The sequence below is a fragment of the Tiliqua scincoides genome, chromosome 5 (genome assembly GCF_035046505.1).
Source record: "Tiliqua scincoides isolate rTilSci1 chromosome 5, rTilSci1.hap2, whole genome shotgun sequence".
Taxonomy (NCBI): Eukaryota; Metazoa; Chordata; class Lepidosauria; order Squamata; family Scincidae; genus Tiliqua; species Tiliqua scincoides.
This window is the reverse complement of record NC_089825.1, coordinates 117,098,099-117,241,267: the sequence shown is the minus strand read 5'-3', so window position 1 is coordinate 117,241,267 and position 143,169 is coordinate 117,098,099. Positions and strand designations below refer to the sequence as shown.

Genomic DNA, 143,169 nt, shown 5'->3' with positions numbered 1-143,169 from the left:
CTTGGTGGACAAGGGCTGGCTTCTGCTTATTTAACTATTTGTTTTACTTTAATTATTTAAATATTAATAAAAAATTAAAATAAATATTTTAATTTGCCTGGTGATGTCACTTCCACCATGACATCACTTCTGGTGGGTCTTGGACAGATTGTCATTCTAAAAAGTGGGTCCCAGTGCTAAAAGTTTGAAAACTGATGCAATAAGGTGTTAGTAAGTTTACACCCGGAGTGTGTGTGTGACATCACTAGTGACCAACATCACAGTTTGGAGGAATAATACCATCATGTTATATATCAATCAATGCGTAATTTCATGCAGAATGTGTTCTATCTTTATTCTATCAAAAGGTACAGCCAAAAAACTAGTGAGGGTGGAGTGATGGTACATCACCACGCCCACCACCTGGGTGTTGCCCCACCCACTGCATGGGAGCTGACACGCTGGCATCCCGCACCGGGTGACACGAACCCTAGTGGCTGGCTCACTGGCTCCCATAGAAACGCTGATAAAGAATTTCTGGACCCATCTGTCATGTGGCCTGAGCTGAGCCAGGTTCAAGTTATACATTTACCATAACATGTTTTTTTGCCCTTGAGCAAAGCAATTCAATCCAAACTGAATTGATAGATCAGGAACAGTTTTCAGGGATCTGTCCTGGCAATAACAGTGTCCAAAATAACAATATTTTGCTTTGGGGAAAAAATGGGGGGAGGGATGCCTTTATTCCTAACGTAAGTTGCTAGAGTTGACATTCTTCAGGGTTTTGCTCCTCCGCAGAATCTCTAGAAGTTAGATATGTAAGGGAATCAGGTGCTTCTTCTTTCCAGCATCTATGTGCATGCTTGAACACTAAATCACCCTGTAGTCCATCCTCTGCCAGTTGCTAGTGATTTTCAACCCTTTTCATCTCAAGGCACACTAAGAAGGTGCTAAAATGGTTCAAGGCACACCATCAGACTTTTGACAATTGGTAAGGTGCACTATGCTTCCAGTGGAGTCCTCACATCCCCATTGGCCCTATTAATATATGACCTTCCTCCAAACTCCCACGGCACACCTGCAAACCATTCGCGGCACACCAATGTGCCGTGGCACAGTGGTTTAAAATGGCGGTGCTAGAGGCTTGTTTTAAACAACTGCTAACGTGTCCGAAGACAATAACATTTTCCTAGCATGTACTAAAGAACAAACACCCTCTTGGCTGTTAAAAAAAGTTTAGGATAGACTAATTTGCAATCCAGGAAGAGAGCATGCAAAGGGCATGGAGCACCTTTAGCAATGTGCAACAGCAGAGTGGAGGTGGAGTGCCCCAGGCACTGATCCTTGTTGCAAAAACAGGAGTATCTGCATCACGAAGACATGCGAGTGCTCCTAAATTATCTGTGAAATGTTCAGAAATATACATTTCTTACCTCCTGATGTATATAACCTATTGCCATCTACTCTTTGCCTTGAACAGCAGATGGTAGGCACCAAGCAATTGCCGTCGCAAGCACATGGCCACTGCAACACTACCCTGCAATGTGGAGAAAGCTACAATCCTAAGTGCGCTTTCTAAGATGTAAATCCCATTGCCCAAATGAGACTTTTGAGTAAATTGTGACAGCAACCCTGCACATGCCCAATCTCATCAGATCTTGGAAGCTAAGCAGGGTCAGGCCGGGTTAGTACTTGGATGGGAGACCGCCTGGGAATACTGGGTGCTGTAGGCTTATACCATAGTCTTTCGAGACTGAAGGTTGCCAACCACCATTTAGGTTCTGACTGTAAGGTTGCAATCCTAGGCTAATAAGGCCACCCACTTTTGGCTTTGCATGGCGCTGCACATTGCAGGGTATCATTGGACACATAGTACTATTTCAAGTGCTGTGTGGGGCCCCAATGGTAATTGGGTCTGAATGAGAGAAAAAAACAATGTCTTTGCTGTTCTAAACAGCCCTGGTGTGGAGAGACTTGTAGTCTCAATTTGCCACACTTAAAAAAGAATGACTTTTGGATAGGTCTCACATCTCAATGGATGCCCAGCACAGCGCTTTGCAGGGGATGCTACAAATATTGTCTTCACAGTTTTCAAGTTACAAACTCTTCAAGTTTTCACCCTCTCTTCAGCATGTTTTTGTTGCTCGTTTGAAAGGAGCAGCAGGAAGGAGCATCCTACAAAGAAGGAGAACCTGCAGCTACAGCATGTCAGCAGTCATGTCATCTGCCAATGGTTAACATTGGGGGGGGGGGGGTGGAGTGGGAGACCATAGCTCAGTGGCTGAACACATGCCTTGGATGCAGAAGGTTCCAGGTTCAATCTTTGGCATCTCCAGTTAGTGCAGCGATTTTCAGCCACTGTGCCATGGTACATTGGTGTGGTGTGAATGGTCCGCAGGTGTGCTGTGGGAATTGGGGAGAGCATCATTTATTAATAGGGCCATTGGGGGATGGGAGCCCCCCACTGGCAATGTAGTGTGCCTTGTCAACAAAGTGTGCCCTGAAAATTCTAGTGCCTTTTCAGTGTGCTGTGAGATGAAAAAGGTTGAAAATTGCAACGTTAGGGCATGAGAAGACCTCTGCCTGAAACCCTGGAGCGATTCTGCCAGTTAGTGAGATTACACTGAGCTGGATGGATCAATAGTATGACTCAGTATAAGGCAACTTTATATGTTCCTAACACCACCTCCCCAGCAAAATCTGCAACAGCCCTGCTGTCATGACATGCCCCATATCATCTGTGACAAATCTCCCAACGTGCAGTTAAACCCACACACTTTGCTGGCTCTTACAGTAGATACCAGGTAATGGTCTGAAAGCTCTGTTGCCTGAATTCCTTCCACCTTAGTTCATTGTCAGGTGTATGAAGACATTTCTGATTGTATCTGTTCCCCCCTGCTTTTATTACTGCTGGTTCTTGTGGTCCACCTACTTCAGTTAGGTGCCCCACAGTGATAATTTGCTGATAACAGCAATCTTGGGAGCTCCAGGCTTCCATGGCCAGTGTTACCAGTTGGATAAGGGCTGTGATCATGTGCCACTCATATACCTTTCCCCTCCTTTAGTGGGTGTATCAGCAAATGAGGAGTGTTTTTTTTTATCACTGATGAGAACAGTTTAATCAGCTTTCACTGGAGCAAGGAAAACTCCATTCCTTTGTTATTTCCAGGAAAACTGTCATTCCGAGGATGCTCTTTATCAGACACCCTGCAAAGTTTTGCCTGAAGCTTTCATAGAAGGACACCATTACAGTTTGTAAATACCTTCCATAAGAACATAAGAACATAAGAACAGCCCCACTGGATCAGGCCATAGGCCCATCTAGTCCAGCTTCCTGTATCTCACAGCGGCCCACCAAATGCCCCGGGGGAGCAGACCAGATAACAAGAGACCTGCATCCTGGTGCCCTCCCTTGCATCTGACATTCTGACACATAGCCCATTTCTAAAATCAGGAGGTTGCGCATACACATCATGGCTTGTACCTCATAATGGATTTTTCCTCCAGAAACTTGTCCAATCCCCTTTTAAAGGCGTCCAGGCCAGTCGCCATCACCACATCCTGTGGCAAAGAGTTCCACAGACCAACCACACGCTGAGTAAAGAAATATTTTCTTTTGTCTGTCCTAACCCGCCCAACACTCAATTTTAGTGGATGTCCCCTGGTTCTGGTATTATGTGAGAGTGTAAAGAGCATCTCCCTATCCACTCTGTCCATCCCCTGCATAATTTTGTATGTTTCAATCATGTCCCCCCTCAGGCGTCTCTTTTCTAGGCTGAAGAGGGCCAAACGCCATAGCCTTTCCTCATAAGGAAGGTGCCCCAGCCCCGTAATCATCTTAGTCGCTCTCTTTTGCACCAATGGAAATTTCCACTATGTCCTTTTTGAGATGTGGAGGCCAGAACTGGACACAATACTCCAGGTGTGGCCTTACCATCGATTTGTGCAATGGCATTATAATATTAGCTGTTTTGTTCTCAATACCTTTTCTAATGATCCCAAGCATAGAATTGGCTTTCTTCACTGCCGCCACACATTGGGTCGACACTTTCATCGACCTGTCCACCACCACCCCAAGATCTCTCTCCCGATCTGTCACAGACAGCTCAGAACCCATCAGCCTATATGTGAAGTTTTGATTTTTTGCCCCAATGTGCATGACTTTACACTTACTGACATTGAAGCGCATCTGCCATTTTGTTGCCCATTCTGCCAGTCTGGATAGATCCTTCTGGAGCTCCTCACAATCACTTCTGGTCTTCACCACTCGGAAACGTTTGGTATCGTCTGCAAACTTTGCAACCTCACCACTCAACCCTGTCTCCAGGTCATTTATGAAGAGGTTGAAAAGCACCGGTCCTAGGACAGATCCTTGGGGCACACTGTTTTTCACTTCTCTCCATTGTGAAAATTGCCCATTGACACCCACTTTCTGTTTCCTGGCCTTCAACCAGTTCTCAATCCACGAGAGGACCTGTCCTCTAATTCCCTGACTGTGGAGCTTTTTCAATAGCCTTTGGTGAGGAACCATGTCGAACGCCTTCTGAAAGTCCAGATATATAATGTTCACGGGTTCTCTCACATCCACATGCCTGTTGACCTTTTCAAAGAATTCTATAAGGTTCGTGAGGCAAGACTTACCCTTACAGAAGCCATGCTGACTCTCCCTCAGCAAGGCCTGTTCATCTATGTGTTTTGAGATCCTATCTTTGATGAGGCATTCCACCATCTTACCTGGTATAGATGTTAGGCTGACTGGCCTATAGTTTCCCGGGTCCCCCCTCTTTCCCTTTTTAAAGATAGGCGTGACATTTGCTATCCTCCAATCTTCTGGCACCGTGGCCATTTTGAGGGAGAAGTTGCATATCTTAGTCATGAGATCAGCAACTTCATTCTTCAATTCCTTAATAACTCTTGGGTGGATGCCATCAGGGCCCAGTGACTTATTGATCTTTAATTTATCAATGAGGTCTGAAACATCTTCTCTTTTAACCTCTATCTGACTTAACTCCTCGGTCAGGAGGGGCCATTCAGGCAGCGGTATCTGCCCGAGGTCTTCTGCCGTGAAGACAGATGCAAAGAACTCATTTAATTTCTCTGCCATCTCTAAGTCTCCTTTTATCTCCCCTTTCCCTCCCTCACCATCCAGAGGGCCAACTGCTTCTCTGGCAGGTTTCCTGCTTCCAACATATTTGAAGAAGCTCTTATTATTCCCCTTAATGTTGCTGGCCATGCATTACTCATAGTCTCGCTTGGCCTCCCATATCACCTTGTTACATTTCTTTTGCCACAGTTTATGTTCCTTTTTATTCTCCTCATTAGGGCAAGACTTCCATTTACAGAAGGAAGCTTCCTTGCCCTTCACAGCCTCTCTAACTTGTCTCATTAGCCATGTGGGTACCTTCCTGGATTTAGTGGAACCCTTTCTTTGATTCATCCAGCTGGAGTGAGAAGGCACTTTGAAACATCATCCAACAATTGTTCAGTTGTGTCTCCACACATCTTTTCTATTCACTGCACGACGGTGTTTCTTCACAATTGTACATCTTGAATAGCAGCTATGATCTCTTTCTCATTTTTAAATCCTTCAAAAAGATTGTCAGCTGCTTCAAGAAAACAATCTTTTACAAATTCCCCTTCAGTGAAAGGTTTGCATTTCTTTGCGATCAGGTTGCTGACCTTGAAGGATGCTATGGTTGCATTGACCGAATGTGACTTTGGCTTTGCCATCAACTGTTGCTGAATAGCCAATTTTGATTTAAGTTCTTTGAGCTTCAGTTTATGAATTTCACTTTTGGGTGGAAAATCAGCATCAAACATATTGCTATGTGGAGCCTTATAATGACATTCCAGATTACCCTTTTTGGGCAAGGATACTGGGGCATTACAAATTAGACAACAACACTTGTCTTTCACCATGACGAAGAAGTAGTCCATTTGCCATCTATCATGAAAGTGGTAGGTTTTGCTCTTCTTTGGAACACTCATCTTCGTTATACTGGGGTGGCTGGATGTAAGAAGGCCAAATCTGCTAAGTTAGTATAAACACTGGCTGAATCTGGTCCAAAACTGTCACTGTCCCAAAGTATTAAAGATCAACAGGAACTGTAGACCTCTGGATGATGTGCAATACAAGGACTGGAGATGCCAAAACCACACATGCAGTTCTAAAAGTAAAAATAAGAATTCATCATCTACCACTGGTCTAGAGGGTAGAGCCTCTATAACATCCACAAGGTCGCCAGTTCAAGGCCACCAGCACCGTGCGACCTTGAAGCAGTTGACAAGCTGAAGCCGAGCTATTCCATCTGCTCTGAGCGTGGGAGGATGGAGGCCAGAATGTGAAGCAAGATCGTAATGAAACACCTGAATGTAGTGGTTCTTGAAAGAAAGAACCTTCTTTCAATTGTAAAAATCCTTATTTAATAAGGGATTTAAATAAACCTGCCTATGTAAACCGCCTTGAATAAAGTCTTGAATAAAAACCAAGAAAGGCGGTATATAAATACCTGTTATTATTATTGTTATTATTATCATACTGGCACCAATGATCAAATACCACCAAACAATCATCAAAAAACTCAAACACCTGTCCAGCAAACCAGATAAAATCAAATAATGCCAAATAAGTTCAAATACCACCACACACGATTTAATAAACTCTGCACACAGTGTAGAATCAACACAAAGGCAAGGCAAAATAAAATTGCAGTGCAGAATCAATGCAAAGGCTAGGCAAAACAAAATGGTTTGAACCAATTCAAAGGCAAGGCATAGGCAAGTTAGAACAAAATTGGAAAAGCCCGCCAAAATCACCAAATTCTTGACACTTTGTTGTGTCTGCCTGAAAACATTTAATGAAAGTGAACTATAAAGCGACCAACGACAAGCACACAACACAACTAATACAGTAAGTGTATTCAGTTAAAGCCCGGGCGAATGGATATCGCCAGGTATATAACACACTTCTAAGGGGTGTTGGGGCGGGGGCAGGAATGGGTGATTCTGAGTGGCAGGAGACCAGGTGTGACACCGGGCCTGTGGCGTCTTGTCGCAGGGCACGGGTGGCAGCCCCCTGGGGTACCCACAAGCTATTGGCACAAAAACAACAAGCGCCCCCAATACACCCGCAGGCAAGATTCCTGCAGGCAGGGAAAAAAGACAGGCAAAGGATCAGCAGCAGCAGCAAGCCCTCGGCAGACGACCTGCCGGCACGAGCTCTCTCCTAGCGATGGGGCGAGCTGCTGGAGAGAAGGAGCCAAGTGGGGCTGGCGATCTACCTCTGACCCCTTCACGATCTACAGGTAGATCGCAATCTACCTCTTGGACATGCCTGGGCTATGTCATAAGGTGAGAAAATCCTATTGCATTTGAGGATGGTGGCAGTTGCCAAAGCAACACTGAACATCAGTAACGATCAATAATAACCAAGAGAAGTCAATTGGGGAGATCATCGAACTCAATACTGGCATCAGGTCTCTCAGAGGACGAAGGGTTGCTTGCAGTGCTTTTCTCTGTAGCGAATGGACCCCTCCTGGGCCAGCTGCAACACTTTGCAAGCATTAAAACTGAAATTTGAAATTCACCTTCCAGTTTTGCTTCTTTATCCTTCTCTCCCCGTGGGTGGCTGGCAAGAGGCCTCATTACCCGCATAGTTGCCGGGCCCCGTACCAAGCAGAAATTAATTTCCTTGCAGGCTTCTCGTGGACGCCCTTCACTCCAGTGCCTCCTGTAACTCAGCAGGCAGGAACAAAATTATCTTTATGACACCCAAGTGTGATAGAATGGTGGGTTATTATCTCTGAGGCACACTGACAATAATCCAATCGCACAAACACGTTTGTGAGGGCAGGGCCAGGCAGGGCAGGATCTTACCAGATCACTCAGTTCATCTGCTGGAGTTGCAGCAGGATTCATTCAGACCTGTACATGTGAATCCCTTTGACAGGGCAATAGGTGGGGCTGCACTGCATCTATCCTCCAACATTTCATAGAGACCATGACTTTTACCAACACTTGCTACCCAGTCCTGTGCATCTTTACTCATAGTGTGTTTAACTGATAGTGTGTGTTTACATCATAGTGTGTGTTTACATCATCGTGTGTTTAATTGAACTTATTCCCTAGTATGTATGTATAGGATTGTGTTAACCACAAGAGTGTAGTTCAGAGATGTAGAAGTGGAGCTCAAGGACATCTCCTGCAACAGGAGCAGTGACATCATCAGCAGAGGCACCTAAGTGCTGCCTTTGAAACTTTCTCCAATGGAACTTTAGCTGAGAGAAGCATCAGGCTCAGGAAAACACAAACTGAGAAAACTGTCTAGGGGCACACGTTGATGTCTAGGCCATTGTCTTAACCAAGAGCTACCTGAGAAACAGTACAGGTGGGACCTTAGTATCCATGGGGGTTCCATTCCTGGGTACTGAACTCACAAATAACATGATCCATGGGAGGAAGGGTCCTTAGAGGATCTTTGGGCACGACCAGAATGCACTTCTAGTCGTGTCTGGAGGTGTTCTGAGGCCAGGGAGGTCATGCATAACCTCTGTGCACGTCAGAACACCCCCCAGAAGCTTCTGAGATACAATTCCGGCTTTTTGTCAAACCGGAAGTGCATCTCAGAAGCCTCTGGAGTCTGGGATACATTCAGTGAGACCCACCAGCTGCAGGTTTGGAACCCATGTTAAGTCAAATTCATGGGTTCTGAACCCACAGATAAAGAGAGCTCACTGTACGTTGCTCATGTTACAAAAAGGCTACAGTCCTACAAAAAAGTGTTTTAAAGTAGAAACAAATGGCAGGAGAAGAATAATGAGGAAATCTAAGCATGCTTTGGTGTTGTTATAGTCTTAATGGGGTGTGGCTATGTGGGTATGGCTATAGCACATGGGGGTGGTGAAACAAGTTCCTGCATTTAAAAATTTAGCAGTGCACCACTAATTGACCATATCCTTACAACCAGAATTGCTCTGCCTGAGGGCTGCCTGTCATCACACATTGCTAAAGGCTCTTCTCTGCTTCCTGGACTGCATATTCACCAGCTATGCCATAGCCTGCCTGCCCTTCACTGGTTCATAAAGCAGTGCAACAGTGAACTGACTGTGAGCGTTTCTGTTATATTATGGGAAATATTTGTTGTAGCCAATTATGAAAGCGGTGATGGCCAATTGTCTATGTCGGTGGTTCTCACACATTTAACACCGGGACCCACTTTTTAGAATGAGAATCTTTTAGGACCCACTGGAAGTGATGTCATGACCAGATATGACATCATCAAGCAGGAAAATTTTTAACAATCCTAGGCTGCAATCCTTACCCACACTTTCCCAGGAGTAAGTCCCATTCACTATCATTGTTAAAAGAATATACGTAGTAGCTTATTAAAAGTACACGTCTATAACATGTCCCCAAATGCAGTCACATATCATGGTAGCATCAAGTCTAATATATTAAAAATAAAATATTGAAGTGAATGGGGACCCACATGAAATTGACTCGCAACCCACCTAGTGGGTCCTGACCCACAGTTTGAGAAACACTGGTCTATGTGGTGATGTTCCTTTACAGAAATGCAATCGTCATTTTGATGCAGCCCTTTGGGAGGAAGCTGTTGCTTTAAATGAATTTTTCATTTTGTGCAGAGGCTCTACTCTGGCTGCAATAAAGTTTTCAAATCCTTTTATATTGGGGTGCATGTGAGATATTTATAGGTTTCTTTAAAAAAAAAAAGCTTTAGCATATTTAGAGCCCAATCCAATCCCACTTTCTAGTGCTGAGGCAACTGTGCTAACAGGGTGTACGCTGCATTCTGAGGTTCAGGAGCAGTCACAGAGGCCTCCTCAAGGTAGGGGAATGTTTGTTCCCTTAACTCAGGGCTGCATTGTGGCTGCATCAGTGTTGGAAAGTTGGGAAGGACTGAACCCTTCATCTCACTATGGCTCTGATTGTGCTTATTATAAGTCTAGTTGTAGTTCCAACACATTCAACAGAATTTGCTCTAAAGAGAGGCACTTATGGGGAGAGAGGATGGAATGGAAGAAGTACACTGGTTGCTTGTGTCCCTGTACTGCCTAGTGCGAGCTAGGATATTTGAAGGACCACCTTCTCCCGTGTCAGCTCTCCTGCTCACTGAATTGGCCTTGCTTTGTCTGGTTGCCATCAGAAACTGGTTGGCTGGAGTGGAGGATAGGACCTGTTTAGCATAGACACCCATGTTGTGGAATTCCCTCAGCTCCTTCATTACCAACATTTGAGAGACTGTGAAGGCTTGCTTGTACTTCTGTGCCTCCAGGTAATTATTTGCCATTCTCTTTTAGTTAGGGCACAATTTCATTTATGGTGTGAACCCCCTGCTTTTGTGCTATTACTCAATTTTGTTGTTTTCATGGATGGTATATTACTTTTCAATGGTGCTGTAAGCCACATTGGGGGTCATTTGGGGACTGAAACATGGGGTACTGTTATCTAACAGAAGTAAATGCGTATGCGTTCACATGCATGAAATTTAGGGTTGAGATGCATCCACCCTGGTAATACATCTAACTTCTAGGTGCAACCAAGGAAGGGAACTCTGAGCATATGTACACACCACTATTTTTAAAAGCATCTCCAAAAGTTGCTGATATTGAAAGAGATTTTTCAGAGAAGAGCTCCAGAAAACAGGGACAGTCCCTGATAAATAGGGACATTTGAAGCTTATGACTGTAAAGCAGGGGTGCTCAAACTTTCAACTTTAGGGATGCTGGACCTTTAACAAGTGTATAGAAGAGAGAATTTCAGCAGGTGCAGCTTGTCATCTGTGGGATGACAAGTTGCACCTGCTGCAATTCTCTCTTCTATACACTTGTTAAAGGTCCAGCATCCCTAAAGTTGAAAGTTTGAGCACCCCTGCTGTAAGGATATTCTTTGTTTCTTAAGGTTGCTTTGATTAGAGCATGTTAGGAAATTAAAAAGGATACCCTAATATTAAAGACAGTTGTCCTTTCTAACAGTAAGTGGTAGCATTGGTTCATTAAACTGTAGGCCTTTTCACAGAATATTCAGTTTGCTCCCCACAAAGGGGGGGGGGGGATATGGTGCTTTTAAACAGGACTCACTGCAAATTTTCTCTCTCCCAGAGTGTTTATGGCTTCTCTCCCACCTTCACAATGCATTTGACAGCCACTCATCAGTTATCTGAACATTCATCTCCGTCATCTGTCTTATTCCAGTCCCCCATCTTTAGGCAGGCAAGCTATCTGCCTTTTAAATTTAAAAAAAGGCACTGATACATATTGATTTAAATTTTTGTACTTTTTTTCTTGCTTTTTTAAAACAGGAAAATAATTAGATCAACTGGAAAAACAGTAAATCAATTCCTATCAATTAGAAAAGAAGCTGTATGTTTCTCTAGAGGTGGGAGTGGTTAAGTGTGATTGTGATGTCATAAGTGACACGCAATCAAAGTCATGTACAGCTGGCTTTGGCAACAAATTGGTAGAAACAGTTTCTGCTGAATTCAGTTCTGGATTGTATAATGCACTGACTGTGCTTTTCCATTGGTTTGAACACTAGAACAATATGTGTCTGCATGCATCATTATTTAGATGTGATTAATAGATTAATTTATTAAAAGGTGGATGATTCATCAACTATTTTAATAGGTTGGTAGTAATAGGCATGAGGCTAATGAGGAATTGTTCTGAGGCCAATTGGACCAAATGAGGGATTACTCTTCCTGGAGGACAGGAGGAATTTTGTTTACTTTAGGAAAGCATTGAGTGAATGTGCTTGTATTGAAGAGAAACATAAACAAGGAAGTACTGGGTTGAATGAGGTGGAGTTGTGAGATTCGTGCTTACCGGAGAGTCTGTGCTGCCTATGTTGGTTCATTTCTGTTTTGTTCTGCTCCAAGTTTTCTTATGAGTGCAAGGTTTTTTATTTCAGGTGGTGGGAAATCTGTAGGACACAGAAAAAGCAGAACAGGAGAAGAAATCCAAAATATTTCCAGAGGACCCAAACAAAGAATAGTATTCACTTGGTCCTCAGTGAGTCATCAGCTTTGTCTTTAGTAATCAGCACACTTGAAATTCAAAACCTCAAAGGAAATATAGAAAACAGGAAGGAAAGCAGGACCAGCTGATGGGCGAAGAGCATGCTCATGTGCATGTTCTCATGGGTTCTTTATCCAGGCATCAGGAAGAATAACTCTTTTTGAAAACAAAAACTCATCAAGATTAGGAAGAAATGTCCACCCTAGTGGTGTTGTGACATGAAGCCATCAATATCTTACAAATCTGAGTGGGATGGCAAGAGGCATGTGGGAAGCCAATTAGGCATGAAAGACTTTAGGCACCCTGCTTGGTGAATGCACCTTTGTCTGGCCACAAGGCTGACTGGCATTTAAAATGGGCATTGCAGAAAAGGAGCTCAGGCAAGTAGACTTCCCAAAACACTTCTTGAAAAGACCAGGTTAGGGAAATAGGTAAAACAGAGGCCCTCACTCAGGGTAGCCCTGCAGGGTCCAACATTTGTGTTTTTTTCTGTGCTTTGAACTCCCTGACAGGGCAAACCAGCAGGAGGGGTGGGGGTGAGGAAGGTGGGGGGAAAAAAAGTGGGTGGGAAACCGGCTCCTTTCACCCAGCTGTTTCTCTGCTCAAAATCTCTCCCAGACATTTCCTCTTCAAATTCTGGTGTCAGGACTGCCTTGCATGCATTTGTACACATAGTTAGCTCCTCTGTGTTTATCTTAAAATCTGGACATCTTACAGGAGAGGCCCACCAGCAAAACATTTTCTCAAATCACAACCATTCCAAAACAACTTTGCGTGTGGTAGCATAGTCTATTTGAAAAACTTGTTCTATTAATTCCTTTAGGTTCCAGTATCTGAGGGCTTAGCTAAGCTTCACATGCAGCCTAGACTTGTAAAAACCCTTTCCCACGGCATGTAGTCTCCTCTTTTATCTCTTTTTCCACATCTCTCCACCTTCATCACACAGCCCTCTTGAACCAACTTTAATTGATGATGATTAAGAAAATGAGAGCAGGTACCATTTGAGGATCAGGAGGCACTTTGGCGACAGTCAGCTTAGCCGCATCAGAACATTTCGAGACAATGAGGTTTGGGTATGGTCACTGCTCTTATGCCAAGAATGCAAGCACTGGCTTCCTTCTTGTCCTTTTCTGTTGCAACTTACAGGTACCTGGCTAGTAGTTAGCTTTGCCAAAAGACCAATCTGAGAAAAGAATGGGTGGTTGCAGGCTCAGGTATAACCCTACATCCAGGATACATTGGTGTCAAGTTCTCTCTCTCATCTCTCTCTTGCCTCTTGGATAGCAGCATTGGAGCCAGACAGCAGCCCATGGTGGGATGGATTTAGCCCAGGGGTCTCCAGTTGATGGTCCCTACCTTACAGAAACTTAGAGTCATGGCTTTACCCAGATCTTCTCTTTGCATTTAATAACACAGGCCAACACACATTTTGCTTCCTTAAATGTTACACCAATTCCTGGGTATATTTGGGGTGCTGATTCCAAAAATGGCATCCGTTTTGCCCTATCACGTCTAGTTTTGGATATGGCATAACCTCTTTAGTGAATGGTTCAAGCAGCTTCCTCATGAGGAAGCCTACACCATGGCTTCCTCATGAGGAAACTGCTTGAACCATTCAGTAATGAGGCTATACTATATCTCTAAAACTAGATGTGATAGGGCAAAACGGATGCCATTTTTGGAATCAGTACCCCAAATTCATATCAAACCACCATAAAGTTTGGGAAAATCTTTTCTGACCCTCAGTTTTGTAGGCCTGTGTTAACTAGAGCCTTCCTCTTCTTGCAGGTATCCCTGAACACTATTCTTTTCATAGGAAGCTGCCTTGTGTGTTGGTTCCTCTGGCCCAGTATTCTCTATTTTAACAACCAATGACTCTCAAGGATCTCAGACCCTTTGAAATGGAGATGCCAGGGGCTGAGTTGCAGATCTTCTACATGCAAGGCATTCGCTCTTACAATGAGGGGTGGCCTCTTGTTCACAGTCCAGTATTGCTTCCCAGTCTGGCTATGGAATGCTACCCATCTATGGTCTGACACAAACAAGATTAGATATGTCATCACCTTAATTATTTATCAGCACTCCAAATTATTATCACACTCTTTTTTGCATATACACACCCTTTCACATTTAAATTAAAACACTCCTTTGCATGTCTTGTAATGCCATCGCTCCCTAAAGCAAGGATCACTGCCTGAACCCTGCCCTCAACTACTGCGCATTACTGAAGAGCATAAGAAGAAGAGCCCTGCTGAATCAGGCCAAAGGCCCATCTAGTCCAGCTTCTTGTATCTCACAGTGGCCCACCAGATGCTTCAGGGAACTCACAAGAGACCAGCATCCTGGTGCCTTCCCTTGCATCTGGCAATCTGAGGTAGCCTCCTTCTGAAATCAGGAGATTGCACATACCCATCATGGCTTATAACTTGTGATGGACTTTTCCTCCAGAAATTGGTCCAATCCCCTTTTAAAAGCATCTAGACCAGATGCCATCAAAGGGCTCTTTGCTTTCAGTATTCACTGCTTCTACAATAGTAAATGAAGCAATGACTCAACCATGAGGATGACTGAAATAGACACTTCGAGCAGTGGGTTGGGGGAGGCAGCAAGCTTGTGGAAGGGAGTGCTGTAACCTACACCTGCCCGCCTGTCCATGGGTCACCTTATATTTGGCCATTGCCACAACCCCTTCTTGAGGTGGAGGGCATTGTTGCCACTGCTGCAATCAAACTCCCCTGAGTGCTCAGGAAAAGGGCCACTGTCTTTCATCCCCCACTGCTTCATATAGAGTGGCAGGGTGGAAAGTAACAGGATCCTCCAGACCCAGTGTTTTTCGAGAAATAGCAGAGGATGTCAATGTGGAGGTGGTGCTGGAAGAGGAGGAGAGTGGTGGTAGCATGCAGCAGTGCTCACATACTCTGGTGCATGTGCGATGCATTGGTGGAATTATGGTGGGGCAGCAGATCTACCACAGTTTTGGGCCACCTTGCTTACGTACAAAAAGAGAATTTTTCGTTTTGTGTTTGGAGATGGTGCATACACTCATTTTGGAATGAGTGAAACAACTAACGGAATGGGACCCATTCTTTGCATTTTTCGTTCATTACAAATCCAGTGCTAGTGATCAGGAAGAAAGTAACTAATTCATTACTTTTTGTTTTTTAATTTTGCTCTTATTCCCTTTTTTTTTTTTTAAAGAAGATTTTTAACTGCTGACTGTGGTGATGGCACAGTGGAGCCCATCTCAGCAGCTCCCTATCAGTGTCATCCATTCACACATTACAACAAATGATTTTCCTGTCCAATGTGACAAATGATAACATGCTTCATGCCAGCAACAATTTGAAATGGACATCATCGCCTGCAGTGCATAGGGTAGCAGACTGTGTTGCAGGGGGTGAAGTGTTGCCCCAGACTTTTGAGAACTGTGCAGAGAACAGTTTCTCTTGAGGATTAAAACTGGGGTCGTACTGAGAGTGGCAGAAGGGTATGTGTGCATATAGTCTTGGTCAGCTCCTGGAACAATGGATTGGCATTCAATATGCAGTCGGAGAATAGCCCAGTTAGTGTTGCCACCAAGGCCTCTGAGAGGAATTTTATCAGGGGCTACAAAGTTTGTTTTGGGCCTCTTTGGAAAGGGTGTGTGTGAAACAGAGCGGAGGAGGGTGGTGACGGGTGAGCAGAATAGGGGCAAGGAGGGGTGAAACAGGGTGGAGGGAGGGTAGAGACTGCTGGAAAAGTCTTTGGAGCCCAGATCTACCCACCCATGTGGCATCAGTAGTGTCACCAGCATCCCATGCAGGCAACAAATCTGAGTAGATAGGAAAACATAAGATCTTAGGAAATTTCTGGGGCCCCTCCTTTGGCTTCTGGGCCCCCCTTTTGACCCTGGGCCTGGGTACACATTACCCCCTTTACCCCCCCTCTCCTAGGCCCTGGTTGCCTCCTAGTATCTTGTCCTTATGCCTGGTTTTTCTGAGCACTTGTTGGGAAATGATCATGGTTTTGGAATTTCCCCAAGTCTGCTAGCAATTAGAGGGCTGCAGTAGAGAATCCAGTTGTTTCCTCCTTACTCTTACAAAATGATGTCATTGCTCATATTTTGGAAGAGATGGGCAGGACTGATGTTTCACAAGGCCTCTTTGCTCTGAATAGATTAACAGAGCATTTCTCAAACTGTGGGTCGGGGCCCACTTATGGTGGGTCCAATTTCTGGTGGGTCCTGCAGAGCCTCCAATGAAAACATGGGTGATGGAAAGATCAGATAACTAATTGCCTCAAGGCTTGAGGCTATTCACAATTAGATAGCTTTTTGCAGGGCAGTAAGCAACTAAGTTCCTGCAGTTTGCAAGCTTGCATAAATATGCAGAGTTAAAATGTTTGAGGATCCTTTTCCTGGTGTGTCCATCAGGTAGTGGGGGCAGGTGAAGGCTGGGTCACATAATTAAGCCTCTCAAGCCTTGATGCTATTCATTAGGGCTGCCTCATTGTGAGAAATGTATCAAGTTTTTGGCAAATAAATAAAACATTACTTGTAAAAAAAAATTTCATTCTAGCTCACATTTTTTTAAGTCTCGAAAAGCTAAATGGGTCCTATTAGAGTTCCATTTACATAAGAACAGTCCCATTGGATCAGGCCATAGGCCCATCTAGTCCAGCTTCCTGTATCTCACAGCGGCCCACCAAATGCCCCAGGGAGCACACCAGATAACAAGAGACCTCATCCTGGTGCCCTCCCCTGCATCTGGCCTTCTGACATAGCCCATTTCTAAAATCAGGAGTTTGCACATACCCCAGAGCTAAAAAGTTTGAGAACCACTGAACTAGCAGAGTCATCTAACATGGTGGTTTACATTTGCAAGGCAGGTTTCATGGGGCAAAGTCTGCACATTTTTTGTTAGGTTCTGATCTGGGCTTTGCCAGACCTTGAAATTCTAATTTGCTTCAAGTGTGTTCCTCTCCTTGGTCTTTCTAGATTCCTCAGGAGCAACTCATTCTTTATCCTTCCATGGAAATGGGGGAATAAATTGTGGCAACCTTGCATAATAGCCATTTTGTGGTAATTAGAGTGTTGCACTGGATTTGAAAGAAAGGACTCCATTGTGCTGGGTTCTGAACAAACAAGTCTTCGAGCTGAAAAGACTGACAAAAAGGAGGGAGCGATACCAGGCATCCTGGGGTGGTGTCGGTAAGGGCTGGGAGGGTCAGAGTACTTAGCGTGGCTTCCCCTGGCCTTTGCCTTGCGCATGGGCAGCTAAAGTGTAAACCAAGCCCATGGTGAATCATGGAGGTAGCACACAGGTCCAAATGCTGTTTGGGTGTAATTGTGGCAAAGTGTAGGTCATTGGTGTTGCTCAAGGGAACAGGGCTGGCTCCAGTCCTACTGATGCCCAAGGCTGCATTCCAAATACTGCCCCCCACCTTACGTGACCATGGGCGGCCTCTGTTCCTTCCATTCTCCAGTGTTCTAGCTCAGCTAGCTCCCACTTCCTCCCCTCTACATTATCTTGTCCTCTCCATCCCCCTCTTCCTTTTCCAATCCAGAGGGTGGAAGGAGAAGGAGGAGCAGTGAAGGCAAGTAGGCAGAGATGAGTGCCCCCCACCAATATGCTGCCTGAGGTGACTGTTTTGGTTGGCCTAATGGATGGGCCTGCCCTGCAAGGGAGTTTATTAAACAGTTGCTGAATGTCTCATCACATGATGCAGCAACTGTTACCCTGCACATGCCTGATCTCGTCTGATCTTGGAAGCTAAGCAAGGTCAGGCCTGGTTAGTACTTGGATGGGAGACCGCCTGGGAATACCGGATGCTGTAGGCTTATACCATAGTCTTTCGAGACTGAAGGTTGACAACCATGATGTACAGCAAGGACATTGGACCTTGTTCGTTCCAGATCTCAGGCAAAAGCTGCAGGTGTCCATATTAACAAAGGAAGGCAGCTGAGGGTCAACGTGTGTGTGTGTGTGTATGTGTATGTTTTGGGGAGCAACACCTTGGTCTTCACGCACATCTTCCAGGTGTTCAGGATGCCTGAAGAGTACTCTCAGCAGATAGCTGTGCACACAGGAGCATGCTCTTCAGATGTTCTTATGAAAATGTGCAAAGGGGGTTGGTGTCTGCCACCACCATTCCCTAATGCGCATATTCCTTATGTGTAGACATTATTCCCAGAATGAATGCTTGGAAAGGGCTGCAGCGAATGCAGTAAGCCTGCTACAATTGGGGGTGTGGGTGCAACAACAACAACAACAGTATTTATATACTGCTTTTCAACAAAGTTCACAAAGTGGTTTACAGAGAAAATCAAATATCTAATGGCTCCCTGTCCCAAAAGGGCTCACAATCTAAAAAGATGCAAAAGAATACCAGCAGACAGCCACTAGAACAGACACTGCTGGGGTGAGGTGGGCCAGTTACTCTCCCCCTGCTAAATAAAAGACAGTATTTTCCACAACACTAAATTGCTAAAATGGCAATTTTTAGTGAATTTTGGTGGGGAGGTGGAGCACACATAGCTGGGTCAAACTCTATAGCGATTCTATCCCACTTTTCCTCCAAAATGCTGGGAATTGTAGATGAAGAGACAAGCGTTCTTTGGTGGGGGGTCTCCAGCCCTCTCTTGCAAAGCCGCACTTCCCAGCATTCATTGGGATGAGGGAGTTATGGTTAATATAATGTGTTGTTATGTTCTGTCTGCCTTCTCTTGCTCTCTTTTCCCAGGCTTTCAGCTCTCATCACATCTTTTTAGTGCAAGCTCTTCAGTCATTAATCTAGCCGTGTCCGGACTTGACTTGTCATGAGATTTGATCAGGAGGATTTTCAGCCCACCTACACTTTAAATCCTCAAATTCAAGCCCTTTCTGTTGGCACTGTTCAGTTAGTTCAATCCTATTCAATTTTATGTCCAGGTGCTTCGGTTTTCACAAATTTCCCTAATCCAGTTGACCTAAACATAAGAAAAAGAAACCTTTGCTCAGAAATATATTCTCATGTATACCTCCACCAACTCCCCAATTTTTTCCTCCCGACAAAGAAATTATTTCTACTCTGGGGTCTTTGCTGTCTTATCTCACTGCTGCGTCCCATCGTCAATGCGTGTTTAGAGTGGTGTCCTGGATGGAGTGTGGAGACCCAGGTTCTCCAAGTCCCTGCTCAGTCATAAGGTCACTGGGTAACTCGGCCCAGCTACCATATCAGTCTAACCTGCTTCACAGAGTTCTTATGAAGATAAAATTGAGATGAAGAACGTGAAACCATGAAGGTTAGTAGTAGGCTTGAGTTCATTGGAGGAATTAAAAGAAAATAATTAATTAAAAAGCAATTAATAAATAAACAAAAGGATTACACATTCATAGAGAACATGCATGTCCCGTCATAGGACAGCCAGACAGGACAAACAATTGTGCTAGATGAGACCCCTGGAATGTCTTCAAATTCTTTGTGATTGAGAGAACTTCAGTGTGTAAAGACAAGGAGCAGTACATAGCTTTGTGTGTGTTAATGTTAAGCCCCAAGCACTCACCTGTAGTCTGTTGGCATTAAGGCTGTGAAGTAACTCCCTTCCATGAGTAACTCTGTAGCAAACAGCTTAACAGTAAGCATAGACATGAAAAATAAAAGGGAATGATCTCACATGTTACTTGCTGCTTGACTCACTGATCTATTTTTCCCCTATTGAAATTCCATCTTAAACAGTGAAATGAATAGAGATTATGCTACAGCATGCTTAGCTGATTCAACTTCAGATGGCAGAATTCCAACCTGATTGGGTACACCCTGTATTTGGGGGGGGGGGAATTCCAGGGAAGAAAAAAAATTTTGTTGTTGTTCCTGCTTACTTTCCGATCCAGCCCTAACTCAACAGCCATGAGTTACAGCATCCTTTGTATTGACTTGGGAGCTATTCGCCTCTCATCTCTACAGGAGTCAAGAAACACTCTTCCCTCTTTCTTTGCTCCCCAAAGGACCCCCCATCACAAATACAATATTTACCAACAGGGTCCCTTAATGAAACTGTCTCAAGGCTAGAACACCCCTAATGTTTGTCTGTTCAACTCCATCAGTGGCAACCTTCAACTCCATCAGTGGCAACCACCATGGGGTAGTAGTGAATATTAAAGTGCAAGAGCTCATCATGAGACTCGCCATAACCACATCCATTTGTGGGTGAGTGTGTGAGACTCGCCATAACCAATCCATCCACCCATTTGTTAATGGGTCATGACCCATTAACAAAAAAAAAATCAACTTTAAATTTCTTCGTTAGCATGTTTTCTTCTCTTGCCTCTTTATTCAATATTGGAAATTATTGCACTTCATTTAAAGAACAAACTCATTTCATCCCAAACTCTTACAATAGGCTGCAGTAGATTTTAAAACAAATGTACCAAAACTGAGACATCACATTAAAAACAAACACAGATGAATTTAAAGTGTATTTTAGAGCACTAGCATATGCATGTTTAGCCAGAAGTAAATCACACTATATTCAACAGGATTTACTTCAAGATACACTTGCATAGGAGTGTAGTTTTGTAACATGCTTTTTCTCCCTTGGGAAATACAGCGGCCGAGACATGAACATATACCCCATAGCAGATTTTTCCTACTGAGCTTGATGCATCTTCTCATCTGCATTTCTCACTAAAATTGAAAAGGTGGAGGGGGGGAGGTGACAAATTTCAAAGGCAGCTTCTGAGAACTGCTGTAGGAGAAGCCCCAGTTCTCTGCTCTCTCTTGACCCCTGGTCAGCCATCTAAAGTTCTCCAAGTTCACAGTCTCCACACATGACTATGTCCTTTGTTCCTTCCTGCTTCCTATGCCAAAAACTACTTCCCTCACCATCTTTCTGATGCCACCTCCTCTCACTCCACCTTCAAATCCTTCCTGAAAGCTCACCTTCTTTGTCTTTGGCGTAAACCTCTTCCCCAGTTTACCCCTGCCGCTGTCTACTTCCTGTTCATCTGCAGTTGCTCCTGCGTCAGATTGTAGTTTTTAAGCTGCCCAGGACCCATCTTTCTAATGTTTTACATCTTTCTAATATAAAGAGCCAGGCACACTGATGGCAACAACCAAATAAATAAATAAATAAATAAATGGTCTCTTGCTAACTTTATCAAGAACATCACTGTGCTGCCAAGGTAAAGAAAGTATGATTAGTCTGGAGGAGTTGTCTGCAGGAGCTCCAATTTCAGATTAGGTTACCTGGGGTGTCACCACTCCCAAGCTTCTAGACAAAAGAGGGAGGCTGGTATGAAGCAGAGGGTGGCTAAAACTAGAGGCGTGATGGATCCAGGTGTGGCCTTTGGATTGCGTTCACATCTACTAGGCAATCTGAGCACTTGGCCACAGCAAGATGGGTGCCTGAAAGGAAGGCGACAAAGATGTGTGCCAAGATCTGCCAAACTTGTTGGTCAGCATTCTAGTCCAGCACCCAACCCAGTTGCCACAGACAGGTATATAAGTAAGATGACTCCCTTGTCTTCGGTCCTCTGTCAGCAGCCTCCAATCACGTTTGTGCCGCATTTTTGGAAAGCTACGGATTCGTGTTTGGGTTTTTGGTTCGTTGCTGCCAGTAGGGTTCATCATGGTGGAGTGGCAAGCAATCAGGCAACAAGGCCTGGTGGCCACCAGGGAAGCCTGGCTACTGATGCTTCTGCTGGTACTGATGGGTAAGGAAATCTGCCATATTGCTCTCTGACTGTTATATCTGTTGGATCAAAACACAAACTAACACAACCCTGTGAGCCTTGGGATTGCAAGTTATAAATTCTGGGTTTTAAGTGAGTCACTCGTGAGTTAATTTTAATATTAAATACAGAAAGAAAAATTACAAATTGCATTCAAATCAGGAATTCGATTAAATGTTTCAATGCCTGGGGCATCACTTTTATCCTTCCTCTTTGCTAGTCCACTCCAAAATAAGCACATAAAATTGACAACCAACCATACTTTATATAATCAAATCATGCAAAGATTATTCAGGTTGACAGAGTTTATTTATTCTGAGCATGATCTAGAGGAAGTTATGCGCATTTTCAATGCGAAGTTTCAATCATTTCAGCAGGAGAGGAAAACTCTGGTTTGAATCTCAGCCAAGAAAATCAATGGGATTTACAGGCACTTAACATTGACTAGCTTATGCCTGGTGTCTTTGTTTTCAATTATCATTTATTTTTTTTATGTACCTTTGCATGGATTGATTTGAATGTTACATACACCACTCCTGATTCCAAATTATTGAAAGTTTAAAAGACTTATCCATACTACTTCGAAGACAAAATTTCAAATTTTACTACAACCTTAAATTCACTAAGAGCCCAATCCTGTGCTTATCTACTCAGAAGTCCCATTGGGTTCAATGTGGCATACTCCCAGGAAAGTGAGATAGGGTTGCAGTCTAAATGGTCTTCAGAAGATCACTATTGGCCAACTTCACCCCTCTCCATTTGCAATATGCAGAGTGAAAATTCTGGTGTACCTTGCAGGGTTATTGAAATAATTACTGTGATAATATGTGCAAAGTGCTTTGAATACTTGACATGAGCGATATAAATACTGTAGTAGTAGTAGTAGTAGTAGTAGTAGTAGTAGTGAATTCTGAGATTGCAAATATAATCTGATTAAAATCAATATCCGATTTGTGCTGAAATCCTATACATACTTACCTGGGAGTAAGTCATTGCACTTGCTGGAATTTATGTCTGAGAGGGCATATCTGGAATTGCATTGTGCAATAATCAAGATTATATGAACACGCAGAATAACTATAGGCAAACAGACAGGGTTCTTGTACCTTTAATACATAAGTTCCAACTTGCCATATTTATCAGGGATAGGTCCCAATTTTCTTCACTGTCCCCTGTTAATCACTGTCCCTATCTTATTTTACATTTTTCCTTTTGCTGATGTTTTATTAAAATGGTCCATGCTACAATTGTTAATGTGAGTTGCCAGCATGGTCAGCTTCTTCAAGGCTCAGGATTCTGTGTCAGAGAGGGGGTTGCATCTTGATTCCGTGATGTGCATGGATGCTCAGAAACTATGTGCTGCATAGCCTGCCATTTGACACACACAACTGTGGACTTGATCATGTATAATATACCATTGATCATATATTGCATTGTTGTTTAATTATTTTTTTCTCACATATCACATATTGGCTTCTTGACTTTCAAATCAGTGGACGATAGGCTCAGGACTGGTCCTCTAACTGCATGAGGTGGCATGCCAAAAACCTTTCCCCGTTACCCAACAGCACCCAAAAGATGCTGTAGTCCACCACAGTCCTCATTGCTCCCTCTTCCATTCCATTCCCCTCATTTTGAATCCAGGGAGTAGGAGGAGAAGAGCTGTGGCAACTGATGGATAGAGGCACTGCTCACCAATTGCTGCTTCAGATGTCTGTGTGGTCTTCATAGAAGAGATGGAGCTGGATGGACTATTGCAGAAAAAATGGAAGCCTCTTACTGCCAGGCAATGAAAAAGCATGCAACACTGTGTAATAGTGGTGGTATGAGTGTAGGAAGGTTACAAGCACATCCATCCTTTCCTTTGCAGCATATTGGCAGATATGCTAATGCTTATATAGAGTGAGGACATTTTGCTGTACAGCTTTTTACATCTCCTGCATGATAAACAGCTGTCACCTTTCCCTCTCCTGCACAGTATAGGAGATCTCTCTTCCTGGTGTGATAGCCGCCCTATATCCATGTCTGGACTTTTCTTGGTCTTGCATGAAAACCTTACCAAGTCAGATTGTTGCAGTTCTCTTCCACCACCATTCCCTCAGGCCTAGAGTAGCCATTTTACACAAACGGCTGGCATTCATCCAAATTCTTTGCCAGCCAATGCCCTTTTGAAACATTAACTAGCCCAGATTGCCAGCAGCCGTGTTTCCTTTTAAAATGAAAACACAGGCTTGTAGAGATTGTGGAAGCTGAGTTGTGACTCACAATGTGACCATATTCCCCTTAGGAGCCAGGCAGGAAGTGTGCTTTGAGGGCAAAGCTCTCAAAGTCTGCACTGAAGAACAATCTTAAGATGCAATTCAGAAGTGTGCTTAAGATGGTTATAAGCTGAATTCAAATGCTTGCTGCTGAAGAATTATGAGCCTGTGACTCACAGCCCAATCCTAAAGCTGGAAACTCTGCTGGGTGCAGTGGCACCAAAAGTGCCACCACTGCATTCAGTGGCACCACCAAGGCCCCCAGAGGTCTACTCCAGAAAGGGGGCTTAGAATACCTTAAAAGGCGTGAAAATGTCACTTTCAGTTTCCCGAAGTCATTTTTTTTTCTGCTCTAGGAGCCATTCTGAAGCCCGCAGAGGTGGCAAGCGGATGCATGCGGTCTCTGAGGGCTTCAGAAAGCCCTCCAGAGGGAACCAGAGCGCAGCTCCAGTCCCCTTCAGAGGGCTTAAGGGGTCAAAAATTTGCTGTGGGTTTGCTTATCTGTGATTTTCTGTATCCATGGGGGATCCAAGAATGGATCCCTCACGGATACTGAGGCCCCACCTGTATTCAGAATGGTAAAAACCAAAGCAGATTGCGAAGAACTCTGGAGGATCTCTCCAGACAGGATGCAAGGGCAAGCAAAAGGCAAATATGATTCACTGTAAATAATGTAAATGTAAAAATATGCACATGGGGACCAAAACAATTAGCAGTTTTGCATAAACACTGAGTTGGGGCCTGAGTTGTTGCTGATGAAACAGGGAAGAGATGTTGGGGATAGGTCAGTGAACATGTTGACCCAGTGTGCAGCAGCAGTGAAGAAATCATACTAGGGGTTGCTATGAAGGGGCTTGATTTAGCCCACCACTCTCCTCCATACTTCTTCTTCTGCTCTGTCTCCCTTTTCCAGTTGAGGGGGTGGGAGGAGCAGAAGCTGACACAACGCCAGGGAAGCAAGGGAGGAGAAACATTTGGCACACTGCTGAGCCCGAACGAACACACACACACGGTTCTTTGGATTTTGGAGAGGCAATCAAACAGGCGACAGGAGAATTCAAAGAACTTCTTAACGTTTACTGTTTGCAAACGGGACCTCCACCCACTTGGAGGACCCCGAAGGATTACAATCATGCAGGTTTTATAGGGAAAAATAACATACAGGCAGACGCCCAAAACAACATTCCGCATGTTATCAGTACAGGATGTTGATCTGAGGATGGCAATTCAATACACATCAGCAGTTTGTTTACAGAGATATCCCTTAGAGGGGCTCTGGCACTCTGACTCATCCCTTTTACCCTAACCTTTTTATCCTCGTTTGTTGATTGCCCTTGTCTAGGACCTTTCTGTTCACCCTTGGAGGCGTAATATCACAGTTAACTGGTTCTCTGAGAGGGATAGCTTTTTGGTCAGGGAAGAGCCTTATGGGTGAACTGGGCATCTTGGGATATTTCCATATTGTGAGCTGGGCACATTGTTATCACTGCCTCAGGACCTGGGAGATTATGGGCCAGCCCTACTCACAGTGATATATTACTCTATGGAAAATGTACTATTGCTACACCTTTTAAAGTGGTGTCCTCTTATATTTAACAGAACACTGTCTCTTTTCAACTCAGCATGGTGTCTTTTCCAATGGCTGTTGCTGGTGTCTTTATTGCATCATTTATTCGGTTATGGGAAGTGCTTTGGGGACATTTATTAGGTTATGGGGAGTGCTTTGGAGAGTGCTTTGGGACCAAGATTTTGGACTGATGATCAGCCTTAAGAAAACACAGGTCATGGTTCAGGATGTGGACTCACCTCCCTACATTACAATCTCTGCACATGAACTGGAGGTTGTCCATGACTTTGTGTACCTTGGCTCAATGATCTCTGACACTCTTTCTCTCTATACCGAGCTAAACAAATGCATCGGTAAAGCAGCTACCATGTTTTCCAGACTCACAAAGAGAGTCTGGTCCAACAAGAAGCTGACGGAACATACCAAGATCCAGGTCTACAGAGCTTGTGTCCTGAGTACACTTCTGTACTGCAGGGAGTCGTGGACTCTTCGCTCACAACAGGAGAGGAAACTGAACGCTTTCCACATGCGCTGCCTCCGACGCATCCTCGGCATCACCTGGCAGGACAAAGTTCCAAACAACACAATCCTGGAACGTGCTGGAATCCCTAGCATGTATGCACTGCTGAAACAGAGATGCCTGCGTTGGCTCGGTCATGTCGTGAGAATGGATGATGGCCGGATCCCAAAGGAACCCAAAGGATCTCCTCTATGGAGAACTCGTGCAAGGAAAGCGCCCTACAGGTAGACCACTGCTGCGATACAAGGACACCTGCAAGAGGGATCTGAAGGCCTTAGGAGTGGACCTCAACAGGTGGGAAACCCTGGCCTCTGAGTGGCCCGCTTGGAGGCAGGCTGTGCAGCATGGCCTTTCCCAGTTTGAAGAGACACTTGGCCAACAGACTGAGGCAAAGAGGCAAAGAAGGAAGGCCCATAGCCAGGGAGACAGACCAGGGACAGACTGCACTTGCTCCCGGTGTGGAAGGGACTGTCACTCCCGAATCGGCCTTTTCAGCCACACTAGACGCTGTTCCAGAATCACCATTCAGAGCGCGATACCATAGTCTTTCGAGACTGAAGGTTGCCAACAGCAATAGCAGTTGGGGACAGGGAATCATTTATAGATTTACTTTGCTAGGCTAACTAATTTGTGAACTAGTTTTTATTGAAACATGATATATAAATATGATAAATAATAATATGATCAGCTTTGATCCCATATAAAAATCCTGGAAGATCAGCAATCCTGCTGAACTTAGTAATAGTAGTAGTAGTATATTTGTATTTGTATTGGCAACCTTCAGTCTCGAAAGACTATGGTATCGCGCTCTGAAAGGTGGTTATTTGTATTGGCAACCTTCAGTCTCGAAAGACTATGAGTAGTAGTAGTAATAATAGAAGAAGACTAACCCATATTAATGCCAACTAACCTATATATACAAACAGGTTATCTAGTGTCTCTAGATTCAGTTCTTACTATGGATTAACAACACATGCCTTGCAAGCATTCATTTAAGAATCTTTCTCTTCTCCTCCCCAAAGATTAAATCTTAGACTTTCTGACTACATAGACTTAGGACTGCAAGAGGACTGCAAGAGGACATAAGCAAGTACTCAGTGGGAGGTGATTATTACTCTTTAATGGACCAGAGTATGAGTTTCTAGTGCAGGAAGTGCCTGCACAGGTCTGACTGGTTTTATTTCCGTGTTCAGCCATGCTGGCATCAGTCCCCTTAGGGGAGACTACTGGGATATGATCACTTGAATGTCATTTCAAACGCTGCTGGATTGTCACAGGGTCAGGTCTGTCTGTATGGACTTTTCTTGGGGTGATAATCTTGGGGTTGAACACCTATAGCCTAATGGGGGAGGTCAGACCTAGGCTACGCAGGTAAGAGTTTGAGAACTGATGCTATAGGTAAATGAATGGCCTTCAGCAAATTAGAACACAGTGGAGGAGGTGGGTCTCACAAAGAAACCCCTGGTATGAGAACAGGAATGTTATAAGCATGCCCCTATCTTCATCTGCGAAATGCTAAAGAAGGTGTGAGATGTAACTACGCATTAGGCTTATAAGCTGCCCTGAGGCAATTCTACAGCAAAAAGCCTGGCATAAAAGCTGCAAGAAAGTCATGTACATACACACAGTGCATGCAACAGGGTGAAAACACCACCCCTTTTTTTGCTGCCAAGCAACATTGGGAGTGTGGAAAAGCCAAGTGATATTTCACCCTTCCCCAACCTACCCCAAGTAGCAAAATATTTATATTGTATGTAAATTAGACTGCCCAGATTTGAAAAACCTGAATGAGGCATCCCTGCTTGGGCCTGTTTTATATCAATTTGTATTCCTGTCTTTTGGAGGGTTACCTCTCAATACAGCTGCTTCATGTGTTGCAGCTGTGGAAGTCTTCCAATGGACACCAGAGGTCGCATCTTCCATTTCAAAAGCAAAGACCTGGCTGAAGAAATGTTGCTGTATTTGGGATATGTGGAAATGCAAGGAAAAAGTCACACAGATGGCTCAGAAATGAAGGCCTGGAAACTAGCATGCCAAAAAAAAAAAAAAAAAAAAAACAACACATTTAATTCTAGGCTTTTTTTTTCAGATGAAATTATTGTGTTCAGTGGATCCACTGAGGGAGGAGGCTTAGATCTTTGGGGCAGCAGGCTTGATTCTGGTCCCCCTGCACATCTTCCCTGAAATGGTCCACCATGACTTTATATGACCAGATATTTATATAGGAGACGTGGCAGCCCCGAATAGTTCCCTAGGATATTCCACTAATCTTATCCCAGTTTGGTGGACAACATTTAGGGGGAATTGTAGGGTAGCCACCCTGTTTTATCCCCTATGTGATTATTCCTCAGTATCACTTAGATTTCTAGTTATTATAGTGCATAAGAAATTGATACAACAGATACTCTTTCAATACACTACTTCTACTCCCCCTTCAATTTTTCAAAAGACAGGCTTTTGAATCATGTTGCAAAGCTTCCTCTCATCTAGTCTCACCATGTCGCCCTCATGCTTAAGTGGCACCCTTATGTTTGGCCTCCAAATTTACCTCAGGTTTCATTTGAGACCCAATTTCATGGCAACTTAGAGATGTGTGAATGCTTCCCCCACATATTCTTTTCTGACTTCCTTCACAAAGGACCTCCAAAATTGCCTCAAATTTCACTTCTAGTAACATCAGCGAATGTCTAAGAATTGCTTTTGGGACTTCCAAATGCACTCAGTTATACATTGCCTGAAAGTTTCAACCTCTTCCACATCTCCTGAACCCTGGAGCACTTTTTCATGTGAGGCACTGCTGGTGCTGTGCTATATATGTCTACTCAAAAGTGAGTCCAACTGTATTCAGTGGGTCTTGCTCCCAGGAAAGTGTGCATAGGACATCAGCCTAAGGGTGCAATCCTAACCCCTTATGCCAGTGCTTTCCAGTGCTTTCCAGCACTGACATAAGGGAAATGGGGCTCTGCGGTAAGGGAACAAATATTCCCTTACTTTGAGGAGGCCTCCGTGAGTGACACCCAATTGCAGGATGCAGCACATGTCCCATTGGTACCGCTATGCCAGTGCTGGAAAGCACTCTCATAAGGGGTTAGGATTGCGCCCTAATAGTGTGAGGCTCAAATAGTAATTATTTCACATTTTCTCTATGACGCTCAGGACAATATACCCCTTTTTACCCTTACAACAACTCTATGAGATAGGCAAGGCTGAGCAACAGGCCCAGGGTCACCTTGTAGGTGGCTGAGGCTTTGAACCTGGGTTTCAGTGATCAAATGCCAACACTCTCACCACTGCACCACAGTTAAATTGCCTCTCCGCCTCCCTTGCACTATTTATCTTAATTCATGTCTAATTGTTCATGTGGAAGGGGAAGTAGGGGGTGATAATAGACACTCTCAAGAATGTATATTTTATGCAGATGTTACATCAGAATGGCAAACAGCTGTAGCAAGAACCTGTGTTGAGCCTCATGTGGGAAACTGCCCATAGGAACCTTGTAGATTGTCTTGTACTATTTGTGCAGATGTGTGGATTTCTTCTGCAAAAGGAGTCATTTTAAAATTATGGTAAACTCTGCCATTGTAATTTCTTCTGTTTCCTGTCGTATTACTGTAAGAAATGCAAACTGTGATCTGATCATCATGTTTGAAAATGCCCTGGCATTCTAATCATCTTCTAAGAAGTAAATCCTATTAAGCTTAGTGGCTTTTAGAGCCCAATCATATCCTTCCCCTCCCCACGCACTGTAGCCTGAGACTTTGGAAGGGAAAGACTTTGGGAGAATGTTGGGAGACTTTGGAGGGGAAAGTGGAATGATTTCCCCTTACCTCTCTGTAAGCCTTCTGCTCCGCACTAGGTCTCCTCAGATATGCACCAGAAGCAAGGTAGTGTCAACAGGATATGAGAACATTGTTCTCCAGGGTGCTCCTTGAAGTGTCTGGTGGGCCACTGTGAGATACAGGAAGCTCAACTAGATGGGCTGTTGCCCTGATACAGCAGAGATCTTCTTATGTTCTTGTGTTCTCAGAAATGGGAGTAGGCAGGGCCTCTGAAAAGAATATTATCAGTGGGCACAAAGTTTGCTTTGGGCCCCTTCCCAAAGGTGGAAGATGGCAATGGGGGCAGGCAAAATGGGGGACAAAATAGGGTAGGGAGAGGGTGCTGACAGCCAGAACAGTCTTAGTCTTAGGAGACCAGGTATACCAGGCTTCTTGATGAGGAGCACAGGTTTACCTGACCATGTGGCACTGGCAGCTAGATAAAGTAATATGGAAAACCAAACACACTCCTTAAATCTCTCTAAAATCTTTGAAATATAGAAAATCCAGTGCAGAAAATTAGTATCTTCATATTTGGATTCACACTAGAATGGACAATGTGCTGTATGCACCAAAATGAACTTCTGCAGCAACTGTAGCCCTGCAGCTGGGTCCCTGAGTGCCTATAAATTCCTTCAAGGCCAGTGGATCTACATATCAAAGAGCTACTACAGCAGGCCAGTTTCCTCTCAGACTGTGTTAAGGGGGGGGGGGGGTTCAAGGATGCATTCCTAGGCTTGGTGTATATGGCTTGCAGCAGCCACTGCATGTCCATGATTATGCCCCCAGCACCATGCTGGTGATGCAAGGCAGCAAATGCAGGTGAGATAGGAAAATGTCAGGTCCCAGGAACTTTCTGGGACCCCTCCTTTGGCTCCTGGGCCCCCTTTCTGACCCTAGGCCTGGGTACAAATTACCCCCGTTACCCCCCTCTCATTCCACCTTTATTGGCATAAACAATTCAACAAGAAAACAAAATTAAAACATTCAGGGTAGCCACCAATCATTGATCAGGCTAAGAAATACAGAGGAATTTACACCTCAACAGTGCCTTAAATATATGTTTTGCTACACTTGATGAGCGGCACACATTTCTCCCATCTAACAAGTACCAGACCAAGTCTGTATCTGAGCCATGAAAGCTTTCCAGGAATGGATATAGAAATTGATGGCATAAATCAATATAGTGGGTACAATACAAAAGTACATGGATCAAGGGCTCTTTTATTACCCCCCTCTCCTAGGCCCTGGGAGTAGGAACAATGGGAGCAAATAATCACAGGCAGATGTCCCTACCAATCTGCTGCCCGAAATGACTGCTTCAATTAGCTTCATGGATAGGCCAGGCCTGGTTTAACACGTGAGCAGTTCTCTTAAGTGGATTGAGATCTGCTTTTCTCTTGCTCCTGCCTGAGGTCAGGGCCAGCCCGAGACTCTTTGGCACCAAATTCTGTCCCCTCCTTACCTGGTGATATGCCACTCTCTGCTCCTCCTCCTCCTCCTCTCTGGATCAAAAAGAAGATAGTGGAATGACTCAGTCACTCAGTGGGAAGAGGAAAGGCACTCTGAACATGTTCAGATACTTTTTTTTCTTATTCATTCAAAGTCTTGAAAAGAGATGTCATGGCTGAATCTACACATACAACTAAATGAGGTGGTGGAATCTGGAGGAGGAGCATTCAAACATTGTTGATTGTAGTACAGTCTCTTCTGCCACCTCAGCTTCCTACCACCTCATTCTGCTGCATGTGTAGACGAGGCCTAAGCCCTGGATCATAAGCTACTGTGGGCCAAGGACTACATAGTTGTTAATCTTTTTTCAGAATCCAAAAGAAGGACTGTTCATTTCCCCATGTCTAAGCACTTCACACCAGCTGCAATTAGGTTATAAGGGAGCACAGAGCCAATGAAGTAAGTTCCAGTGTGCTGATTTGAATCTCTACAAAACCACAACCATGCAGGAATAATCAGCAGCAATCAATGGGTGAGGCAGAAAAATGGGAATTCCAAGGCAATCAGAAGAGAATATATAGAATGACATGATGGGAGGCAGAATGATTTAAGGAAAGCAAAAGAAGGAATATTTATGCTCTAGCCCAGGGGTGCCCAAACCCCGGCCCTGGGGCCACTTGCGGCCCTTGAGGCCTCTCAATGCGGCCCTCAGGGAGCCCCCAGTCTCCAATGAGTCTCTGGCCCTCCAGAGATTTGTTGGAGCCCACACTGGCCTGACGCAACTGCTCTCAGCATGAGGGCAACTGTTTGACCACTCGCGTGAGCTGTGGTATGAGGGCTTCCTCCACTGCTTGCTGTTTCACATCTGTGATGCAGCAGCAGCAGCAAAGGAAAGGCTGGCCTTGCTTTGTGCAAGGCCTTTTATAGGCCTTGAGCTATTGCAAGACCATCATTCTTTCATATAAGTTCATCTTTAATATATTCATTTATATAAACATATTTAAAGTTATTCAAATTTTAAATGTAAATTAATTATTTTTCCCCCAGCCCCCGACACAGTGTCAGAGAGACGATATGGCCCTCCTGCCAAAAACTTTGGACACCTCTGCTCTAGCCCATCGCTCTCTTCTCCTCCATACTCCATCTTCTATTCTTGTTTCCTTCTTCCTTTTTAATCCAGAGTAGGAGGTGCAGTGGAAGCAAACGGGCCAATGGAGGTGGCCCATCCCCGCCAATCTGAGGTGTCTGCTGCAGTCATTCTCATGGATAGGCCAGCCCTGACTGAGGTGCCAAAGAAATCACTTGGAAGCATAGCAAGCATGACACCTGCTGCCAATCTGTCACCTGCGCTGCAGTGGCTTGGCCTTTGCTGCTGCTGCTGAAGGGGAAAGGGGGCTTGGGTAACATTCTCTGCTCTTTTGGCATGAAAGAGACAAACAAATCCAAGAACTTTTGAGACACACAACAATTGCGAGCCCATTGTCTGGCAGGACTCCAACCCACTGGTGGAAAATTACAGCCTGTCTTGTCCCTAACCCAAATGTGCGCTTGTGTGTGCATGCACACATAGAGGCTGCAATCGTATGCACACTTTCCTGGGAGTGTGTTGGCAACCTTCAGTCTCGAAAGACTCTGGTATCGCGCTCTGAATGGTGGTTCTGGAACAGCATCTAGTGTGGCTGAAAAGGCCGACTCGGGAGTGACAATCCCTTCCACACTGGGAGCAAGTGCAGTCTGTCCCTGGTCTGTCTCCCTGGCTATGGGCCTTCCTTCTTTGCCTCTTTGCCTCAGTCTGGTGCCCAAGTGTCTCTTCAAACTGGGAAAGGCCATGCTGCACAGCCTGCCTCCAAGCGGCCGCTTAAATATTATATGACTTGTTTCCGAGTAGACATGCATAGGATTGTTTTATACAGTATTTCTGATTCCCATCCCAAAACATTTGCTTAGAGCCAATATCAGCAAATGCCAGGAGTCCAGCACTTGAGAGGGTCCCCAGCTGTGACCCCTGAGCTGCCACTAGGTCTTTTAATGATTTCCAAGCCTTCCTCACAAGCTTGTTGGAAGTTGTATTCTAATTCCCCCCATATCTGTTATTATGTTACATGTCAGCCCTCCTGAAATGCTCCAATGTTAATCTCTGCAACTCCCCTTGTTATTCTTCAGGACTTAATTATGTTTATCTTCTCTATGAAGCCATTCTGAGTTTGACACTGATTTTGAGTTTTCAAGTTACACTTCTGTGATCTGTTTTGCCTATGTTTGTCTTAGTTGTGCCTCCGGTTCTCATGCCCTGATTATGTAGCTTAATATTATGACACCAAGCCATGAGATAACTTTGTATAACTGCCTATAAATTGGTGAATGATGAGCAGGCTCACAGAGTGCACACATCCTGGGCCCTCCACTTGCATCTCAGGAAATTCGGAGCATTCCTGAAATGTGGAGGGGAAGAATTTATCTGAACCACTGCTCTGTGCATGATGATCAACCTACTTTAAAAGTAGTGTAGGTTTATCAATAAAATGAGAGAAAATGCCACACAATTAGAGAAAATGCCTAAATTCTTCCACTATCTCCCAAGTCTCTAGTTTTTTCAACATTCCTTTTAATATTTTGAAAACTACAGATGGTACAAGACCAATTAAAATGAGGCGTTTCTTCTTGTGTTAGATAAAATTAGGAAAGCCTCTTGTTTCTCAAGACAAATGCATGCATTATCTGCTAATAACTAGCTAACCCCTGCTAATTGGGTAAGAGGCACTTTTTCAAGTGGGTGCTCCTTTTTTTAGCAGGGGGAGAGTAACTGGCCCATCTCACCCCAGCAGTGTCTGTTCTAGTGGCTGTCTGCTGGTATTCTTTTGCATCTTTTTAGATTGTGAGCCCTTTTGGGACAGGGAGCCATTAGTTATTTGATTTTTCTCTGTAAACCGCTTTGTGAACTTTTAGTTGAAAAGCGGTATATAAATACTGTTAATAATAATAATAATAATCTGAAAACAAAGAAACACATACATATTTAAATAAATAGTTGTTTCTTTTCCCCCCATGTGTGCATTTATAAAGATGTAATAGACTGGTCAATTAATTGTAAGAGGTTTGGTCAACTAAAATTTATTTAATTGGCTGGCTTGACAGCCAAAAACAGCTGGGACTTTTACATAAAGTCAGCTGCTAATTGTGTTGAAAGAACTTTCCAAATGTTCCAACTGTCTGCATGCTTTTTCCACAGAATCCAATTGCTCAAGTTTGGGCAGCTGACCTTAAAAATGGAATTCCTTCAGTGCATCCTTGAGCGTCCTTTGTTTTAAATACACAATTCTGCCTCTTTTGAATACCCAGCAGCATGTGATGAAATGTCTCCATTTTTAACAAAGGTTACCTCATCCTCAGTATGAATCCCAGTCTGGGGTCCCTTTTAAACACCAGTTCTGGTTCTGGATGTTTCCACGAACATTGTATACAAATTTCAACCAGCTGTGTCTTAAAATCCACATTACCTCATTCTCATAAATCTCAACCAGATGGTTCCAATTTTGAAATCACAGCCCAGAGTATTTATCTTTCTCTTTGAGGAAAGAACCATGCCAAATGTGTTTCAGTCTGCTTTTTCTCCAGTTTTCCACTTCTTCTCCAGAATTCCCTTATGAATGGTCCCATAAAGCCTGCCAACATCTCTTTTCACCTGCAGATAAGTTTCCATTGTGTTTCCATTCCATCGGGACATTTTTTTCTGGTCCACCTTCCTTCCTGGGTCATTTTAACATCTCCTTGATGGTCCATTAATTTTACGAGCTCTTGTCTCCATTTACATCAGCTCAGCCAATGTTCTCCCTAGACTGCTTTTAACACCCCTCTAGGAAACATTTTCAGAAACATTCCTTCTTTCCTCCTGCAGACATTAAATCATTCCACCTCCCATTATGTCTTTACTTATATATATATATATATATATATTTTTCTCTGCTAACTACCTCTGAGTTCCTGTTTTTCTGTCTCAGCCTTTGATCTCTATTGATTATTCCTGCATGGTTGTGGTTTTGTAGAGATTCAGATCAGTGCCCTTAGACTTATATTGCTGGCTCTGTTATAGCCTAATTGCAGCTGGTGTTAAGTGACATGTGTAGACATTCTCCAGTCCATCTAAACAAAAATTAACCTTCTTTATTATCTTTATTATTCTTTATTATTATTTACTATCCTTCTTTATTAAACTATCCTTCTGAATTCTGTGATAAATGATAGTAATTGTTGAGTCCTTAGCCCTTAGATGCTTGTGATCCAGTGCTTAGTCCTGGTCTGTACTTCCACTGGAATGAGGTAGTAGGATGCTGAGGTGGCAGAAGAAATTGTACCACAATTGACAGGAGACACAATTATCGAAAGCTCCTCCTCGCAAGATCTCCCTGCAGCCTAAAACTAACAAATTGGAGAAAGGCCTTCTCTGTGCTGTGCTGGTTTACTGTTCATAAAGGTGTGTGTGTTTGTTTTTTTTAAAAAAGGACCATTTAAAACTGTTTAATTACACCTGCACTCTAAAGTGTCCAGTCCATCCCATCATGTCAGGATTCTACTGCCTCGTTCAGCCGTATGCGTAGACAAGGTCCTGCAATCTTTTTTCTGGGCTTTGACTGAATAAGAAAAAAAAGTATTTGAACGTGTTCAGTGAAAATAGGGACATGCTCATGAATACCCATTCTCTCATACCAAGGATTACTGTGAAAGGAGCCCCACCTCTTCCTTCATTACACATTGCTGAATTCAGAGCCACCGAAAGGAATTTTATCGGGAGACGGACGGACGGATGGATGAAGTTCCTTTCAGGGTCCGTTCCCTTCTCCCTTCAAATGTAAATTTGGCTTCTGGGCCCCCTTTTTGACCATGGGCCCAGGTATGATGTACACCCTGCACTGTTCCCCCCCCCCCCCCGCCACAGAGGCCTTGGCTGAAATTTCTGATGTTCTCTGTGTATTGCATTCATTGATTGCGTTTGCTGCAACTGATTGCCTACCTGATTTAAAAGCCAATAAATGATTCATTTAAAACATTTTTAAAAATCCAGTTTCCCAAAGGCAAAAATAGAGATAGTGATTAATCAGCGACAGTGAGCAATAAACAAAATGTTGTGTCACTTTAAAAGCTAACTTATTTTTAAATGTTCGTAAACAGACCTCATTTTTATGGTTCTTATGCACAGCTCAACTTATGTTGATGGATTTGACCTGCTGAATATCAGGTTGTTATTATGATTATTTAGGTATTTTATACCCTTCCTTACTTCCCAGTAAGGGGCACCCAAGAAGGGGCACTTCTCCTCAGATGGGAGGTACATAGACAAAAAATCATGAACAGTTTAATTCCACAGTCAGGGCACTGGAATCAAGATGTTCCTCTTCACGTTTGCCCACCTGCTTTACATCAGGTTACAGGAGCATCTGGACAAAGGCTTCCAAAGATTACCAAAATGCACTGACAGATTGATGTGGTTCCCATGTGCCACCCAAACTATTTAGAGCTTCAAAGATCATCACGGTATTTTGGATTGTGCCTACGAAGTGCTTATTATAGCTCTTTTCCTGCAAGGCATGGTTTTACCTGAATGTACGGTGTGTTTTGGTTTGTAGAGGGCAGCAGTTAGGCCCAGAAGATCTGCCTGGTGTATCACAAGAACTAAGACTACTATGTCTATTACTACTACTAAGAAACTTTAGCAATGTGCAGGACTTTGGTGGTAGACAAGCAGTGGACATTTCTGGTAAACATATCAATGTGGAAAGGGCTCCCTGAGGACAGGAAGGGCAACTATATTTGTAACTATTATCTTTCTTGGTCTGTTTTTTTTTTTTTTTATGATGGTTGCCATGTTTTTAACCATGCTTTGTAACTAGCACTGTATTATGAGACATAGGGGTAATTAAAATGGCTGCCACAAGGAGGGGACTGCACAGAGCTCTGGACAGGAGTGACTTGTTACAAGCTAGGAAAGTAGTTTCTTCTACAAAAATGAAATAAAATTTAATTTCTGGTTATTGCTCCAGCAGATTCACTTCACAACCAGTTGAAACAGATATGAATGGGGTTCATCTGTATCCATTTCCATCTGCTAGAAGCAAAAGATGCACACACTTAGGTTCCACATTCAGTATAGATCGGGGTGCCAAAACCCTGGCCCGGGGGCCACTTGCGGCCCTCAGGGATTCCCAATCCGGCCCGTGGGGAGCTCCCAGTCTCCAATGAGCCTCTGGCGACTTGCTGGAGCTCGCGCTGGCCTGATGCAACTGTTCTCAGCATGAGGGTGACTGTTCGATCTCTCAGATGAGCTGTAGGATGAGGGCTGGTTGCTGTTTGACATCTGTGATGCAGCGGAGGCAGTTAAGGAAACACTGGCCTTGCTTTGTGCAAGGCCTTTTATAGGCCTTGAGCTATTGCAAGACCTTAAATTATTCATATAAGTTCCATCTCTCATATATTCATTTATGTAAATTTATTCAAATTTTATTCCCAGCCCCCAACACAGTGTCAGAGAGATGATGTGGCCCTCCTGCCAAAAAGTTTGGACACCCCTGGTATAGATGTTAACAATGTGGTGTTAATGATTCAGTGTGATGTATTATGGAAATAGCCTCCTGTTGGTCATAACTCCAGGGGATGGATAAAGCCCAAGTCATGAAACACCACACAGAACAGACATCATCCATTCTAGAGCAATGTTTCTCACTATGCTCCACGGACACCCAGGGCTCCATGAGACCCCTTCAGTGGCTCTGTAAGCACATCACCATAAACCCTGCCCCGTTTCCTGGTGTTGTCCCTGCACTTCTCTGGGCTCAGTGCTGTGCCAAGTACATACTCTGTGCATGTACTGGCACTCTGGAGCTCCCTGAGACACTATACATGTACTCCCCAAGATTCATTTTAGGAATGTTAAGGCAGCAGCGTAGCTGGAAGGAGTGTTGCCCCAGGGCACACTTTCCAGGGCCACCCCCCTTCCCCTCTGAATGTGACCAGAGCTGTGCTAGGGTCACATGTGGAGGATGTTCTGAGGGCCAGGGAGGCAACGTGTGACCTTCCTGGCCCTCAGAACACCTTCTATTATTATTATTATTATTCACAGTATTTATATACCGCTTTTCAATAAAAGTTCACAAAGTAGTTTACAGAAAAAAATCAAACAACTAATGGCTCCCTGTCCCAAAAGGGCTCTGTAATGTCCATGGCAGACGGAGACCCCCACCCCTTGGTGTGCGACCGAGCGCGGGGGGCTTACCCTGTCAATGAGAGTTGGTCGTTGGCGGAAAGAAGGACGGGAGGCAGACACAGCTGTTTTGCACAGACTGTTTACTCAGTCAAACTCTTGACATTCATGGGGCCTGTTACGTCACAGGCCCCGTTGCCTTACACAGACTCGTGGCGTCAGCGCACAATAGGCTCGTTCCCCGCTCCTTCCCAACCCCTTGAGGTTTCAGGCAGAGCTCTCCAGCTGGTGCCTCTTGGCCAGGGGTATGGGTTCCCGAGGGCTGCAGTGCTGTTGTCTGGGGTCAGCTTAGCTGTCCTTAGGAGGGCCCCCTGTACCTCCGGGCTTGCCCCTTGATCAGCTAGCCTCCAATGGAGGTAGTTGGTACCGGGTCCTTGGTTCTGCAATCTCGCCTCTCTGGCTCTCACCCCCAGGGCCCAGGCAGGCCTAGGATTGGGGAGTTCCCAGCCCCCAGTCCCTCTCTCCAGAGCCAAAGTAAGCAAAGTTCCCTTTGAGGCCTGGGTTGTCTCAATAAGGCTGGGGTGGCTACCCCCTCTGGCCTTCCCTTTGACCCTGCTCCCAACTGGAGAGGAGTGACCTTTCTCTAGGCTGTCCAGCCTCCTTATGAAGCCAACCTTGGGCTGGGCCAGCCCCACCCCTTCTGCCCACGTGGCTGCTGGCTGCTCCCAGGAGGCACTAGGTCCTACTCCCAGGGAGGTGTCTTGCCTGGGACCCCAGTCCTGACAGTGCTTAGGTTTTACTCCCGAGGAGGCCCCTACCCCTGAGGAGACCCCTGCTCCTGGGGAATTGCTGGCCGCCTGGGCTGGGCCTAGGTGACAGGCTCACATTCTAAAAAAGATGCAACACCAGCAGACAGCCACTAGAAAAGACACTGCTGGGGTGAGGTGAGCCAGTTACTCTCCCCCTGCTAAATAAAAGGGGAGCACCCACTTGAAAAAGTGCCTCTTAACCAGTTAGCAGGGGTTCTAAGGCCTTCTGAGGGCCAAAGACATAGAAGATGTTTTTGGTTCATAGAAGGCATTCTAAGGGCCAGGAAGGTTGCCAAAAACCAGAAGTGACCATTTTTGGCCCTTAGAACACCCCCTGGATGCAAGTGAGGGGGACAGGATCTTGGTGGGGGCAGAATTGCTGCCTCCGGGAAGAATGCTGTCTGGGGTCCCGTCCCCCCCCAGACCATGCTAGTGTGTAAAAGACTCTGGAGGCAGAAAAAAAGTTTGTGAATTGCTGAACTAGACCCAGTCATGAGAGTGAATAAGATCTTTTGGTCTTTAACCTCAGAGGAATAGAAGGCCTTAGGGTTAATTTGTGGCCAAGAATTAACTTCCTCCACCTTTTTTTAAATTTACAAATGAGGACAGTGATACGATCTTAAGAAGCCTGCCGCAGACAAGTGCCCTAAAGAACAATAATTAATGACTATGAAAGAGGGCCGTAATAGTTTCTTTAGTTGATTTTAATTACGTTTTAATTGGGTTTCAGGGCGGTGTCAAGTAGGTGGGGGGAAAGTAAATTATGGCTTTGTTCAATTAGTTTTTGAGAAAGAGATTGTCTCTGAAGCACTGGCCCTCAGCTGAAATGGAAAGTGTGGTGATGCCACAGTGGGAAGGCAGGGCTTGTGTTTGGATCAGGAAGGATAAGGAGAGATTGCAGTTCCAGACAGTGGAGAATTATGAGCATACCAATCTATTCCTTCTCAGTTGCAACTGGTGACCGAGCGTCATTGATTCCTGTGGGCTGGGAGGAAGAGACGTGTTGGGCTGCCCCACCCCAACCACTGTAACATTTTTCCAAGAGCCATTTTTCTATGTACAACTACCCTGCTTCCTACTTCTTAATCTTGGATAATTGCTGCCCCCCCCCCTTAATTAAAGGCTAAACAAGTTATGGGACTGAGCTTAAGTTTCTGAGAAGAAAATAAGAAGGGACCCTCCAGTGTTGTCCAGGAACCAGGAATGTGAACCAGGAACCAGTTGAATTCTTAAGCTATATAAGCTTCTCTGTTTGAGCCTTGCAGAGTCTTTGTTTTAGCTGTCTGTTCAGCTTTCAGATTTACTTTTTAAATAATGTTAAACACATCCTCTAAAATGTTTGCATTCCCTCCTAATTTTAATCCCTCTGCAAATTTGATGCATGTGTCTATACCCTTTGTTCCAGCTGGCAAATGTCCTGTTGTTTTCTTTTATCGACAAAGCCATGCTCAAAAAGCTTTTCTCTGGAACAATTAATTACATCTGTGTCTTCCATTCCTTAGGGCAGGGAACACTGAAGACTTCTTGGTCCATAGGATAGTACATGTGGATAGCTTCCTGTGGTTGATTCTGATTATCCATCTTACTTTTTCCAGGGACTTTTTCTGACACAAGAGTATTCACCTAGAGTGAATAAAGCTTCCATATTTTTGTTCATCCCACATGTACCAGATGTCTTTGGCCCAGTGAAGCTGATTGGTTTGGTTTTCTGAGTCTCCTTTTGTTATTGTCCTGTTTTGTTGCAGGTGTGCACGAGATCCAAGCAACCAGGGGTGAGTGTACATTTCATGCAAATATCACATACTTGTTTTTCCTTGGTGACAGTCTTCTTTCAGGTAGGACTGTGGCTTGTCTTTTTTTGTCATGTATACTCCATTTCAGAGGTATGATTCTGTTATCTTACTGCAGAGGTGGAAAACATGAGTGTGTGGTGGCAAAGAAACAAAAAGAGTATCCACTCCCCAAGGAGGCTGCCCACTGTATCTCTTTGTGCAGTGCCGCTCTGTTTGGCCTCCCTCCATACAGATTTTTGCTGGGAACAAGTTGTTCTTCCAGATTTCTGCATTTGAGTCATCTGATTTTGGTGCCCTGCACTCTGAGCCCCCAATTCATCTGAATGAAGAACGTCTACTCTTTCCTGCAGCCTGTGGAAAGCCAGTCGTCAGTTTAAACCGAATTGTGAAGGGACTGGACACAGCACCAGGAGAGTTCCCATGGCAAATCAGCTTACAGCTAAATCATAAACATGTCTGTGGAGGGTCTCTCATCTCACATGATTGGGTGATCACTGCAGCTCATTGCTTCTATCAGTAAGTAGAAGAGAATAGGAAACTGGGGATGTTGATGCCTCCTGATCCCTCTCCCCACAATATGACTATACCTTGTCCCAATCTCTTGTCATCTTTTCAGGTTCAGAGATCTTTCCGAATACCAGGTTCTCTTGGGAGTTACCCAGCTCTCCAATCCTGGCCCACAAGCATGTTGCTTGGGAGTGAAGAAGATCATTGTCAACCCCACCTATGCAGGCCAGACCACCAGTGGAGATATTGCCCTTGTGCAACTGTCCAGGAAGGTCCACTATTCAGACTTCATCCTGCCAATTTGCCTGCCTGATGCCTCTGTGAAGTTCCCCCCAGGCAAACTGTGCTGGGTCACTGGCTGGGGCAACCTGCGCCATTCAGGTATGAACAGGAGACAGAAAGGCTGGGGTGAAGTGAGGCAACCCTGAGGAGGAGGCAGGGACTGATCTGACAAGGGCAATTAGACACGGCTTATGACAGGGGCAGCCAAACTGCGGTTCATGAGCCACTTGCAGCCCTTTGACAAATAATGTGTGGCTCTCAGAAATATGTTGGCTGAGCTCCTTTTGGCATCACAATATAAAAGGTAAATAAGACATTTTCAAGCTTTGTAATTATTTTTTGGGTATAAACTGATAGCCCACTAGATTAAAATATAAGTTTAATTTTCATGGTAAGTAAAAGACTGAGTCTATATACCAGGGGTGTCAAACATAAGGCCCGCAGATCAAATGCAGCCCCCGGAAGCAATTTATCTCCCCCCCATTATAATTGGACCAATGTGATAATTAGGCTCTTTCATATCTTGAAAATATGAGCAAGATTTGCATATTTTCTCTTCTGTCATTTGCAAAGAATGAGTTTCTATGTTTATTTCTGGCGATCATCTGCTTAATGATGTCACTTCCTGCTTATAATAATAATAATAATAATTAATAATGGTATTCAATAATGGCCTTTCTGGCCATTGGATTGCTCCTTTGACTTTAGCCAAGGCGATTTACATGGGCAGGCTTTCTCTAAACCCCCAAGGGGGTTTGTACAATAAACAAAAAAGTTAGGTTGTTCAAGATCATACTACTTTCCAGATGGATCTTTTTCTGTCTGGTCTTCATTCTGTCCATGTTGCCTCCTACACTGAGAAACAGCTGCAGTTGGCTTCTTGTCTCCCACTCAAGAAAACTCAGCTCATCAGCTTCAAAGTCTCCCGGCACATGGAGGCTTCCAGTGTTTTTAAACTGGCGACCTTTAGATGTTATCTTTGGGCTTAATGATGGGCTCTAGCCTCTAGACCAGACCTTCTGCCCTTAATGATATCACTTCCAGCCCTCAGCAGGCACCATGAATGCTAACTTCAGCCCACTGTATGAAATTAGAAATACAGTAGAAATCCCTACTGTATAAAGTGCTGGTTGTATTTTGTTATAGCCCAGAAACATCCAAAGGAAAGCTTTAACTTTGTTTGCATTGAATAGCAAAATAAGATACATTATGCAAATGTGTTCATGTACATAATTTATTTTGCTGCTTTGCATAATCTTTTGTGAGTTGCCTGGTCATGTAGCAGGGTGCAGAACTGTGATTAAGTCCCATTCCCTGATCACTGGGAATCTGATTAGGCCCATCCCTCTCCAGCCCCATAGATGTCAGCATCACCCACGTGCAATCAAGCATACATTTACATGAATGTTAAAATTCTCCTGAAGATGGATTCTGTGGCCAGCACTGCATCCTGTGCTCTTTCTACGCACATAGTCACAGCTACACAACTTTGAACAATTGGGCAACATTGTGAATGAGTTTTAAAATGTGTGGCAGAATGAATTATGGGACAGAGACAGGGAGAAGGAGATTAGCAGGGTGCAAGGATGGGCTGCTAAAATGCTGACTGTAAGAGAGAATAGGGAATCTGTTTCATTACAATAGTGAAAAGTAAGAAGGTGGAAGAAGGAATTAGGAAATTCTGAGTGAAGTGGCTTGATGAAGGAAATGTTGGTGTGGGAAGAGCCCCAGAATGTGAACTTTAGAAATCTCTGGTACATGGTTGCATGGTGTTGTCATTGCAGTTGGCCTTCCCTCCCCACAAACGCTCCAGAAGTTGCAGGTGCCCATCATCGACTCCAAGACATGCAGTGCCCTCTACCGCACCAACATGGGAGACGGCTTGCCCCCACGAGCTATCAAGGATGATATGATATGTGCTGGATTCGCTGAGGGCATGAAAGATGCCTGCAAGGTGAGAATGCCTATGTGTTTCTTAGCCCCTAACAACAAAATGCCAAGATCAAGATTGTCAAATACAACAAACTTGGGCTGCATTCCTAAATAATTCTACCCTTTTGATAGGTCTTCCCAGTTTTACACAAACTATCTTTGGTATACACACAGGGATTCTGTATACAAACTTTTTTTTTTAATGAGCATAATCAACAGTTTAGAATGTCAGTCCCTTTTGAAATGCTGAAGGACCCTTTCTGAATCTTGCTAACTTAAAATTGAGAAGTGGGAGGCTAGGGTCCAGGATTCCTGGTTTCTGTTTCCACTATGGCAGGAGAGTGGCTAATGATTGTGAACCAAAGGCTGAGAATTTGCTTAAGGTCAACCTGTGAGTTGGAATCTGAGCTGGGTTTCACACCCAGGGTACAGTGCTTGAACCCAACTTTCTCTCTACCAAGCCACACTTGTTCTTGAAGGAAATTTATTCCCCTGCTTGAAATGTTGAACATACAAATCTGCCTTATACCAGGTCAGACCCTCTAAGATTTCAGACTGGCCTACTTGGAGATACCAGTGATTGAACTTGGGATGTTCTGTAAAGGGGGTTCTTCCACTGAATTTCAGCTCTTTCCCTAAATGCTAACCTAGGCAGCTGTTCACCTACTACTCATTTCTTTTTTCATCCTTCTCAGGGAGATTCTGGAGGTCCTATGGTGTGTATGATCGGATGGTCATGGGTCTTGGCTGGTATTGTCAGCTGGGGAGAAGGATGTGCCATTGAGAACCGGCCTGGTGTATACAGTCGGCTCACGTACTACGAATCATGGATCCATAGCATCATCCCAGACATCAAATTTGTCAAAGACCCAAACACCCATGAATCCCGTGCTGCGTGGCAGGAGGAAACCACAGGCCAAAAACATCCCAAGGTTCACTTGCCTAGCCAAGCCTCATCCCTCACTGGCAGCATCTTGATGTTCCTAATGTGTCTTCTGATTCTCATATAACCAAGAGACAGTGGGGAAATTTCTTCTTTTCCTAACATTTATGGAACAGAAAGGCATTGTTGGCCTTGTATTGACCTCCCTGAGTCTGAGTTTGTCCCAGGGAAACTTCAGCACTGCACCAAAAAAGCAACCTGGGTTTTATTATCTTCTTAAAAGAAAATGGACCTTTCTTCCTATTTATTGTTGGAAATTCTTATTATAGTAGTTTCTATCTCTTACACATTTCAAAATCTTGTATGCAAGACAAGCCAACTGATTAAAGCACCTCATGCTCTTCCACCTCAAAGTATGTTCTTAAACTGAGTAGAAATTAGGGTTACTTTCTGTTGTTGTTAGTAGTTACTGAGGATTTTCTGGTGCAATACAGAAGTTGGGGAAATTTTCACTATGTAATTTTTTTCAGATTCAAGATATGTTCTGATATTCTGAAGCTGTCAGAATGACTCTGCGCACATACAATCACTGATGTAATACCAATATTAAAAAAATGGATCAGGCAGGATCTGGGAAATTATAGGCTGGTCAATGTAATATCTGTTCCAGGTAAACTGGTGGAAGGCATAATTAAAGATAAAATTATTAAACTTATAGAAGAATGAACCTTGCTAAAGGAGAATCAGCATGGTTTCTGCAAAGGTAAGTCTGCCTCACTAACCTTAACAACAACAACAACAACAGTATTTATATACCGCTTTTCAACAAAAAGTTCACAAGAACTTATAGAGTTCTTTGAGCAGTTCAGCAGGCACATGGATGGAGGTGATCCCACTGACATTATATACTTGGACTTTCAAAAAGTTTTTGGAAAAAGCCCTCACCAAAAGCTCTTGCATAAACTAAGTATCATGGAATAAGCAGACAGGTCTTTTTATGGATTGACAATGGGTTAAAAAACTGGAACTAGTGCTTTCTAACTTGTTCATAAATAATCTGAAATAATAATCAAGCAATTGATTTTCTCAGGCAGTTAGCCAGAGAGGCCCCATTTAGCTCTCCTTAGATATGATTGAACTCATTGGAGTGGCCTTCTGGCAAATCACTGTTTCTTAACCCCAGGTACTCCCCTGCCCCATCCTGTATATGTAGGTATAATAATGTGTGAGCCTAATGTTTGGGAAACCGTTCTGATGCATATATGTATCTATAGAAAACAAATCCAACAGATTCATTCTCATATCCAATTGCATTGCATCATCCGCTCACTGGTGTTCTCAAGATATTTTGGAAGTTACAAAACTTCCATTGGTTACTGTTGTTCTGCCTTTTTTTTTTTTAAAAAAAAAAAGAAACTTCCAACTCCGTGTGTTTGTTTCATTTTTACTAAATCTTAGATCCATGTTTTCTGAAATTCCGATTTTTTAAAAAACTAAAATGGGAAGACGAACATACTCCACTCTTAAACTGGAAAGGGTTGATTTTTAGATGCGAAAGAGTAAGAGGAACCCACCTCTGGAGGAGCCCAACTTATTTCTGTGTAAAGCATTATCCTGGCTGTGCCTCCTAAAGGTAGATAAAAGTGGCCAGGGTGGATAAATGTCAGGGGCTGAGAAAACCGAGCCCTTCTCTGTGGAGAAGGAATGCATGATGGGTTTCTTTGACTCACATCACAACCTACTGAGGGTGGATGGATAGCAGTGCCCCCTTATGATCCTTGTGTCCAGCACATGTCTGCAGAGGCAACTGTAGAACATGGAGAGTGAAACTCCCTGTGATTGGAACCCTGGATTGTGATTGGAAATCTGGAATTCTGAGGGTGGGACTAGTGGATGAAACAGGACTGTCACAATTCAATTCTAAAAGGGAAGCATTTGGAAAAGGATTGCACTGCTTCTTACCACCATCACTGCCTGACCACTTATTCTAAACAGACTGAACAGAAGGCTGTTGGGAGTGGACTTTCTCTTCTAATCCCAGCATTCCTCTGCTCAGCCTCATTCAAAGGCAGAGGAGGCACCTCTGGCAGTAAATGAGGGAGCTTTGAGCACACACCTGACATGTACAGTTTTTTTAAAGGGGGGGAATGGTGGAAACCTCGGCACCATTTCAAGTGCTGTGTCACTTTGGTACAGGTCTACCCCAGGTCCTATGTCTCCCTTTAGAACAACCCGCCAACAGCTTTGCCATCTCTGTCTATTTACCTGAGGCCAGGAAGGAAGCTAACTGAGGGCCAGAGGAACCTGCCGATCCTTCTCTGTTTCTGTTCAGCTCTCAAACAGAACAAGAGAGTTAACAGGAGAAGAAAGGAAGACATGATCACCAGCCTTCTGCTGGGTCCAGGAAAATCAGGCGCCTTCTCTCCATGGGAGATTCACTGTCATCTTTACTTTGTTTACTACTCAGTTTATGATTTACAATTCGCATCTGTTTCAGTCTGGAGCTGGAAAACTGGAAGCTGGTGGGGTCTCCTTTTGTATAGTTCCGAAGTTTCATCCATGGCAAGACATTTATTCCTTTCAGAGATTCTTATCCTGCCTCAACATGTGCTTTACGAAGCTGGCTGCAGCCTAGCAGTTCTTGCATGTCATGCCATTTGGGAATTACTGAACACCTAATCACTGATTTTAATTCATTTGCATCCCAATCCTATGAGGACCTTGCATTGCATGAACTAGCACTCCAGCAAGGCAAGGTCTTTTACAGCTGTCGCAAAATGCAATCTGCTATTTGGGCCCATCAGTGACCCCAGTGCTGGTGAGTTAGTGTATGGAGTGGAGGGAGGTGAAGGGTGGGTGGAATGGAGTGAAGGGAGAGAGGAATGGAGAGGAGATTGTGGTGGGGAGGGGGTATGATCGAGGCTGGAAAGGGACAGGCAAAATTGGGACAGTATTAGTGACAATACAGTATTAACGCCAGTGTTAGTGGCAATTGTGCTGTCACCTATCTTCAGCCTCAATCCACCTTGCTGGGTCCAGTCGGATTTGTGCCAGTTATACCTGCTGCAGGTATGAATAGACCCAGTGAGGAGCAAAGGCTTACCTCCTGGGCAAGGGAACAAATGTTCCCTTGTTCCAGGGCATTTCTGGGAATGCCCGGCCAGCAGGATGCAATGTGTGCTCCTATGGTGTGGCTGTAACAGTGTGTTTGTGTATGGGGAAGATTTGATAGTATTGGGCTGATACTTCCAAAGGCTTCAATCCAGCTAGTGTCCATACACACACAAAAGCAGACTTCCTCCACACATATCCCCCTCTGTAGGATTAATTTTTCACCTAGACAAGATGGTGCTATAGCTCCCTAGCCTGACACAGGTACCCAGGCTGTGTAAGCATAGCATAGACAGAATATAGTCACCCTTGCATACTTGTAACACCTTCTTCTTACACATAGAATCACTCAGTCAGGCACACCAGTTCCAGTATCGCATATGCCAGAAAACCCCACTCTGCCTGCTTGTGTTTGGGGTTGCCAGCTTTTCAGCTGACCTGTGCTGCCATGTCTTTCACTGCAGAGACCAAGGTCATTTGGCATCTGTGGCCCATAAATTTTTGGCACCCCACACCCATGACAAAATTATTTTCAGTAATAGTTTTGACATGAACTTAATAATAATAATAATAATGACCAGAGAAGAAGCACAGAGAGTGAACATTTTCTTTTATTGAACTTTGTATCTATACAATATATATACTAAATTTGTACTTTTTTATATTTATATTATTTATCTATAACTTTGTAACTTTGAAAATGTGTGTGTGTGTGTGTGTGTGTGTGTGTGTGTGTGTGTGTGTGTGTGTGTGTACACCAATAAATAAATGAAAAATAAGTTTAAAAGAAATAAGTTTTCTTCTTGAAAAAGAAGTTTCAACATCTTGGGGTGGCTGCTCGGATATCCCCCTGCAGCCTGGCACCTGGGGCCACCCCCAGTCACCCTCTTCGTATGCCACTGGCATCAAGCTAAGGTGAAAGGTACAGCTGCATGTCAGGGCACTTGACATCTCCCTCCAAAGCTATTAATTTACTCTGCAACTGCTTGTGTTGCCCTGACTTTGGTAGCTGGCTATGTAAGTTTGCTGATTGCTGGATTTTCCTTGTTTGTAGTTATTGCATTAACAGAATGGAAGGAATAATTGCATTTAATGTATTAGAAGGCATTCCCCCCTCCCCAGTCCCTTCCAAAGGCAAACTTGGGACAGTGATTTACCTTGAGAAGCAAGTATTAGAAAACGGACACACCCTGGTACTTAGGGGCAATTGGAGGGAATGGCATAGTCATTTTTAAAAAGATGGAATCCCATTGGGCAGCTTTTTGAGAGGAAGATGGTTGTGCCAGAGATTATCTGGCACAACAAATGATGGTTGTGCCAGAGATTATCAACATGTCAGCTTCTATGGGCTTGCCAATGCCTGCTGATTAAATCTTGTTAACGGCAGTGGATTGATCCATGTATGGTGTCTCTGTTTTCGGGCTTTGTTCTTTTATCCTTCCATCTTTCTTTGCACAACAGTTTCTCCTGACCACACCTCCTGATCCCCGTGTGCGTGCATGCCTGGCATCCAACACCTTCCATATCTGATTCATTAATCAAACCTGGCAGGCTCTTCCCTACAAAACCCTATGCCAGAACTAATTTGCTACCGTCTTTCAGGTGTCACCAAGCTGTCACGTAGGATGCCATTACTGTCAATACTGATTCAGGAGTATAGGTGGAAAGGGTTGGGGGAATCATTTGGGGGAGAGGGAGGGAAATGACAAACGGTAGGGGAACTGAAAGGCATTGGCAGTGCCAGTGGCATACCTAGGGTATTTGACGTTCAGGGTGAGCTGCTCCAAAACATCGGTAGACTGGACCTCCACCTAGAGATTCTGCCTGTGGAGGCCAGATCTACTGGCCATTCAGTGGTGCATTTGACAGCCCAGATGGATTTTTCACCTGGGGTGGACTACTCCCTGTCCTGCCCTTAGGACACTGGATGCTGCTTACCCTGGTAGCTGCTGGTAGTCACTTTTTCTTTTAAGCAAGAAGTCCCCTTTTTCAATTGCTACCAGTAACTCTACCTTTCCTGGGGAATCACTCGCCCTGATCACGCAGAACAGAAATGGGGATGGACTCCTAAAAGCAGAGCTTCCTGCTCTGCCAATGGCATGCACACCTCTAATTCTCATTAAGAAAAAAAAGTTTTTGGATTAAGCAAATGAGATATATACATTGTCATATCCCATGGAGGTGAAAAAAGGAAGAACTGTGGATTTGGCTACAAACACCTCCACTTGAGAATGCCTTTTTAAGGACAATTCTTTGCCGTTCCGGCCATGAAGAAGGGGGTATTTTCTAAGGCGGAAACAGTTGCTGCAAGAGCTGCTAATTCATGTTAGTTATGCAACCGCAATGTTATATCTCACTCCGGCCACCTCAAGCACAGAGACAAGATAAGGATCTTTGCAAGAAATAAATGTCTCACCATGGAAGAAACTTTGGAAAGATACAAAGTGGGATCCCACCAGCTGGGCTGTTTTCCAGTTTCCAACATTGAACTGAAATGGATACAAAGCATGAATCACGGGATTGGGCAGCAAGCAAAGAAAATACGACAATGACTCTCCTATGGAGAGAAGGTGCCTGATTTTCCTGGACCCTGTGAGGCTTGACAATCTCTCCCTTCATTTGTTTCTCTCTCTTGTTCCGTTTGAGAGTTGAATGGAAATACAGAAGGAGCGCCAGGTTCCTGGGAACTGACTGGTGGGCGGGGAGTTTGTTGACAGGGCATTCTTGGTACAGGGGCCTAAGGCAGACCTGGCCCAAATTGACCTGGTGTCTGACATGCTGCCCACATTTTTTGCCATTCCCACTTTTTAAAAAATGGTGCACGTCAGTGGATGATCTCCAAGCTCCCCTCCCACCATGAATCAACACTGCTGCCTCCTCTAGCCCTCGAGACATCCACTTCTTCAAAGCAGGCTGGGCAGATGAGGCAGGAGAAATGATGGTGAGAAAGGGACAGCCATTGTGTCTGCTCCCCTGCTTTTCAGCTGCCTCCTATTTCCTCCTCCAGCCCTGCTGCACTGATGGCTGATTTGCTTGCGGCCTTGGAGCTGGAAGGGAAAGTTGGTTGCTGTTGCTCTTTTCCTCTTCATTGTGACTCTGCTTTCAGGAGAAGCAAGAAGGAAGAAAATTGGAGTGGTGATAGGGTAGAGCAGACTCTCCAAAGTGCAGGGTTCCCAATCTCCCTGATCAAAAAAGGACAGCTAGGCTGATAGGGTTGGGGGCGATCAGGCTCTCCAGGACTTTACGCAGAAGAGAAGAAGGCAGCTTTGCATCATGACGTATAAGCAAGAACTGAATCCCGACTCAGTGCTTCTTTATTTACAGATGGTCTTAGAGCGTTTACCTCCCTCCCCTATATCCTCCCTCCTTCTTGTTCCTCTTCCTCCCCTTTCCCTTCCTGTATGGCTCCTTTAACATAAATGCATAAGTCTCCCATCTGAGGAAGGACTGCTGCTCCAAGAATAAGGCAAGTTGCTGGGGAGAACTGAATAGCATGGGGCACACTGGCTGAGGAAGCCAGCCTTGAGCCAACTTGAGAGACCCAGCCAGCTGGTGACAACTCACTCTGAGAAGCCAAAACCACATGATTATAATCAGAGGGGAACATTTAAGCCCCCGTAGCCTGTGCCAGGAAGCCCCGCAGCTCCAATTTCCAACTTGCCAACCCATCCCTGCACTAGATCTGGTGTGGGATAATAGTTAGGAATGTGAGCTATGAGCTAGAAGAGCCCCTCCCCCATCACATCTCTTTTCCATCATAAATTTACTGCATGAGTATTCAGGGGATAATCTATAAAGAAGAGAGATAGAGGGGGAAACACATTAAACCCTATACAATATGCAAAGTTTGGGAGCAAATGAAGGCATAAGTCCTGGCTCCCAATTTCTGCTGCATTTATGTCACTAAGGCTGCAGTCCTAACCTCTTTAAGTCCCACTGAATGCAATAGAACTTACTTCTGAGTAGACCTGGTTAGGATTGTGCCCTACGTTCACACTTTTCCATGAAAACCAGAAAGCCTGACTTTTAGAGGTCATGCTGTAAAAACCAGAAAACCTGAGAGTCTTGGCTTTCAGGCCACCTCACCTCTTTTCCTTTACTGACGCCAAGCTTCACAGAGGAATCAACTTTCCCTGCTCTAACCATTAAGTCACACTCCTCTTCCAGAAAATAGAGGAGTCAAGGCCAGTCCTGATCACCCACTTGGTAAAAGAGGTGGTGGCCTCAAGCCCCTTTTCAAAGATCCAGATTCCTCGGCATCTAGATGTACACCACTGTACTCCTAGACCAGTGATTTTCAACCTTTTTCAGCTTATGGCACACTGACAAGGCACTCAAATTGTCAAGGTACACCATCAGGTTTTTGACAATTGACAAGGCACACCATGCTGTCAGTGGGGGGCTCATATCCCAATTGGCCCTACTAATAAATGATCTTCCCCCAAATTCCTGTGGCACACCTGTGGACCACTCGCGGCACACTAGTGTGCCACGGCACAGTGGTTGAAAATGGCTGCCCTAGACCATACTCCTCCTCTCGCAACATTCAAGAGAACTGGCTCCTGTAATTCCTGGCTTGAGAATCCACCAGAGTCCTGGTTCCCAGGAATTTCCAAAATTTGAAATGAGCAGTCCCCTCCTGCACACTCACAAATACAGAAAGCCTCTTGCACGTGCATGCAAAGGTTGACTAATAACAGCACGTTCATGCCAAGAGTCCTGGAAAGCATCTAAAATCTTGGCTTGTTCGGTGTTTTTCTCCCTTCTCCCCAACTTTCATTTCCTGTCTCATTGTTATTTTACACATCCCACCCACCAACTCCCCCCCCCCTCGCCTACTTTCTATGCTATAAATCCAGGATTTACACATTGTCTGCTGATCCCTGGCCTTGGGGGTATTGGTGGGCAGGCGGTGGGGGTGGGAGGGGTAGACCGACAACCTGGGCTGCTGCATGCCAGACCCAGCAAGGAAGAAGGGCCGTGTGTGGGAGAAAAACACTTCTAGAGAAAAAAAAAGTCCAGTGCTATAAATAGTCAATCAAGACCTGCAACTGAGGAACTGTAGGACAACATGAAGGTAATGTAGTCATTGGAGGAAAGGGGTGGCCGGGAAGGGGATTCTTTGTTGGTGGAGGGAACGCTGACTCTGACTCTCTCTCTCTCTCTAGGATTTTGTAGCATATCTCCCACTCCCAGGGGATATCAGTTACTTTTAAGTCATGATCTATCAAACTACAGGCTCTTGTTTTATCAATCAGTGGATCCATCAGCCACAAGACTACATGTTCCAGCCATGTCTTGATTACTAATTTGCACTTGATGTTTAAGCTGTGAAGTGTTTGATCTAGTGTGTGTGGCTAGAGGATAATGATGGTTTTGTCCTTCCAACTGGGCTAAGAGGCGCATTTCAGCTGGTGATTCATACTGAGCAGAGGGAGAGCAGTTTTCCCTGTTCAACCCAGTATTGTGTTCCTCCCAGTTCCTTCCGTGCTGGTGTGTTGCTCTTGTTTCTTTTTAGCTGATGAACTCTTTGGGGAGAGGGAAGCATTTTCTCCTTCCTTTTGCTATGCAAACCATTTTGAAAACTTTGTTGACAGGTGGTATATAAATATCAATCAGTATCCTTAATTCTGTGTTCATAGTGTCCTGCAAATTAGCAGTTAGGGGGCGAACCTGAATGAGGCTGCAATCCTATGCACATTTACTAGTCCCATGGGACTTGTTTTTGAGTAGACATGCAGAGGCTTGCACTGTGAAACAATGAAGGGAGAGGAGCATAATAAAGGCGAGAGGGAAGGCACGAAAGAAGGGAGAGCTGCAAAAGGATAAATGTGTGCAAAGGCCGTGTCACATAAAAGACCTTTTCAGACATATGGTGTGTATATAGAGAGCGGGAATCCCTACTTCTGTCTGCCTGTGTTCATTTGACTGTCTGTCTGGAGTGTACACCTGTTTGATATATACACCTCCTGTTTCACATTTACATGTTTAGGTGCATTCTGCCATCTGTGCGCACATTGCACTCAGAGAGTGTGTGAGCATAGAATGGTGAGCCTGTAGGATCTTTACAGACACGCAGAGATGTATGAACACGCAGAGATCTGGAGCTGGGATGGTGGGCACAATTTCACTTCTCTTTGAAGTGCTCACTGAATGTCTGATAAGGGCAACTGTTAAATTCAGTTGTGGGTACTGTATTTTGAGAGGGGCTGGAGTTGCCAGGTTGCCAGCTGGTGTGCTTGAAGAATTGCTGGCAATAATCTGAAACAGATTCTCCCTATTACTAGGTGCTGTTGGGAGGGAGTCATTTGGGGGTACAGTGTGGTGAGGAATAGGCACTCTGCACATGCTAAGGGCCACTTTTGATTTTGGTGACAAATTTCTGCACAAGTTCCAGGGAAGAATCCATTCATTGCAAATGAATTTCTCTCTCTCTCTCTCTCTCTCTCTCGCTCGCTCGCTCGCTCTAGCTTCTACTATTTCAGCATTGCATCAAAAGTATTGTGGGCTGTGCTGAACCCACAGAAACAAAGATAAACCTATTGTGCCCATATCTAATTGACCTTATCCGTTTTAAACGTTGCAAGCAAGCAAGGTTTCATATTTCACTGCATTCTTCATCTGGTACCTCTTTATTTGTTTCTCCAGACTTACAGAGATTAGAAGCAGTTCACCAAAACAAATAATAAGACTGAAGTCAAATTCTTTCTGACCTAAAGTGTTCATGTGCAAAGGAGCTCTGACATGCCCATTTTAGGCTTTGGTCTGCACTGTAGAGGGAGGCCTGTTTCAGACAAAAAGCTGGCATGGCAGCGAGTTAAATGTCTCTCTAGTCAGACGCTCTTGCTGGAGGTCAGGCTGCAGGCCAAAACGTAGGCTTGTTGTCCAAGGAAAATAGTGGAATAGACATATTAATTTCCATTTAAAGCAGTGGTTTTTTGCAGTCTTTGTTCCCGGGAAAAGCTTGGCTCCTCAGAAAAGTTCCTGAACAAGGAAAGCTCTCAGAAATGTCCCAAACAGGCAAAAAAAAAAAAAAAAAAACCTAGCTATGATGCACAGTGATGGAAAGCTTCTCTGAAAGACGGGGAACTTCAAGGGGCTTTTGGTTGTGCTCTGAGGCTCTGCAGGTGGGCAGGGCTGCTGAGACCTGGCGTTGGACCTGGGGCAAGATGCCTGACTGGGCCCCCTTTCTCAAATTTTCCTACAATCCAGATGTTACAGCACTTTTTTTCAAAACAAGTTTTTAATTAACCGTTTAAACTTAGCATGAGCAAGGCTGAGATTGAATTCCCCAAATTTATTTTTGTTTTGTAATAAATTTGTTTTGTACTGTATAGACTCGGGCAGCAGAGAGGTAGATGGGGGCATGGGGGGAGGCGGGGGGCATTCCAGGGTAGGGGAATAGGGTGGGGAGGAGGCGTGGCAGGGGGTGGGGCAGGAGGGGTGGGACCGGCACAGCTCAACTCCACAGGACCCGCAGGGCACAGTGCAGCCCAACACGGGACTCTTCAGTTCTGCACTGGCTAAAGAGCCGCAGCAGAATCGAGTAGCCTTTCTCCTGAGGAGGCGATGGTGGCTGCTCAGGGTGTGCAGGATTCCACGGTAGTCATTTTGGCACCATGGCAGCCCCACACTCCAGGCAGCTCAGGATCGATCTGTTAGACTGCCTTCTTGTTCAGGAACTGTTGGGGGAGGCAGCAATGGAGGACCTGCTTGGCTTCTGAGGAGACTGCCCGACAAGCAAGCCTTGCAGTTCAGTTCCTTTTAGTTCCTTTTAGGCCCAAATCCTAACCAAATTTCCAGCACTGGCATTGCTGTGCTGCATCCTGACATACAGAGGCTTGGGCTCTTGGTCACACTCTTTTTCTTGAATACATGAACAGGCCATTGACACTTCTCTTCTCCCCCTCCTCACCCCTCCCCTCCCACATGCACATTTCCCCCAATCTCATAATCACAGTTCACACCTCTCTTACTGCCCCTTTCCTGGCTCATCCCCACCTTCCAAAGTCCAGAATCTGTTGCTTTGTATTCTCTCTCTCTTCCCCCCACCCCATCTGGTTCTTGCACTTGTTTCAGTCACACTTCCTCCCTGCCCTTCACGCCACATTTCTCCAGTATGTGCTGTCTGACCTCCCTTTGCCAACACTTTCTGGCCCTTCTGATAACAATTTGCTCACCCTACTTCAAAACATTCTTCCTCCTTTCCAGAAACCACCTACCCTTCCTTCTCCAAGCTTCTTGTGAATTTCTTTAATTGTCATGTAATGATCTAATTGTATTAGTTATATCAGTTACATTAATTGTAACATAATTTAATGCAATTAAAAACTAGTAGTGTGCCTTGACAACTTTAGTGCCTTGTCAATGTGCCATGAGCTGAAAAAGGTTGAAAATAGCTGGATTAGAGAATAAAACACTAGATAATTTTTCTAAGTGGGTGGAAGGAATTGGGGAAGGATGGGCTGAGGGGAAATAGCCCAGGAGAGGTAAGAAAAACACTTTTAAAATTTTACTTCTTTTACTCGCATCTCCATAGGCTGCCTGATCTCCACTGGGTCTACATCAGCTCTTTTGCTGGTGTAAATCCAAGGAGACTCCTGTAAGCTAGTCCAGGCTGGGGAGGGGGAATAAGATCTCAGCATATGCAGCTACTACTATTCTCCCCTTCCCACCCCTTCCTGCCCCCTGCACAGCCCGCTTCCCAGATGGATCTGCTTTGATCCTTCCCTAAACTGTCCCTGCTGCTGACTTTCCTGCTCCAGTGAACTTTCCTGCTGCCGGCATGGGGCTTACTTGTAACCAAGGCATTGGTAGTGACCTGTGGAACGACAGAGCAGCTGCGGTGCCAACAGTTCTGGTTTTGCAGTGGCAGATCATGAAATCTGGCAGCCTAAAGCCAGAATCAGATTGGGTCTTTAGGCCATCACTTAGGAAGCAGACTGATAGGGTTACCTGCCGCTCCACCTCCTTCTGTTCATTAGATATGAAAAAAGAAAAACGGAATAGAGACGAAGAATAATTGTGGAGGAGCAAAGAGTAATGAGTGAGAATATTCCAACACTCTAGCCTACCACTCTCATCTCCTTCACATTTGCCCGTTCTCCCTTTCCTGTTCAAATCCAGGGAGCAAGAGGAAAAGGGGCAGAAGCTGGCATGCTGCCTGCTGAGAAGTATGTCTTGGGCAGTGGTGGACCTGGGATGGGGCAGAGAGAGAAAAAGCCCCAGGCCCATGGTTGCTGCTCCCCCACCTCCACCTGCCACCCCATTTTTCGGGCAAGCAAAGTCCAGCGTGGCGCTCGGCAGTGCGCGAGAAGCCTTCTGAAGCTTCCCATGCAATCTTAAGCAATACTTCCTGTTTCTTTCAGGAAACTGAAAGTATTGTTTAAAATTGAGCAAGAAGCCTCAGAAGGCTTTTCAAGGGGTGGTGAGTATCGCGTGAGGCTCCGTGAGTACCCCGGGTGATGGGATGGGTGGCACGATGCGGGGGGGGCAGCATGTCATAGACCTGCGCCCCAGGGCACAATGGAGCCAGGTCTGGTACTGGTCTTGGGTCGACCTTGCTTTTTATGCCTATTACGCTCTAAATGTTATCACGGTCTTTCTTTCTGGTTCTACCAGGCCTCTCTGATCCTGCCAGGGACACTGGTCCTCCTTCTCCTGCTCCAGTTGCCCTCTTCACATGGTCAAGCCATCAATGAGCAAGGTAAGCATCGCTCATTCGGCTTTTCTTAGGCTCCTTGTGTTGACCATCTGTAGCACTGTGCTACCCCAATGTTTCCTTTGCCAACTTGCTTCCACCATTCCCCGCCTCCCAGACCCTGGACGGGAAAGGGAAGAGGCAAGCAGAACAGAAGGGGAAGTGCAAAGGAGAGTTGTGGGAGCTAGCCTACCACTCTCCTCCTCTTCACGCTTCTACTCCATTGCACCTCTTCCAAATCAGGGAAGATCATTACTTGCAAAGGGGCAGTATCTGATGTGTCACCTCAGATGCCAGGTAGTCTTGGCCAGTCCTGGGAAGCCCATTCATATACATTCCTTTGTGTGAAACTGCACTAAGTGTACTGTTCTTTGGGAACTAACACCCCAAAAAAGTCACCTATCACTATAGCTGTGCAAAATGAGATTACTTTCTTAATAGCTTTTTCCATACCTGATAGCTAGACAGACACGAAGAGCTAGAAAATGCTTGCTTAAATGAACTTGGGGACCCCTTGATTTGGGGGGGGGGGTTGGATGCATCGCCAGAGTTTATGATGGGGGAAAGACAGTACAGATTACTGGGGTCTGGAGGACCAGAAGTGGGACTAGGGTCCAACTATCTGCATATGTTTTTGTCTTATGTGAAGATATTTAGCTAGCCTGCCTTTGCTGAATTCCCCCCCCCCAACTGGGGCACAAGAGTGGGCAGGAATGACTGGACAATTGAAATTGCCTTGGGGCTGCCAGCAACTTGCTGCTCTTTCTTTGGCAGGATGGATATCTCATTCAAAAACAAGGTTCCCTTCTAACAATTAGCTCCAATAAAGGAAACATGACCATCTCCAGTGATTAACCTGAGATCCCCCTAACAAAGGAATGGCCAGTCAGAAGCCATAACAATGTGATTCAGCATTAGCTGAAATGTAAACTATTTGTCACTGGTGGGCTCTAAACTTATTTCTTCCTCTCTTGGGGTAGCCCAGCAGCAAGAGCAGTGCAGGGAAGATTCTTTCCCGTTAGACTGTGAAGATATTTACGACCAAGGCTCCGAGACAGATGGCGTGTACCTCATTTACCCCGCGGGTCCCAACATCCCCGTACCCGTGTACTGCGATATGACCACAGACGATGGAAAATGGACGGTAATCAGGGCAATGGGTTTTGGGTGCCTCCGTCCCAGTGCGTCCATAAGGAACACAGGGCTGTGTTCATTCGATTGAGAGCGTTCACCTATTTCAGCACTCACATCACTGTGGCAGTGGAAGGCATCAGAGTGGAACAAGTTCACGTGGGATTCATGCAAGCATCACCCTCATTCCTCCTGGCTGTCGTCCCACTGCTTGTCCTTTGGATCAAGGTTTTATATAATTCTGTGGGAGGATTTGCTCTGTCACACCCAGGCCCCTGAGTGCCCCAGTGCAGTCCTATGCAATTTCAGCATGAATTACTAATCAATTGTTGTAAACCTGCACATGTAGTGTTGGGAAGGGAAAACCAGTGCCAACAGAATGTTTGTGAAAGCTACAAAGAGAAACAGGGAGGGTGCTCAGGTGGCATTCGTGGCACGAAGCACATTTCCTGAGAGGCTGCTGTACCAGCTGCAGTCTCTTCTGAATAGGTTTGCTGCATGTATTCATGCCCTGATAGTATCCAAGTTACGTTCATACAATGAAATGTATGTTGGGTTCCTTGGAGAACAATTCAGAAACGTCAAGTTGGTTCAAAATGTGGCAGCCGTACTGTTAAATTGGGTTTACTAATTCTGATAGTGTTAGGTTTTCAAACTGGTTCCTGGTCTATTTCTGGCAACAATACTGTTATCTGCTCACGCCCCTCTTCTCCCTGTGGTAAAAACTGCAGTCATGGAGGTTTCCTCCAGGTAAGAGAACGATTGTTCCTTTACCTGGGAGTAAATTTCAACTACCTAAATGGGTCTGCTTGGACCTTGCCTGATAAACCTTCACTGCCTGAATGAATCTACTTGGACCTGCACCACGAATTGCTGGCAGAAGTCTTGAGTGGACCTGAGAAGGTGGACCGAGGACAGGAAGGGGGATAGGATGCCACCAGCCCTGCTGCCAATACTGCCCCCTTCCTGATCTCAGCACCCCCTCCCCATACTAGTCCCTGCTCCTCACCCTCCCCATTCCACCCCCCATCCCCCTCACTGAGTTACCTTGGCTTTTCCTGGGATCACTGGTGCAGGTCTGCTTGCTTCTCCATGGAATGGTGCATCACCTTTTGCGACTACCATAAAGCATGAATTCCTGTGGTGCATGCCCATAGTACTGGGCCCTAAGATTATTATTAGTAGTAGTAAGATACCTTCTACATTTTAGACCTTTAACATGTTTTAACCCCTCTATGTCCTTTCTGGACAACTGATTAGCATCGCCTCAAAGCCTGACTGTCCTGTGCTCATTCATAAAGTACTCTTACAACAAAACAAAGAGCTGTCTTTGACCCATACAGCTCTAAGTATCATGGAAGCAGAATATTTGCAGAACCATGATCTCACTGAAAAATCCACTCCCCCTTCAGATTAAGTTTAATGGGTGGGTGGGAAGATGGATTTTTCTATGGTGACACCTTCTTTCTGCAATACTCTCCTCTCCTAGAGACACCTTTAAGCCAGTCTTTTATTTATTTATTTATTTTATTTATAGAATTTATATCCTGCCTTTCTATCCAATGTATGTATGTATATAAGATATTTAAAAACAATTTAAAAAACAATTCTTTGGGACTCTTGTCCTTTTGAAGCCAGGTAGAGTTTTATTCACCAGTACTTTTAGTGTCAGACTTGATTGACCAGTTCTTTTATTGGTGCCATTGTAGCAGTTCTAGATAATTCGTTGGCTGAGAAAAACAAAACAAAAATATTGTCTGATCTTTTTATTGCATTTTATTATTTGCTTTCATAATTGATTTGCCGCCCCCCCCCCCCCGGGGAAGGTTTTATAACAGAAAGGGAAGATGAAAATGCCTAAGTAAAGTGAATAATAACATAAAATTATTTGAGGAATACTAGATGGGAAGGAAAAGGGAGGGTATGCATTTCTAAGGGTTCACCATACTCACCTGGTATTGCTGAGGAGAGATGCTTTGGAATTCATGATGAATGAAGGAGCACCACTTGGAATGCCCACTCCATTAATGAGAAATTAATGTTGCCATCCATGTTTTTTCTCCCCACTCTTTTCCATCATGTTCTCCAGGTTTTCCAGAAGCGCTTCAATGGTACAATCAGTTTCCTGCGGGGCTGGAACGACTACAAAGTTGGCTTTGGCAGAGCAGATGGCGAATATTGGCTGGGTACATAGAAATGGGTGTAGGAAACAAGCTCTTCTCTTGTGAACATGGAAAGTTGCTATATGGAGTCAGACCACTGATCTACCTACTTCCGTATTATTGACACTAGCAAAGGCTTTCCAAAGGCTTCAAAGAGGACATTTCCTTTGCCTTACCTGGAGAAGCCAGGGATTGAACCTTCTTGATTCAATTAAGAATGATTCAGGGATTGAAGATTCAGGGATTGAGTCTTCTGTATGCAAAGCATGTGCTCCATCTTTGAGCCAAGATCCCTCTCCTTACCTCTGTCGGCCAAGAATCCTGTGCGAAAGAGCCTTGTGTTTTCTCTTCCCATGCTTTTCCTGGCCTGTCTCCTTCTCCTGTCCCAGTTCTTCACAGTTTTGACCCAGACATCTTTCTTTGCCAGAACCTTCTGGAACACCATCTGTTGGGGTTTCTCTTCCAAGCAGCTAACACATGTTCCTGGGCCCAGACAATTCCAGCTTTAAGCGTGTGTTTGTATTTATAATGAGTCTGGGCCAAGATGAATAACCAAGGGCCCCCTTGCTTTGGACACTGCCTGTCCAGCACTTTTCTGTCTGCAAGCTTTGGATCAGACAGTCCATAGATCCCAAGGTGCAGGTGGGCTGGGGTTTTGCAGAATGGCTGCTGAATGCTTTCCCTTAATCCAGGTCTTCAAAATATCCACCTCCTGACTCTGAAGCAGAAGTACGAACTACGGGTGGACTTGGAGGATTTTGAGAATACCACCGCATTTGCGAGTTATGCAGACTTCTCACTCTCCCCAAATGCCATCAGTGCAGAGGAGGATGGCTACACCCTGCATGTATCTGGCTTTACAGATGGGGGAGCAGGTAAGGTGACTGGTTCCTAGTCTTACTCCGTTTCCTTCCCAGGGTTAGGTGGAGTGTTGCCTCCAAACATTTGCTCTAATCCCAAATGGCTCCTTCGGCTTTCAGTTATCTCCAACCCTCCATTCCTACCCCCAGTTCTTAGAGAACTCAGAACATCGCATTTACATAACCCACTGGCTCCCACTCTCCTTTTGGTGGTGGTTTCCTAGATATTTCATATGAGAGTTGGCTCTACAACAGCATGGTGATAATATTCACAGCTACTGTGTTTTAAAGGCTTGTGCATAGATGGTGGTGTTAGGGAATTAGCTTGTTTTCTTCAAGCATTCCAAGCAAGCATGCAGGATGCAGGCCATGAGGCTAAAATTTGAGCTGTCACCAATGTAGCAGACATGTTTGACCCCAGCACACTATGAAGAATACACAACACATTCTGCAAAGGTGTGTGCACACCAGTTATGATTCCTGAATATGGCTGGTTTACTCAGCCTTTCATCCCTTTTGTTTGCACTCCCCTCTTCAGTCTCTTTGGAGAAAGTCAAGACTTCATGAGAGAGATGCTAACATTCCATAATGTTACGGAACATGAGCTAGCGTTTGAAATACAAATCAAAAGTTGCTATAGTCAGAGGAAAGCATCTATCAGGGATTGGTCAGGACATCTAGATGCCACTGGAACTCCTCTCAAGTGGGCAACCAACAACATGGGCTTATTTCACCCAAATGCAGAAACATTGGCAGAATCCATTTCACCTCTTGTGATTTCTCTGTGTGCTCTCAACCAGGTGATTCATTGACCTACCACAGTGGGCAGAAGTTCTCAACTTTTGACCGTGACCAGGACCTTTATGTGCAGAACTGTGCAGCGCTGTCTTCAGGCGCCTGGTGGTTTAAGAGCTGTCACTTCTCCAATCTCAATGGCTTCTACCTTGGTGGAGCCCATCTCTCCTATGCCAGTGGCATTAACTGGGCCCAGTGGAAAGGCTTCTACTACTCCCTTAAGAGAAGTGAGATGAAGATTCGTCGTGTCTGAGGCAGCAGGTGGGCACTACCCAGCCACCCCTCTCCCACCATGGAAGATGGATGCCCACTTAATTTTTTTTTTATGTTGTGGAGAGGGTTGGGGTATCTTGGATTGATTGAACTGGGATTGAGATTGATGGAACTAATGTATACACTACTAGCACATTTAAAACAGATTCACACCTATTTAATTGTCATGACTACAAACCAAGGAATCTGAGAATTTCTTAACTAAGAATTGTTACTGGTCTTAGAAAACGACAATTCCCAGAATTCTGGGGACAAATTTAAGGCTGTTAAACCAGTATGAAACATATGCGATAAATATGCCCACATTTGCTTGGGGTAAGAGCCATCTTCCTTTGATTTGGGGCTAGGGGTGAGAGGGTCCAGCAGAGCTGGTGGGACTAGATGGCCAAGGACATCATGGGTTCAGATTGAAGATTGAGGATAGCATTTGTTGGGACAAATTTGTCGGATTGGGGTAAAGGGCATGGGATGAAGATTCCAACTAAAAGTCCAAAAATGGCCATCATTCTCTTTGTTTCCCCCTCATCATCCCCCTTGTTTTTCCATTGAAATAAAAACACTGTTCTTTGAAACTGGAACAATGGAAAGCACAATACATCTATAACGGGGAAACTCTTTATGTTTATCTGTTTCATCCTTACTGGTCAAAGCCACTTCCCCCTTGATCCAATCCAATTACTGAATCTTTCAGACATGAGCTTGTGTTTTGACATCTGGCTAGGCAGGTCTAAATCTTACAATGAAGGTAGAGGAGAAGGAGGATGGTGGAAGGCTCCCCCCTCACCCTCCAGCTCTTTTATGGGTCCTGCCAAGAGGCTTGTTTTGACTTGAGTTTGTTCACATCTGGATTTTGACCTCTGCAGTTAAGTCTACAAGTCACCTGAGGCTAAAGCTCTGTCATGGCAGAGTTCCAGGGAAACCCAGTGTACTCTCTCTGTGTTTCAACACAGCACACCAAAAATTATCAAGGCAATGGAGGGACTGTAGGGGGAGAGACCTACCACAGGGAAGGTTTGGGTACCTAGCCTGTAGGCACAGTGAAAGAAAAACATCCAACTCTGAAGGTGGAATAAGTACATGTATTTCCTGAGCGATGACGCAAGAGGCTGCAGGGAAAGGAACTAGTCATAAACAGTCATCAAAGCCAAGGCACTTGGATTTTATGCAGGGAATGTTGGCATACTTCTGGCAATGGCTCTGTGTCACATCCTAGAAGGTGTTCCATCTCACTCTGCTTTCTGGGCACATCAAAATAATTACAGTATGTGAGGAAAGGCTTCCCTGAGGATGGGAGCAGAGGCTTCGTTCCCCTGAAGTAGTGCAAATTTCCCAGCAGTTCTTGCTGTCATGCAATAGAAGAGGGAACTGCATCCCTCAATTACCCCACAATACATACCTGAGATTAATGAAAAGCACACTGCACATTAAGACAGTGAACATTTGAGCAACATCAACAGCCTGCAAAGCACTGTAGGGAGACAGGAAGTGCAGTGGAACCCTATAACAAAATGGAATTTGATGACTCCAGGCAGACTCCATACAACTTTTTTTCTGCAGAACATGAAAGGAGGAACGAGCTGTTGCAGAACACCTCTTTGAGAGGAGGCGGCAGAGCCCACAGTGCATTGCTCTGTGCTTGGCTACCTTTGTTCATTCAATAATGCACTGCACAATGTTAAGGAAGTTACTCCCTAGCATGAGCAGGTGTTACAGACAGTTCTAAGAAAGAAAGGAAGCATTCAAGTTCCCTGTTCCCTCTGCTCTGCTTGTTTAGGGTAGGTGCTGAAGGCAAAAGTGCTTTGTGACCTGAGAAAGGCCTGCTGCTCCTTCTCAGGCTTGCTGTTCCATGCTATCTGCCATTGAAGAAGGAGGAAGGAGACTCTACAGAAAGCAAGAATCCTTCACCTATCACTATAGGGGACTCATTACCCCAGCATCAAAAGCTATGCTGTGATGCCTTTACTCAGTGGATCCACATCATCATGGTGATGAACACTGGACTATTTGCCATTTTGCTACCCCATAACCAACCACTGTGGTTGGTCCTTCGCAGTTAAATGGGATAGAGCAGCAATTCCCAAACTGTGTGTCCAAGACCCATCAGTCGGTCATGACCCAATTTTGGGTGGGTTGCAAAATTGACAAGGCAGATTAGGCTATGTGCATCAAGCGTTAAACAATCTGCTACTGGGGGGAAGCACTGCTGCCCAATCACCATATAGCAGGGGTGCCCAAACCCCGGCCCTGGGGCCACTTGCGGCCCTTGGGGACTCCCAATCCGGCCCTCGGGGAGCTCCCAGTCTCTAATGAGCCTCTGGCCCTCAGAAGACTTGCTGGAGCCTGGGCTGGCCCAACACAACTGCTCTCAGGATGAGGACGACTGTTCGACCTCTCACCTGAGCTGTGGGAAGAGGGCTCCCTCCACTACTTGCTGTTTCATGTCTGTGATGCAGCAGTGGCAGTGGAGGAAAGGCTGGCCTTGCTTTGTGCAAGGCCTTTTATAGACCTTGAGCTACTGCAAGGCCTCCATTCATTCATATAAATTCAATCTAATAAATTCATTTATGTAAATTTATTCAAATTTCAAACGTAAATTAATTCTTTGTCTTCCTGGCCCCAGACACAGGGTCAGAGAGATGATGTGGCCCTCCTGCCAAAATGTTTGGACACCCCTGCTATATAGCCACAGAGACTTAAGCAGCTGATAAAGTTTTTTTTTTTTTTTTTTTTTTTACACGTGGGTCCTGATGCTAAATCATCCCTGGGATAAAACCCCACTGGGATAGGTAGAGGACAGCATGCAAGACATATTCTGTCACCCCTGAGATCTGTGTTTCCATGACAACTGAAGAAGGGTTCAGGACCAGGGATTAGCCTGTAATCTGCAACTTGGCTGCAGGACGATCTCTTGGCCAACCTTAACGACCATCCTGTTGACCAATGAGACACTTCTCATCAGACAGATCCTCATCCTCCTCTTGCTCATCATTCCGAACTCCATTCTGGGCATCTTGGGTTTTACGCTTCCCAAAGCAGTGCCCCAGACGAGCCCCTATTCCACCCCCAGCCAGTGCAAAGGTCCCTGCCCCAGCCATGGTCCCAATGGCAAATACAGCTTCAGTGCCCAGAACAGCGGCCTCTGCAGCCAAAATAGCACCTGCCACACCAGCGCCAATGGCCCCACCTGCCAACCCTACTGTGCCCACTCCAATGGCCAAACCAGCCTTGAGGGCATGGGATGTATAACGACGGCCATAACGGTCCAGAAAATCTTTAGCACTGCTCTGCAGGAGGGATTTCAGCTCTTCCTTGGAAGCTGACCCATCACCTTCCAGTGACTCATTGCACCTCCGCTCCAGCTCATGCTTAAGACGCTGGGCCATAGATTTGGGTGTTACTTTTAGGCATTTCAGCATGGGCAGTGTGAGCTGATCCTGAAGAGAAGCGGAAGGGTAAGGAAAATGAGTTAAGGGTAAAACAGAGGAGTATCAAACATCCCCTCCCTAAAATCTCTTAAATGTTACACATTCCCCAATGCTATATTTCAGGTGTATTTCACCCCTACTCCTCTGTGTCATATCAACCATCTAGATCAGGGGTCTCCAAACTGTTTGGCCAGAGGGCCACATCAAATATCTGGTGTGCTGTGGAGGGCCAGAAAAACAATTTAAATATAAAATTTAAATAAATATAGAGATAGAACTTAGATGAGTGAATAAATGAATGAATGGGATCATTCATTCAACCTCTCTGGCCCTCAGAACACCCTCCAGACACAATCAGAGCACAGTTCTGGTCATGTTGAGTGGGCCAGAGGCTTTCAAGGGGACAAGAAGTTGGCCGCGGGCTGGAAAGAGTTTTGCTGCGGGCCGCATCTGGCCCCCGGGCTGGAGTTTGGAGACCCCTGCTCTAGATGACCTCAACTGCTTTCCAAGGCTGAAGCTCTGTTTACTTGCCAAATTTATTCCTCAAATCCTTGGTCTCCAAACTGGAGACTGGAAAAAACTGGTGTCCGGAAAAAGGCCTTCCCATCCTGACCAGCACTTAACATTCTTCCGTGGCACCACTTATTTTTCAACCCAATCTCTGCGCAGGGACGCTCTGGGCAGTCGAATCTATTGCCCAGCATCCCAGCAGGCTACACAGCAGGAAAGCAACTGCCCAGGGATGCAACTACCTGGGGTGTCCCTGTGCAGAGATCAGGTTGAAAAACAAGGGACACCCAGTGGAACAGTAAGTGCTGCTCACAGGAGGGGGGGGGGAGAGTTTTTTCCAAATCCCGGATCTGGATTTTTCATTCTACAGCATCTTGTTCAATCCACTGGAGACCTCCCTCTGAGTTCCCAGCAAGCTGCAGTGAACCTCTGTTTCATGCTCCAATACTACCGCATATTTTTTCTAACTTTGTCCCTTCTCAGTTCTCCTTTCAAAACGATATCCTTTTGCCTCTGCATCCAACCACAGGTCAATGAAGCTTACTGAAACCTTAATACCACATACAGCCCAATCCTATGCCTGTCTACTCCAAAGTAAGTTCCATTATAGTGTATGGGGCTTACTCAGGTAAGTGTGGAAAGGACTGTAGCCTTAGATGCTTAACCTCACCTTTCCAACCAACATCTATCCAAAGTTAAGTCCTTTCCATCACCACTGTCCTCCATGCTTCAACTATTTTCTTTTCTCAAACTTATGTATTGGCAACCTTCAGTCTCGAAAGACTATGGTATCGCGCTCTGAAAGGTGGTTCTGGCACAGCGTCTAGTGTGGCTGAAAAGGCCAATCCGGGAGTGACAATCCCTTCCACACCGGGAGCAAGTGCAGTCTGTCCCTGGTCTGTCTCCCTGGCTATGGGCCTTCCTTCTTTGCCTCTTAGCCTCAGACTGTTGGCAAAGTGTCTCTTCAAACTGGGAAAGGCCATGCTGCACAGCCTGCCTCCATGCGGGCCGCTCAGAGGCCAGGGTTTCCCACTTGTTGAGGTCCATCCCTAAGGCCTTCAGATCCCTCCTTCAGATCCCTTCTCAAACTTAACCTTCAGAATTCCCCATCAAATCTTCTTTGCCAACCTTTTTCTAAAGCTACACTCAAATCTGTACTTCCGTGTGTTCATACCTGCTCCTTGATGAACTCTTCAAACATCTCTTGGATTTCCCAGTTGCGTAAGTTGATGGCCATCTGTAGACAGGGGAAGGTAAAGAAAGGGTGGCAAATGTGGCTATATCTTTGTTTTCCCTAGAATTCTCAAATTCTAGTACCACAACAAGTAAGCAGGAAGAATGTAAATGAGGAAAAGGTGGGACAATAATGGAGAGCTAATGCTTTCTTCAATTTGCACATGGCACCTCTGATGGTGACATAAGGACAGCTGACTTTTTGCCCATCAACATCTGATGACTTTTTCCATCACCACCCCCACCCCCATGAACCTGTCAACCCAATTTTAGAAAGTTATTTATTAATTACACCCCACCTTTGTTCCATGATGGAACTCAAAGAGGTGGATTAGGGTCCCTGGTGATCTCCCATTCAGGCACCAACCAGATCTTGACCTGTCAAGGTCTACAGCAAGGTTGCTGAATCATGTGCCTTCACAGCCTTTGGGAAAATGACCATAACTCAGTGACCACGTATGTGCTTTGTATACAGACAGTCTCCAGTATCTCCAGTCAGAGCAGGGATAGGCCCCTCTCTGAAACCCTGGCACACCATCATTCCCAGTCAAAAATAGGTACTCCTCAGCTAGATGAACTAGTTGTCTGACTTCCTATGACAGCTTCATGTGCATTCATTTACCATACCCTGGGGGTGGTTCTGGTGTGCTAAAACTGAGCTGCTGCTTCTGAGAGGACCAGCAGGTCAGCTAATACACAAGCCCCTGCTTACTGGTCAGACAGATGCCTTTTAAAGTGGTGGCTCTTTTCTATTCAGTCAACGGGACCAACTGCCTCTATTCTGCCCAGCATCCCTCCAGCGGCTTCTTGCTGTTGTCCCCTGTCTGTCTCTTTTTGGACTGCAAGTCCCTAGTGGGACAGGAAACCTTCCCCGCTTCATTTCTTTTGCTATATAAACTACTTTAAGAACTTTTTGAATTGAAAAGCAGTATATAGCAATCCCAAATGAAGAAATAAGAAGGGAGGTGCCATGTTCAATCACGAAAAGCGGCCAATTGGTTGCGGTCATCATCCGTTTGCTGGTGGAGGAGGGAGCAGGTGGAGGATGGGAAGGCCATTACCTCTGTGGCTGAACTGAAGTGAAACTTATGTTTCTTCAGGATGTCCGAGAAATTCTGAAAGGAAAAAGGGGCAACATCTGAGGATGGGGTACCAAGCCAATCTCCACAAAAGACACATGCAGCCAATCCACCTCCAAGTCACACAGCACTGCAGACACCCCATATTGTGACACACTAGTTTAACACAAACGCAGCACCACACTTACATACGTACTGTCCATTATGCCACATGCTTGCGTGTCCTAGGATTGTGGCCAACTCCTGGAAATCACCAGAATACAGCAGCAAACCCTAAAGTCTGCATCACAGGTTTGGGGGAGGTAAGCTTGCCCTTCTGCCAGGATTCTCTACCAAGTCTTGGTGTCTGGGTGTGAATTAATGACATCACTGAGTTGTAGTGGTGTGCAAGGTCTAGGCATGGCCTGACCTGCTAGCTCACAGAATCAAAGAAGGCTAGAGTTGGAAGAGGACTTGGAGGTCACCTATTCCAACCCCCTGCTCAGTGTAGGCAGCAATTCCAGGATCCTTGACATATGACTGTCCAGCTCTGCTTGTCAACCTCCAGTGAGGGAAAGCCCACTACTGCATGAGACAGATTGTTCCAGGGCTGGACAGCTTTCCTGTGGTTTCATTTGTTCTACTGCTCTCAGGAGCCACATAAAGTGAGTCTCCTTCTATCTGGCAGCCCTTCAGGTGTCTGACGATGGCTACTATATCTCCCCTTATTCAGGCTAAACACACCAAGCTTTTTAAGCTATTCTCCATAGGACATACAGCCAATCTTATACTGAACGAGGATGATGCCAGTTCCCCCTTAGTGATGGCACTGACTGGTGTAAAGCAGTCAGCCCCTGGCAGAAAAGGTGCTCCAACAGTGCAAGATTTATCATGCTGCTGAGAGTGCCCGTAGGAAGACCTTCGCCATCCTGCCCCATCGAGGTTTCCCTGTTCTCTGGAGCAAGTAAGATGACAGGAGAGGCTGGAGAGCGTGATGGGAGGGTGAAATGGAGATGGGGGGGCAAAACTGGTCAGGGAAGGGTGGAGATGGGTGGATCGATTCCCAGGAAGGGGGCAGGATCAGTGGTGCAAGTGCTGCCGATATCCTAACCGCCTTCCTGGGCCCAATCCTTCTGCACCAGCAAAATAGCTATTGTAGGTCCAAGTAGACACACCTGCGCCACAGAGGCTTACATCCAGATAAGGGAAAGACTCTTCCCTTGCCTAGATAAGAACTCCTGGACTGCTCCCCACCAAGAGATGCAGCAGTCACTATTTTGGTGGCAGAGGGGATAGGTTTGGACCCAGTCTCACTATCAACAATGCCACAGAGGAGCATTCACTCTCCCCCTTCTCCTGGCTGGCAGCAGGATGGGCCTAGTAAGAGGGTGGGAACAGGTCGGGACTACAAATAATTCAGACCTATTGCTTCAACTTTCCAGTCAGTCAATCTCCGGACAACAGGCTACTCCAAATCATTTCTGGAGCCAGTGTGTTTCTCTCATCCTGAGGGCACACCCCTAGACACTTTCACTTTCAGCTGAAGCCACACATACCACTTGCTAGGACCACAGCCACATCCTGAGATTCCTTCCCTGGGTAAATAGTGGCCATCGGGATGGAGAATCCAGACTGGGAACTGATCTTGTCACAGGATTAATGAAGTGTGTAGTTTGGCCCTTAGGGTTGTTCTTATAGGCTCTGTGCCTATGAAGGTTGCATGTGAGTTGTCAAGAGGTGCACTTTACAAATCGATGGTAAGGCTACACCTGGAGTATCACGTTCAGTTCTGGTCACCACATCTCAAAAAGGACAGTGGAAATGGAAAAGGTGCAAAAGAGAGCAACTAAGATGATTACTGGACTGGGGCACCTTCCTTATGAGGAAAGGCTACAGTGTTTGGGCCTCTTCAGCCTAGAAAAGAGGCGCCTGAGGGGGGACACGATTGAGACATACAAAATTATGCATGGGAAGGATAAAGTGGATAGAGAGATGCTCTTTACACTCTCATATAACACCAGAACCAGGGAACATCCACTAAACACTAAAATTGAGTGTTGGGAGAGTTAGGACAGACAAAAGAAAATATTTCTTTACTCAACATGTAGTTGGTCTGTGGAACTCTTTGCCACAGCATGTGGTGATGGCATCTGGCCTAGATGCCTTTAAAAGGGAATTGGACAAGTTTCTGGAGGAAAAATCCATTATGGGTTACAAGACATGATGGATATGTGCAACCTCCTGATTTTAGAAATGGGCTACATCAGAATGCCAGATGCAAGGGAGGGCAAGAGGATGCAGGTCTCTTGTTGTCTTGTGTGCACCCTGAGGCATTTGGTGGGCCGCTGTGAGATACAGGTAGCTGGACTAGATCGGCCTATGGCCAGATCCAGTGGGGCTCCTCTTATGTTCTTACTTTTACTCACTTTGTCCACACCCAGCATTGGAATCCACATCTCTCACCTTTATCCTGTCTGCGAGCTCTGCGCCGGTGAGAGCCTTCCCCTCCTGGTCTCTCCTGACATGATTTCCAGCTGATCTGGCTAAACCATCCACATACTCCCTCAGGCAGTCCCGAAAATCATAATCCATGTCTAGAAGACACAAACACCAGAGAGTTTAGGCACCTGAATGGATGATGTCATGTACACAAGGGTGGAAGGGATGGCAGCTTTTCAGCCTGAGAATCCTAAAGAATTCACAATGAAGGGATATGCAAAGACAATGACTGTGTATTCAATATATGTAGTGGCCTTGTCCTCTGTTGCCAACAGAGGGAGTAATTGTGCAGACATTTGAGCAAGGCCAGCCTCAGATGAATTAAGGAAAGACAAGCCCCAAGGAATAACCAGGAAAAACTTGCAGCGGATCCATAGGGGAATTTATCCAAAAGCCACATTCATATCATACAATAAATACCAATCAAGATAATACAAAGTCTTAAGCAGCAAGTTTTCAAGTCCATCTGAGTCTTTTGATAGGCTACCTCGGCCAGCCCAAATCTTTTGGGAGCTTGAGGCATATGCCAAATGCTAACCCCCTTATGAGGTAACAGGCCAACCTCTGCTCCTCCTCTAGCCCACCATTTTCCTCTCCTCAGCACAGTCTATGCTGTTCGCAATTCCTTTCCAATCCAGGGAATGGGAGGGAGATCAATGGATATGAGCAGGTGGGCAGAAGCGGGTATCCCTTGCCAATCTGTTGCCTGAGCCAACTGGGTCAGTTGGCCTCATGGATGGACCAGCTCTGCAGGCTGGGTTGTAAGCAAAGGAAAGAAAAAGTGGAGGTGGGTTTAATGATGAATAAGAGTCAATAAAGGCTATACTCCCACTTTTAGAACATATACAAAGTAGCTGTTTGCTTTAAACCGTTCCCTCTAGATGGCTAGATGACTCCAAATGGCTAGACTTTGTATGTTCTGAAAATGGGGGAACAAACATTTTGGGTTTATAGTCCCCTTCCATGCAGATGCCTGATCTTGTCTCATCTCAGAAGCTAAGCAGTGTCAGGCCTGGTTAATACTTGGATGGGAGACCGCCTGGGAATACCGGGTGCTGTAGGCTTCTACCATAGTCTTTCGAGACTGAAGGTTGCCAACCAAAAGGTGTGTTGAACAGAATTCCTGGGTGCAGTCTGTGTTCGTGTCTATATGGCAGTACATCAACAGCAGCAACAACAAAATACTGAGATTGATTCACAGCAGTTTGCATAAATCCTCCTGACCCTTGAGAAAACATAGTTTTGGGAGGGGGTCATTTTACTAGACTCAGCTCTTACTGTCTGATGAAGATTACTGATGTTACTCAAGGTTTTGGGTAATTTTACCTTATCCTAATAAAGGCATTACTGAAAGTTGGTTTCCTCTGGATTGTTTTCCTGATGGACCAACAGGGCTACCTATGATTTTAAAGGAGAATTTCTGGAACCAAAGCTCCCCCAAGTGGACTGATACAGCAACAGCTCCTTCCCACAGAGATAAAGGAAACTGAAGACCAGACATATGGATTAAGAGTAAAGACAGAATGATGGAAAGAGGGAAAGTCTTACCTGCCAAGGTGCCCCTAGTTCCCATCACCAACGACTTGCCAGGGAAAGGCATCAGATAACAGTGAGTGTTTCTGCTTCTGAGGGCCTCTAGGGCTCGTGGGTGTCTGCCAGGCGGACCCTTCAATTTCTGAGCTCAAGAAGGTGAGAAAGAAAAAGTTAGATTTACAGCGCAATCCTATCTTGTGCTGGAACACGCAGGCCACGAGGCCTGCGCTGTATCCAGCACAAGATAGGGGCCAGAATCAGCTCAGCCAGAGGCAAGGGGAAACTCTTCCCCTTACCCCTGGGTAAGCCAATGGAGCCCCAATGGGTGTCCTTGGACTTGTACCAACTCCAGAGGTGGACTTGCGCCACCTCCTCCACACCCATCCCACAGCCTTGCGTCAGCCAAGCTCGGCCAATGCAAGGCTCCAACCCCAAGTTAGCGCGGAGGCTGAATGCAGCCTCCGTGGGTCAACGTACATCCCTGCACTGGCCCAGCTGACTCCCAAGGAGGCACAAATGTGGTTTTTTGTGCAAAACTCTGGATTGCGCCCTTAGTCATCCTAGAACCACCACCAGAATCCGTTTGTCCCTCTTACTGTAGATGGGAGCTCAGGATCTCCTCGAGATCTCTCTTTCTCCACACTACTAAACTAGTCAGTCAGCCTGGATTAGAACCACTGCTCCCATCACTATGTTTACCTGTATGGTATCCTGAAGGCATGCCTGGCCGCCCTGGTATCTAAAGACAGCTGGGAAGTACCAGTCGCGAACTACAACATCAAGACGCTGCAAGAGAGAGATCATGTGTTTGGCTTTTGCATTCTTGAGTGTCGTTCATCCTTCTCTTAAGAACATAAGAACAGCCCCACTGGATCAGGCCATAGGCCCATCTAGTCCAGATTCCTGTATCTCACAGCGGCCCACCAAATGCCCCAGGGAGCACACCAGATAACAAGAGACCTCATCCTGGTGCTCTCCCCTACATCTGGCATTCTGACTTAACCCATTCCTAAAATCAGGAGGTTGCGCATACACATCATGGCTTGTACCCCATAATGGATTTTTCCTCCAGAAACTCGTCCAATCCCCTTTTAAAGGCGTCTAGGCTAGACGCCAGCACCACATCCTGTGGCAAGGAGTTCCACAGACCGACCACGCGCTGAGTAAAGAAATATTTTCTTTTGTCCGTCCTAACCCGCCCAACACTCAATTTTAGTGGATGTCCCCTGGTTCTGGTATTATGTGAGAGTGTAAAGAGCATCTCCCTATCCACTCTGTCCATCCCCTGCATAATTTTGTATGTCTCAATCATGTCCCCCCTCAAGCGTCTCTTTTCTAGGCTGAAGAGGCCCAAACGCCGTAGCCTTTCCTCATAAGGAAGGTGCCCCAGCCCCGTAATCATCTTAGTCGCTCTCTTTTGCACCTTTTCCATTTCCACTATGTCTTTTTTGAGATGCGGCGACCAGAACTGGACACAATACTCCAGGTGTGGCCTTACCATCGATTTGTACAACGGCATTATAATACTAACCGTTTTGTTCTCAATACCCTTCCTAATGATCCCAAGCATAGAATTGGCCTTCTTCACTGCCGCCGCACATTGGGTCGACACTTTCATCGACCTGTCCACCACCACCCCAAGATCTCTCTCCTGATCTGTCACAGACAGCTCAGAACCCATCAGCCTATATCTAAAGTTTTGATTTTTTGCCCCAATGTGCATGACTTTACACTTACTGACATTGAAGCGCATCTGCCATTTTGCTGCCCATTCTGCCAGTCTGGAGAGATCCTTCTGGAGCTCCTCACAATCACTTCTGGTCTTTACCACTCGGAAAAGTTTGGTGTCGTCTGCAAACTTTGCCACTTCACTGCTCAACCCTGTCTCCAGGTCATTTATGAAGAGGTTGAAAAGCACCGGTCCCAGGACAGATCCTTGGGGCACACCGCTTTTCACCTCTCTCCATTGTGAAAATTGCCCATTGACACCCACTCTCTGCTTCCTGGCCTCCAACCAGTTCTCAATCCACGAGAGGACCTGTCCTCTAATTCCCTGACTGTGGAGTTTTTTCAGTAGCCTTTGGTGAGGGACTGTGTCAAACGCCTTCTGAAAGTCCAGATATATAATCTTGTGATCTTCTGGCCTGTCCTCATGGTCACGGAGTACCTTATCCCCCTTCTCAGGCCCGATCCGCCTGCATGGATCAACTCGAAAGTGCCAGTGATGTCACTGGCGCAGGTCCGAGTTGCCCCACAGTGGCTGCTGGGGCTTAGCCTGGGGCAAGGGGACAAAAGACTACTTACCTCAAGTAGACCTCCAGCAGCAAACATTCCCCTGCAGGATGCAGCACAACCTGTGCCGTCACCACTGCATCACTGCATGGGAATTCAGTTAGCATTGGGTTGTCAGCTCCATTGCCACGGCAACCACGTAGCACTGCTCTACCTTGGCTGACCCCCCCAAAAATGGCTGGGGTGCTGGTTCGCCCACGGCAAGGAGTAGCTGTGTTGCAACCTAGCCCTTCAAAAAGGGGGGCAGCTAAGTGGAGAATGAAGGAGATGGCAGCTGCCAGTCTGGTCCAAGGCAGGGACTACTGTGGAGCAAGCCATACACTCCTGTGCGCAGCAGATACCCCTAGCAGCAGCAGCAGTACTCGCAGAAACGGTACTCACAAAAGAAAAAAATCCCTGTGAAATACGGTCAGAAATCTTGGTTAGAGAGTCACTTTGCCGTATTCATGTGTGTGAGAGAAACAGAGGGAACGAGACAGACTGAGAGCAGGAAAGAGATGAGGGTACCAGGCAGAGGAGGATGGGGCTGGAGGAGATGGTAGCGGAGATGGGAGCTGTGGAACAAAGGGGCTCTTTGACAGGCTGGCAAGACAGAAGGCATGAATGGGATGCCGAGGGAGGGGGGAGGAACAGAGGACATGACAAAACTGGGAAGGGAAGGAAACTGACCTGTCAGTGCTTATTACCTGGATAGGTTTCAATTTGCAAGTCCGGCCCACTGTCTCAGCAACGTACACAAACGTCTGTGGGGCAGAGGAAGTTTGTTTCATTTTTTCTGTTTCTGCCCTGCCTTTTGCTCAACCAAGCTGAGCTCAATGAGAAGACTCTGTTCACTCAACCCCTTTGGCCTGCCCAGCAGATCCACCCACCTCTAAGAGCCAGGAACAGAGGCACATAACACTGAATACATTGATGGAATGCACTGTGTGACTTATAACATTAGAGTAATCACCCTGCAAGCTCATGGTGTGGGTGTGGAGCACATAAGCTACACTGTGGTTGAACCGGAACATTAGTCTGAGGGCCAAACAAACGGCATATTATCCATTGAATTGAATTATCATAATTCAATCACTACAAAGTGTGTGTGTGTCAGAACAATCATGGGGAGGGGAATATATTACAGGACTCTGGTTTTCCCATTAAACTTTTCCTCCTTCAGAAGTGGCTATTTGCCCTGAAGAGACTGTTTGTAGAGCCATCATGGGAATGGTTCTTCCCTTGGTGAGAAAGATCAGTGACCCTAAGGCAGCAATTTTCAACCATTTCCATTTCATGGGACACTGACAAGGTACTAAAATGGTCAAGGCACAACAGCACTTTTTTGACCATTGACAAGGCACACCATGCTGTTGGTGGGGCGGCTCACATCTCCCAATGGCCCTACTAATAAATGACTCTCCACCCAAACTCCCACAGCACACCTGCGGACCATCCATGCACACCAGTGTGCCATAGCACACTGGTTGAAAATGGCTGCCCTGAGAGGATTTACCACTTTTCCCTGCAGTATGTAGCTTGGCTCACTTGCTTGAGGAACCTGCCTCTATTAGCTCTTTGAGCACTTTTTTTTAAAAAAATTTTTTGCCAATTCATCAACTTGCTGCCTGTGGCACACCACAACGGGGGGGGGGGGGTTGTGTGGATTGCCTAGTAGGGGTTGGTAGGTAGAATCCTGCTTTTGAGTAGGGTAGGTCAAAAAAGATGATCTGTTGTTCCACCGAGTTCTGAATCTGTGCTTCTACTTCTTAAAAACATGGTAAAATCCAGCAGTTCTAGATCGTACCCTATCCCTTTTTAGGATATTTAGGTAAGTTCTAGATCTTACCCTATCCATAAGGAGAACCCAAGTCTGATTTTCACTCCAATTCTCTAATATGCAATTTCCTCTATACCCCTCCAAGGGTATCCAAGACTTTCCTCCCACCCTTTAAAGCCCTCACTCACTTCCAGATATTCCAAGTCAGAGTCCTTCATCATGGTGGCCACATTGAGTATCTAGGTGATGACAAGAAAGGACAACAGGCGCATCAGACGTAATGAGTAGCTTACTGAGTCAGCAGACAGGACAGGAAGGGAGAAGATAAATGTTTGTGGGGACTCACCAGATAGGAGCTGAGCAGCATGGAGAAAGCTGAGAGCTTGATACTAACTTCCTTGCTTCTCTCCAGATCCAGTGAACCCTCTGTGTCCATCAAGAACATGGCAACCTGAGGAAATTTCAATTGGTTCTCACTTAGAGAAAGATTTTGCAAGAGATAAGTTGTTCCAGCGGGCTCCACGATATTCTGTTCTTGTGTGTGCGGCTATGTAGTTGGAGAAGCAAAAGTAAGAGAACAAGGCAAGCAAAAGGACGCACTTATGCAAACGTAACCTATGGAACTCCTTGACACAGGATTGTAATGGAAGATCAGAAGATCATTAGGTGGATGATGTGGTGTTGACAGCGATTCCCTGTTTTGACAGCTGTTTGACAGCTCTGGGAAGGGCAGGGCTGGCTCCACAGCTGTAATCAATCAAGGCCAATGGAGACCTGGATGGACACCTGAGCTTCATTTGACCTTGATGAGACTTTGAATGGACATGGACTCATGGACTGAAGAGACGGCTCAGCTGAGCCTAACTTGGACTTAACAAGGTAGCTCACAGCTGAGCTGAGTTTGGACTTAACAAGGGGCTGCAGGATAAAAGGCAGCTTCAGAAGGAGCAAAGGGCTGGCCAAGCAGGATGCTGACCCAGCCGGAAGCCGACCTGGAGGGCTACCTGACCCAGACCTACAGGAAGAGAGGACTGCCAGGACCCTGCTGGAGGAGACACACTGCTGGAGAGGAGGAACTCTACTGCAGAAGACTGGACTGTGTTTTGGAGACCGGATTGGACTTGGACTGGAGGCTTCAGACGTTACCCTGGAGTTAAGTGGAGTTTTGGGGAGGGAAAGCCTCTGGACAAGAGGACTTGCAGGGAATGTCTGTGTTTGTAGCAATAAATTCTTGTTATTTGCTATAGATAAGGAGTTCTGTGTTCATTCCTTGCACACCACAGCTGTGCTTCCTGGAAAAAGAGGGTGTTAATTAGCCAAAAAGCGGGCATTAAAAGGGAGTTGGGATATTTGGATGGGACAAATTGCCGTGGTCGGCAGGAGTCGAGAATTTGGCAGAACAAGGATGCAGTGAGAATTAGAAGGAGGATAGGTTTAACCACTGAATAAAAGTACAGTGGCTTATCTGTGGCTCAGCACCTGCGGATTTGAATATCTGCAGACGCTGAGCCAGCAGGAGGAGGGCCTCAAAATGCCATCCGCACAATACTGGAAGGCACTTCCGGTTTACTGGCACAAACTGAAAGTGCCTTCCAGTTGTGTATGGAGGTGTTCTGAAGAGGCCGGGAGGCCATGCATGAACTTTGGAGGGCCAGATGTAATTGAAGTCGTGTCCCCCCCACCCCCGGAGGACTTCATTATCTGTGGAATTCAGTGTCTACAGGGGGTCCTGGAGTGGATCCCCCATGAATACAGAGGGCCCACTGTACAACTTTCATTTTCATGGCAGAGATGCCCAAGACATTTTTTGCTGACTGAAACAAACTATATTTCACCCTCAGCTCTCCCCAACCTCACAGGTAACATGACTGTTTTCCAAAATTGGTCAGCAATGACGAACTCTTCCTCTCCTAGCCCCCTCATTTCCCATGTTACGCTCTTCATGCCTCTTCTCCTTTTGCTCTTTGATAGTCCAAAACTCTTACCTTTCCTTGTTCACTGGGGATCCAGAATGGCTGACTCCATATCCATACCCCCTTGGTAGTGCTTCGAGGCCCCGGCCGCCACTCAAATCCTTTCAGAGGCTCAGCTTCCTCACCCATCCATGATGCTCCTTCAATTTCCTACCAGCAAGGATGAAATGCAGAGGAAACAGGAAGCAAGACAGATTTTGGGTGGCAGGATGGAGTCATACAGCGAAAAGGGACTCTGAAAGCAATTTAGGAGCCCCAGCCAAAACTATTACAGTGATACAGTGTGTAGCAGTTACTGCTGGGGGGGACATGATTATTTCCCAGCACAAGACTCCATCGTTTCAAGGACCTTTTCTTTTACTATTCTTGTAAACTGAAACAAAACAGCAGAGCTAAGGCTGTAATGTCTGGAGCTTTTTAGCTTGGAAAAAGTCACTTAAGGGAGGGACGTGGCTGAAACCTATACAGTTACCCAGTGGGGGGGGGGGGGGGAAGAGAAGTTTTTCCTCCCTCTCTTGTGAGACTAGTATTAGGAGGTCATCCAATGAAATTGATTATTGGGAGATTTAGGACACCCAAAAAGAGGTCTTTATTTACACAGTGCATTGTTAGTCTGTGGAACTCACAGCCACAAGATGTGAAGATGGCCACTGGCTTGGATAGCTTTAAAAGGGGATTGGGCAAATTCCTGGACGACAAGAAGTCTATCAATGGCTATTAGTCAGGATGGCTATGAACCGCCTTCAGGATGAGCAGCTGGATGCCTCTGGATACCAGTTGTAAGGGAACAACAACAGGACAGAAGTACACCTTCCTCCCTTGCTTGTGGACATCTTAAAGGGAGGTGGTGATGGCCAACTATGGAGAACAAAAGGGGAATTCCCAGGCAAAGGGGAATGTGAGGACACCAGAATGGAACACCAGATGAAACTGAAGCTCAACATATGTTCCAGAAGGCAGCCTCCCCCCCACTAAAAAGGACAAAAAAGAGGCTTTAATGGCAAGGGGAAAGTTTTATATTTTGCACTTGCAAAGCCAGGTGGGTCTTTATCTTGATGTGCTTGATGGGCAGGAGGTCTGGTCTAGAGGGTAGAGCCTCCGTCTGCCTGAAGATAACATCCACAAGGTCGCCAGTTCGAGGCCACCAGCACCGTGCGACCTTGAAGCAGCTGACAAGCTGAAGCCGAGCGATTCCATCTGCTCTGAGCGTGGGAGGATGGAGGCCAGAATGTGAAACCAGATCAGAGTGAAACACCTGGACTGTTGTGGTTCTTGAAAGATAGAACCTTCTTTCAATTGTAAAAATCCCTACGGGGATTTAATCAGCCTGCCTATGTAAACTGCCTTGAATAAAGTCTTGAATAAAGACCAAGAAAGGCGGTATATAAATACCTGTTATTATTATTATTATTGCTTGAAGTAGAAGAACTTTAAACTGGGCACTGGGAGGGCTGGAAATCTTACTGATTCTTTTTGGAGGGTTGTTATTGCAGGCAGACTACAGAGTAAGCGCCATTGACCACTATGGGACTTACTTCAGAGTAGACATGCACAGGTTGCAATCCTACCCACAATTTCCTGAGATCAAGGCCCATTGACCACAATAGGACTTACTTCCGAGTAGATTCACTTGGTAGAACAGGACTGGCTCCCCCTTATTTAATTATTTATTTTATTTTAATTTAATTATTATTTTATTAAAATTATTTATTTTAATTTGCTTGATGACGTCACTTCTGGCCATGACATCACTTCCAATGGGTTCTGGACAGATTGTCATTCTAAAAAGTGGGTCCCAGTGCTAAAAGTTTGAGAACCGTTGCAATAAGGTGTTAGGAAGTTGACATGGGGTGCGTGTGTGTGAGACTCTACAAGTTTTGAAAATAACTAAAATCAGAATTTGGAGGAATAATACCATCATGTTATATATCAATCAATGTGTAATTTCACGCAGAATGCAATGAAACAAACCACATTGAAATATCTGTGTTCTAACAAAAGGTACAGCCAAAAAACCAGTGGGGGCGGAGCGATGGCACATCACCACATCCACCACCTGGGGTGTTGCCCCGCCCACTGCATGGGGTGACGTGCAGGCCTCCCGCACCGGGTGACACGAATCCTAGGGACGCCACTGAATAAACTAAATACTCCCCAACTGAGCCCATTTTCAAATACAAATCTAGTGATAATTGGCTACTGCCGACACATCCTAACCAAATGTGCACATGCATACATGGTTATGTTCTTATGCTCACCAGGTTTCGGAGCCGCCTCAGGAGAAAGTTCAGCAGGAAAGATTTGCCACGCCGATGCTCCCCGAGGATGGAGACCAGACAGACGGGACAATCCTTCACCTGTTCCTGCTCCAAGCAGTGGCTCAGAACTTCCTCTTGCAGGCAGAGAACCCCATTCTCATTCAAACTCAGCAGCTGCACTGGTTGTCCTGACGGCAGAAGACTGGTTGGCATCTTCTGTAAGAGTTAAAATCCAGCTGGGTCAGAACCAGCCTGGAACGGGTTCCATTGCTGCCCAATCAGAATCAGCTCCCCCTCCTCCCCCAATCTGCATCAGTATGAAACAGTATGGTGTCGGCAAGCCAGTGGCAAACAGGCATAGATGCGGAGCACTCCCTACCAGTTGGTCACCTCCCCAGAGCACCGTCTGAAGTTGCTTCACCTGACCTCATGGGTGTGCTGCCCCTTGTGGCACATACAGAGAAAACTTCCCCCAGAATATTAAATATGTGGAACTCCTTGCCACAAGATGTGGTGATGGCACCTGGCCTATATGCCTTTAAAGGGGGATTGGATGGATTTATGGACAAGCCATGAACAGTATATGCAACCTCCTGGTTTTAGAAGTAGGCGATCTCTGAATGCTAGATGCAAAGGAGTGGCAACATGATATGAGTATATTGTTGTCCTGAATACTCCAGGCATCTGTTGGGCCATTGTGAGATACAGGATGTTAGACTAGATTTGCTTGACCCAGTAGGGGTCTTCTTATGTTCTTAAATGCTAGAGATAGATACTTCTAAACTCTTTCAAGCAACCTTGTGTTCCTCAGATGTTGCCTCACCAGTTCTTTCTGAATCTCCTGCACGGGGAGCTGTCTAATTTTTTCCACCAGGTTCCGCAGCCGAGTGTCTGATTTTATCCTGTCACGGCTGCAGGGCTGACGACACTGAGGGCAGCGGTATCCGTGTGGCAAGAACCCACGCCAATAATGAGACAGGCAGCCCCTGCAGAAATTGTGCCCGCAGTCAATGGAGACGGGGTCGACAAAAGGCCCCAGGCAAATGGGGCATGTGATATCCTCTTGCAGGTCCTGAATCATGCCTCCTGGCAGCTTCTGCGGCTTCTGCATGGTGTTTGCTGGTGAGGGTGGCCTGCAGGACACACAGAGAAAATAGAGCTAAACAGATATAGATAACCATATGCATGTATACTCATGAGTAGACAAGTATGCCTCAATTCACTTTGAAGGGCAGGTCGAGAGGAACACAATGCCACCAGAACTGTCCCGATCCCATGAATGCAGGCCCCACCAAACTCTCAAGAAGGAAGCCCTTCACTCCTAGCTGACAAGGAAAATGCATTGAGCCCCATGGAAAGCAAAACTGAGGCACACAAGTGCATTTACTCATGAGTAGGCAACTTTGCCTCAGCTCTTATTGTAGGCCAGGTGAAGGGGAACACACCAGAATGACCCTGATCCAAAGAACGCAGGCCTCAAAAAACACTCAAGAAGAAAGTCCCTCCCTCCAAGCCAACAAGAAAAATGTACTGAGCCCTAAACTGAACCACACTGTGCATTTACTCCTATGTGACCCATGCCTCTGGTCTTATCAAAGGCCAGGCAAAGGGGAGCTCATGGCCACCAGAACGGCCCCAATCCAATGAACATGGAGCTCAACAAACATTCCAGAAGGGAATCATAGTTAAAAAGGATAAAAACAGAGGCTTGAGTGACTGGTAGAGTAAAACTTTGTTTTAAGTCTCACAAAGTGAGGTGGCTCTTAACACAGTGTTTTTTTAAAAAAAGGTTCCCGGTGCTAAAAAATCTGGGGACTACTGGTGTGGCCAATTCACTTTTTATTATTGAAAAAAGAATCCACCAACTTAACTTTCCCCCCTTCCTTTCCTCAGATGCACCAAATACACCCCCCCCCAGCACTCACCACTTACCTAATTAGGGCATTATAATAGTTCTCTATCAACTTTTGGATGAAAAAGGTGTTTATTTTGTATCCTTCCTTAGTTAAGCTACCATCTTTTAATGGAAGTTATTTCTTTCAATTTCTTCTTTGAGGGAAAGCAGATTCTCTGCATTATGCAGATCTGTTTATCCAGCCTTAAGATCCCATGTTCCAATAGGGCTGCATAAATTCCCCTAAAACCCAGCTTTATTGGTAACATACTCACACAGGTCTACAGTTAGAATAATCAGCTCCAGTGCAGCATAGTCTTTGAGGTCATTCAGACGCATATACTGCCTTGATCTTGAGCCACAAGTCACCACTGTGCTGTGTTTCTTTTTAAGTTTCTTGTCTGGTCTTCTCCTCCTCCGGAAACTCCTCCTCTTAGCCATGCCCACTCAGTGCTATCTTGTTTCCTCTCCCCAACCAGATGGAAATGGTCCATGTTACATAACATGGTATCATGTTACATGTTATGTGCATGGTATGATACATGTTATGTGCTCTGTGCTCACAGCCTGTGCCCAGTTTATTGCAACTGGTGATAAGTTTTTAGTCTCTGGAGGCCTGCCTTTCCTCAGAGTCTGCATGATGGTCTTCAGCCATCTCACAACTCTAGCCTGCCTTCAGCCACTCATACACACCTCAGCACTCTACTATTGCTAGCTAATCTTTTTCAAAACCCTGTAACTAATTGTGACAATACCGGCCACAGGAGAGCAGTGGAGGCAGAAAAGGAAGTCGTTCTTTCCTGCTTGTGGGCTTCCTAGAGGTAGCTGGTGATGGTTCATTGTGGGTAACAGGATGCTGGTTTGAGCTTGAACTGATCCAGCAGGGCTCTTCTTGTGGTCCTAAGCAGTTACATGGGAGTAAACCCCAGTGACTTCAATGAGATTTACTGCCAACTCAACATCTATACTACTGGTTCCCAAACATTTTTGACTGGTGACTCCTTTGACCTACTGGGCCACTGGCCGCAGCTCTCCATCACTCCTAGACACTGTATAGGGTGGTGGGTTTTTTTGTGAGGATTCCATAGCTCCCTTGGCTGGCTCACAGTTCAGGAACCACTGAGCAAGGTAGGAGACATGGGAGAGGAGGTGTGGCAAGATACCTCCTGCATTACAACTTACCAAATAAAACACTGGCTGCGGGCAAACAAATAGAAGCTGGAACTCACTGGTTCCATGATCCACCCAAATGGCCATAGGAATGTCCTGAGTCTCTGAAAGGTAACTTACATGCACTGAACCAAGTCCTTTGGGACCATCCTCACATGGCCAAACAGAATAAACCAGGCCCTTCTAAATGGCCGCTAAAATACATTCAGGTGACCAGGAGAAACTGAACTGTATGAAACGTCCCAGCAGATACACATGGATCACATCACTCAAGATTGATCTCTTCAATTGTTCTCTGTGGAAACCCTATTTATCTACAATACTGTTTAACTACCCAATATGAACAGCAAAAAGTTCCGAGTCAGAGCTAGTTACTCGGCTGACCATAGTTACAACCACTCTTTCCCAGTAAGGAGAAACTTTTCTTTGAAGAAGAAAGAAAAAAAGTCGATTCAGCTTACAGTTTAGTATTTGCATTCCCCATCTTGCAGTGAGCGGGGTGCTGAAAACCTTCGGCAAGTTAAACTTCCTTCCTCCTGCAATGCAAAAACCACGCAGCCACTTGAAACAAGCCCTCCCTTTCTCAATTTCCTATGTGATGAAAAGCAGGCCTGACCAAGAGCACAATCCTATGCATGTCTACTCAGAAGTAACTCCCACTGTGTTCAGTGGGGCTTGCTCCCAGAAAAGTGCATATAGGAAAGTAGCCTGAAGTCACCTCAGGCAGCAGATTGGGGGAGGCACCTGTCTCCTTTCACCTACTTCTGTCCACTGCTCCTCTTCCCATTCTGTGGATTAAAAAAGGAAGAGGAGAAGGAGCTGAAAAGGAAGTGTGGGGGAGAAGAGAACTGTGGGCTAGAGCAGCGGTCTCTAACAAAAACTGCCCCCCTGTCCGAAGTGGCTCTTACCGTTCCGCTGCTCTGCTGTTTTGTTCTTCAGCCATGTGGGCACAGGGATGCTCTGGGCAGTCACGTCTATGGCCCGGATATCCTAATGCAAAGCCTGCTCAGTTGTAGCTTCCCAGAGCGTCCCTATGCCCACATAACTGAAGAACGAAGCAGAAGAGCAACAGAATGGTAAGAGCTGCTCACAGAGGGGAGGGATTTGGGCAAACACTGGATCTGGCACACAGGATAGTTTGGCGAACCCTGCGCTAGAGAATCAGAGTGTTCCTTTTTTCAAGTAGGAAGAGCGAAGGCATATTTCCAGGTAAGGGGGGCAGCATTTGCAATACCACTTCAGGTGTGAGAAGGTCTGTGGGTAGCTCTAAGGGACTAGAGCAGCAGCAACCAAACTTGTGACTGCCGTGTTGTGGCAAAGCGGTCCCTGCTTGGACCAGCGCTTACCATTTCGCTGTGTGGTTCAGAAGAAGTTACTTCATCTTCAACAAATGACACTTTAGGCAGTCACGTAGGTAGCCCACCATCTCAGCAGGCTTTGCATCTAGATTTCCGGGCAGACAACTGCCCAGATGGCTGCATGACAAAGAAGGAGTGGCTTCTTGTGAGCAGCGTGTTGGAACATGAGGGGGGGGGGATTCAGTGTCATACCAGATCCAGCCCGCAGGTCATGGTTTGGCGGATACCGGACAAGAGAATGGAATATGGGAAGGAAAAGGAGTTTGCTAGAACATTTGATGAACCTTCCCATTCATACATTTGGGAGGGAACCATTTCTGCAAAAGATAAACACAAGTATTCTTGGCTACCCATTAGGTTTCTCAGTGGCCAATGTGAAAATCAGAAGAAGGGTTTGGACTGTTGCTGCTGTGTAACTCTACAGCAGTTGCTCTAGACTAGCGATCATAACCTGAACCCTACTTTCAACTACTTTGAGATAAACTATCTCATAACTTCTTTCCTTCCTTTCTGTTCCCGGCACCCTCAGCGGAAATATGAAGACAAACAAACAAACTGGACTCCACTCCACCCACCCCACCCAACATTTCCAGAGCCTTTATCTAGCAGTAACACTGTGCATCTTCTTACTTTCTGTTTTGATTTTGGCCCTGCATAACTTGATGGGGGAGGGAAGAAGCAATTCTTAATTACTGTACATGAGAGGTGCTCAGGCCGTTTGGAAGTCACGCTGTTGCTCATGGGATCTTGATCTGCAATGTGGAGAGTATAGTGGTGGTTAGTCCATAGTGAAACAAAAGCACTGGGCATATACTCAGAGGCCCTCTGTTTTGTGAGGAATAATAATAATAATAATAATACAGGTATTTATATACCGCCTTTCTTGGTCGTCAGATTTCTCCTCAGACTTTAATTCAAGTCGGTTTACATAGGCAGGCTATACTAAATCCCAATAGGGATTTTTACAATTGAAGAAGGTTCTGTCTTTCAAGAACCACAACATTTCAGATGGATCTTTTATGGTATCACATTCTGGCCTCCATTTTCCTCCCACACAGGCTGACAGCGGCCAAAGCGCAGGTGGAATAACTCGGCATAACTCAGCTAGGCTTGTCAGCTGCTTCAAGGTCTCGCCGTTCACGGTGCCGGTGGCTTCGAACTGGCAACCTTCGGATGTTATCTTCAGGCAAACAGAGGCTCTACCCTCTAGACCAGCCCTCCTGCCTGGAAGAGGTTCATTGGGTCCTGCAGGGATGTACAGTGCACGAGACAGGAAGTCTGGCTGCTGATAATGCAACTGTGATAAACCACTCAGCACCAGACAATGGATGCAAGAAGTGGGGGGAGGAGGACAGCCGGTACACTGGTGTTGTGTATATAATGCTGGAAGGAGATTTGAGAGACTTGGGTTCAAATCTCACCCAGCAAAGGTGATCATTAAGTTATAGTGGCCCAGTCACAGTCTCTTACCCTAACCTATCTTACAAATAACCCCACTATATTCTTTCCCCTCCCCGTCAATGCAGTGGTGTTGAAGTGTCTTCTGCTGCATCCTTTGGGGTGGGAGTACCTGACCCAAGAAGGATTGGGTTGAAAGTTACTGTGAAGATAAAATGGGCAGCAGGAAAAGAAATCCAGGTATGCAATTGCATCCCCTTGGAGGGGAGATAGGATAAAAATGTAAAATTAGGTTAATATCCAGGGGAGTGATACAGCCCAGAATGTGGCTGAGGGAGCACTGCAGGAGCAGAGTTCAGGACTTCTACGACAGAAGTAGTGATGACACCCACAGGAGTGCTCAGGTTCTATCTCTGAAACTATTTTCAAAGAACCTCAGCTGAAAAGAAGTATCAGGATCAGCAGAAGGAAAACGGAGACATCCGCCTAGGGCAGTGGTTCCCAAACGTTGAGACCCACTGATGGGTCACGGCCTGATTTATGGTGGGTCTTTAAAGGGTGATGGGAATATCAGATAACTAACTATCTCAAGCCCGGAGGTTATTAAAAAATCAAATACTGTAGCTACCAATTGCCCTGCAAAGAGCTCAGGTCCTGCAGTTTGCAAACATGTGTAAATATAGGGAGATAAATGTCTGAGGGTCTTTTTTCTAATTATTATTACTCGTACTTTTTTTTTAACGTATATTAATTTTGGGATCCAAGTTTTATTGTGTTTTATTGTTTTTAAATGTCTTATTTTCATACATATTTATATATTTTATATTTTTAGTATGATTTTATTTGTTAGCTGACTCGAGTGCTCTTTACTATGATAGAAAGGCGGGATAGAAATTCTATAAACAAACAAACCATTTTTTCCTAGATCTCCTTTTTTTAAAGTAAACCTAGGTGGGTTCTGATAGGGTCCCGTTTAAAAAAGTGTTGTTTTAAAAAAAGGGTCCTGGTGCTAAAACGTTTGGGAATCACTGGTCTAGGGAATATGCTGATATCTAGGCCATCTCCTTTCCTAAAAACAGCCTGAGAGAAAATCTGTAGCTCATGTTACAGTAAGACTACAACCCTATGGAAATTTACCTGGTAGTAAGCCCTGTGGGACACAGTGGGACTTACTTCTGAAAACAGACACAGAGGCTAACGTTCCGATTGTCAACATTTGTTTTAGACTGCAACCCACTCCAAGCATTTGGGATGAAAGGAACGAGATGCAATCAAGTATGCCAAGTTGCAGAGTAGGAGAAAAAGGACAAGAGAAAGAAATGCCGAAATGATGAGATCTGAAGAAGATTGTTTGTTGTTCAGTCTCAGTGGGGTGTGGCTATCTACTGCTGACCTAGCTCCCCTACAATTGCTGGTATTCACATAGGTTCTGATTTGCCAGACAGTGGTGGGGAGCGCAGAGCCTTTGCTAATTCAGGTTGTTGACTGGTCACAAAGTGAGGGCAGGGGCACCTGTGGAGCTGCTCTGCCTGTGGAGAAGAAGAAAAGATGTTCCACTTCCAGAAACCCAAATGGTGAGTTCTCAGGAAGATGAGACCATTCTTCTCTTCCCCCCATCTCTGGAGGAAAAAAAACACAGTAGCAACAACAGAGAAAAGGCTGCCAGTTTTAACTGGAATGATCCAAACGGAGGAAGTGGCTGGAAATGTTTTTGAATCACTAGGAGTCATGCGAGCCTTTGCATTAAAAAGAAATGAGAAGAAATCCTGCCGGAGCCAATGAAATGGATATGGCAGGCATAAAGAACATTTTGGCTGTGCTGCTGCCTGGCCTAAGTTTGAGAAGACACCATGATGGGCATCCAAGGGAATAGGACAAGCCCATCCATGAATGGAGAGGCAGTCTCATTCTTAAAAAAAAAGGTTTTTGAGATGCTTCTTTTGCATATCCTGCACTTCTGAAGTAAGAACTTGGGCATCTTCCTCACAAGGTGCAGACCATCCTCCCAATCCAGAAATCCACATGCACTCAGATGCACACACAGATCTTGTGGACCACCCTATTAAGCCATTTCTGTCCAACATTGCAGTGGGGAGAGTAGACTTCAACATATGAACCATTAACAAAAGGAGAACATTTTTCTGTGACTGAGTGTATGACAAGCCATTATGTGTATGGGATCTCCATGCACACAGAGGAACCCCTTGCACTTAGTATGTTGTGCTGGACAGAGCAGTAACAATCAAAATACGTATATACAGTACTTTAGATACAACTCAGGCTTGAATCAATGCTGAGCAATGAAGCTTCCTGAGTGACACTGGGCCAGTCACTCTTGCTCAGCCTGACCTACCTCACAGGGTTGTTGCGAGGACAACCCTGTGAGGTAGGTTGGGCTGAGAGATAGTGACTGTCCCAAGGAGAGAAGAAACCACGTACACCACCCTGAGCTCCTGGGAGGAAGTGCAGCATAGAAATGTGAAACCATAAATAATTGTGCTCATCTTCACAACAAACTTGTAAGGTAAGCCAAAATGATTTTTTCCCCCCATATTACAGAAGGAAGGAGAACTGAGGCTGATTCACAATGGCTTGCCTAAGGCTATGGTTGGAGCACGATACAATGGCTCTGGTTTCAAAACAATTAATGGGCTTTGGTCAGGTTTGAGCTGTTGGGAGTTGCTCAGTTAATTTCTCTTGTAGTATAACTGGAGCATATTAAAGAACTGAAAATACAAAGGGAGGAAGGAAGAGTGGGGGACTGCTGATCAGGCTCCAGGGAGGATTTTTTAATTTTCTGTGAAACAATGGGAGAAACTGAAAGGGGGAAAAAATGGGCTTGGTCTGGATTATTCTAATTTTGGAGCATGAGAACAGTGTTTCAGCACTTCTGATCCCTCACAGTCCCAGGCCAGGATCTCCGGTTAGAAGTCAGCCACTGGAACCAAATTTCAACTCTAAGGCCTGCTTGCTACCATCAAGCATGAGAGTGTTTCTGAGCATACACAGAGTGTGCACCCACCACATCACTGAGCCACAGTCCACCTGCCCAATGGAGAGTTGTGTCATGTGGGGCTATGGTGAGGCTGGCTAGTGACAATGTACAGGGGGAGGGGCAGGGGGGAGTGCGCCTTCCTGACCTTGAGGCCATTTTCTGAATTCTAAACCATTTCAGATTTGCACTTCTCAATTTCATTACTCAAACATCAATGCTTGATTACCTAATTCTTTAATTACCTAATTTTCTTTGAAGACATGGCTCTCTTCCTCTTGTTTTAAAATCCTGAACTGACAATATGCACAGGTGACACGTTCCAGATGAAAAGGTGCCACTTTTAAACCCTCCTCCAAATCTCCCAAACATTCATTTCATGCTCTTAAAATGCCACACCCCCAAACTTCCCAGGTGGAATTTCCAGACAGGTGAGCATACCTTCCGGTGAAATCTGAAGCCCCTTACTCCGAAGTCCGTCCCATGGAATTCAATAAGGCTTACTCCCAGGTAAGTTCATGTAGGATCACAGTTATCTGATGGGGGGGGGCAGGCACGAGTACACTCCCTCATGTACACAATTCATAGTTGTTAAAACGGAGCTCATCCCTGTCTGATAGGGTCTCCTTCCTCAAGTAGACAACAATGAGAGCCAGATCCTATCAGGGACGGGTCCAGGGGAGGCCATGTGTGTGTGCCCCCTAAACTCTCACACAGGTGGGGAAGGGTGCTCCCCAGGATGGGGAGCGAAGTCAGGTGCCAGGGGAATGCCCACTGGGTGGGGCAAGAGGGCAGAGTCAGAATGCGAGCTCAGGTCTACCTACCTGGAAGAGGTGGCTGCAGGGGGCAGTCGGAATGGGCGCCCAGGTCTACTGGGCAGGTAGATCTGGGTTCCAAGTCTGGACGGGAGCCCAGGTCTACGATTCCAACAAACCTTGGCCACAAAGTTTAAAATTTAACCAGCCCACACCTACCTGCCTGCTTGACCTGGTTTGTGGAGTCAAAGTAGTGCTCATGGCTCCCCCCCCCCAACACAAACACTGGATCTGCCCCTAAAGCCTATGCATGTCTACTCAAAAGTAAGTAGCATTATAGTCAATGGGGCTTACTCCCAGGAAAGTGTGGCTAGGTGTGTAGCCTGGATCTGCACTCTTACCATCCTTACCTGGGAGGAGGCCACCTGGGATGCAGTCAGGAGGTCTTGGGTTCCAAGCCAGAAAGACTTTCGAGAGAGGAGAAGAGAGAAGTTGGCCAGGATTTTCAGTGGTTTGTCATCTCCTGCTCTGTAGCCAGGGAGGAGGGTAGAGACACCCCCCAAAGATGCCCCCCTCCGCTTCCTACCTGTCCAGGCTCAGCTGCTGCAGCTGTCCCAGGCGAAGAGGGCAGAACCGAAAGCAGACGCATCTTGTCGCGAAGAGAAGCGGCAGCCGCGCCGCGTCTCCATTCCGGGTCTGCGCGATGGAGGGCAGCTTGCATTGGCCAGCGGGCGGTGGAGGTGGAGGAGAGGCTGGGAGGAGCCAAGGCACGATCCGATGGCAGGAGGGCGGAGGCGGCTCCTGGGCTGGTTCGATGGGCGAGAAAATTGAAGATCAAGTGTCTTGTAGTACCCAAGGCGAACGCGCGTGCGAGAGAAGCCAGACCCCCAGCACTGTGTGCATTAAGGCCACTTCTGCCCAGCCCACAGTGTACACCTTTGATCCCTGCTGCGTAGATGCAACGTTGGGCAGAAATGGCTTGAAACGTCCCACGAGTTCTCTCCAAAGAATGTGAAGCCTGATGAGGGCTGCGATCCTGTCTAACTGGGAGTCAGTCCCACTGAATGGGTCTTGCTTCTGAGTAGGCGTGGCTAGCACCGAGAGGCCCCCCTGAAGCAGGGTTTCCGGATGCCCTAACCTCAAAAAAGGACCAGGCACCCCAAAATGTAGGACCGCCCAGAAGAATGTAGGACATGGCAAAATGAAAGCTAAAAACATTCATATATGGATTTCATGCGGTTAATTTAAACACTGTATGATTACATTTAAAATTATATTGCACGGTTGGCATACAGTTGGCAACCCTCAGTCTCAAAAGACTATAAGCCTACAGCACCTGTTATTCTCAGGCAGTCTCTCATGCACGTACTAACCAGGCCTGACCCTGCTTAGTTTCCAAGATCAGACGAGATCGGGCATGTGCAGGGTAACAGTTTAATTTATTCATTTCAAGAAGGCTATGTGTTGCCTGCTCACAGGGAAAAGGACGACCCTGAAGTACTTTTCCAGGACACAAGAGGAGAAAGAGGACACGTCCTGGAAAAAGAGGATGTCTGGTCACCCTGCCCTGAAGTGAATGGGTAGGGTTACCAGATACACACTGGGACAAAGTGCCTATGCCTTTAACCATTGTATAGAAGAGGAGCAGCTTTTTAAACCCTTTCCTGTTGAACTGCACCTGCCAAAATCCCCTCCTCTATACAATGGTTAAAGGTATAGGCACTCTGCCCCCTTTGTATCTGGTAACCCTATGAATGGGGGCTGCCTTTCATCCCTATTACCCTGCCACTTTGCTCTGGAGGGTGGCTTAGTTTGTTAGGTCTTACTTCTTTTGGGTACAGTCTTGTGCTCGGGGTAATCTGTCAACTGACAAGGTGAAAGACAACATGAATCTTAATTAGAATAATCATATAATAAATATGTGAGAGCCAGGATGTGTAGTGGTTTGGACTGAGCTGGAGAGAGACCTGGAAGATCCAGGTTCAAATCCTTGCTCAACCACAAAGCTTCCCTGGTGACCTTGGGTCAGTCATTATCTCTCAGTCCCACCTACTTCGCAGGGTGGTTGTGAGGACAAATGAAAAACCCTGAGGGCCCAATCCTATCCAACTTTCCAGCTCCAGTGCAGCCACAATGCAGCTCCTAGCTAAGGGAACAAATGTTCCCTTACCTAGAGGAGCCCTCCATGACTGCCTCCCCACCACAGGATACAGCGCTTGCCTCATTGGCATGGTTGCACTGGCACTGGAAAATTGGATAGGATTGGGCCCTGAGTCTCTTGGAGGACAGGAGGTAGAAATATAGGACAATTCAATAATAAATACTATATGCCATAATTCAGTAATAAATATTGAATTTGAGGTTTTTAATTAGATTGGTGGTAAAGAGGGTGGGCCCATGACTGATAGGGGGCACTGCCTCCTCTGCAAGAACAAAAGGACCGCTGGAGGCTTAAACCTTTCACAGTTGTGTAGAAATTATGGGGAATTGCAGAAGGTGCACAAACCTTTTATCTTATAAAATAAAGTTCATCTTTCAGGGAAACAGCCAGGCCAAGTGACAAGAACCCGCTCTGAAAGTGTTCTGGGGAGTGGAAGAGAAGCTGGTCTGAGACCTCCTGGTGTCTGAGGCAGCAGGCCAAATGCTGTCCACCTCACCTTGTGGTGTGCCAGCCACTACTCCTCTCACACTGTAGCCCACTGCTCTGGTCGCCTCCACACTTCTGTTTTGTCCCCCTCCTCCTTTTCCAATCCATGCCATTGGGGGGAAGTGGGTGCATGAAAATGGGCATTCCCTAGCAAACTTCTTCCCCAGGTGGCTGCTTCAGTTGGCCTCATGGATGGGCTGGCCTCAGGTGGGAGGGTTATGACTTAAGTCAACCAATGCAGTGGCCAAACATTATTTATTAATTTATTTTAAAAGATGTGTATCGTACCTTTCCAAAGCTCAGCTCTGCTAACAAAAATTCATAATAAAATACATCAATAATAATAAAACACAATATAATAAACAAAATTCATAATAAAAAAAACATCAATAATCATAAAACACAATACCTAATGATAACAGTGAAACCATTGATCAAGGAAGCAAGGAAATATGGGAAACTAAGGCTGCAATCCTAACCACACTTTCCTGAAAGCAAGCCCTATTGAACAAAATAGGACTTACTTATGAGTAGACCTGGTTAGGATTGTGCCCTAACATACTCATTTGAATTTATTGTATCTGGGAAAAATTGTACTGTATTGAACAGCGCCATCTGGTGGCTGAAATCACGATGACATGCTTTCCTAATGCAATCCTTTCCCACCTTGTAGCCCAGGGGTGCCCAAACCCCGGTCCTGGGGCCACTTGCAGCCCTCAAGGAATCCCAATCCAGCCCCCAGTCTCCATTGAGTCTCTGGCCCTCCGGAGACTTGCTGGAGCCCACGCTGGTCTGATGCAACTGCTCTCAGCGTGACGGCCAACTGTTCGACCTCTTGCGTGAGCTGTGGGATGAGGGCTCCCTCCGCTGCTTGCTGTTTTACAACTGTGATGCAGCAGCAACAGCAAAGGAAAGGCTGGCCTTGCTTTGTGCAAGGTCTTTTATACACCTTGAGCTATTGCAAGACCTTCATTCATTCATACAAGTTCCATCTCTAATATATTCATTTATGTAAATTTATTCAAATTTGAAATGTAAATTCTTTTTTCCCCAGCCCCCAAAACAGTGTCAGAGAGATAATATGGCCCTCCTGCCAAAAAGTTGGGACACCCCTGTTGTAGTCAATCAAACAACGTGCTGAAATAATGCATGATTTCTCAGTTCGATTAAAAAAGGAAAATTAATCCTCATTTCAGGTGAACCGGGCCTGTGCCAGGATTGCCTAAGACAACCACCTTGCATTGAATTAGTGATACAAAAGCCACGCGATGATTTTATCACAGGCCTAAGTCACAGGGAAGTTAAGGCAGGTTCTGGAGGTGGGAAACTTCGCATGGTGGCCATACAGTTAAACAAATCCAAATGTCAAGTGCATTAGCAACTTGCCATGGAGCGAGTGTGTTGTTTGACACCAGGACTAAGATTTCATGGAAGAAAGACCAGGAGAATTGCACTCTGCCTGGCTGTTTGTACTGTCATGGATGCAGGGCAAGGATTTCTTCCTCCCATCTATATCAGGCCAGATGGGAAGAAGCCTTGCCTGACTCTTGCATCATAGTCTATGCTGGGCTGGTTATAGTCTGCAATTCAGGATCCTACCAAGATCCTGGGAGTCACAGAGATTATAGGATTCGTTATCCTATAAAGAATCATTATAGAATGCTTGTTGTTCTAAGCAATCATATTTTCTAGACCTGAGCCAGTGTAATTTGCTCAAGGCTAAGAATGTTTTCATCAGACTTCTAGACACTGTTCCAAAGAATGGTGATGTTCATGATTATGATGATCTTTATCTGGTTTCTCACTGTATCTGGTTCATGCTCCCTCCATTTCCAGGGCATTGGTATCTTGTATATCTTACAAAGATTCCAGTGCACCAGGCATGCTAACTTTGTTGTGCCTTTCCAGGTAATCAGACTGTGAGATTTTCTTACATCTACATTTTTCTTACATTACTAATATTACTTACTACCACCACCACTTCCACCTCAACATTTTTCAACATTTTTTTTGTTGAAAAGTGGTATATAAATACTACTGCTACTGCTACTACTTGTAGTAAAAAAAGTAGAAAAATGGTATATCAATAAACAAGTAGTAGTAGTAGTAATATTGATGTACTATTTTTCTACCAAAAGAGTTCACAAAGCAGTTTACAGACAAAATAAAACAATTAAATGGCTCCCTGTCTCAAACGGGCTCACAATCTAAAAAGATGCAGAACAAACTCCAGCAAACTCTTGACTTTTTGCTCATGTCTGTTGTTGCTATGAATGAATGAATGAATGAATGAATGAATAAACCTTTATTAGGCATAGATTTGTTGCTATGTAACAAGTATCCCTTGAGTAGAGGAGAAAAAACGTGTCCATGAGCCAAAACAAGTTTTCTTCAGAAATTCTACAGGGAATAAGCAATTTCAAATTGGTGCTGCCATTCTGATTTCATTATCAAAAGGACTGTAATTAATTCTGCTCCTTGTCCAAACCTCTGGTGAGTTTCTGTGGCCACTAGAACAACAACTAGCAAAAATGGTATCATGCATCTACTCAGCACTACAATTTTGAGATAGGCCAAGGGACAAGGAAGAGGCAAGGATCCATCAAGCTGCTCTCAGATATTGACATTGCATGCTCCAGGGTAGAGCCAATGAGACGTCTCAACTGCTAGTCAAGTCAGGCCTTTGTCAAAACCAAGACACTAATAATAATAATGCTGTAGATTAACACTGGGGAATTGATGGTCAGAGTGAAGCTTTGCACCTGAGCAATACTTAGGATGGTGGCATTCGGGGCATTGCTGATGGTGCTCTTTCTTCCCTGGGTATGCCAGGCTCCTGTTGGGCAATGCAGAGTCCGTGAACCACACCCTCCACTTCACAAGTATCATCAGCCAGCAGCTCTCCACATTGGTGGCATTGCTTTTCAGGCCTTCATTGTTTCCGATTCAATAGCCTTCCCTGAAGAACCCCCACCAGCATCACCTGAGCTGCTTCTGTAAGGAGTTATGTTGTCGTTCTTTTTTCCATTTATTTCATCCCTTGAACAATCAGTACTAGAAGCTGCAGCATCAGGACAGGTGCTTCCTGGCTTTACCTGCAGAGAAAATTATAACATGAAGGGTATGTTGAAGAGCAGAAGTGCCCTTTGCCGCACAGGAAAAGAAAATCTTGGAATAGATGCTTCTAAAAGTTATTTCATTTCCTTTTAGAGCAGTCAATCTTTTTGGTCTCATGGCACACTGACAAGGCACTAAAATTGTCAAGGCTTTTGACAAGGCACACTGTGCTGCCAGCAGGGGACTCACATCTCCCAATGGCCCTAAGAATAAATGACTCTTTCCCAAACTCCTGTGGCACACCTGTAGACCATTCATGGCCCACCAGTGTGCCACGGCACAGTGGTTGAAAATGGCTGTTTTAGAGTATCTTCTTGGTCCTCTGATTTTTCTATACGTGACTTCCACCAATTGCTTTGTCACTTTGTTCTTCCATGGTTTCAGTTCAGTTCAGTAAGACTTTATTGGCATAAAATACAGAGAAAGAACAGAACAGAACAGGAATATACAAAGACAACACAACACAACATAAGCATGAACATCAGTCACTGCCCAGAGTCCCAGGACTCTGCCTGGCTATTACCCCAGATAAAAAAGAAGCAACATTATCCAGAGTCTCAGGAAAGGATGAGTGGAAAGGAGAGACTGAAGCATGGTTGAATTCTCCCAGCCCTGCATCCTAGCTAGCAATGGACCTAGAAATTTCTTGCGTGACACAACATGTAGCGGGCAGTAAAAAAAGGTATGCATTAAAGTCTCAACGCAATCCCTACCACACTTGCATTTCCTCTCTAAGTAGGGGATACCGCTGAACCTGCCCGTTAACAAGGCTGATGGAAGAGCGTTACACCTTGCCAGTGTGAAAGCTCTCCAGGCCTGTGGGCACACCAGGTGGTAAAAGAAGGAGGCCGGTTTCCCAAAACTGACTGGAATATGAAGATGGAGTGGAGAACATGTGGTTCTGGCGGCACTAAACAGCTCTTGTTGTTCAATATCCAGAATTCTTCCTTTGACAATTCTGTAAGCTGCATCACAACCAATCATACCTAACTCTGCAGTGTCCAGCCCTATTGACTTAATTTTAGTTAGAAGATCAGTGATCTCTATAGGCAGGACTGGATCCGATAATAATTGTTGCATTAGATCAGAAGAGGTGGGGTTAAATAAAATCCTAAACCAAAATTTCAAAAGTCTTAACCATACAGTAGTCCTTAGTCGAATTAACCCCACCTCGAGACACAGGACCGAGTAGGGAACGCACCTGGGTAAGCCCAAAATCTTCCGTAAAAAGGAGGCTTGGATGCGTTCTAGTGGTTGGTTAATAACCTTATACCAGACAGGAGAGCCATAAAGAACCTGGGAAAGAACCTTTCCCTTAAACGCCTCCAGAGCGGCCGGAACATAACCATTGCTGCAGGTGAAAAAGAAACGGGAAATGGCTGAGGAAGCTAGTTTGGATGCGTTCTGCACTGCCTTGCGATGAAAAGCCCAAGTGAGTCTGTAATGGAAGTTGATACCCAGGTACTTGAAATGCTTAACCTGTTCCATTTTGTTGCCATTACAAGACCACTTAAAAGCTTTCCATCTGTTAGCAAATATCATTATCTTAGATTTAGCATAATTGATCTGCAATTTGTTGGTCAAAAAATACTCTGTGGCATGACTGAGCAGACGTTTCAGGCCAATCCTAGTACGAGATATCAGTACTGCATCATCCGCGTACAGAAGTAGTGGCACTTGGCTTGCGCCAAGCTTTGGACAATGGCCATCTACTTCCTTCAGGGAAGGGGCAAGATCATTTAGAAATAGATTGAAAAGCATGGGGGCCAAGACACAGCCCTGTTTGACCCCTTTGTTAGTGATGATGGAGTGAGTTAGATTCCCCCTCCAGGAGCATCTAACCCTGCACGAGGTATTTAGATGGAGGGACCTAATCAGCAGCAGTAATCTTTTATCAATCCCCATGTCTTCCAACTTGGCCCAAAGAAGCTCCCTATCCACAGAATCAAAGGCACCTTTCAAATCAAGGAAGGCTACATAAAGACGAGCTTACATATCCTGACCTGCTTATAGGCCAAATGAGACAGGATCAGGCAATTATCCAAAGTTGATTTGCCCCGACAGAAGCCAGATTGCTCGGGGCCTAAGATGCCTTGCGAAGTAACCCAGAGAGTGAGTTTATTGCAAAGATATTTAGCATAGATCTTACCTAGTACAGAAAGCAAACTAACAGGCCGAAAGTTTCCTGGTATGGTAGGGTCACCCTTTTTATGAATAGGCACGACTGTTGCTGTAAGCCAGGCATTGGGTAATAGGCCAGAGCTGTCGATCATTGTAAAAAAGTGGGCAAGTAACTGGGCCCACCATTCTGGGTCACCTTTTAAAAGCTCGGGTGGTATTTCATCTGGCCCTGCGGCCTTCCCTGGCTTCAATTGCATAATTAGCTCTTTAATTTCATCAGGGGTCACAGGAGGCCAGATAGGCAGATCCACAGAGGTAAAGTCTGGGTAGGTGTCCGGGGATTTGATCTTATCATAAAAAAGATCTGTAAAGTGTTGAACCCATGTGGATGAAAGGATAATAGCAGGGTCGTATGTTTCTGATCTACATGAACCCGCTACAACTGCCCAAAATTGTTTATTATTTTTGTGTTGAATGGCTTGATGCAGCTTGTTCCATTGAGTTAAAACAAACTTTTTCTTTTTCTCTGTCAATAAAACTCTGAGTTGTTTTTTGAGAATGGAGAGTTTAACTAAACAACTGGGGTCATTGTACTTTCTAAAATCTAAATAAGAAGCCCTGATACACATCTTAAGATCCCTACATTCACTGTCAAACCAATCCTTTTTGTCAAAAGCACTGCATGTCTTAACTGACATGGGCCTGGTACTCAGGGCCTTAAAAATGTATCCAATAAAACCTTCAAAGGATTTGATTTGAACAAAGGGATTAGAGTCCTGTCGAATGGCCGATAAAAAATCTCTGCTTGCTGGTTCCGTACATAAACGATGGAAGTTTGAAGAAAGAGCACTGTTAGCCACAATTTTATACCTACACTCTAGATTTGGCTCTACCTCAGCTTGTGATGGAACACTCCCAGAATGGAGGTCAAGGACCAAGATTAAAGGTAAATGGTCACTATAGGTTACATCCCCAATGGTAAAATCCTTCACAAGGTGCTTCATTTTAGTGGATACCAAAATGTAATCCACAACGCTGGCGCCACGAGAGGATACAAAAGTAAATTCATCAGCATTGGGGAATTCTTTCAGACCATTAAGCCAAATCATGTTAGTGGTAATGGAAAACTTAGCAAGGGCCATACCATTGGCATTATAGTGTGCATCTTTGGACCACCTGCTTAGTGCACAAATGGGGGGGAGGGAGCTGTCATCATCCACATCCCAGGCTCTGCGGAAGATTTCCGCTGAGTTCCCCACCCTCAAATTTAAATCACCCAGCAAAAGAATTTCAGCATGGGGGTGGGCCCTTTTAAGCTCATTCATACAAGTCAATAGATCATTCCAAAGCTGGGTCCTTTGTAAGCTGCTAAGCAAAGGAGGAATATAGGTGTTGACGCAGATTAAGTCAATGTCTGCAAAAGATACCCTCAGTGCTTGTATCTTACAACAACCTGGAAGGATGTCTAAAGGGCATGACTTAAACCGCTTCAGTACAAGGCTGGCTAAACCCACCGAAGGACGACCATTAGAGGTGGGTTTAGTTGCAGGTACTGCAAAAGCCTTGTAGCCAGGGATGTACAGATGGTCCACAACCCATGTCTCCTGCAACAGAATAATATCAAACGTTCTGAGATAGCTTAAGAAACTGCTGTCATTTTTCTTATTCTTCCACCCTGCAATGTTCCAGGAAAGAATTCTTAGTTGGGAAGAAGTAGCAGGGGCTGGAGAAGCATTAATTAGTCAATCTTTGCTTCCTGATGGACACTCAGCACCAGAAGGATGATGAGACATGCAGCTACTCAGGGCTAAGTTGGTCACAGGAGATGGTGTAAAATCCCCGGAATAAGGGATGGGAATTGCCTCAGTGGCTACTTCTGAAGCAGATTGAAGAGCAGATGCTGGCACTGGAAGGGTCAGAGGATAGATTTCATAGGTCAAAGTTTCCGTGTTATAATTGAGAAGTTCTGCTTTAACCCTGTCCAGGGATCTGATAATATTTAATTGTTCTGGTGTTGTGAGTTCCTTAAAGGCGCTGATGGCGCCCTCCACAATGTCATCCCCCTCCAGCTGTAATTCCATTATCAGATCTTTAGCCACCAGTGCAGGAGGATCTGCCCTAGGGCCTTGTTCCGTTGACAAGGGGCCTTTGGGGGCTGGGAGCGCCCTTGGGATGAGTGAATGGTCATCGGTAGGTAAATGCATTGGGAGGTCAGTAGTAATTGAGTTAGCTGAACCTGAATTTTGGCCATTCACTTCTATGTCCCCAAGGAACCTGGAGGGTAGGTGGGAGCCAGGAATCTCTGGCAAAGCTTTACAGGACTCAAGAGCTGATTCCAATTCCTCATCACAGGAAACAGCAGACGTTGCCCCTGATGGTACCCCATCCAGGGCTTTAGATAAGGAGTTCATATTAGGCTTTGATGAACTTGGGGAAGATGACAAGACCTGGGCTGAGTCCCTAGGCAATTGTTGGATAGCCACAACATGATGCAAGACCTCCTCCGAGTTAGTTGAATGGCACAGCAAACCCACTCCATTGAGATAGTCCACCTCACTGGCCGATTCATTCATCAGCACAGGCTTAAAGGCTTCAGAAGGAGAGCTATCCATAGGCTCAGCTGCTCCAGTTAGGGGGGGTATGCAGACGGAGGGTGACTGATATCAACGAAGAATGTGCCTGATCTGGTGCTTGAGGTTCGGTGCCAGCGCCAGAAGGCTGGACTCGCCATTCGCTATTAGAAGCTGCACTTGTTGAACAGTCAATTGTTGAATTAACTGGCTGAGAGAAAGCAAAAGCTTGTGGCTTGTGCAGTGAAGATTTCAAGTGAAGCAAAGCATTTCCCAAAGAGTCATTGGCAGCCTTTAACTCATTAACACTCGGCAGCACCAAGGGGCTTGAATCAGGAGAAAAGCAATTGGCAACTCCCACGCTCTGGGTGCGATTATCTCTCCTCCAGTGACTGGGCACAGAGCCAGCCTGCGCAAGGCTGGATGGAAGGAGAGGACGGGGAGGCTGCATTTTTGGGAGCAGAGGTTTAATAATCATGTCGGCAAACACCCTCTGCAAGAAAATGCCAAAGGACCGAAGAAACAAACTCTTCCCATGCAGCTGGCCTGGGATCCAAGAGGTGCCAAACTTCAAAAGAAGCCGGGTCCAATTTGGAGACTGGGGAATCCAAGGGAGTTTTATGATTTCCTGCAGATCAACACAGTCAGCCTGAGATGGATCAAGGTGTAATAATCTGCATAGAGAGTCTTTTGCCCTCAGTTTATTGGCCCAGCGCCCCTTATGAATGGGAGAGTCCTGGAATTCCAGCAGTATCTGATTTTTCAACAAACAGTAGGCTGCTTCTCCACAATCCAGATTCTCATGCAGCCCCAGCAGTTCAGCTTCCCCTGGCTTGTTAAAGTTCAGACCCAGAGCTTGAGCAGAGAGGGAAGGTAAAGGTGGTTGAACAGCCTTGTGAAGTGAGTCCAGCTGGGCAAGAATAGTATTAAGCTGTTTACATACAAAAAGGAGCGTGTTTCCAATGATAATATTGTAATCGCCCAACAAGGTCAAGAAGCAGTTACTGGGACCATTCTGCTGAGATAATGACTGCTTGTCCTGTGGAGAGGGAGCTGAAAGGGTGGGTGAGGGAGGGCAGGCTGACGCCGTGCCAGTATGACTGAAGGGAGACTGGTAATTCCTCTCTGCCTCTGATTTGGAAACATGAAGAGCTTCATATCTGTTGGGAGAAGCGAGATTCATGAGCTCACCTACTGTGTCTGACCATGCTAGGAGATCCTCCAGGCGTAGCTGCTTGGCTGACTTGATAGGAGAGTTGCCCTGTCCAGGGGAGTGTTTATGCCTTCTCCTCTTCCCCATCGAAGCAGCTTTTTAAAATCCACTGTAATCCAAAGACAAGGGTGCAGACTGGAAACAACTGGTAGTGTTGCTTTGCTCTGCTAGGACTCAGGAAGCATCCAGAGGAGGAAAAAGATTCAAAGGATCCAACTAAAGAGAAATATCAGGGCATAAAACAGGAGCACAGGAGCAGGGATCCTACCAGGTGGCCATCTTGAATCCCTTCAGTCATTTCAATGCATCTCTTCCATGGTTATTCCCCTCATCATTTGCTTCACTCACTGCTGCTGTCTGTCCTCCTGGCATCTCTTTGGTGTCCATTAAATGCATAATAATGGTATGCAACACATGCATTGATAGTAATCTCTGGATTACAGTCCACCTTTTGCTACTGAGAGAGTACTAGGGCTGTCCTTACCTCTGTTGGCAACCTTCAGTCTCGGAAGACTATGGTATCGCGCTCTGGATGGTGATTCTGGAACAGCATCCAGTGTGGCTGAAAAGGCCGATTCAGGAGTGACAATCCCTTCCACACTGGGAGCAAGTGCAGTCTGTCCCTGGTCTGTCTCCCTGGCTATGGGCCTTCCTTCTTTGCCTCTTTGCCTCAGACTGTTGGCCAAGTGTCTCTTCAAACTGGGAAAGGCCATGCTGCACAGCCTGCCTCCAAGTGGGCCGCTCAGAGGCCAGGGTTTCCCACCTGTTGAGGTCCACTCCTAAGGCCTTCAGATCCCTCTTGCAGATGTCCTTGTATCGCAGCTGTGGTCTACCTGTAGGGCGCTTTCCTTGCACAAGTTCTCCATAGAGGAGATCCTTTGGGATCCGGCCATCATCCATTCTCACAACATGACCGAGCCAACGCAGGCGTCTCTGTTTCAGCAGTGCATACATGCTAGGGATTCCAGCTCGTTCCAGGACTGTGTTGTTTGGAACTTTGTCCTGCCAGGTGATGCCGAGGATGCGTCGGAGGCAGCGCATGTGGAATGCGTTCTGTTTCCTCTCCTGTTGTGAGCGAAGAGTCCATGACTCGCTGCAGTACAGCAGTGTACTCAGGACGCAAGCTCTGTAGACCTGGATCTTGGTATGTCAGCTTCTTGTTGGACCAGACTCTCTTTGTGAGTCTGGAAAACGTGGTAGCTGCTTTACCGATGCATTTGTTTAGCTTGGTATTGAGAGAAAGAGTGTCGGAGATCGTTGAGCCAAGGTACACAAAGTCATGGACAACCTCCAGTTCATGCGTAGAGATTGTAATGCAGGGAGGTGAGTCCACATCCTGAACCATGACGTGTGTTTTCTTAAGGCTGGTCGTCAGTCCAAAATCTTGGCAGGCCTTGCTAAAACGATCCATGAGCTGCTGGAGATCTTTGGCAGAGTGGGTAGTGACAGCTGCATCGTTGGCAAAGAGGAAGTCACGCAGACATTTCAGCTGAACTTTGGACTTTGCTCTCAGTCTGGAGAGGTTGAAGAGCTTTCCGTCTGATCTGGTCCAGAGATAGATGCCTTCTGTTGCAGTTCCAAAGGCATGCTTCAGCAGGACAGCGGACCTTACCTCTAACCCCTCCAGATTCACAGTGGTTCTCCTGTTGTGCAGTAATTTCTCCTTTTGTGCAGTATTCTATCCTGTTGTGTAGTGCCAGTGATTCTCCTCTTGTGGGTACTGAGGGACCTGCAAGTAACACAACTGCAGAGGATTTTCCTTGTGAATCTGTTGTGGTGTTGTCAAATTTATCATCTCACCCATGTCCCTTTTGAAAATCCTTGACTTTTGAAATACATATTTCTGGAACTTGGACAGTGTCAAGCATCAATATTTTTCTCCTTTTTTTCCTTCTAATATTTGTGTTTGAGATTTGTACTTGTCTAATGGGGCAAACAGGGAGCAGAGTTGACATTATTTACACTGAGGCTCAGTGTAGGAATTTTTCATCCTATGACCACCACCACCACGGTTACCTTCACAGGTTTGTGATACTTGATATTAAAATCAATTGGTTGCTACTTGCTATATTTAATGACATATTCTTGTGCAAATAGCTGTCTAGTGCAACATGTTTATGACATCTTAATCTAAGCAGATACCTTACTTAGAAAGTGAAGGAAGTGGTGTGATGTAGAGCCCCTTGAACTGAATGGTACTTCCATAGAAAGTGTATCTACTGAAACAAGAAGGTTCAAGAAGATGCAGAGCCCAGTTTCAATCATTGACCTCTGGCGCACAACATGCTTCTGATCAAGAACACAACTCTCATTCTAGTGTCATGACTAAGAATTACCAGCACATCCTGGCCTTGGCATTTGCGGTCAAGGAGATCAATGAAAATCCTCAGATCTTACCCAATGTCACTTTGCGTTTCCACATCTATGACAGTTACTTCCATGACAAGAGGACTATCATGTCACAATGCTGCTTCTGTCTTCCCTGGAGAGATTTGTCCCCAACTATAAGTGTGACATGCAGCACAACTTGATAGCAGTTGTTGGGGGGCCGGACTCTCAAGTCTCCCTTCATGTGGCAACAGTCTTGGATATCTATAAGGTTCCACAGGTAGGGGATCACTGTCACATGAGAACTTCTGCCTTCATTCACACTTCCTTTCTCCTTGCAGACTTCATTTTGTGGTTTGGAGACAGAATTGGTGCATTGTAAATAATTCAACTATAAATAACAGGCCTTATATTTCTTGTGATTATCATATCAATTATTAACAGTACTCATTATTATTAACAGTATTTCAATATCAATACTAGGAAGAGGCTACCAGTCAAATCCTATCTAACTGCCCGTGCCAATGCAGCCATGCAACCATAACCAGAAAGCATCCTGCATCCTGTGGGAGAGTTGGGGGGTGGGGAGGCAGTCCCAGAGGTCTCTTCTGGATAAAGGTACATAAGTGAACTGGCCCAGGGGTAAGCCTCCACTGCCTAAATGGGTCTACTTGGACCTGTGCCAGCGGTTTTGCAGGAAGGGCAAGATTGAGGCCTTAAAGGGGGATAGGATATCTTGGCCAGCTCCATGGAATGGTGGGTTACATTTGTGCCTGCTCTAAAGCACACTGCATCACTAGAACATGAGTCTTGGCAGCACAGAGGCCCAATAAGATGGAGCCATAAGCGGTACTTCAGAACCAACTTAAGGCCCACTTATTTAAGTGGGACTTAATCATGATCAGCATCCAGTGGAGACAACCTGTTCGTCTGCCTTGTGCTGAATCAGACCCTTGGGCCAGCAAGCTCAGCATTAATAATACTGTTAATAATTGTCTACACTCACTGGAAGCAGATACATATGTGTATCATATGTAACAGTGTGTATCATATGTATAGATGTATACATTATATTTATAACATCAATGTGTATTATATGCAGACATTTCCCAGCCCTCCCTGAGACAACAGGCATTCAACCTGGAACCTTCTTACATCTATACCACCAATGAGCTACTATGGCCTGTACTCAAACTCTCCACATTTCAATACCCTGATAACAATCTACCTTTCCATGTAGGAAGTATCATTGTGTGAGAATGCATGAATCTATAAGACTTTGCCTAATATTTACATGAAATGAACTCTGGGGCAAACCTGAGATGAAACTGGAAGATCCTTTTGTGGATGCCATACGTACACTTCTACATAGATGTGCATGAGGACAGATAGCAACATAGACCAGACCTTACTGCAGCATGAATATTGTCCCCTCTGAATGCTGGTCAGTGTAGTGGTTAAAGAATGCGAGTGATGAAACAAGCGATCATCTGAGCTCAGAATCCACTTACTGCTTCTTGGGAAGCCTCCAAACCTCAGATGCTGATGTGTAACACAGAAATACTAAAATCATTTTCCATACAGGATTGCTATAAGAATTGCTGAGCATACTCAAATGATGAGTTTTTCAACAGTGTGATGTTTTATACAAATGCCATTATTTCATCTCATCCTTCACCTTGCCATCTTTCATTAGCTCATCTATGGCCTGGCTCCAATTATGGCTGATAAAACCCCAGGACTTCCCTTCTATCAGATGGTCCCCGGGGAAGCCCTTCAGTATGAAGGATTCTCGCTTTACTTCTGCATTTCAGCTGGACGTGGATTGGGCTCCTCACTATCGACAATGACATGGGAGAAAGATTTGTGCAAATGGTGGTTCCACTGTTTTCCCAGAGAGGCATCTGTTTTGCCTTCATAGAAAGAATGCCCCACATTCTTTTTGTCCCTGAAATGAATGACAAGTCCCAACACAGAGCAAAAATACACGATAAAATCATGGACACTATTGCCAATGTAGTGGTGGTCTATGGAGAATCTGATTTCATGGCAGCAATGAGATGGTTCCCATATCTGTCAGAAAAGGAGCGTATGGCAAGTACAACAAAAGGTAAAGTGTGCATAATGACAGCCCATATGGAGCGCTTGTCGTATGTCTATCACAGGACTTGGATGCAGAAATGTTTGATGGTGCGATATCCTTCACAACTTATGCCTGGACCCACCAGGATTTCACCAGTTTCTTGAGAGCAGAAACCCATCCAGCACCAATGGAGATGGCTTTATCAGAAGTTTCTGGCAAAATGCATTCAGCTGCATATTCCCGAATCCAGACCTGTTACATTTGTTTGTCTGAGGTACCATTGCTGTCTTCTTAACTTCTCCTCCATTGACCTTCTCTGAGATTTGGAACCACCTTGCTATGTTTGCAGAATGGAACCACCACACACGGCAGCTCTACTCCCTTTTCCAATGATCTTTTTCAGATTTTTTAGTGAGCGTATAGATTTATGGAGGAAAATGTGAAAATAGTAATAAATAATTTCCTGTCCATGCTCTCACCCATTTATCAGAGCATTTGTTCAGCATATTCCTTTGTTGGGCCAGTTACTGGTTAATAGCCCAGAATGGTCAGATGATGGGAGCAAACAGGACCATTAGAAGACCACATTGCTCATACACATGTATCCACATGTGCACGTTTCAGAAGTTTTTGACCATTGGCTCACGGTGCGCCCCAAGAGAATGTCTTGGGATTAAATGTCTTGGCATTTAAGACAACAGGAAAGATACAGGAGTTAGGTGTCCTTGAAAAACACAGTATTATTTACTGAGGAGAAAATTACAGTTGGAGGGTGAGATGGAAAGTGAAAGTGGAAATGCCACGAAATATAAGGTTTAGTTATAGAAACAGCGATACATGTACAATGTCTTCAATGAGAGAAATGCAGTGCTTTGTTTTTACTAAACTAGTGTCTGTTTCTAGTGGGAGTAGAGATAAAGCGGAGGGGAGGAAGAGGGCATCACTAGGCTCGTGAGATAATGAACTAAAAGACAGAGTGTCCTTGATAAGGTCATGTCTCAAATGGGAGCAGTGACATCACTAGGAAGGTATGGGCCACACCGGGTGATGTGCACAAAGGGGGGAATGACACTACTATTGGCCAAAATTGTTAAAATCATGGTTTTTAGGAGTAACACCATCATGTTATATAACATTCGATGTGTGATTTCATGCAGTATGCAATAAAACAAACCACAATGAAATATCTCTATTCTGTCAGAAGCTATAGCCAAAAAACCAGCAGGGGCAGAATGATGATATGCTGCCACTCCCACTGCCCTGGGTATTGCCACATTCACTGCATTGGAAGTGGTGCATCATGAGGTGATGCACTGGCCTCCCACACCCAGTGACACAAACCCTAGTTACACCACTGAATGGGAGGCAGGAGGGAATTGAGTTTTTCTGGGTCACTGTTGCACTTCAGAGATGCTGCTGCAAATGGGAGATGGTGTGGCCTATGCAACAAAGGCTCTGGGAGGCTCCACTGCTTGTGGTATTTTTGTGGTGGGGGCAGGGAGGGAGAGGACTGGGGGAGTTTGAGGGTGGATCAGGGGAGGGTAAGAGGTTGATTGAGGGAAGAGGGAGGTGATGACTGCTTCATCATCTCATGGTCCTGTTTTCCGTTCCAAAATAAGTTGCAAAGGCCTCTTTAGGGACTCTGATGGCTGGCAAGAGCCAGCAGATCTTCATGGGTTCATTTATCATTTTGGCTGAGTACCGATTTCCACCGCTAGATGGCTTCAGCTTGAATCCTTCCTGGGCCTCAGATGGACTTCTAAGACCTTAAAATGTCACTTCCAGTTTTCCCCGAAAACCAAAAAGGGCGTTCTAAAGCCTCAGAGCACCGTCCAGATGCGACCGGAGCATAGCTCTGGTTGTGTTTGGAGGGGGCACAGGGGCAAGCAAGGGGGCAGGAAGAATGGCACTCAGGGACCTGTGACGCCCCTCGGATATGCTACTGACAGCTGCAACAGCCAGGCTTATAGTCTCCAACCTCTGAACTTATATTACTTAAGAACTCATTTCCTGCCAAAGTGTGTTTTCCTAGGCCCCCTTTGAGGTCTTCTTTCCTTCTGGAACTACAATGTCCTGACTCCACTCCAACAGTACTTTCTCGTTGGTCCAGACTCAGTTCTCAGCCCTCTGACTTACTTCTGGATTCTTACACTTTTCCTTCTACATCGCCAGGGATCTGTGCATCTCTTCCTGCTCCTCTCCTGTTGGCGACCGGGGGGGGGGGGAGAGAGAGAGAGAGAGAGAGAGAGAGAGAGAGTTAGGCAGGATTGGGCAGTAAGTGGAAGAGAAAGCTGTTCTAATGTCATATGTTTTTCTGCTACAATTGTATATGGAATACAAAACTCTGAACTTATGATCAACAACCGTTTCATCATCAAAATGACTGTAATTAATTCTCGTGTTTGTCCAAATCCCTGTGAATTCCTAGCAGCCAACAGCAAAATGAATCAGAGTCTGGAAAGGATGTTATAAATCTTCCCTTTACCATTCAGAGCCAGTGCCAGGGATTAGAGGCAGGTAAATTTGCATCCGCATAATTGTTGATATTTATTCTGCAGGAGAGACATGCTACTTTATTTCTAATTTTTTCTACTTATGTTCTCTACTTATTTCCACTGTTTTTTGTCTGTGGAACCTCTATATTCTGAATCAACACTAGGAGGAACTGTAATGGTTGGGAGTCAGTGGTAGATATTTCTCCTGAAGAAAATCTCAGCTTTAAGTTGCAGTATTTCTAGTAGAACTAGGAAAGACCCTTATCTGAAATATTGTACAGTGTCAACAATACTTAGCTAGATGGACCACTGGTCTGGGTCAGCAAGAGGTAACTTTTTATGTTCCTCCTGGGCGGTTTGGTCCCAAAGTGATATGTGGGAACAAAGACTAACAGGGCAATGCAGGATTGAGAGTGAGTATGATGTATCTGTCATTGATCTCAATAAATTAGCATCAATTACTAATTACTAATTAGCAGGGCTTTTTTTCTAATGGAACGCAGGGGGACGGAGTTCCGGCACCTTTTTGCAGGGGCCCCTCCCCTTTGGAGGCATTCCAGGAGGGGGGGGAGCAAAATAGAGGCATTTGCTGGGTGGGTGCTGGGGGGTGCAGGGTGGGCGGGCACCTGGCCCCTGCCTGACCACACAATGACCCCCTCCTGCCCGCATCTCCAAGTTCTTGCCTGAGCCCAGCCCGCTTCCCCTCCCCCCCGCGCTCTGCTTCCCAGCGCAGCTTCCAAGCCGGTGGAGGGCGTGGGGGACACACGCCAATGGCGAGGAGGAGGACGGACAGCCAGCCAGGGAGACGGGCTGCAGCACCCATGGAACGCCCAGGTACTGGCTTGGTGGAGGAGAAGGAAGCTGGCTGGTGCAGTCCCGTGCCAATCTGCAGCACGAGCCTAGGCATGTCTACTCAGAAGTATGTCTCATTGTGCTCAATGGGGCTTGCTCCTGGGAAAGGGTGCATAGCCTTGCAGCCTGAGAGCCCAAGCATGTCTACTCAGAAGTAAGTTCCATTGTGTTCAATGGGGCTTACTCCTGGGAAAGTGTCATAGCCTTGCAGCCTGAGTAGCCAGGCAGAGGCGTGGCTCTGTGGCTGCAATCCTCTCCACACTTTCCTGGGAGGAAGCCCCACTGCCTCTAATGGGACTGACTTCTGAGTAGACAGGCATAGGATTGGACCCTGAGGCTGCCATTCTATCCACAGTAAACCCCATTCACTAAAGTGGACTTCTGAGTAGACATGCATAGGATTGGGCTCTTAGGCTGCAATCCTAGGCACTTTCCTGGGAGTAAGCTCCATTGACTAGAAAGAGATTTACTTCAGAGTAGACATACCTAGGATTGGGCTCTTAATCCTGGCAGAGATATATACCTGCACCCGTTTTCACATGCTAAGGGCAGGTGAAAAGGGATTCTACGTGTGTACAATGTGCTGTCCAGCCTTGCCAGAGATCCTCCTCATCCTTCCCCCACAAGCATGCCCTCCGCCAGCCAGCATTTGCAGCTCCTCTCCAGCAATGCAAAGCAGCTGCTCAGGGCAGCAGAGAACATACAATTGCATGCCAAGCGCCTTCCCAAAGACACAGAGTATTCTGATACCTGAATTAAACCATATTTAATCACTTGTTTGCAAACGTAGCTGTTTCTATGTGCACCTAAGGACCACTCTTGTGTAAGAATTCCTTTTTTGTTCTTACTCCCACAGTTGCTTAGAGTAATTTTACTACATGGAACTCATGTAAGCCATTTTTCGGAATCCATTCACTGCTTCCTCTCCTCAAAGTAGTGCCACACTACATACTACACGCTACAAGTGCACCTGTACAGTATTTTTCCCCATGTGTAGAAAAAATAGCTAGGGGGAAGGGGATGTGGAGATTGACAGCCCAATCCTATGCATGTCTACTCAGAAGTAAGTTCATCTTTAGGGGGAAGCACATAAAAATATTTTATTTCTCCAATAAAAAATGGTTTATAAATAAATAAATAAAAAATTAACAAGTTGTGAGTTCCTGCACCTTTTTATTTACAAAAAAGCACTGCTAATTAGCATTACTAATCTGTATTCCTTGCCACCCCCTTATAGGCTCCCCCCACAAACTGGTAACACATTTTACAGTAATTTTATACTCCGGGCACCAAACCTCACAGCGGACAGAAGAAACATTAAAGTCAGACTGTTCAAGTGGAGTTGTGTGACCAATTGGAATAGGGGAATCTATCTGGAGAAAGGATGATCTATCGTTGAAATCAAAATGGTGGTGTTATTGGTCTTGCTTCTAGCTCAGCTTCCTCTCGTGCTGTGCATTGAACACCTTGGTCAGTGCAACATGCATGATCCCCATCCTCCACTTCACAAATATCATCAGTCAGGAGACCTGATCATTGGTGGCATTGCTACTCTGGCTGACATAATGGTCAAACCGATAATCTTCACTGCAGAACCTCCACAGCCACTTCCTGAAGATCTTGTGTAAGTCTTCTTTTTTGTTTACACTTCACTGTTTTTAGACCCTTCTTTTCAAAAGCATGACCAAAGTGGCTGCATCAAGGGAATGAACAATCCCAGGATCGGACTGGACTTTAAACCAAGTTCATACAGTAAAGGGAATGTTCAATAACATAAGCAGTCTTTTGATCTCAGGAATTAAAGTCATTTTCATTCACTTACATTATTCTGAAGTTGTTAAAAAATACATGGCACTGAAGCTTAAACAAATAATTTTCCTCCTTTTACAGCAGTGATTCTTGAGGTCTTTTGGGTCACAGAGCCCTCTGAGAAGCTGATGAAAGCTAAGGACTTCCTTTTTAAGAAAGATGCACATAAACATATACAATGTTTATTTTGTACCCAGTCCATAGACCCCCCCCCCTCTCAAAGCCCATCCATGGAGTCCCTGAAGTATTTCAAATTATTTCTTCATGCAGTTTATGGCTGACTTTCTGTAGACTCTGATTCCTGTTGCTCTGATTTTCACTCATCTTTGATTTCAGTGTCTCCTTTTTGATGGTTTTTATTGTGTTTCTATTGCTGTATTTTAACATGCTGTTAATCGTCCTAATGATCCTAGGTGAGCCGGAGAAGCAGGATTTAAATTTTTCAATCAATCAATAACATGACATGAAATCTTTGATTTTATTTTCTTGTACCAATCTCGTTCTAGTACAACATGTGTGCAACACTCTAATGCAGTGCTTCCCAAACTTTTTAGCACTGGGACCCACATTTAAAAATGACAATCCATCGTGACCCACTAGAGTAGACCAAAAACAGAGATCTAGAAAGAAATAATATTTTTATTGATATCATCATTATAAATTATTTCATAATTGAAGTCATCTGCTCCTGAGGTTGCTACAAACCTTACATATTATTATTATTAACAGTATTTATATACCGCTTTTCAACAAAAAGTTCACTAAGCGGTTTACAAAGAAAATGAAATAATTATTTTTATTTATTTCATAATAAAGCATCACAAAATATTTCATAATAAAGCATCATAAAATATTTCATAATAATTTAGGACATATGCTCTTGAGGTTGCTACAGACCTTATATATATAGTGTGTGTTTGTTTGCTGGACTCTCCCTAGACATGGAGGTTAAGGACTGTTGTTCCCCCCCCCCCCCCCAAGGAAAAAAAAATCCATTACAATAACTCCAGGATACAGAAAAGGATGAACTGGAGAGCAAGATGTGCAGTTACAGACTTCCAGGCCAGACAAAATGCTGAAACAATCCTTTTGTTTTGTGACTATGACATGCCAATTAGTAGAGAAAATAAGAAAATGTTACATTTTACTTTGGAGGTACCACAGATTAGCATTCCAGCTAACCATTTTCTTTTGCAAACTGGGCAATGATGCTTTCAAAGAATTTTTTTTCATATTCAAAAACTTTTCTATTTCAAAGACAAAATATTTCAAACACTTTATGGCCCACCAAAAATTAGCTCGTGACCCACTGGTGGGTCCCAACCCACGATTTGGGAAACACTGCTCTAATCACAATTGGTATAATTGAAAGTAAGAACTGCCTCAAGAATATAGGCCTATAAATGGCACAATTATACAGTAGTATTTTGATGTGGCTATATATAATTTATGACATGATAAAAATGTAAATGCCTAGGAAATAGTAATGAATAAGATGCAGACTACAGTAATGTTTATTTTACTATGTGTGGAATATCCTTATGATGCCAAATGTGCCTTTTGTTCTACGAGTAGGATAGTGACAAAGAATTATCAGCACATCCTGGCTTTGGCATTTGCAGTGAAGGAGATCAATGAACATTTCCAGATCCTATCCAATATCACCTTGGGCTTCCGCGTCAATGACAGCCAATTCCGCGCAAAATGGACCTTCCATGCCACTATGCTGCTTCTATCCACACTGGAGAGATTTGTCCCCAACTACAGGTGTGGTGTCCAGAGTAGTCTGACAGCAGTCTGATATCACATAAAGTGATATCTCTGAGTCCAGTCCACCGATATGTGGCAACTATCTTGGATCTCTATAAAATTCCACAGGTAGGAATTCTGGCTCCATATGTGCATAGATGGTGGAAATGCAACAGAGATGTTAATACACTTTCCAAGGCTAGAGTTCAGGAACTAGTTTTGGGTGTTTGAACTTGCCCTCCGCCTAGAAAGGATGAGGTCCCAACAGTGGCGTAGCAAGAGGGGGTGCACTCAGTTTAGCATGGCTCTTCACCATGGCGTGCAAGTGGTCCCTACCCCTCTCCTTCAGAACCACTCTGGTCCACTAGAACACTTTGCCATAGTGACCCAGAATAGCTCCAAAGGAGAGGGGGAGGGACCACTTGAATGCCACAGTAAGGCAATGTGAAAAATTTAGTGTTTTGCACCCCCTCTAGCTATGCCATTGGGTCCCAAAACTGCTTCCAAGATGGACCTTGGAGGTGTGTGTGTGTGTGTGTGTGTGTGTGTGTGTGTGTGTGCGTGTGCGTGTCCCTTCCCAGTTCTTCCCACTGAATTTTCACCTCCAACAAATTATACTTTTATTCCAGAGCAGTAGGAAGTCAAACTCCTTACTGCCCCCTCCTTTTGCTCTAGCTTAAGGCATGCCAAAAACTAAGTGAACTGCATGCACCAGGCTTTTGTCCTCTTTGCATTCAGATAAGTTAGTTCAGAAGAAAGGCAGGCACTGGGGCTAATGGGAGTAGTCATTCTTGCAGGAGCAGCTCCAACAGCAAAGACTGTAACTCCCAACTCACTTATCTCCTACTCAGACCTCAGACCTTCCAATGGGATAAAGGGAAAATGGGTAACTGGTAGAGTTCTTTAGAACTAAAGAGCTGCAGCAAACTTACAACACAACCCTATGCATTTCAGTTCAGAAATAAGTCCCATTGTAATCAATGTGACTTACAACTAGGAAAGCATAGATCAGATTGCAGCCTTAAGCAATTATAGTGAGTCTGATTTGTTGTTTTCTGTTTCCACTCTTCAGAGAAAGCCTCCACAGTTAAAATTTCTTACCTTGATCCTTAAGCCAGCAAAAAGTAAGGTGCTTATCAAGTTGGTTTGACTCACTGATACTAAATCTAACCCTCTCTTCACACCTTCCAATCACATCTTTTCTCAGCTCATCTATGGCCCTGCTCCTGTGATGAATGATAAAACACCAGGGCTTCCCTTCTATAGGATGATCCCAAAGGAAACTCTTCAGTATGAAGGGATCCTCTCTTTACTGTTGCACTTCAGGTGGACATGGATTGGTGTTCTTACGACAGATGATGATGATGGAGAAAGATTTGTGCGAATTGTACTACCAGTATTTTTTCAAAGTGGTGTCTGCTTCTCCTTTATCAAGCAAATTCCTAAAATCACTTATGCCAGTGAATATTTGGACATGATCAAAGAGGGAGCGAAAATACATGATAAAGTCACAGACAGCAATGCCAATGTCTTGGTCACCTATGGAGACACTTATTCTATGGTGTTTTTGAGATGGCTGCCATTTCTATCACAGCAGGAAGACATGACCAATAAAGCCAAAGGCAAAGTGTGGATAATGACAGTTCAAATGGATTTCACATCATTTGGTTATCAAAGGACTTGGGGTGCAGAAATGTTCCATGGTGCTATAGCCTTCACGATTCACTCCAATGATCCACCAGGGTTCAAATCATTTATTGAAGGTCAGAACCCTTTGAGAACAACAGAGGATGGTTTTATCAGGGACTTCTGGCAACATGCATTTGACTGTGTGTTCCCAAGTGGAAGTGGAGGCCAGGTGAATGGTGATATTTGCATGGGAGACGAGAAGCTGGAGAGCCTTCCTGGGGCTTCTTTTGAGATGAGCATGACTGGTCACAGTTACAGCATCTACAGCACTGTTCATGTTCTGGCCCATGCGTTGCACGCTATGTTCTCATCTAGGCTCTATCACAGAGCAGCATTGGACAAAGCAGGTCTGGAGCTTCAGAATCAACAGCTGTGGCAGGTAGGGAGCTCTGCATCCACACATTATATTGACTGTATTAAGGTTCACATTAATCTGAAATGCATAAAAAACATAACACATGCACAAATATGAGCACATACTCATTTCTCTACTTGCCTATTCTGGCTGGTCTCATTAGTGATCCGGAACCATCATTGGATCATTTTTTTCCACTCCTGATATTCATGCTGTATTGTTCATCTTTCATCATCATCAGCAGGTATGATGATGTAAGGAAAGCTTAAGCCTAAGTATTGTGGACTAAAGCCCTCTAAGTATTGTTTCCCATACTGGTAATGAAACCCTGCTATCTGAGTAAGAGGTACTTCTTCAAGTGGGTGCTCCTCTTTTATTTAGCAGGGGGAGAGTAACTGACCTGCCTCACCCCAGCACAATGCCTTTTCTAGTGGCTGTATTATAGTGTTCCTTTTGCATCTTTTTAGATTGTGAGCACTTTTGGGACAGGGAACCATTAGTTATTGGATTTTCTCTGTAAACTACTTTGTGAACTTTTCATCAAAAAGCAGTGACTAAATACTGTTGATAATAATCATACATGTCAAAAACATGGGCACTGACTCGGGACTCAGGGGTTTTACCCTAAAAATGAAAAGTCACTCAAGTCAAGACTTGCTTTTGTATTTGCTTGTGAGTCTGTGTCGTGTGTGAGTGCTTGCCTGCTTTTTCCCCGCCAGTTTTGGGACTTGACTTACTTTTCAAAAAAAACTTGGACTTGGGTCAAAACAGATCTCTTTGAATTGTGACAGCTATTGTTATGACTCGTGGGTGATTCAAGTCAAGGTGGGTAGAGACTCAGGACTCAACTCGAGTCTCAGTGTTGTGGCACCAGCACTTCCCTAGCACTGTCTGATATTTCATACATGTATCTGAGCTGAAGACCGGTGCCCTCTTTTTATATACTTTTAAATAAAAATACAGTGGTACCTCGCATAACGAATGCCCCGCGCAGCAAAAAACTCGCAGAACGAAAGCATTTTGCGAAGTTTGGTAACTTGCACAACAAATTTTTATGACCCGTGCTTCACAAGACAATTTTTTTTTTGTTTTGGTTTGGTTTGACTTAAGGGGGGGATCTTCATGCCAGTTTATGATCCCATCCACCATAGTAAGGGGAGGATCTTTATGTAAGTAAGTCCCATTGTGCTTGCTCCCAGGAAAGTTTGCACAGGATTACAGCCTTCAAACTCCCCACTCAGCATCCCCCATCCCTCATTCACCCTCTCACTGCCCCATTTCCTTCATTTCCCCCCATGATCACGGCAAAAGCAAGCAATTGGGTGCAGCTGCTCTGTCCTCCCCAGCTTAGAGCACAGACCTGTGCGTGTCTCCTCAGAAGTAAGTCCCATTGTGCTTACTCCCAGGAAAGTGTGCACAGGATTACAGCCTTCAAGCTCCCCACTCAGCATCCCCCCATTTTTGAAATCCGCTATACAGTATGTATGCCTTTAAAGAGCACTTAATAAACACTTTGTAAACCAAATTTGACTTTGTTCTGACTTTTCTTGCCCATAGGAACGCATTAATTAAATTTCAATGCATTCCTATGGGAAAACGAAAAACTCGCATAACGAAAGGACTCGCGGAATGGATTAATTTCGTTATGCGAGGCAGCACTGTATAACATTTTTATACTTAAGAATCTTCCAGTATACATTCTATAGTACACTTGCATACATATTGAGACACAAAGACACACAGTTGCAAGCTTTTCTAAATTTTTCCTTTTTCCTTTTCCAATCCAGCTCCATCACTTCCTGAAAGGGGTTTCATTTAACAACAGTGCTGGGGAAACAGTTTCCTTCAACCAGGATGGGGTGTTAGTAGATGGATTTGATGTTATGAACTGGAATATATCTTCCAACAATTCCTTTCATAGAGTGAAGGTTGGGAGGGTGGACCCCCTGGCTCCTCCAGATCAAGCATTCACCATCAATGAGAATGCCATAACATGGCACAGCTGGTTTAACCAGGTAGGATCCAGTTGCCAAGAGAATGGAACTTCTCTCAGTTCTGAAGCATATAGAATGATGTCTTGACATGCAAAGTTAATTTTATTAGATTGTACTCAGTGCCTATAAAATATGAGCTTTGATTGTTAGAAAAAAATGAAGCTCAACAATATTTTGTATGCTGTTCATTATTTATTTAGTATCATTGATCAATCACTGATTGATGTGAGAACCACATCAATCGTATTGCCTTTCACTCACAGAGATATCAGATCATTGCTTTTTGCAGCAATCTAGTTGCAAAGAGAATTTGAAACCTTTTCACCAGGATTCTTTTGTAAGTTTTCAGTCTTAAAATGCAGATTCTCTGCAGGGTTCACAGCTCCATGTTTGCCCTCTAGGATCTTCAAGTTGCTCTTCTGAGTCGCATCAGGGCAATTGTCTCTTAATGTCCTGGCCAAATCTGCAGCAGAAGACTGCAATTTTAGTAATCTTCTTCCTTGAATTCCTTCATCAGACCACAGATGCTCAGGCAGAATTTGGATCTCCAGATCCAACAAAACCTCTGTTAAAACTGTCCCTGTTGTTCCTGTAATCTGTTCAAGTGTTGATATAGTGGTAGAGGAGATGTTTATCACATCCAAAACTTCTTCAGTGTTAAAGAAACACTGAAACTTGCTAGAAAAAAATCCTGAGAAATTTTACATTCTTTGAAGAACCAGTTGGTGTGTTGAGGTAAATCATAGTCCATTCAGTCTCTTAAGCTGCAATACTAACACTTTTCTGAGACTAAACCCTAAGGAATATAGTGGGACTTGTTTCTGAGTAGACACACTTAGGATTGTACTGTTAGGGGGCTTCTTTATTTTGGGATATAGTTTTGATATTCTAATGTCCCCTTCGCTAAGGCAGCAATCAGAAATTTGGGAACTGGCTTGAAGGAACAGTCCCCAAGAGCTTAACACTATTTAGAAGAGATTCACACCTCCAGATCTGCTGGCCCAGTGGTCCCTGCACCAGCAGAGGGTGTCGCAAACATGCCTTAAAGCATGTTTATGCACCTGCAGAGGAAGTAGCACCAGCGGGTAGTCCTGCACTGCCCTGCTGATGATACATCCAGGAGATTGGTCACCAGCAGAGGTAAGGAATGCTGTGGGTGGTGGTGGGGCAGCAGGAGGGTGGAAAAGAGGTGGGCATTTCTGGGCAAGGGAGGGTGGAGTGGGGCTGGATCAGCCCTGGGAAGGAACAGAATTGGCAGAGCAGGCCTCCACCATATCCTGTTTCCCCCTGTGGGCTTGGCCGCCTTACATGGGGCTGTTTGGACTTGTGCCTGCTATTTAACACGCGCAGATCCAAGTAGCCCCATAGCAGCGCACCAGCGAGTGCTGGGGTTTTATTTGGTTTAAGGGGAAATAACCCCTTACCCCAAGGAGACCTCCAGCCTCTTCCTGACCAGCATCGAATACAGCAGAGGCCAGGTGATTGCTGAGCCAGCACTAGTCAGGACTGGGCTGCCCATGAGGGAAAATTCCTTTTCTGTTTCCATGTCCCCTATTGGACAAGCTTGAATGGGATCAAGTTCTCTCGCTGCATCAGTTGAACAGCCTAGTTGATACCCTATAAAGAGCTAAGAATGGAGGCTTTCGTCCTCCTTAAGGAACATATGAAAATGCGCAGAAGTCTTCAGAGTTCCAGTGGCATCATCTTCTGGAGCCTCATTGTCCTTTTCCATTTCTGGATTAGGTCCAGCCTCTTTCTGTATGCAGTGAGAGCTGCCTTCCTGGTTCCAGAAAGAAAGTGAAGGAGGGGGAGCCCTTTTGCTGCTATGACTGCATCCCGTGTCCAGAAGGGAAGGTGTCAAGTCAGAAGGGTAAGAAACATATTGGATGGGAAGCCCAATCCTAACTTGCGCTGGAACAGCCAGGCTGAGTGGTCTGCACTGTACCCGATCTGAGGTTGGCGCTGGCTGGAGGGCAACTCAGGCTAAGGGGTATTTTTCCCCTTACCCCATAGCCAGCCCTATGGGGCTACATAGATCTGCACTAGCAATTTTGTGGGCACAAATAGGAGAAACCTGTGAAGGCAGATTAGGCCAGGGACAGAGGTTAGGATTGAGCCTGCCCTGCTGTGGCCCCTCCTGGGCTCAATCCACCTCCTGGTCTGCCCTCTCCCCACACAACCCCCCTCCCATCCTCTGTTCCACCTTCCCACCATTCTTTCTTGACCTCTGCGCCTGCCTGCCCAGGCTGGTCCAAACTTACCAGGTCAGGGTCTGGATCCAGTATCCGGGAGGCAGTGTGGGCCTCTGAGTTGACCCAGCCGGCTCTAGAGGAGGCATGAACATGCTTTACAGCACATTCGCGACACTTCTGGGCTGGCTCAGGGGACCTGCACCACCTCAACGAGCACTCTGGATTGCGCTCTGATTGGGGAAAGAGATTGGCTGTAACCCAGAGGGACACAAATATGACATCATGCATTCGTCAACACTATTTTTCTGTAGTGTTTGAAAGAGGAAATGGAAGATTTATTGGAGATGAGCTGAAGAGGATGTTGTGCCGTTAGTGGGACGGGAATTTTTCCCACCTCTTTCCACATGAATGCAAAACAATTGCTCTTCCATTTTTTCTCATTTCAGTGTGAATGTGGTACCAGTTAAATCTGGCCTAACTTCAAATGAAACTACCAGATACTGTTTGGGCAGCCGAATCCTATCCTCCTTGGGGCTGCTGGGTGCAGTGGCACCAAAATGTGACCACTGTATCCACTGGTCCCAACAAGGCCACTGGAGATCTCCTCAGTCAAAGAAAAGTGTGTGATGAATGGCCATTCTGACCATCATCAGCATCTTCTGCAATGTTCTACAACCTGAACACTTAGGCTGTAGTCCTATACCCACTTCCCTGGGAGTAAGCCTCACTGAACACATTGAAGCTTGCGTTTCACTAGACATACATAGAACTGTGCTGCCAATCAAGTGAATAAAGAATTTCTAACAATGTGAGAGAAACAGATGCATTTTGGTGAGGTTAATGGTTTGTTTCTGTGACTAAAGGCCCAGTCCTATGCTGCCCACGTGGCTTGCAGGTCAGCAGAGCCGGAAGGGCCCCAGCTTTATCCTGCAGGGCCAGAGCAGTAGCTGGAGGTCTCCTTGTGGTAAGGGAATTTCGGTTGTAGACCCCAATGGATCTACTCAGAGCTGCACTCACTATTTAGCAGGCACAGTCCAGCGACACTCTGATGCGGCCCCACCCCCTTCTGGGCCTGATCCCACCCTCTGGCACTCCCTCCCTCCACCCAGTTTCGCCCCCTTTCTGCCACCCAGAAAACACCTCCTGGTCACTTGACGAGGAGCTGACTGTGCGGTGTTCCTTTTACTGCCAGGGAAGCCCAGTGCCAAGTGGCGTGTTTCTTCCTGCGGGCACTGCTGATCTGGTGGTTGTTGCAACGTACCTTACAGCACGTTTGTGACAGCCGTTGCCCGAGCAGTGCACCAGCGAGTGGTGCTTCCCGTGCTCAGGATAGGGCTGTAAGACGATCCCTTTTCTTTTCCAGACATGAATGAATGTTCCAAATGCAGAGGTGAAGACTACCCAAACAGAAATCGGGATTTGTGTATTCCCAAATCTGTCAGCTTCTTGACTTACGAAGGACCTTTGGGACTCTGCTTAACCTGTTTGGCTGGCTTGTTTTCTGTGCTCACAGCTGGCGTGCAAGGAATTTTTATGAAGCACCACGACACTCCCATCGTCAAAGCCAACAACCGGAACCTCACCTACACTCTCCTCGCCTCCCTCCTGCTCTGCTTCCTTTGTGCTTTGCTGTTCATCGGATGTCCGGGGAAGGTGACGTGTCTCCTCCGACAAACTGCCTTTGGCATCATCTTCTCTGTGGCTGTTTCTTGTGTGCTGGCAAAGACCATCACGGTGGTGCTGGCTTTCATGGCCACCAAACCAGGATCTAGGATGAGGAAGTGGGTGGGGACAAAACTGGCCACCTCCATTGTTGTGTCCTGCTCTCTTACTCAGACAAGCATTTGTACTGTGTGGCTGGCAACCTCTCCCTCCTTCCCAGATGTGGACATGCACTCAGTGGTTGGAGAAATTATACTGGAATGTAATGAGGGCTCCACTGTCATGTTTTACTGCGTCCTGGGCTATATGGGCCTCCTGGCCCTTGTCAGCCTCACTGTGGTTTTCTTTGCCAGGAAACTACCTGACGGTTTCAACGAAGCCAAGTTCATCACTTTCAGCATGCTGGTCTTTTGCAGTGTGTGGCTCTCCTTTGTTCCAACCTACCTGAGCACCAAAGGAAAAATTATGGTGGCTGTGGAGATCTTCTCCATCTTAGCTTCCAGCGCTGGTCTGTTGAGTTGCATCTTTCTCCCCAAGTGCTATATTATCATGCTGAGATCTGAGCTCAACAACCGGGAACACCTCATAAAAAGAAAGTAACAGTAACGCTGAGCCAGTGCGCGGCAGGCACCCGGGTTCTACGGCTCAGTGGTCTCCTGGACTGCTGGGCTGCAGAATGGGAGATGGGGGTGTGGTTGGGGTAGTGGGGGAGGCGTTCTGGGGAGGTGGGAGATGTGGCCAGGGGCGTGGGGGAGGCATGTCGGGGGGAAGGGAGAGGCAGGTCTGAGGAGCTGAGCTCCACAGGATCCAAGGCTCTTGGGTAGGGCTACTCGCTCTACAGAAGCGCCTTTACTTTAGTGGCGACCAAAAGGTCACCACTAAATTGAGTAGCCCCATTGCGGGGCTGCTTCCCTTACTTGGGGGAAGGGGACAAATGTCCCCTTCTTCCAAGGAGCCTCCCATGGTAGCGCAGGAGGCTCAAGATCTGGCGGGAGCCCTCCGTGGAGCCGCCGGATCCCGTAGATCCTGGCAGCTCAGGAATGAGCTGTTGGTGTCTGAATATAATTGAATGGCTTATTATTATTCTTAAAAACATTCACGTAGCACTTGTCTACAAATAGTTGACAAAGCAGCTTACATAGCAGAAGAAAATACTCAAATGTTTCACAATCTTAAACCAATCAACCAGAAACATTCAGTGAGGAGACGTTACCTTGGGCTGAATTGGATCATTTGCTCTCTCCTGCTAAATGTAAGAAAACAACAAACCTTCAAGTGGTCAAACCCAGTTAGCAGGTTACCAGTTTTGGGTGCTGATGAAGAAGAAATTGTATATTTCTGCAGTAATATATTGCCATAATCATAATTTTAGTTCATTCTGAAAACCATTCGGTTAGGATGGGGGGTGGTTCTGCTGAAATCAAAAGAGAAAATATATCCTTCAAGGGTAGAGCTGCGGTTCCGCTAATAATATAATATAATATAATATACAGTATTTATATACCGCCTTTCTTGGTCTTTATTCAAGACTTTATTCAAGGCGGTTTACACAGGCAGGCTTATTAAATCCACGCAGGGATCTGGTTTAACATTCTGGCCTCCATCCTCCCATGCTCTGAGCAGATGGAACAGCTCAGCTGCAGCTTGCCAGCTGCTTCAAGGTCGCACGGTGCCGGTGGCCTCGAACTGGCGACCTTGTGGATGTTAATCTTCAGGCAAATGGAGGCTCTACCCTCTAGACCAGACCTCCTGCCCATCTTCCGCTACTCATCTTGAGTTTATACTTGACCCCAATTTATTATTGCCTGATGAAAAATTCATTAAGGGTGCAATCCTAACCCCGATGTCAGTGCTGGAAAGCACTGACTTGAGGGCAATGCAGCTCTGAGGTCAGGGAACAAACATTCTGTCACTTTGAGGAGGCCTCTGTGAGCAACACCCAACTGCAGGATGCAGCACACGTCCCATTGGCACCGCTATGTCAGTGCTGGAAAGCACTGACATCAGGGGTTAGGATTGCGCCCTAAGAAACATGAACATTTTCTCAAGAGTCAGAAGCCATCGTTCAGGTCTGTCAAGATTACACTTGTGCACTGTAGGATTTTTATTCTCATTTTATTTTTATTTCTTACTTTTCCATTGAGCAGCATTGTGGGACACTAGACATGTTTATCAGCACTATGAAATCTCAGATGGCGTTTCAGATTTAGGACCCAGTTCCATTTTCTACCAGCCCATAGAATGCAGCACAACCAAAACACAGTGCACTGCATGCTATGTTGGGGGAGGGCACAACCAGATGGCCCAGGAGAGTTTATTTTACTTCCCTGTAGGCCATTTGGCCTTTAATGAGTCTCCTCAGACCTATGTCCAGTATTTAGTTGGCATATGTCTAAGGAGAGTCAAGAGGTGGGTCTAGGTCAGAAAGGGGTCATATCTGGGCCAGGCTTCTGCTGACATCCTCCCGCTCTGACCCCAGGATCAACCCACTTCCCATCCCCAAATGCCGCTGATCCTCCCATGATGTGTTCCCACCATATATGTACTGGTAATGATGGGAGACAGAGGAAGTAAAGCAGGGCACTGTTGCCCACGCACTGAATAGCTTTCCTACCTTCAGTGTGAGAGTTATGGTGGTGCATTGTGAGATCTAACTCTTTGATACATTTGACAATTAGATCCCCCAAACACACACACACACACACACACACCTTAAACCATCCACTGCCACATTTTACATGACCTGCACTGAGTGAACTCTCCTCTTGTTTTGCCAAATCCCAATCCACTGGGCCTTGCAAGCCAGTCCAATCAATCAGAGTTGCCAATAAGCCAAGTCACTGTCCAAAGTCAGGTTCCAGGTAGGTCAGTCCAATCCGTCAGGGTATCCAAATCAGAGTCCAAAGCCAAAGTCCAATCACAATCCAGTCTGATTCCCAATTCCATAAACCAAGTCAGTCAGCCAGTCTCCTCTCCTACCTCCACTCCTTCAAAACCCACTCAAAACCTTTCTGCCTCAGGTGCTCCCTATATACCTGAGGGATCTCCTTATGCTCTAGTGGCTGCAGCTGTGCAGCACACCTCCAGCTACCACCTGGGCTTTAATCCTGCATTTACTCAGAGCAAGGGGCACTGTGGACACCACACCCTATCTCCTCGGTGATATCTTCCGCAATTCCAATACACCTCTCTACAAGGAGGACAAAGTACCACTTTCTGTTGAGATTTATAACTTGCTGGTATGATCAAGACCACATCTTTTCCTTTTTACATATGAATGACTGTCATAAATGCACAGAAGAAAACTATCCAAACCAAAAGCGAGATGTCTGCCTTCCCAAGGTGGTGGAATTTCTGTCCTATGAAGATCCTTTGGGGATCGGTTTAGCCTTCTTTGCTCTTTTCCTTTCTTTGATCACAACTCTGGTGCTCAGAACATTTAGGAAGCACCACGACACTCCCATCATCAAAGCCAACAACTGCAGCCTCACCTACACCCTCCTCATCTACCTCCTGCTCTGCTTCCTCTCTTCATTGCTCTTCATTGGACAGCCCAAGAAAGTGACGTGTCTCCTCCGACAAGCTGCTTTTGGCATCGTCTTCTCAGTGGCTGTTTCTTGTGTGCTGGCAAAGACCATCACGGTTGTTCTGGCTTTCATGGCCACCAAACCAGGAAGCAGGATGAGGAAGTGGGTGGGGACAAGACTGGCCACCTCCATTGTTCTTTCCTGCTCCCTTTTCCAAGCAGGCATTTGTACTGTGTAGTTGGCAACTTCTCCTCCTTTCTCAGACACTGACAAGCACTCAGTGCTGGAGAAAATCATATTGGAGTGTAATGAAGGGTCTGTAATGATGTTTACTGTGTTGGGCTCTTTGGGTTTTTTGGCCATTGTCAGTTTCTCTGTGGCATTCTTGGCCAAGAATCTACCTGACAGTTTCAAGGAAGCTAAATTCATCACTTTCAGCATGCTGGTCTTTTGCATTGTTTGGCTTTCCTTTGTCCCAACCTAACTGAGCACGAAGGGAAAATACATGGTAGCTGTGGAGATCTTCTCTATCTTGGCCTCTAGTGCCGGTCTGCTGGGTTGCATCTTTTCCTCCAAATGTTTCATCATTGTGCTGAGGCCTGAGCTGAACAACCAAGAACAACTAAGAAGAAGAAGAGACTGAACCATTTCAGGCAGTGTGTGCTGTTGTTCTATCTCAAAAGCACTCCCCCCCCCCCCGGTGTGTGAGAATGTAAAGCAGAATATTTGTGAGAGTTTCTCTTTCAGTACTACTATAGTAGGAGTTCACAAACCATAGGTTGCCGGGGGGGGGGGGGTTACTTGAAAGCTGGTCACAAAACACTTAAGAACTAAGTACAGTCTGACTAAAACTGCAGGAAGCCACTGTCAGATGGACCAATTTTCTTGCTTCAAGGCTTTTCAAAGTGGACATGATTAGTTGTGATATGGTGTTGCATCTATGTTTATATCAGTTTTATGGGGTCAATAGCTTAACAGTTGAGAACCCCTGTTATAGAATGTCTCGAGAAAGTATACATATTCATTCAACAACCACTGGGAAGGTGAAAGCATAACACCATACTTAACATTTCATTAAAGAAGTCCCACCCTCTTCCATAGCATCCCATATAGCAGCTATATTCATTGTTTTTTGTCTCATGGCACACTGACCTCTATGGTCTTCTCTAAGGTCATCGCCTCTTCTGATGTCACCTCTGGCTTCCAGGAGACCTTTCTGAGTTCTACAGCTCCGTCTCTCAAGCTACTGTCTGTAGCAATGAATTGTGTGTCCCTCTTTCTCTGAAGCATTTCAGTGTCTGTGTCCTTTGCTACCATTTGATATATACAGCTGTGTGTGTGTGTGTTACACCTGCTAGGGAGTGGATGAAAACTCTCTGAGCCCCAGGAAGGCAGGAAAAGCTGACATTTCTAAGATCTCTAGTTGCCTGCCTGCCTGCTTGACATGGCTTGTGTGTTACATTTGTTTGTCAGAGGTAGGATTGCTGTCTTCTTAACTTCTCCTCCATTGACCTTCTCTGAGATTTGGAACCACCTTGCTATGTTTGCAGAATGGAACCACCACACACGGCAGTTATACTCCCTTTTTCCAATGATCTTTTTCAGATTTTTTAGTGAGCATACAGATTTATGTAAGAAAATGTGAAAATAATAATAAATAATTTCCTGTTCATGCTCTCACCCATTTATCAGAGCATTTGCTCAGCATATTCCTTTGTTGGGCCAGTTACTGGTTAATAGCCCAGAATGGTCAGATGATGGGAGCAAACAGGACCATTAGAAGACCACATTGCTCATACACATGTATCCACATGTGCACGTTTCAGAAGTTTTTGACCATTGGCTCACGGTGTGCCCCAAGAGAATGTCTTGGGATTAAATGTCTTGGCATTTAAGACAACAGGAAAGATACAGGAGTTAGGTGTCCTTGGAAAACACAGTATTATTTACTGAGGAGAAAATTACAATTGGAGGGTGAGATGGAAAGTGAAAGTGGAAATGCCACCAAATATAAGGTTTCATTATAGGAACAGTGATACATGTACAATGTCTTCAATGAAAGAACTGCAGTGCTTTGTTTTTACTAAACTAGTGTCTGTTTCTAGTGGGAGTAGAGATAAAGCAGAGGGGAGGAAGAGGGCACCACTAGGCTAGTGAGAGAATAAACTAAGAGACACAGTGTTCTTGATATGGTCATGTCTCAAATGGGAGCAGTGACATCACTAGGAAGGTATGGGCCACACCAGGAGACGTGCACGAAGGGGGGGAATGACACTACTATTGGCCAAAATTGTTCAAATCACGGTTTTTAGGAGTAACACCATCATGTTATATATCATTCGATGTGTATTTTCATGCAGGATGCAATAAAGCAAACCACATTGAAATATCTCTATTCTGTCAGAAGCTATAGCCAAAAAACCAGTGGGGGCAGAATGATGATATGCTGCCACTCCCACTGCCCCGGGTATTGCCACATCCACTGCATGGGAAGTGGTGCATCAAGGGGATGATGCACTGGCCTCCCGCACCCAGTGACACAAACCCTAGTTACACCACTGAATGGGAGGCAGGAGGGAATTGAGTTTTTCTGGGTCACTGTTGCACTTCAGAGATGCTGCTGCAAATGGTGTGGCCTATGCAACAATGGCTCTGGGAGGCTCCACTGCTTGTGGTATGTTTGTGGTGGGAGCAGGGAGGGACAGGACCAGGGGAGTTTGAGGGTGGATCAGGGAAAGGCAGGAGGTGGATCAAGGGAAGAGGGAGGTGATGACTGCTTCATCATCTCATGGTCCTGTTTTTCATTCCAAAATAAGTTGCAAAGCCCTCTTTAGGGACTCTGATGGCTGGCAAGAGCCAGCAAATCTTCATGGGTTCATTTATCATTTTGGTTGAGTACCGATTTCCACTGCTAGATGCCTTCAGCTTGAAGCCTTCCCGGGCCTCAGAAGGACTTCTAAGACCTTAAAATGTCTCTTCCACTTTTCCCCGAAAACCAAAAATTGCATTCTATAGCCTCCCGAAGACCTCAGAGTACCCTCCAGATGCGTCCGGAGCATAGCTCTGGTTGTGTTTGGAGGGGGCACAGGGGCAAGCAAGGGGGCAGGAGGAATGGCACCCAGGGACCTGTGACGCCCCTGAGCTATGCTACTGACAACTGCAACAGCCAGGCTTATGGTCTCCAACCTCTGAACTTATATTACTTGATAACTCCTTTCCTGCCAAAGTGTGTTTTCCTAGGCCCCCTTTGAGGTCTTCTTTCCTTCTGGAACTACAATGTCCTGACTCCACTCCAACAGTACTTTCTCGTTGGTCCAGACTCAGTTCTCAGCCCTCTGACATACTTCTGGATTCTTACTCTTTTCCTTCTACATCGTCAGGGATCTGTGCATCCCTTCCTGCTCCTCTCCTGTTGGTGACAGGGGGGGGGGGGAGGAGAGTTAGGCAGGATTGAGCAGTAAGTGGAAGAGAAAGCTGTTCTAATGTCACATGTTTTTCTGCTTCAATTGTATATGGAATAAAATACTTTGAACTGATGATCATCAACCCTTTCATCATCTAAAGGACTGTAATTAATACTTATGTTTGTCCAAATCCCTGTGAATTCCTAGCAGCCACCAGCAAAATGAATCAGAGTCTGGAAAGGATGTTATAAATCTTCCCTGTACCATTCAGAGCCAGTGCCAGGGATTAGAGGCAGGTAAATTTGCATCTGCCTAATTGTTGATACTTATACTGTAGGGGAGACTTGCTACTTTATTTCTAATTTTTTCTAGTTACATTCTCTACCTATTTCCACTGTTTTTTGTCTGTGGAACCTCTATATTCTGAATCAACACTAGGAGGAACTGTAATGGTTGGGAGTCAGTGGTAGATGTTTCTCCTGAAGAAAATCTCAGAAAATCTGAAGAAAAGTTGCGGTATTTCTAGGTAAAACTAGGAAAGACCCTTATCTGAAATATTGTACAGTGTCTACAATACTTAGCTAAATGGACCACTGGTCTGAGTCAGCAAGAGGTAACTTTTTATGTTCCTCCTGGGCGGTTTGGTCCCAAAGTGATATGTGGGAACAAAGACTAACAGGACAATTCAAGATTGAGAGTGAATATGATGTCTCCATCAATGATCTCAATAAATTAGCATCAATAACTAATTACTAATTAGCATTACTAATCTGCATTCCTTGCCACCCCCTTATAGCCTCCCCCCACAAACTGGTAACACAGTTTACAGTCATTTTATACTCCGGGCACCAAACTGCACGGTAGACAGAACAAATATTAAAGTCAGACTGTTTCAATGGAGTTGTGTGACCAATTGGAATAGGGGAATCTATCTGGAGAAGGGATGATCTGTAGTTGAAATCAAAATGGTGGTGTTAGTGGTCTTGATTCTAGCTCAGCTTCCTCTCGTGCTGTGCATTGAACACCTTGGTAAGTGCAACATCCATGATCCCCATCCTCCACTTCACAAATATCATCAGGCAGGGGACCTGATCATTGGTGGCATTGCTACTCTGGCTGACATAATGGTCAAACCGATAATCTTCACTGCGGAACCTCCACAGCCACTTTCTGAGGATCTTGTGTAAGTCTTCTTTTTTGTTTACGCTTCCTCAATCTATTCGTGCATTCACTGTTTTTAGACCCTTCTTTTCAAAAGCATGACCAAAGTGGCTGCATCAAGGGAATGAACAATCCCAGGATCGGAGTGGACTTTAAACCAAGTCCATACAGTAAAGGGAATGTTCAATAACATAAGGGGTCTTTTGATCTCAGGGATTAAAGTCATTTTCATTCACTTACATTATTCTGAAATTGTTAAAAAATACATGGCACTGAAGCTTAAACAAATAATTTTCCTTCTTTTACAGCAATGATTCTTGAGGTCTTTTAGGTCATAGAGCTCTCTGAGAAGCTGATGAAAGCTAAGGACTTCCTTTTCAGAAAAATGCACATAAACATATACATTTTATTTTGTACCCAGTTCATAGACCCCCCCCCCCCAAGCCCATCCATGGAGTCCCTGAAGTATTTCAAATTATTTCTTCATGCAGTTTATGGCTGACTTTCTGAAGACTCTGATTCCTGTTGCTCTGATTTTCACTCATCTTTGATTTCAGTGTCACCTTTATAATGGTTTTTATTGTGTTTCTATTGCTCTATTTTAACATGCTGTTAATCGTTCTAATGGTCCTAGCTGAGCCGGAAAAGCAGGATATAAATTTTTCAATCAATAAATGACATGACATGAAATCTTTGATTTTATTTTCTTGTACAAATCTAGTTCTACTACAACATGTGTGCAACACTCTAATCCAGTGCTTCCCAAACTTTTTAGCACTGGGACCCACTTTTTAAAATGACAATCCATTGTGACCCACTAGACCAAAAACTGAGATCTAGAAAGAAATAATATTTTTATTGATATCATCATAATAAATTATAAATTATTTGTAGGTTGCTCCTGAGGTTGCTACAAACCTTACATACTATTATTATTATTAGTATTATTAGTATTATTAACCTTATTTATATACCACTTTTCAACAAAAAGTTCACCAAGTGGTTTACAGAGAAAATCATATAATTATTTTTATTTTTTTTCATAATAACATTACAAATTATTTCATAATTATGAATTATTCATATTTCAGGTCATATGCTCCTGAGGTTGCTACAGACCATACATATAGTGTGTGTGTGTGTGTGTGTGTGTGTTTGCTGAACTCTCCCTAGACGTGGAAGTCAAGGACTTTTGTTTTCCCTCCCCCCCCCCCAAAAAAAAAAAATCAAAAACCATTAAAATAATTCTAGCATACAGAAAAGGATGAACTGGAGAGTAAGATGTGCAGTTACAGAATTCCAGGCCAGAGAAAAGGCTGAAACTGTCCTTTTATTTTGTGAACTGTGACATGCCAATTAGTAGAGAAAATAAGAAAATGTTACATTGTAATTTGGAGGTACCACAGGTTAGCATTCCGTCTGACAATTTTCTTTTGCAAACTCGGCAATGATGCTTTCAAAGTTTTTTTTTAATATTCAAAAACTTTTCTATTTCAAAAACAAAATATTTCAAAAACTTTATGACCTACCAAAAATTAGTTTGCGACCCACTGGTGGGTCCCAACCCACAATTTGGGAAACACTGATCTAATCACAATTGGTACAATTAGAAGTAAGGACTGCCTCAAGAATATTGGTATATAAATGGCACAATTATACAGTATTATTTTGTTGTGGGTATATATATTTTTTGACATGATAAAAATGTAAATGCCTAGTAAATAGTAATGAAGAAGATGCAGACTACAGTAATGTTCATTTTACTATGTGTGGAATATCCTTATGATGCAAAATGTGACTTCCGTTCTAGGGTAGTGACAAAGAATTATCAGCACATCCTGGCTTTGGCATTTGCAGTGAAGGAGATCAATGAACATTTCCAGATCCTACCCAATATCACCTTGGGATTCCGCATCTATGAGAGCCATTTCAGTGCAAAATGGACCTTCTATGCAGCTATATTGCTGCTATCCACACTGGAGAGATTTGTCCCCAACTACAGATGTGCTGTCGAGAGTAGTCTGACAGCAGTCATCGGTGGACTGGACTCGGACATATCACTTTATGTGGCAACTATCTTGGATCTCTATAAAGTTCCACAGGTAGGAATTCTGTCCCCATATGTGCATATGGAAATGGAAATTCAACAGAGATGTTAATACATTTTTCAAGGCTAGGACTCAGGAAGTAGTTTTGGGTGTTTGAACTTGCCCTGCACCTAGAAAGGATGAGGTTCCAACAGTGGCGTAGCAAGAGGGGGTGCAAAACACTGAGTTTAGCATGGTGCTTCACCATAGCATGCAAGTGGTCCCTAGCCCTTTCCTTTGGAGCCATTTTGCCCCACTAGAGCAGGGTTGTCAATCTCATTTCTTTCAGAGACCCAAAGTAAGCATTCAGGGCAGGAGGTCTGGTCTAGAGGGTAGAGCCTCTGTTTGCCTGAAGATAACATCCGAAGGTCGCCAGTTCGATGCCACGGCACCGTGAACGGCGAGACCTTGAAGCAGCTGACAAGCCTAGCCAAGTCATGCTGAGTTATTCCACCTGCTCTTTGGCCGCTGTCAGCCTGTGTGGGAGGAAAATGGAGGCCAGAATGTGATACCAGATTGTTAAACATCCATCTGAAATGTTGTGGTTCTTGAAAGACAGAACCTTCTTCAATTGTAAAAATCCCTATTGGGATTTAGTATAGCCTGCCTATGTAAACCGCCTTGAATTAATGTCTGAGGAGAAATCTGACGACCAAGAAAGGTGGTATATAAATACCTGTATTTATTATTTTTATTATTTTTATTATGATTATGATTATTATGATTATTATTATCATTCATTCATTCATTCATTCATTCATGGTGCCTACTGAGGGTCGGAAGTGACTTCATCAAGAAGAAAGTGACATCATTAAAGCAGATGATGGTCAGAAATAAGCACTTTGTTTTCAAATAGAAACTCATTAGCAGCAAATGACAGAAGAGTAAATGTGCAAATCATGTTTAATATTTTCAAGATATGAGAGAGTCCAATTATCAAACTAGGAGTGCCCAATTATAACAGGGGCCAGATAAATTGTTTCCGGGGGCCACATCTGGCCCACAGGCCTTATGTTTGACACCCCTGCACCACAGCATTTTGCCATAATGATCCGAATGGCTCCAAAGAGAGGGGGAGGGACTGCTTGCACGCTACAATGAGGCAATGTGAAAAATTTAGTATTTGGCACCCCCTCTAGCTAAGCCACAGGGTCCTAAAACCACTTCCACGCTGGACCTTGGAATCAGGGTCTCTGAGGGGAATTTTATTAGGGGGTACAAAGTTTCTTTTGGGCCCCTTTGCAAAGGGGGAGGGTTGAAACAAAGCAGGGGAAAGTGGTGATGGACAAGCAGAATAGGGGCATGGAGGGATGAAGCAGGGTGAGGGGAGGGTAGAGACAGCTGGAAAAGATTTGGAGCCCGGGTCTACCCACCCATGTGTCATCAGTAGTGTCCCCAGCATCCCCAGTCATGGTAGTGTCCCCAGCAGATAGGAAAATGTCAGATCCCAGGAAATATCTGGGCCCCCTCCTTTGGCTCCTGGGCCCCAGTTTTGAAAAATTACAAATTACCCCTTTACCCCCCTCCCCCAGGCCTTGCTTGGAATTATGTGTGTGTGTCCCGCTTCCCAGTTCTCCCCACCGAACTTTCACCTCCCAGCAAATTATCCTTTTAGTCTAGAGCATTAGGAAGCCAAACTTCTCACTTCCCCTCCTTCTGCACTAGCATACTGCATGCCAAAAATTCAGTGAATGGCATGCACCAGGCTTTTGTCCTCTTTGCATTCCTTCAGCTTAGTTAATCCAAACGAAAGGCAGGCACTGGGGCTAATGGGAGTAGTCATTTTTGCAAGAGCAGCTCCAACAGCAAAGACTGTAACTCCCAACTCATATGCTTTATCTCCTCATCAGCCCTCATCCCTTCCAATGGGGGAAAGGGAACAGGGGGAATTGGAAGAGCTCTTTAGAACTAAAGAGCTGCAGCAAACTTACAGCACAATCCTATGCATCTCAGTTCAGAAGTAAGCCCCACTGTAATCAATGTGACTTCCTCCCAGGAAAGCATACATCAGCTTGCAGCCTTAAGCAATTATAGTGAGTCTGATTTGTCTTCTCTTTCCACTCTTCAAAGAAAGCCACCACAGTGAAATCTCTTTCCTTGAACCTTAAGCCAGCAAAACGTAAGGTGCTCATCAAATTGGTTTGAGCACAATGGTGTCTGCCCTTCTTTATCATCAATGTCAAATTTCTTTTCCTCTTCCAATTCTTGCCTTTCAAATTTCAGTCACTGATACTAAATCTAACCCTCTCTTCATTCCTTCCAATCACATCTTTTCTCAGCTCATCTATGGCCCTGCTCCTGTGATGAATGATAAAACCCCAGAGCTTCCCTTCTACCAGATGATCCCAAGGGAAACTCTTCAGTATGAAGGGATTCTCTCTTTACTGCTGCACTTCAGGTGGACATGGATTGGTGTTCTTACAACAGATGATGATGACGGAGAAAGATTTGTGCAAACTGTACTTCCAGTATTCTTCCAAAGCGGTGTCTGCTTCTCCTTTATCGAACGAAGTCCTAAAATCAATTATGCCAGCGAATATTTGGACATGATCAAAGAGGGGGCGAAAATACATGATAAAGTCACAGACAGCAATGCCAATGTCTTGGTCACCTATGGAGACACTTATTCTATGGTGTTTTTGAGATGGCTGCCATTTCTATCACAGCAGGAAGACATGACCAATAAAGCCAAAGGCAAAGTGTGGATAATGACAGCCCAAATGGACCTCACATCATATGGTTATCAAAGGACTTGGGATGCAGAAATGTTCCATGGTGCTATAGCCTTCACGATTCACTCCAATGATCCACCAGGTTTCAAATCATTTATTGAAGGTCAGAACCCTTTGAGAGCAACAGAGGATGGTTTTATCAGGGACTTCTGGCAAAATGCATTTGACTGTGTGTTCCCAAGTGGAAGTGGAGGCCAGGTGAATGGCAATATTTGCATGGGAGACGAGAAGCTGGAGAGCCTTCCTGGGGCTTCTTTTGAGATGAGCATGACTGGTCACAGTTACAGCATCTACAGCACTGTTCATGTTCTGGCCCATGTGTTGCATGCCATGTTCTCATCTAGGCTCTATCACAGAGCAGCATTGGACAAAGCAGGTCTGGAGCTTCAGAATCAACAGCTGTGGCAGGTAGGGGGCTCAGCATCCACACATTGATATTGACCATATAAAGGTTCCCTTTCACATTAATCTGAAATGCATAAAAAACATTACTCATGCACAAATATGAGCTCATATACGCTTTCTCTACTTGCCTATTTTGGCTTCATTACTGATCCTGAATCATCATTGGATCATTTTTCCCCAATCCTGATATTCATGCTGTATTGTTCATCTTTCATTACATCAGCAGCAGGTATGTCCTTAGCTAAAGTATTGTTTCCCACTTCCTCTTTCCAGAGACAGGCCAAAACTTGGATGACCCATAATCCCTACTCATTGGGCAGGAGGCACTTCTTCAAATGGGTGCTCCTCTTTTATTTAGCTGGGGAGAGTAACTGGCCCGCCTCACCCCAGCACAATGTCTTTTCTAGTGGCAGGACACTGGTGTTCTCTTTGCATCTTTTTAGATTGTGAGCCCTTTTGGGATAGGGAACCATTACTTATCTGATTTTCTCGGTAAACCACTTTGTGAACTTTTCATCGAAAAGAATATAAATATATTGTTATTGTAATGATTCTGTCTCAGGGGTCTTACCCTAAAAATGAAAAAAAACTCAAACTCAGGTCAAGACCTGCTTTCATATGTGCTTGTGACTTCGTTTCGTGTGAGAGTGCTGTCTTGCCTGATTCCAAGGCCAAACTCTGCCTGGAGAATTATGCCCACTTTAAGCAAATTAGCTCCCCTTCTTTTCCCCAACAAATGACCCTGGTTCTGCCCTGCAGTCCTGCTGGACCCCACCTCCAGGGTAGCTCACCTGTTCAACCTGCAGAGGTCCTCTCTCCTGCCAGCAGCCTCCTGCCACTACAGCAGATCCTTGGTCCTCAGCAGGTCTTGGGCACAGCAGCCACACTTCAAACTCCAGTGTCTCCAGCAGTCTGTTCCAGCAGTCTATTAGTCAGTCCCTTAGTCACAAAGTCAGTCAGAGTATCCAGGGCAAAGTCCAAAGTCAATAAGCCCAGTCAGTCAGTCAGTCCCCTCTCCTACCTCCAACCTACACTCCTTCTACAACCCACACCCCCCTTCCTGACCCAGGTGCTCCTTATACCCCTGAGGGCCCTATTGCCTTCAGGTGGCTGCAGCTGTGCAGCACACTCTGCTGGATGCCCAGGCCTTACCCTTAAAGGGGCCACTGCGGACACCACATCTACCTCCTCGCCAGATCTTCCAGATTCCAATACAAGTGCTTGCCTGCTTTTTGCTCCCCACTTTTGGGGCTTGACTTGCTTTTCAAAAAGACTTGAACTTGAGTCAAAATGACTTGAAAAACAGCTCTGGATGAGTTGCAAGGGATGCTGTTATGACTCATGGATGATTCATGGAGTCAAGGTGGGTAGAGACTCAGGACTCAGCTCGAGTCTCGGAGTTGTGGCACCAGCACTTCCCTACCACTTTCTGATATCTGATACATGTATCTGAGCTGAAGACCGGTGTCCTATTTTATACTTTTAAATTAAAATATAACATTTTTATACTTAAGAAGCTTCCAGTGTACATTCCATAGAACACTTACACACATATTGAGGGGATTTATAAGGGGGGGATTTATAAGGGGGGGATTTTCATGCCAGTTTATGATCCCATCCACCATAGTAAGGGGAGGATCTTTATGTAAGTAAGTCCCATTGTGCTTGCTCCCAGGAAAGTTTGCACAGGATTACAGCCTTCAAACTCCCCTCTCAGCATCCCCCCATCCCTCATTCACCCTCTCACTGCCCCATTTCCTTCATTTCCCCCATGATCACGGCAAAAGCAAGCAATTGAGTGCAGCTGCTCTGTCCTCCCCAGCTTAGAGCACAATCCTGTGCATGTCTCCTCAGAAGTAAGTCCCATTGTGCTTACTCCCAGGAAAGTGTGCACAGGATTACAGCCTTCAAGCTCCCCACTCAGCATCCCCCCCATTTTTGAAATCCTCTATACAGTATGTATGCCTTTAAAGAGCACTTAATAAACACTTTGTAAACCAAATTTGACTTTGTTCTGACTTTTCTTGCCCATAGGAACGCATTAATTAAATTTCAATGCATTCCTATGGGAAAACGCGCTTCGCAAAACAAAAAACTCGCATAACGAAAGGACTCGCGGAACGGATTAATTTCGTTATGCGAGGCAGCACTGTATAACATTTTTATACTTAAGAATCTTCCAGTATACATTCTATAGTACACTTGCATACATATTGAGACACAAAGACATACAGTTGCAAGCTTTTCTAAATTTTTCCTTTTTCCTTTTCCAATCCAGCTCCATCACTTCCTGAAAGGGGTTTCATTTAACAACAGTGCTGGGGAAACAGTTTCCTTCAACCAGGATGGAGTGTTAGTAGCTGGATTTGATGTTATGAACTGGAATATATCTTCCAACAATTCCTTTCATAGAGTGAAGGTTGGGAGGGTGGACCCCCTGGCTCCTCCAGATCAAGCATTCACCATCAATGAGAATGCCATAACATGGCACCGCTGGTTTAACCAGGTAGGATCCAGTTGCCAAGAGTATGGAACTTCTCTCAGAATGATTTCTTGGTGTGCCAAGTTAATTTTATTAGATTGTGCTCAGTGCCTATAAAATATGAGCTTTGATTGTTGGAGAAAGTGAAACTCAACAATATTTTGTATGCTGTTCATTATGCATTTAGTTCACTGTTTCTCAAACTGTGGTTCGGGACCCACCAGGGGGGTCGCGAGCCAATTTCAGGTGAGTCCCCAATCATTTCAATATTTTATTTTTAATATATTAGACTTGATGCTACTAAGGTATGTGACTGTATTTGGGGAAATGTTACAGACCTGTACTTTTAACAAGCTACAATGTATGTTATTTTAACCATGACAGTCAATGGGACTTACTCCTGGGTAAGCGTGGGTAGGATTGCAGTCTAGGATTGTTAAAAATTTTCCTGCTTGATGAAATGTAACTTCTGGTCATGATATCACTTCTGGTGGGTCCTGACAGAATTTCATTCTAAAAAGTGGGTGCTAAATGAATGAGAACCACGGATTTAGTTGATTGATGTCTTGCCTTTCACTCACAGAGATATCAAATCATTGCTTTTCGCAGCAATCTAGTTGCAAAGAGAATTTGAAACCTTTTCACCAGGATTCTTTTTCAAGTTTTCAGTCTTAAAATGCAGATTCTCTACAGGGTTCACAGCTCCGTGTTTGCCCTCTAGGATCCTCAAGTTGCTCTTCTGAGTAGCATCAGGGCAATTGTCTCTTAATGTGCTGGCCAAATCTGCAGCAAGGGACTTCAATTTTTTCATTAATCTTCTTCCTTGAATTCCTTCATCAGACCACAGATGCTCAGGCAGAATTTGTGTCTCCAGATCCAACAAAAACTCTGCTAAAACTGTCCCTGTAGTATCTGAAATTTGTTCAAGCATCGATATAGTGGTAGAGGAGATGTTTATCACATCCAAAACTTTCCCAGTGATAAAGAAACGCTGAAACTTGCTAGAAAAAAATCCTGAAAATTTTACAATCTTTGAAGAACCAGTTGGTGTATTGAAGTAAATCATAGTCCATTCAGTCTGTTAAGCTGCAATACTAACACTTTTCTGAGACTAAGCCCTAAGGAATATAGTGGGACATATTTCTGAGTAGACACACTTAGGATTGTGCTGTTAGGGGGCTTCTTTATTTTGGGATATAGTTTTGATATTCTAATGTCCCCTTCGCTAAGGCAGTAATCAGAAAGTTGGGAACTGGCTTGAAGGAACTCTTGATTTTAACAGTCCCCAAGAGCTTAACACTATTTAGAAGAGATTCACACCTCCAGATCTGCTGGCCCAGTGGTCCCTGCACCAGCAGAGGGTGTTGCAAATGCAAACATGCCATAAAGCATGTTTGTGCACCTGGAGAGGAAGCAGCACCAGCGGGTAGTCCTGCACTGCCCTGCTGATGGTACATCCAGGAGATTGGTCACCAGCAGAGGTAAGGAATGCTGTGGGTGGCGGTGGGGCATCAGGAGGGTGAAAAAGAGGTGGGCATTTCTGGGCAAGGGAGGGTGGAGTGGGGCTGGATCAGCCCTGGGAAGGAACAGAATTGGCAGAGCAGGCCTCCACCATATCCTGTTTCCCCCTGTGACGTTGGCAGCCTTACATGGGGCTGCTTAGATTTGTGCCTGCTATTTAACAGGTGCAGATCCAAATAGCCCCATAGCAGCGCACCAGCGAGTGCTGGGGTGTTATTCGGTATAAGGGCAAATATCCCCTTACCCCGAGGAGACCTCCAGCCTCCTCCTGAACAGCATTGGATACAGCAGAGGCCAGGTGATTGCTGAGCCAGCACTAGTCAGGACTGGGCTGCCCATGAGGGAAAATTCCTTTTCTGTTTCTATGTCCCCTATTGGACAAGCTTCAGTGGGATCAAGTTCTCTCGCTGCATCAGTTGAACAGCCTAGTTGGTACCCTATGAAGAGCTAAGAATGGAGGCTTTCGTCCTCCTTAAGGAACATATGAAAATGCGCAGAAGTCTTCAGAGTTCCAGTGGCATCATCTTCTGGAGCCTCATTGTCCTTTTCCATTTCTGAATTAGGTCCAGCCTCTTTCTGTATGCAGTGAGAGCTGCCTTCCTGGTTCCAGAAAGAAAGTGAAGGAGGGGGAGCCCTTTTGCTGCTATGACTGCATCCCGTGTCCAGAAGGGAAGGTGTCAAGTCAGAAGGGTAAGAAACATATTGGATGGGAAGCCCAATCCTAACTTGCGCTGGAACAGCCAGGCTGAGTGGTCTGCACTGTACCCGATCTGAGGTTGGCGCTGGCTGGAGGGCAACTCAGGCTAAGGGGTATTTTTCCCCTTACCCCATAGCCAGCCCCATGGGGCTACATAGATCTGCACTAGCAATTTTGTGGGCACAAATAGGAGAAACTTGTGAAGGCAGATTAGGCCAGGGACAGAGGTTAGGATTTAGCCTGCCCTGCTGTGGCCCTTCCTGGGCTCAGTTCACCTCCTGGTCTGCCCTCTCCCCACACAACCCCCCTCCCTACCTCTGTTCCACCTTCCCACCATCCTTTCTTGACCTCTGCGCCTGCCTGCACAGGCTGGTCCAAACTTACCAGGTCAGGGTCTGGATCCAGTATCCGGGAGGCAGTGTGGGCCTCTGAGTTGACCCAGCCGGCTCTAGAGGAGGCATCAACATGCTTTACAGCACATTCTCGACACTTTTGGGCTGTCTCAGGGGACCTGCACCACCTCAACGAGCACTCTGGATTGCGTTCTGAATGGGGAAAGAGATTGGCTGTAACCAGTGCTTTTCTTGTAAAAAAAAAAAAAAAAAAAAAAAGGTTCTGGAACTCACAACTTGTTAATCTTTTATTTATTTATTTTTATTTCTATTAGAAAAAAAGTCCTGCATATATACATACATGTACATATATATGTATACACACACAGAGACATACACACACATATATACACACACATACATGAACAAACAAATATACACTTCCAAACACATACAAACCCTCCAGATGTCCACCAGCACCCCCCGGAAGGAGACGGCTCTCGCCCTGCTCGTCTCCCGGGGCGGCTGGCACTGAGGGCGGGGCTGCCCCTGCCCCCCCAGGTAGACTGCTGCTGCCCAAGGAGGCTCCATTCTGGCCTCTGCGGCCAGGTGCTTCCCCTTAGCAGGAAGCGGTGAGCCCGCCCGCCCCAATCTGAGGTGGCCCACAAGCTCCCGCCCTTCTCACTGTCGCGCTGCGGCTCCGTCGCAGCCCTGATGCGAGACCTGGGCCTGGAGACTGCCGTGGACCTCTTCTGTTGAACTCCAAGGCTCAGGAGGGGGATAAATTCCAGCGACAGACTCTGCTGCTGCCCCACCCCCTTCTGGCCCCGATCCCGCCCTCTGGCACTCCCTCCCTCCACCCAGTTTCGCCCCCTTTCTTCCACCCAGAAAACACCTCCCCATCACTTGAGGAAGAGCTGACTGTGTGGTGCTCCTGCTACTGCCAGGGAAGCCCAGTGCCAAGTGGTGTGTTTCTCCCTGCGGGCACTGCTGATCTGGCAGTTGCTGCAACATACCTTACAGCACGTTTGTGACACCCGTTGCCCGAGCAGCGCACCAGCGAGTGGTGCTTCCCACGCTCAGGATAGGGCTGTAAGATGATCCATTTTCTTTTCCAGACATGAATGAATGTTCCAAATGCAGAGGTGAAGACTACCCAAACAGAAATCGGGATTTGTGTATTCCCAAATCTGTCAGCTTCTTGACTTACGAAGGACCTTTGGGACTCTGCTTAGCCTGTTTGGCTGGCTTGTTTTCTGTGCTCACAGCTGTTGTGCAAGGAATATTTATGAAGCACCACAACACTCCCATCGTCAAAGCCAACAACCGGAACCTCACCTACACTCTCCTCGCCTCCCTCCTGCTCTGCTTCCTTTGTGCTTTGCTGTTCATCGGATGTCCGGGGAAGGTGACGTGTCTCCTCCGACAAACTGCCTTTGGCATCATCTTCTCTGTGGCTGTTTCTTGTGTGCTGGCAAAGACCATCACGGTGGTGCTGGCTTTCATGGCCACCAAACCAGGATCTAGGATGAGGAAGTGGGTGGGGACAAAACTGGCCACCTCCATTGTTGTTTCCTGCTCTCTTATTCAGACAAGCCTTTGTACTGTGTGGCTGGCAACCTCTCCCTCCTTCCCAGATGTGGACATGCACTCAGTGGTTGGAGAAATTATACTGGAATGTAATGAGGGCTCCACTGTCATGTTTTACTGCGTCCTGGGCTATATGGGCCTCCTGGCCCTTGTCAGCCTCACTGTGGTTTTCTTTGCCAGGAAACTACCTGACAGTTTCAACGAAGCCAAGTTCATCACTTTCAGCATGCTGGTATTTTGCAGTGTGTGGCTCTCCTTTGTTCCAACCTACCTGAGCACCAAAGGAAAAATTATGGTGGCTGTGGAGATCTTCTCCATCTTAGCTTCCAGCGCTGGTCTGTTGAGTTGCCTCTTTCTCCCCAAGTGCTATATTATCATGTTGAGATCTGAGCTCAACAACCGGGAACACCTCATAAAAAGAAGGTAACAGTACAGAATAAACTATCCATATTTAGATGCATTTTTTTCTTTGTTAATCTAGTTTTGACAACTATTAGTTATGATTAGCTTTCCTTCACAACCCCAGAGGAACTGTGAAACTTTCAGGTAGAGATAGAGTGAGAAACATACAGCAAAGACAACCACTGAAGAGCTGTTTGGTTTGGCAAAGAGACTGCAGGTGTGAGAGGAGTGAAGACAGTCACAAAGAAGAGGTTGCATAAGTCCAAGGAGAGTGGAGAGGCTTTCAGCCGCTATGTGCTGCTCAGAAATGGGGGTTGGGATCCGGCATAACTGCCCTACCCCTGCCCCGCCTCCCACTCCCCGCCCACCCGCCTCTGGCACCACCCTCCCCCGCCCTCCCCCCTCCCCAGAAAGTTTCCCTCCCATCTCCTCCCTGCCTACCCCAGAGCCTTGCGTCGGCTGAGCTTGACTGGATGCAATGCTCCCTCCCCATGTTGGCATGGAGGCTGGATTCCTTCCAGCATGTTTGTGACCCTCTGGGGCTGGCGCAAGGGCCGGCGCTGTTAGGATTGCACCCTGAGTCATTCCTCCCTATTTAATTGGAAAATAGTTCAGTCATTCTGAGACCAAAGTGGAAAACTCAGCAGGCCCCTGGTTGGGAGTATCTTGATCCTTCTGGATAATTGGCTGTACTTCAGGGAATATGCACAGTTCATTCACTGTGCGGCAATGCAACATGCAGTGCTGACTGTTACTGCCACCTAGTGGGCTGCAATAAGTTGCTTTTCCCATCATTTCCTTATTTACCTGCTAACTGGGCAAAGCGGCCCTTTTCCAGTGGTGCTCCTCCCATACTTGGAGGCGAAGAGTAAATGTCCCCCTTCACCCCTGCACAGCGTCTTTTCCAGTGGCTGTTTGCTGGTGTATCTTCTGCATCTTTGGAGATTGTGCCCTTTTGGGACAGGGAGCTATTTAGTTATTTGATTTTCACTGTAAACCACTTTGTGAACTTTTGTGTTGAAAAGTTTGTTTTCTTGAAACTTGTTTGTTGTTATGTTATGTTTCTGTGAAGATGCTGTGGGGTGTTTGTTCTGCTCA

General features: G+C 45.3%; 5 protein-coding genes and 1 pseudogene across 11 annotated transcripts; 5 read left to right on the top strand and 1 right to left on the bottom strand.

Annotated features, from left to right (window-relative positions):
* Positions 1-1,592: 1,592 nt before the first annotated feature.
* Positions 1,593-1,712, top strand: LOC136655104 (5S ribosomal RNA; annotated as a pseudogene).
* Positions 1,713-36,196: 34,484 nt separating this feature from the next.
* On the top strand, positions 36,197-44,843 carry LOC136653400 (serine protease 27-like). The gene is made up of 6 exons (XM_066630303.1): positions 36,197-36,206; positions 41,065-41,091; positions 41,463-41,628; positions 41,729-42,000; positions 43,686-43,855; positions 44,529-44,843. The coding sequence occupies exons 1-6, from the start codon at positions 36,197-36,199 to the stop codon at positions 44,841-44,843; spliced, it is 960 nt and encodes a 319-aa protein (XP_066486400.1).
* Positions 44,844-52,765: 7,922 nt separating this feature from the next.
* On the top strand, positions 52,766-63,348 carry MFAP4 (microfibril associated protein 4). Its single transcript, XM_066628486.1, has 6 exons — positions 52,766-52,904; positions 57,449-57,533; positions 58,508-58,671; positions 60,748-60,844; positions 61,513-61,695; positions 62,481-63,348. Exons 1-6 carry the CDS (start codon positions 52,899-52,901, stop codon positions 62,726-62,728), a joined length of 783 nt encoding a protein of 260 aa, XP_066484583.1. The 5' UTR covers positions 52,766-52,898; the 3' UTR covers positions 62,729-63,348.
* A 459-nt stretch (positions 63,349-63,807) lies between these two features.
* RNF112 (ring finger protein 112) lies at positions 63,808-91,555 on the bottom strand. Of its 7 annotated transcripts, none has more exons than XM_066631010.1 (16): positions 91,442-91,555; positions 91,266-91,322; positions 86,341-86,462; positions 84,814-84,888; positions 82,112-82,421; positions 81,289-81,504; positions 79,043-79,180; positions 77,404-77,508; positions 77,246-77,296; positions 75,985-76,041; positions 73,706-73,792; positions 73,022-73,148; positions 71,438-71,568; positions 68,978-69,031; positions 67,858-67,920; positions 63,808-66,182 (listed from the first exon to the last, which is right to left on the bottom strand). In XM_066631010.1, the coding sequence occupies exons 4-16, from the start codon at positions 84,834-84,836 to the stop codon at positions 65,667-65,669; spliced, it is 1,878 nt and encodes a 625-aa protein (XP_066487107.1). In that variant the 5' UTR covers positions 84,837-84,888; positions 86,341-86,462; positions 91,266-91,322; positions 91,442-91,555; the 3' UTR covers positions 63,808-65,666. The 7 variants fall into 7 exon arrangements, with proteins under 7 accessions (XP_066487107.1, XP_066487109.1, XP_066487106.1 ...); XM_066631012.1 differs by having other exon boundaries at positions 86,409-86,462; XM_066631009.1 differs by lacking the exon at positions 84,814-84,888.
* Positions 91,556-110,199: 18,644 nt separating this feature from the next.
* Positions 110,200-122,331, top strand: LOC136653399 (vomeronasal type-2 receptor 26-like). The gene is made up of 5 exons (XM_066630302.1): positions 110,200-110,263; positions 111,716-111,905; positions 117,805-117,898; positions 119,621-119,747; positions 121,433-122,331. The coding sequence occupies exons 1-5, from the start codon at positions 110,200-110,202 to the stop codon at positions 122,329-122,331; spliced, it is 1,374 nt and encodes a 457-aa protein (XP_066486399.1).
* Positions 122,332-129,786: 7,455 nt separating this feature from the next.
* LOC136653398 (vomeronasal type-2 receptor 26-like) lies at positions 129,787-142,096 on the top strand. Its single transcript, XM_066630301.1, has 4 exons — positions 129,787-129,845; positions 131,634-131,925; positions 139,614-139,740; positions 141,198-142,096. Exons 1-4 carry the CDS (start codon positions 129,787-129,789, stop codon positions 142,094-142,096), a joined length of 1,377 nt encoding a protein of 458 aa, XP_066486398.1.
* The last annotated feature ends 1,073 nt before the right edge of the window (positions 142,097-143,169 follow it).

Coding starts and splice junctions, on each gene's coding strand:
- LOC136653399 (XM_066630302.1), top strand. CDS start 110,200: ATGGCGAGGAGGAGGACGGACAGCCAGCCAGGGAGACGGGCTGCAGCA. Junction 111,906..117,804: donor CCACTTCCTGAAGATCTTGT/GTAAGTCTTCTT, acceptor TTCCTTTCATAG/AGTGAAGGTTGGGAGGGTGG. Junction 119,748..121,432: donor GAAGGTGTCAAGTCAGAAGG/GTAAGAAACATA, acceptor TTTCTTTTCCAG/ACATGAATGAATGTTCCAAA.
- LOC136653400 (XM_066630303.1), top strand. Junction 41,092..41,462: donor CGAGATCCAAGCAACCAGGG/GTGAGTGTACAT, acceptor TCTTTCCTGCAG/CCTGTGGAAAGCCAGTCGTC. Junction 43,856..44,528: donor GCATGAAAGATGCCTGCAAG/GTGAGAATGCCT, acceptor CATCCTTCTCAG/GGAGATTCTGGAGGTCCTAT.
- LOC136653398 (XM_066630301.1), top strand. CDS start 129,787: ATGGTCAAACCGATAATCTTCACTGCGGAACCTCCACAGCCACTTTCT. Junction 131,926..139,613: donor ATCTCTATAAAGTTCCACAG/GTAGGAATTCTG, acceptor TTTCTGAATTAG/GTCCAGCCTCTTTCTGTATG. Junction 139,741..141,197: donor GAAGGTGTCAAGTCAGAAGG/GTAAGAAACATA, acceptor TTTCTTTTCCAG/ACATGAATGAATGTTCCAAA.
- MFAP4 (XM_066628486.1), top strand. Junction 57,534..58,507: donor TCAAGCCATCAATGAGCAAG/GTAAGCATCGCT, acceptor CTCTTGGGGTAG/CCCAGCAGCAAGAGCAGTGC. Junction 60,845..61,512: donor AGATGGCGAATATTGGCTGG/GTACATAGAAAT, acceptor CCCTTAATCCAG/GTCTTCAAAATATCCACCTC.
- RNF112 (XM_066631009.1), bottom strand. CDS start 86,366: ATGCAGGGCCAAAATCAAAACAGAAA. Junction 76,042..77,245: donor CTGACTTGGAATATCTGGAA/GTGAGTGAGGGC, acceptor TCTGCCCCACAG/ACGTTTGTGTACGTTGCTGA. Junction 69,032..71,437: donor AGCTCGCAGACAGGATAAAG/GTGAGAGATGTG, acceptor TTTTCCTTTCAG/AATTTCTCGGACATCCTGAA.